The sequence below is a fragment of the Carcharhinus amblyrhynchos genome, unplaced genomic scaffold (assembly GCF_965287045.1).
Source record: "Carcharhinus amblyrhynchos unplaced genomic scaffold, sCarAmb.v2.hapA scaffold_37, whole genome shotgun sequence".
NCBI classification, from domain to species: domain Eukaryota; kingdom Metazoa; phylum Chordata; class Chondrichthyes; order Carcharhiniformes; family Carcharhinidae; genus Carcharhinus; species Carcharhinus amblyrhynchos.
In genome coordinates this window covers 6,208,063-6,310,801 of record NW_027649778.1, presented here as the reverse complement: position 1 = coordinate 6,310,801, position 102,739 = coordinate 6,208,063, and the positions used below count along the sequence as shown (strand labels likewise).

The following is a 102,739-nucleotide window of genomic DNA, read 5'->3' as shown; positions in this document are numbered from 1 at the left end:
GTTAAAATATAACAGGTTTATTTGGTAGCAAACGCCACTAGCTGAGTGATGCTTCCATCATCAATCAGAGCAATACCAGCACAGAAATCCTTTTGGTTCAGACCAAGTAATAAAAGCAAATTACTGCGGATGCTGGAATCTGAAAGCAAAAGAGAATATGTTGGAAAATCTCAGCAGGTCTGCCCTGGTAGTATCTGTAAGGACATTCACACCTTCTATTCTCTCTATGGCCTACCATTAACACCTCTTAGTCTTTCCCCTTGTTTTTGTGGCTTTGACTCATCTTCCATTCTCTGGGCCTACAGTATAAATAGCTCACACTTTCTATACTTTAACAAAGGGTCATCTGGACTCAAAACAGATGCTGCCAGATGTGCTGAGATTTTCCAGCATTTTCTCTCTTTGGGCTAAGATCAAGTGTCATTTTGCTGTCTTGCACTTTATAGGAGTCAGTGAGGTTATACCGAGGCTTCATTTGAAGCAATTTCTTAAAAAGAAAATGGCATCTAGACCTTTTGGCTAAGATGCAAATGAGATCGAGCACTATAGAGTGCTCGATTTCCGATCAGTTTGAATCATGTAGATCAAGCCCAAGACAGGAAGAGGCCAACCTATTTGGTCAGCTTGGAATGTCTCGCAGATTGAGACTTTTGAATTGGGCGGCATGGCAACACAATGGTAAGCACAGCTACTAGGGACCCAGGTTCGATTCCTGGTTTGGATCACTGTCTGGAGTACGAAGTTTGCACATTCTCATCATTGTCTGCGTGGGTTTCCTCCGGGTGCTCCAATTTCCTCCCACAGTCCAAGGATGTGATGGTTAGGTGAATTGGCCATGCTAAATTGCATCTTATTGTCAGTGGGGGACTAGCTAGGATAAATGCATGGAGTTATGGGATAGGTCCTGGGCAGGGTTGTGGTCGGTGCAGACTCAATGAGCCGAATGGCCTCCTTCTGCACGATATGAATCTATGATCTATGACTTTGATTGGATATTGCTTTAAAAAAAGGCAAGAAATAGACCCAACCAAACAACAGAAAATGCTGGAAAATCTCAGCGAGTCTGACAGCTTCTGTGGAGAGAGAATAGAGCCAATGTTTTGAGTCTGGATAGTGCCTCATCAGAGCTCTCTCCACAGAAGCTGCCAGACCCACTCAAACAGAATTTTCTGTTTTTATTTCACATTCCAGCATCTGCAATATTTTGCTTGTAACAGAAATAGGCCCTTTGGCCCAACTGGTTCATGTTGACCATGGTGCCTCCCAGCTAGTCCCAATTGCCCGTGTTTGGCCCATATCCCTCTCATTCTTTCCTATCCATATACTTATCCAAATACTTTTTAAATGTTGCTATTGAATCTGTAGTGTGTTAGTCATGGAATCATGACAGTGCAGAAGGAGGCTATTCAGCCCATCGAGTCTGCACCCACTCTCCAATAGAGAGCATGATATCCAGGTTCAATCCCAGCCCTAGTTCCTAACCCCACACATTTATTCCCCCTAACTTACACATCTTTGGACACCAAGGAGCAATTTAGCATGGCCAATCCACCTAACCTGCACATCTCTGGACAGTAAGGGGCAACTTAACATGGCCAATTTACCTAACCTGCACATCTTTGGACACTAAGGGACAACTTAGCATGGCCAATCCACTGAATCCACACATTTTCGGACACTAAGGGCCAACTTAGCTCGGCCAATCCCCCTAACCCGCACATCTTTGGACACAAAGGAGCAATTTAGCAGGGCCAATCCACCTACCCTACACATCTTTGGACACTAAGGGACAACTTAGCATGGCCAATCCACCTAACCCACACATCTTTGGAGTGCGGGATGAAACTGGAGCACCCGGAGGAAACCCACACAGATGCAGGGAGTTCGTGCAAACTCCCTACAGACAATCGCCTGAGGTTGGAATCAAACCCGGGTCCCTAGCACTGTGAGGCAGCAGTGCTAACAGTTAACACTGAGTCCCTATGACCTTCGGCTGAACTTTATCATTGCAATAAAAACAAAAAAACATTGGATAAACTCAGCAGGTCTGGCAGCATCTGTGGAGAGAAACCCAGTGAAAGTTTGGAGTACATATGACTGTTTTACAGAACTGAATCTCTCCCCACAGATGTTGAGTTTATGCAGAATGTTCTGTTTTAATTTTAGATTTCCAGCACCTGCAGTATTGTGCTGCAGAACTTGCTGCTCCCCTAGCCCAGCTCTGCTAGTACAGTTACAACACTGGCATCTATCCAACAATGTGGAGAATTGCCCAGGTATGTCCTGCACAAAAAAGCAGGTCAAATCCAATTACCGCCCAATCGGTCTACTCTCGATCATCAGAAAAGTTGGAAGGGGTCAATAACAACGCGATCATGCAGCACTTACTCAGCAATAACCTGCTCAGTGTCGCCCAGTTTGGGTTTCCTCAGGGTCACTCAGCTCCCAACCTCATTACACCTTAGAGCAAGCATGGACAAAGGAGCTGGATTCCAGAGGTGAGGCGAGAGTGACAGCCCCTCTCATCAAGGCCGAGTGTGGCATCAAGGAGCCCTAGAGAAAGTGGAATCAATGGGTATCAGGGGGCAAACTCTCTGCTGGTTGGAGTTAAACCTGGCACATAGGAAGATGATTGTGGTTGTGGAGGGTCAGTCATGTCAGCTCCAGGACATCTCTGCAGGAGACCCTCAGGGTAGTGTCCTAGGCCCAACCATCTTCAGCTGCTTCATTAATGACCTTCCTTCCATCATAAGGTCAGAAGTGGAGATGTTCACCAATGATTGCATAATGTTCAGCATCGTTCACAACTCCTCAGATATTGAAGCAGTCCACGTTCAAATTGAACAAGAGCTTGTAGACAGAGAAAGAACGGCTGCAACAATAATTCAACAAAAATAATGGCAATAATGGCTCTGACTGAAAGTGAAGCGTGGTGGGATTTTTGGTCAATTTATAGATTAAAGACAGATGCAGCTCATAAAATTGCTCTGGTGTGGGAGCTTTGATCTGAAGCTTCCCAAATAAGGGAAGTTGTTTACATTAAGAGCATAAGAACATAAGAAATAGGAGCAGGAGTAGGCCATGTAGCCCTTCAAGCCTGCCCCGCCATTCAATAAGATCATGGCTGATCTGGAGTGGATCAGTTCCACTTTCCCGCCTGCTCCCCATAACCCTTAATTCCCCTGTCTATCAAAAATCTATCTACCCGTGACTTAAACATATTCAACAAGGTAAACCCAGACACGGCGTCTCTGATTTAAATATCTATTATGTATGGGACAGGTCAAATGAACTAAGTATAATGGAGCCATTCAAAAGTAATTTCACTGGATGTTCAAGCCATGTAATCAGTTTCTGGTTACACAGTTGGCTGGATGACAGAGAATCTCCTGGAAGTGGAGAATTGTGGGTAAAGGGACACGCAAGCCTTTGTTTGGCAGCGATAATTCGAACAGACCAACCATCGCAAGAAGACTTGTGCCCTGAAGGATGCTTCAGAGAAGGAGAAGATAGATTCTGCATCGAGGCTATTTCTTGGCTCAGATTTTCTGAAACTCAATAGAATCTATTTTCAATTAAATAGTTAAAGTTAATGTTTAGTTAAAGTTGATGTTCAGTTAAAGTTAAAATACAGTTTAAGAGTTAGAGTTCGGGGAAGAGGTAATGAGTTGTAACTGTTTATGTTTGAATTGGTACTAGAAATGTTAAATAAAGATATAATTGAATTACTGTCCTTGTTTGTCTCATTAAACTGGAATGTTTAAATTAAAGGTTTATAACAGAATGGCACCCCAGATGGACCTCGATAAGAGGTATCTATTTACCCTGAGATCGAACCTTTTTTTTAAGTGATTAAAAGTGATCCAGGCATTTTATCTGGTGTGACGAAACAACAGCAGAACTAGTTTAAAACAGGAGGGGTCATAACTTTATAGCTGGCCTTAAGAGAGGATTAAAGACCTACCTATAGGTAGTAGTGTGGGAGGTGTGGATTGATGTACATCCTGATATATCAGGCGTAGGGGGAGTAGGAATTAATTTTTTTAGCATGAGTATTGTTCCTGGACTGAGCGCCTGACTTCCTTCCTTAGTTAATCTAGAAGTGAGACCCAGAGAGGAGATGTTCATTGTGTTCTCAATACCAATTTAGAGGGAATGATTGATAAATTAGTAGGTGCTGCATTGTACCCTTTCAGTCAATTCTTGTTCCCCTGGGACTAAGCCAAGAGAAATGGGTAGAATATTACAGTGAGTTTATTGGGACTAGGATCCATGAGTCAGAGATATTTTAATGAGAGAAACAAAGATGAAGGAAAATGTTTGCCGAAATTGAGTAAAGATATTGCGATTATTAGTTTTAGAAGAGTTAGAGTAAGCAATCAGAGAAAGTTAAGTTAAAAGATGAGTTAGAAATTATGAGAGAGTTAATTGAGAAGTGAAGAGAATGGCACAGTGGTTAGCACTGCTACCTCACAGCGTCAGTGACCTGGATTCGATTCACTGTCTGTGTGGAGACTGCACACTCTCCCGTGTCTGCATGGGTTTCCTCCAGGTGCTCCGGTTTCCTCCCACAGTCCAAAGAAGTGCAGGTTAGGTGTATTGGCCATGCTAAGTTGCCTTTAGCGTCAGGGAGACTAGCTAGGGTAAATGCAAGGGGTTGTAGGAATAGGGCTTGGGTGGGATTGCAGTGGGTGCAGACTCATGGGCCGAATGGCCTCCTTCTGCATTGTAAGGATTCTATGGATCTATGGAAGAAAATGAGTAGTTACGTGGAAAAGTGAAAAAGCAGGAACAAAAGAATGAAGTAAATATATTGCCGATGAGTCTGTGTAAAGTATATCAAGTTAGTGAAAAGAATCGAAGTTCTGATTACTCCAAGTTCCAGCAGGAGATTAATAAATTAAAATCTCAGTTGTCAATGCAGATAGGGATGTTGTCTGTATTTGGGACAGTTCAGCCTGAAGGAGATGGTGATTATAGATTGGGTTGTGGATTGTATCTGGAAAAGAATGCATGTAGCATTGACTGGGGACCCCCCCCACCCATCTCCTTTTCCGGGACTCCTAATGCTCAGTAAGTTCGGAATTTGCCCTTGGTCTAATGAATCCTGTGACTATTAGTTACCAGGAGGGCATAGAATTACTAGGAGATGATGTAGATTGGGAAGGATTTGATTTGATTTGATTATTGTCGTATGTATTAACATACAGTGAAAGGTAATGTTTCTTGCATGCTGTACAGCCAAAACATAGCGCTCATAGAGAAGGAAAGGAGAGACTGCAGAATGTAGTGTTACAGTCATAGCTAAGGTGTAGAGAAAGATCAACTTAATGCAAGGTAAGTCCATTCAAATGTCTGACAGCAGCAGGGAAGAAGGAATGAATGTTTTAAAGAATCCCACCACCATATGTAGTTCTGAACAGTCAGAAGTCTCTCAACGCCAGGTTAAAATCCAACAGGTTTATTTGGTAGGACAAGCTTTCAGAGAGTCGCTCCTTCTTCAGCTGAGTGAGCAAGACTCCGAAAGTTTGTGCTACCAAATAAACCTGTAGGACTTTAACCTGGTGTTGTGAGCCTTCTTACTGTGCTTACCCCAGTCCAATGCCGGCATCTCCACAGTGTAGTTCCAAATGCAGACTTAAAAGTCCCCCACCAATGCATAGTCTTGTGTTATTGGAAAATGCTACGTCCATGAGTCCATTAAGACAGACCATGGGGGGGTAAGAAGCTTAAACTCTCACTAACAGAACTGGAGACTGAATCTGGGGTCCTCGGTTCGAATCCCGCCACGGCAGATGGTAGAATTTGAATTCAATAAAAAATATCTGGAATTAAGAATCTACTGATGACCACGAAACCATTGTCAGAAAAACCCATCTGGTTCACTAATGACCCCTTTAAGGAAGGAAATCTATGCTCCTTACCCAGTCTGGCCTACATGTGACTCCAGAGCCACAGCAATGTGGTTGACTCTCAACTGCCCTCAGGCAAATAGGGATGGGCAATAAATGCCCATCTTACCAGGGAAATATTGTAAATTAATTGGAAATATGAACAATTGATCAGAGAAACTCTGAAGTTGAACTGATAATTTGCGTCGTTTTTGTATTTCAGTGTACTTCTGTGGTCTGGTTGCTTGTTGAATGTAGGTGGTTGTTGTTGCATTAGATTGAGAGCAGGAATTGTTAAAGCCATCGTTTGTTCTTGTAGGGTATCTATTGCAGGCAATAAATACAATGCTCTACACTTTGGTTTAACTTGAAAGGGGCTGAGAAAGTACTAAAACTGTTAAAGTTTAAACTTAAGATTTCTTGAATTTACTTTTGTTTTTGAATTTGATTACAGTTTGGAAGAAAGAAGAATTAAGGTGACTGTCTTAATCTATTTTCTTTATTTTCTTTAAATGTTTTATTTTTATCCCAGCTTAAAATGATTTGATTTTATTATTTCACATGTATTTACACCAAAAAGTATTGTTTCTTGCGTGCGTTACAGACAAAACATACCATTCATGGAGGAGAGGAGAGGGCAGAATGTAGTGTTACAATCATAGCTAGGGTGTAGAGAAAGATCAACTTAATGCGAGATAAGTCCATTCAAAAGTCTGATAGCAGCAGGGAAGAAGTTGTTCTTGAGTTGGTTATGTGACCTCAGACTTTTGTATCATTTTCCTGATGGAAGAAGGTGGAAGAGAGAATGTCTGGGGTGCATGGGGTCCTTAATTGTGCTGGCTGCTTTGCCGAGGCAGCGGGAAGTGTAGTGGATTAGGCTTCATTCACGACTTTTTGTTGTTCCTTGCGGTCTTGGGCAGAGGAGGAGCCATACCAAGCTGTGATACAACTAGAAAGAATGCTTTCTATGGTGCATCTGTAGAAGTTGGTGAGAACAGTAGCTGACATACCAAATTTCCCTTAGTCTTCTGAGAAAGTAGAGACATTGGTGGGGCTTTCTTAACTGTAGTGTCGGCATGGGGGGACCAGGACAGGTTGTTAGTTATCTGGACACAAAAATCTGAAGTTCTCGAACCTTTCTACTTCGTCCCCATTGATATAGACAGGGGTATGTTCTCCTTTACAGTTCCTGAAGTTGATGACAATCTCCTTTGTTTTACTGACATAGAGAGAGAGAGATTATTGTCGCCGACCAATTCACCAGATTCTCTATCTCATTCCTGTACTCTGTCTCGTCATTGTTTGAGATCCAACCCAGTACGGTGGTATCGTCAGCAAACTTGAAAATCGAATTGGAGGGAAATTTGGCCACACAGTCATGAGTGTATAAGAAGTATAGTAGGGGGCTGAGAACACAGCCTTCTGGGGCACCGGTGTTGAGGACGATCATGGAGGAGGTGTTGTTGCCTATCCTTACTGATGAGTTGCTTATCCTTACTGGATGTTGAGTTTGAATGACAGAAAATGCTGTGGAATAAATGTTAGTAGCTTCCATTTGTCTCTGTGTATTTACTAAAGTATTTGCGTGGATGTTTTTGTTTTGCGGATGTGTTTGCTTTAATGTTCTTCCTCTAATTGTGATCTTACAATAGTGGGTTTGATACAGAGTTTGAAATCAAAAGGAAATTGGATTACAGTGTAAACTGAATTAAGATAAATTGTTGGACTTCTTTGACCTTTTAAGTATAATCAATGGCCATGATTGTGCTTAAGAGATACAAGATATAAATACAGAAGGGGCGGTATGGTGGCACAATTATTAGCATTGCTGTCTCACAGCACCAGGGACCCAGGTTCGATTCCAGCCTTGGGTCACTGTGTGGACTTTGCATACCTCTTGTACTTTGAATACGTTAACTAATTGAGTCATAGGGGAACATAGTATGTGTATTTTATTTATTCATTCATGGGACACAGCGTCACTGGCTGGCCAGCATTTATTGCCCATCTCTGGTTGCCCGAGGGCAGTTGAGAGTCAACCACATCGCTGTGGCTCTGGAGTCACATGTAGACCAGACTGGGTAAGGACAACAAATTTCCTTCCCTAAAGGACATCAGCGAACCAGATGGGTTTTTCTGACAATCAGCAATGGTTTCACGGGCACCAGTAGATTCCTAATTCCAGATTTTATTTTATTGAATTCAAATTCCACCATGGGCCATGGCGGGATTCGAACCCAGGTCCTCAGAACATTAGCTAAGTTTCTGTCTAGTGATATGTCAAGGCTATCGCCTCCCCTCCACCAGTGTATGCTAATAGGAGACAGATAATGAGCTGTGACTGTGGAAGTTTACATTTAAAACGGTAGTTGTGACAAAAAGGTGTTTATTATGCAGATGTGAATCAATTTTAAATATCGATTACGTTGGAGAGTTAAACCTACGTCCTCAGTATCTTTGGTATGTGACTCTCCTAAATCCAAATTTAAATTTTATTTCCTTTTTTCATCTGTACCAATGATTTATTATTGTCCTGTGCACAACCTAAAATGGTGTAATCATAACAAATTTGAACAAGGTTTTATATGACAATGTTTCCCATGAATTGGTACCAGTTGTATGGGAATTTACTAAAATACATTCACCAGGTTGGTGTCCCTCTCAACTTTAGGAGTTGTATTCTTTTTTAATTTAACACCAAGGTTGTTAAATCAAGAAGTGACAAATGAAGAGCAAGAAGGGTTTCTTGGTTTAAGGTCATCAGAGAAGGGAGTTCATTAATGATTTAGCGACTGCTACAGTGCAATAGTGTTCACGGTTGACATCACAAATCTGGACATTAAACTCACGTCGGAGGCTGAGGGGTGATCTTATAAAGGTCAGTAAAATAATGAGGGGCATAGATCAACTAGACTTTTTTCTCCAAGGTAGGGGAGTCTAAAATAAGGTGAGAGGGGAGAGATACGAAAAGGTCCAGATGGGCAATTTTTTCACACAGAGGGTTGAGGGAGCAAGGTGCCAGAGGTAGTTGTAGAAGCGGGCACGGTTTTAAAAAGCATTTAGACAGTGACATGGGTACAGAGGGATATGGGCTAAATGCGGGCAATTGAACATAAGAACATAAGAAATAGGAGCAGGAGTAGGCCATCTAGCCCTTCAAGCCTGCCCCGCCATTCAATAAGATCATGGCTGATCTGTCGTGGCTCAGTTCCACATTCCCGCCCTCTCTCCATAACCCTTAATCCCCTCTCTTATCAAAAACCCATCAACCCGCGTCTTAAAAATATTTAGCGAGGTAGCCTCCACCACTTCAACGGGCAGAGAATTCCAGAGATTCACCACCCTTTGAATGAAGAAGTTCCTCCGCAACTCTGTTCTAAACCGCCCCCCCATTTATCTTGAGGCTGTGCCCCCTAGTCCTATTATCCTTTCTGAGCGGGAAGAGTCTCTCCACCTCTATCCTATCCATCCCATTCATCATCTTATATGTCTCAAAAAATGGTGGCATGGACAGGTTGGGCCGAAGGGCCTGTTTCCATGCTGTAAACCTCTATGACTCTATAACTTCAAGCATTAACCAGACGGGTTAAGACAATTTGAATTGTACAATGAAAGTTAAAACATCCAGATACAGATATTACTAAAGTAGCTGGAAAGGGAAAATGTTGATATGGAAATGTTGCAAAACAAAAATTCTGTTAATTGTAAATGTTAACAGTTAGTTTGGCTGGATTTTGATACCACCTGTTTGGGAAAGAATCTGTGATTCATTTTGCTGTATGCTCCAGGATCAAAAGGATGGACTGTGGACTGAGGAAGATCGGCTGCAACAACAATTTAACAACAATAATGGCAATATTGGCTTTAAGATGGAGTTTCTGACTGACAGTGAAGCATGCTGGGATTTTTGGTCAATTAATAGATTAAAATTATTTTAATAATAGATGCAAGTCATAAAGTTGCCCTGGTGTGGGAGCTGTTATCTGAAACTTTCCAGATAAGGGAAGTTGTTTACACTAACCCAGACACTACTTCTCTGATTTATATGGCTGTTATGTATGGGACAGGTCAAATCAACTAAGTGTAATAGAGTCATTCAAAAGTAATTTCACTGAATGTTCAAGCCATGTAATCAGTTTCTGGATACACAGTTGGCTGGATGACAGAGAATCTTCTGGAAGTGAGTAGAGAATTGTGGGTAAAGAGGCATGTGAGCTCTTGTTTGGCAGCGATAATTTAAAGAGATGAACCATCGCAAGAAGATTTGTGCCCTAAAGGGGCTTCAGAAAAGGAGAAGATAGATTCTGCATTGAGGATATTTCTTGGTCAAGGTTTTTCTAAACTCAGTAGTATCTATTTTCAGTTAAATAGTTAAAGTTGATATTTAGTTGAAGTTGACGTTCAGTTAGTTAATATGCAGTTTAAGAGTCAAAGTTTAGTAAAGAGTTAATGAGTTGCAACAGATTATGTTTGAGCTAGTACTAGAAGTGTTAAATAAAGGAATAATTGAATTAATGTCCTTGTTTGTCTCATTAAATTGGAGTGCTTGGAAGGTGTTTACATTAAAGCTTTATAACAACTTAGACAATGTCCAGGCTTGGGCTGACAAGTGGCAAGTAATATTCACGCCACACAAATGCCAGGCAACGACCAGCACCAATAAGAGACACTCTAACTACTGCCACTTGACATTCAGTGGTGTTACCATCACTGAATCCTCCACTGTCAACTTCCTTGGCGTTACCATTGACCAGAAACTCAACTGGACTCACCACACAAACACAGTGGCTACAAGAGCAGGTCAGAAGCTATGAATAATGTGGCAAGTAATTCACATAGAACATTACAGTACAGTGCAGGCCCTTCGGCCCTCGATGTTGTGCCAAGCTATGTCCAATATAACTATCCCACTCCCTATAATTCTGGTGTGCTCCATGTGCCTATACAATGACTGCTTGAAAGTTCCTAAAGTGCCCGACTCCACTATCACAGCAGGCAGTCTATTCCATACCCCAACCACTCTCTGAGTGAAGAATCTACCTCAGGCATCCCTCCAATATCTCCTACCATGAACCTTATAGTTATGCCCCCTATTAACAGCTACATCCATCCCAGAAAATAGTCTCTCTCTATCAATCCCTCTCATCATCTTATAAACCTCTATTAAGTCACCTCCTGACTCCCCAAAGCCTGTCCACCACCTACATGGCACAAGTCAGGGGCATGATAGTATGCTCCCCACTTGCCTGGATGGGTGCAGCTCCAACAACACTCAAGAAGCTTGACACCATCCAGAACAAAGCAGCCCTGCTTGATTGGTACCACATCCACAAAGATCCACTGCCTCTACCACCAACGCTCAGTAGCAACAGTGTGTACTACCTGTAAGTTCCCCTCCAAGCCACTCGTCATGCTGACTTGAAACATATCGGCCATTCCTTTGCAGTCGCTGGGTCAAAATCCTGGAATTCCCTCTCTAACAGCATTGTGGGTCAACCCGTGGACTGCAGCGATTCAAGAAAGCAGCTCACCACAACCTTCTCAAGGGCAACTGGGAATGGGCAATAAATGGACCAGCAACGGCCATGTCCCACAAATGAACAAAAAGAAGCACGATCACCTGAATATTTTTCAAAGGCAGAGGTAGATAGAATCTTGTTAGACAATGAAATCAAAAGTTATGGGAGGGTGGGAATGGTTGATGGGGAATGTTGGACTCAACACAACCCATCAATCATGATCTTATTGAATGGCGGAGCAGACTCAAGGGGACAAATGACCTATTTTTGCTTTGATTTTGTGTGTTTACGTGCTATGGACAGCCGTAGGGGAAAATAATGAGGACATTAGAAAAGATTTTTTATTTCTTCATTTTCTTCCAATATTTCTCTTTACCAGATATAAAAATATTGAAAATGGGGGGATAACACTGTTTGGCTGATAGTTACAAATCATCCAATTGGGTAATGAATGGGGATGGCACGGTGGTTAGCACTGCTGCCTCACAGCACCAGGGACCAAGGTTCGATTCCAGCCTCAAGTCACTGTGTACAGAGTTTGCATGTTCTCCCTGTGTCTGTGTGGGTTTCCTCTGGGTGCTCCAGTTTCCTCCCATAGTCCAAAGATGTGGTGGTGGAGTTGATTGGCCATGGTAAATTGCCCCTTAGTGTCGGGGAATTAGCAGTGTAAATATTTGGGGTTATGGGGATAGGGACTGGGTGGGATTGTTGTCAATGCAGGACTGATGGACTGAATGGCCTCCTTCTACACTGTCAGGATTCTATGATACCAGTGGGTCTTTTTGCTTTCTGATTGGTGTAGGAAGGCCATATAAGGATGGATGTGTTGGCTGACTAATGGCTGGAGAGTGGGGGGGCGCAAGTCGTATGATGGAACCTCCAGGGATACACTTAATCGCAGTTGACAACCCTACAGAATTGTTACAGCTCAGTATGAAGCCATTCACCCCATCATGTCCATGCCAGCTCTCTGAATGCGCAATTCGCTTCGTGCTGTTCTCTCTCCTTTTTGTAACCCTCCACATTCTTTCATTTCATAATTCCCTCTTGAATGCTTCCGCTGAACCCATCTCCGCCACACTGTCAGGCAGTGCACCCCAGACATTAACCATTCTCTATATGAAGGGCATCAGTGAAAGGGCTCAATAATTAACTATCAACTGATCCAAGCATTTCAGTTCAGTAAAAAACACAATTTCTGCACTGCTTTCTACTTTGTTATCCTTTTGTTACATTGTGCTGTGTGGGTAAGTTGGCACTTTGTGTATTATATCCACGTGTTGAAGTCAACAGCACTAAAGGGACAAAAGAAAAATCAAGAGACAGAAAGAGGAAGGTTCGCGAGGTGGGCAAACTTTGAACTTTTGTTGGACTTCATTTGTTTTTTTAAATTGCTGTGGTCTAGGAAAAGCCTAACAGAGGGGGGAAAGAAACTGATATTAAAAAAAGAGCTGCCTTTATTTGATTTAATTGGATCTATTATTGTCACATGTATCGGATACAATAAAAAGTATTGTTTCTTGCGCGCTGTACAGACAAAGCATATCATTTATAGAGTACAAAGCGGAGGAATGAAAAGGTGCAAAATGTAGGTTACAATCATAGCTAGCGTGTAGAGAAAGATCAGCTTAATATCAGGCAGGTCCATTCAAAAGTCTGATGGCCACAGGGAAGAAGCTGTTCTTGAGTCGGATGGCGCATGACCTCAGACTTTTTATCTTTTTCCTGACGGAAGAAGGTGGAAGAGAGTGGGTTTAGATTTACCGTCCCGCCAGCCACGGGAATATAATGGGCAGGACACGTGTTTCTTCTTCAAATGCAGACAATAAAAAATATAACAAAACTGACTCCAACTTATAAATCAAAGAAAGGGTTTAATAAAGAAACTTCATTACTCCAAACTTGGGGCGTGGCCCCGGGCCACTCCAAGCTCCCTACAATTCCCAACAGGTTCTTGTTTATAGTGAGTCAGCTGACCATTATATCATTCTGTAATTTCTTCCCATGATTTATTAGGTCAGCTGACCCTTATAGCTTGTTACCAATGGTCACATTACATTCCACACAAAGTTGTCACCAGTTGCATTCTAACAACATGAACTATGCAAAGATCTGTTGACCTCGGATGGGATTTTTCGGCCTTGGGGCGAGTGTGGCCCGAAAATCTTGCCCAGAATGTCCGCGGTGCGTGGGGTCCTTGATTACGCCAGCTGCTTTTCTGAGGCAGCAGGAATTGTGGACGGAGTCAATGGATGGGAGGCTGGTTTGCACTATGTTGAGAACTCTTTGTGAACTCTCAACTCTCTCAGTTGAGAGTTGAGTCTCAAGAGGTAAAGAGATTCTTTCCGCTTAGAAAGGATAGCAGGACTAGAGGGCACAGTCTCAAAATAAGTGGGGGTGGGGTGCAGTTTAGAACGGAGTTGAGGAGGAACTTCTTCACTCAAAGGATGGTGAATCTCTGGAATTCTCTACCCGTTGAAGTGGTGGAGGCTACCTCATTGAATATATTTAAGTCATGGGTAGATAGATTTCTGATAGACAGGGGAATTAAGGGTTATGGGGAGAAAGCGGGAAAGTGGAACTGATTCACTTCAGATCAGCCATGATCTTATTGAATGGTGGGGCAGGCTCGAGGGGCTAGATGGCCTACTCCTGCTCCTATTATGTTCTTTGTACTTTCTTGTGGTCTTGATCAGAGCAGGATCCATATCAAGATGTGATACATCCTCCTGTAACTTCTTGCTTCAGATCATTCACCACTGCAAATGTTCCACCTTGAAACTTTACTGTTCTCCTAAACGGCACTTCCATTATTTTATGAAATCTTAATGAATTGCGACTGAAAGATACATTATCGGGAATTTAATCTCAGGCGCTTTGAAGCATACAAAGCATTCTATGGCCTGTTGGAGAAACAGGTCATAGAAATTCCATCAATCAACTAAGTGATACATATGAAATTAACAGGCAAAATCACCAAAGATCAAACCTGGAGAAAGGCCCCCTTCCCCACCAGAGTAAACCAAGTATTAACAGTGCAATCCTGAAGTGCATGCTCTAGTTGCAAGTAAGGCAAGGGCCATTATCACTAGATTATTAGTCCAGAGACTCAACTAATATTCTGGGGACCCGGGTTCAAATCCCACCATGGCAGATGGTGAAATCTGAATTCAATAAAAAAAATCTGGAATTAAGATGATCATGAAGCCATTGTCAATTGTTGGAAAAACCCATCCAATGCCCCTTTGGGGAAGGAAATCTGCCGTCCTTACCTGGTCTGGCCTACTCCAGAGCCACAACAATCTGGTTGATTCTCAACTGGCCTTGGGCAACTAGAAATGGCCAATAAACGTTGGCCCAGCCAGTGACAGCCATATCCCATGAAAGAATAAAAAGATTGGGGCATTATTCTCAAAGTCTTTTTCCCAATCGTGTGGGGATGAGTAAAAAGGTGTCTGCCTGTATGCTCACAGGATTTGGTGAATTTACCCATGTTAAGGAAATACTGACTCCAATTTCTCCTCCCCTCAGGGGAGCAGTGGCATAGTGGTATTGTCAGCAGACTCACAATCCAGAGACTCAGCATGTTGTTCTGGGGACCCGGGTTTGAATCCCACCGTGGAGGATGGTGAAGTTCGAATTCAGTAAAAATTTGGAATTAAAATTAAAAAATAACCATGAAATCATTGTCGATTGTTGTAAAAAACCCATCGGGGTCATAGAGGTTTACAACATGGAAACAGGCCCTTTGGCCCAACTTGTCCATGCCGCCCAGTTTTTACCATTAAGCTAGACCCAGTTGTCCACATTTGGCCCATATCCTTCTATACCCATCTCACCCATGTAACTGTTTAAATGCTTTTTATAAGACAAAATTATACCAGTCTCTATTACTACCCCTGCCAACTTGTTCCTGACATTCACCTCCCTCGGTGTGAAAACAATTGCCTCTCTGGACCCTTTGGTATCTTTCCACCAGAGTGTGGTAACTAGGGGAATTTCACAGTAACTTCATTGCAGTGTTAATGTAAGCCTTACATGTGACGAATAAATAAACTTTGCTTTACCTCTCACCTTAAACCAATGCCCTCTAGTTTTAGACACCCCTACCATTGGGAAAAGATATTGGCTATCCAGCTGATCTGTGCCCCTCATTATCTTATAGACCTCTATAAGATCACCCCTAAGTCTTCTACTCTCCAAGGAAAAAAGTTCCAGTCTATCCAGACTCTTTATAACTCAAACCATCAAGTCCCGGAAGCATCCTAGTAAATCTCTTCTGCATTCTTTCTAGTTTAATAATATCCTTTCTATAATAGTGTGACCAGAATTGCACACAGTATTCCAAGTGTGACCTTACCAATGTCTTCTACAATTTCAACATGTCGTCCCAACTCCTGTATTCAATGTTCTGACCAACGAAACCAAGCATGTCGATTCCCTTCTTCACCACTCTGTCTACCTGTGACTCCACTCAAGGAGCTATGAATCTGTACCCCTAGATCTCTGGATCTCAGCAGTTGGCTGTCCTTACCCAGTCTGGCCTATATGTGATTCCAGAGCCACTGCAATGTTGTTGACTCAAATGCCCTCAGGGATGGGCCCAGCATGAAGGAATAAAAAAAAAGCCAAGGACTGGAACTTATGTAAAACATCTTGAGTGATATGCACCAATATGTATTTGAATTGAATTTGTTTTTTAATTCATTTGTGGGAATGGGTGTCGCTGGCTGGCCAGCATTTATTGCCCATCCCTAGTTGCTCTTGAGAAGGTGGTGGTGAGCTGCCTTTTTGAATCGCTGCAGTCCATTTGCTATGCGTTGATCCACAATTCTGTTAGGGAAGGAATTCCAGGATTTTGACCCAGCGACTGCGAAGGAAGGGCCGATATATTTCCAAGTCAGGGTGATGAGTGGCTCGGAGGGGAACTTGCAGGTGGTGTTCCCATATATCTGCTGCCCTTGTCCTTCTAGATGGAAGTGATCGTGGGTTTGGAAGATGCTGTCTAAGGATCTTGGTGAGTTGGTACACACTACCACTACTGAGCATCAGTGATGGAGGGAGTGGATGTTTGTGGATGGAGTGCCAAACAGGGCTGCTTTGTCCCGGGTGGTGTTGAGCTTCTTGAGTGTTGTTGGAGCTGCAGCCATCCAGGCAAAGGGAGAGTATTCCATCACACTGCTGACTTGTACCTTGTAGATAGTGGATAGGCTTTGGGGAGTCAGGAGGTGAGTTGAAATGAAATATTTCCAACTTGGGTACTATGTGGCAGTACTGTATTTTATGTAATGTCAGACTTGAACAGCCACATATTCTACTTTGGCAAAATTCAACGCATAAAATATTTTAAAATGTTTGTTTTTTAAATCCAACATTCCCCACACCATATGGCTGAGTACCAAGACCAAATGGTTGTCCTCTCTCCTGACTCCGATAGTTATGTAATATTCTAGGAGTGGTACACTAGAGAAAAATGTGGTTAAACCAGATGATTGACTTTGCTTTTCAGTGAATGAAGTTCACATTTCCTGAATATTGGAAGTAATTGTGCAGCACAGTGGTTAGCAAGGCTGCCTCACAGCGCCAGGGACCTGGGTTCAATTCCCTGCTTGGGTCACTGTCTGTGCCTGCACGGGTTCCCTCCGGGTGCTCTGGTTTCCTCCCACAGTCCAAAAGATGTGCAAGTTAGGTGGATTGGTTATGCTCGATTGCCCCTTAGTGTCCAAAGATGAGCAGATTAGGTGGATTGGCGGGATAAATATGTGGAATTATGTGGGGTAGGGCAGGGAAGAGGGCCTGGATAAGATGCTCTGTTAGAGGATTGGTGCAGATGTGACGCGCCAAATGGCTTTCTTCTGCACTGTAGGGATTACTATAAATTAGGAGAGGGATTATTGGACAGCACAGTGGTTAGCACTGCTGTCTCACAGCACCAGGAACTCAGGTTCAGTTCTGGTCTCGGGTCACCGTCTATCTGGCGTTTGCATATTCTGCCCGTGTCAACGTGAGGGCAGTAAGGGGCAATTTTTAGCTTGGTCAATCAACCTAACCCGCACATCTTTGGAAGAAGCCGGAGCACCCAGAGGAAACCCACGCAGACATAGGGAGAACATGCAAACTCCCCACAGACAGTCACCTAAGCCAGAAATCAAACCCGGATTCTTGGTGTTGTAAGGCTGCACCGCTAACCACTGTGCCATTTCCTATACTTGCCTATATATTTTTTATATTGTTTCACAATTAATGCAATTTTGTATTTATTTGAACATACGAAATAGGAGCAGGAGTGGACCATTTGGCCCCTCGACACCGCTCCGCCATTCAGTAAGATCATGGCTGATCTATTTGTGTTGAGTCCACATTCCCCATTAACCCCCAAAAGTTTGGACTCCCTTATCCAACCAGAGCCTCTCTCTCCCACTGCCTTAAAAATATTCAGTGAGCCCCCCCACTTCAGTGTCTTCTGAGGCAGAGAGTTCCAAAGTCGCTCCAACCTCTGAGAAAAAGGATTTCTCCTCACCCCTTTCCTAATTTTAAAAGCGTTCCCTAGTTCTGGGTTCACCCACAAGAGGAAACATCCTTTCAATGTCTACCATGTCAAGACCCTTCATTCATAAGAACTAGGAGTAGAAGTAGGAATTTAGCCTCTCGATCTTGCTCCACCTTTCAGGATCCTTTATCCTTTAAAGACTTAAATTAATTCAAGGGATGTAGGCACAGCTGGCAAGACAGCACACATTTCCCATTCCTTGTCACCCTGGAGAAGATGGTGGTTAGTCATCTTCTTGAATTCAGCTTCACCTTGTTTGGCCATTTCAGAGAGCAGTTAAGAATCACACAATCCCTACAGTGCAGGAGCAGCCCATTCATCCCATCAAATCTGCACTGACCACAATCCCACCCAGACTGTACTCCTGTGATCCTCATTTACTGTTAATCCTCGACACTAAAGGGCAATTTAGCATAGCCAATCAACCTAACCTGCACCTCTTTGGACTGTGGGAGGAAACCGGAGCACCCCGAGGAAACCCACGCAGACATGGTGAGAAAGTACAAACTCTACACAGACAGTGACTGGCATTGAACCTGGGCCCCTGGCACTGTGAGGCAGCAGTGCAAATGACTGCTGCTTCATTGCGCCAGGGACCCTGGTTCGATTCCCGGCTTTAGGCCACTGTGTAGAGTCTGCACATTCTCCCCATGTCTGCGTGAGTTTCCTCCGAATGCTCTGGTTTCCTCCCACAGTCTGAAAGATGTGCTGGTTAGGGTGCATTGACCTGAACAGGCGCCTGACTGCGGCGACTAGGGGAATTTCATGGTAACTTAATTGCAATGTTAATCTAAGCCTTACTTGTAACTAATAAATAAACTTAAAAGGACAAATGAGACTCTTGACTCTTGAACATGAGTCCAGGCCTCTGGATTATTTAGTCCAATAACTGAACCACTTTGCTCTATGATATCCATACATGCAATTTTTAAAATTAATTTATTAGTGTGACCAGAGAAAACTAGTTCATTGGATTTCACGCTTATCCCCTCGGCCTAATACTCAACCCACCTCCAATTTTTGCACAAAGAAAATGCGTTTCACATTCAGGACGTTAACAGTTTTGAGGCCAGCGCCTGTGGCCGTCACGGCGAGTCTTTCGTCGTCTGCAGCTTGGGCTTCCTTGGTGGGTCAGGCCTTTCAAATGCTGCCAGCCGTTTGGTGTTTGACTGCCTCACCAGGTCCAGCTGCCGCTGCCCCCTTCGCAGCAGATACTCGATGTGCATCACATCAGTTCTGGGTATCTGCGCGTTTTTGCGAAATTCAGCGTGGATCAAGGACAAGAATCCAGGTTTCATCCTGGCCGCTCGGAGGAACTCTTTGTAAAGGTTTAAGACCTGCTTCTGCAGTTTGCTGTGTCGAACCATGGCGATCTGCCCGGGATCAGCTAAAATAAACCCAGAAATAACATTATGGCACTTGCTGCATTTCATTCCCAATGAAAATGTTGACTGGCGTGGCCACCTTCTGCGCTGTAAACATCTATGATTGGGCTGGCACGGTAGGTAGCACAGTGGTTAGCACTGCTGCCTCACAGCGCCAGGGATCCAGGTTCAATTCCCAGCTTGGGTCACTGTCTGTGTGGAGTTTGCATGTTCCCCCCCGTGTCTGTGTGGGTTTTCTCCCACAGTCTGAAAGACATGCTGGTTGGGATGCATTGACCCAAACAGGCGCCGGAGTGTGGCGACTAGGGGAATTTCATCATAACTCCATTGCAGTGTTAATGCAAGTTTTACTAATAAATAAACTCTATTGTCACAGGTGTTGGGACACAATGAAAAGTATATGTATTTACCCCGTTAATCCCCCTGACACTGAGGGGCAACTTAGCATGGCCAATCAATCTAATCCGCACATTTTTAGAGCATGGGAGGAAACTGCAGCACCCAGAGGAAACATACATATACGTCTGAAATTCCCAATCAAACCAATGTTTATATCTCTACAATACCTTTATAGAATCATAGAATTCCTACAGTGCAGAAGGCGGCCATTCGGCCCATCGAGTCTGCATTGACCACAATCCCAACTGCACCCTATCCCCATTACCCCATGCAGTTACCCTAGTTAATCCCCCCACACTAGGGGGCAATTTAGCACAGCCAATTGACCTAACCGCACATAGTGTCATAGAGGTTTACAGCATGGGAACAGGCCCTTCGGCCCAACTTGTCCATGCCACCTATTGTTTTAATTCCCTAAACTCATCCCAATTGGCTGCAATTTGGCCCATATCTCTCTATACCCATCTTAGCCATTTGACTGATTAAATGCTTTTTAAAAGACAAAATTATACTCGCCCATAGTACTACCTCTGGACTGTGGGAGGAAACCGGAGCACCCGGAGGAAACCCACACAGACACGGGGAGAACATGCAAACTGCACACAGACAGTGACCCAAGTCAGGAATCAAACCCAGATCCCTGGTGCTGTGAGGCAGCAGCGCTAACCACTGTGCCACCGTGCTGCTCCTCAGCAGTGCATGGCCACAATTCCCTGAAGGTAGCAGGACTGGTAAGGTGGTTAAGAAGGCATATTGGTTATTCTCCTTTATTGGCCAAGGCACAGACCATAAGAGCAGAGAGGCAACGCAAGAACTATATAAAAGGCCACTTTTAGAGTATTGCCCACAGTCAACACATTGTCAGGAGGATGTGCTCATAGCAGCAAATGTACAGCAGAGATTTATGGCGATGTTGCCAGGACTGGAGACTCACCCGAGGAAGGGGCAGCACTCTGAAAGCTCGTGATTCTAAATAAACCTGCTGGACTTTAAGCTGGAGTTGTGAGACTTCTTATTCGGAAATAAAGAAGGACCTTGGGATGCATATCCACAGATCCCTGAAGACGCCAAATGGAATACTTCCCTGGATTAGCTAATGCAAATAGAATGTAAAAGAGTAGCAAGGTTAAGACTCAGATAAAGACCTTTGCTCTGGAAATAGTTATGTTCGTCCAATAAATCAGTTGTGATAGACCTGTATAGACACACACAGCTACAGTATTGGTCATCTCACTATAGGAAGGATGTCATCACGCTAGGAAGGGTACAGAAGGGATTCACCACGATGTTGTTTGGGCTTCAGCATTTCATCTATAAAGTGAGGCTGGTTAGACTGGAGTCTTAGTGCAAAGAAGGCCATGGGATTGTGGAGGGGGACAGACAGAGAGAGAGAGAGAGAGACGTGATCATTGTATTCTATAGTGCAGGAGGCCACTTGACTCATTGAGTCTGCGCCAATCACAATCCCTCCCAGGCCCCATCCCCACAACCCCATGCATTTACCCTAGATAGTCTCCTGACGCTAAGGGACAATTTAGCATGGACAATCTACCTAACCCACACATTTTTGGACTGTGGGTGGAAACCGGAGCACCCGGAAGAAACCCACACAGACATGGGGAAATTGTGCAAACTCCACATAAATAAGCCCCTGTGAGGCAGCAGTGCTAACAACTCTGCCATCATGCCACCACCTTCCCCCCCCCCCCCACCTTATCGAGGTGGATATTGATAGATAGGGTAGATAAGAAGAATCTTTTCCTCTTTGCAGAGGGGCCAGTAACTAAGGAGACAGAGCTTTAAGATAAGGGGCAAGCGAATCATGGAGGAAAATGTTTTCTCATCCAGAGGGTAAAGTGTGGTAGAGGCTGGAATGTTCACACCATTTGAAAAACACTTAGACAAGCACTTGAAACACCACAGCACACAAGCTACAGATCAAATGCTGGAAGATGGGATTAGGATAAGTGCTTGATGGCTGACACGAACTCGATGGGCCGAAGGGCCTCTTTTTCTGCTGTAAAGCTCTATAAATGTTGAACTTTTTGCCTCTCTCTCTAAAACAGATGCTGCCTGAGTATTTTGGAGATTATTTCAAGATTTTCAGTATTTAATTACTTTGTATTCACCATTTTCCTAACCCTCCCTCAACTTCTGGGATGAAACTGATCACCTGAGGATGAGACATCCCCCAGCCTCAGCAACCCCCTTCCCACACGGAGGGAATAGCTCTCAGTGTTCATCCAAACAGCCAGCAGCCCTTAATATACTCAATGTCCCCCTTTTCCCATACTGAAACTCAACAAATTTCAATCCAAACCGGCCAAAATCCCTCTCCATTCGCCTCATACTTACCCAGAAAGTCCCGGTACTCCCAGTGCAGCGCCACCCCCAACCCCGGTCCTCCCATTGTGGCCTCTCCCCCTGCCCGGCCACCAAGCGCAGCGTCACCTTCCAACGCGGTCCTCCCAGTGCAGCGCCACTCCCAATCCGGTCCTTCGAGCGCAGCGTCACCTTCCAACTCGGTCCTCCCAGTGCAGCGTCATCCCCAACCCGGTCCTCCCAGTGCAGCGCCACCCCCAACCCGGTCCTCCAAGCGCAGCGTCACCCGCCAATCCTGTCCTCCCAGTGTAGCACCGCCCCCAACCCACATCAACCAGCGTCACCCTCCAACCCGGGCCTCCTTAGGTAGCGCCACCCCAATCCAGTCCTCCCAGTGCAGCGCCGCCCCAATCTGGTCCTCCACAAGCAGCGCCACCCCTAATCTGGTCCTCCTGGTGCAGTGCCGCTCCCAATGTGGTCCTCCCACAGCAGCGCCCCCCTCAAAACCGGTCCTCCCAACGCAGCGCCACCCTCAAACCGGTCCTCCCAACGTAGCGCCACCCTCAAACCGGTGCTCCCAACGCAGCGCCACCCCCAACCCGGCCCTCCCAGCGAAGCGGCGCACATCGCCATTACCTCAACCTTGGTCCTCCTACAAGCAGCACCCACCCATCACCTCTCCCGATCTTCCCACAGCGCCACCTATCGCCACCCTCAACCCGGTCCTTCTCGTACAGCGCCACGCATCTTCACTCCCGACCCTGTCCTCCCACCTCAGGGCCCTGACAGCCACTCCCAGCACAGCGCCATCTTTCGCCATTCTCAACTCTGGTCCTCCCAGCGCAGGGTCACCCAGCGCCACTACCCACCCTGCTCCTCTCCGTACAGCGCCACCCAGCGACATTCCCAACCTTGGTCCTCCCAGCTCCGCGTGCACCAGTTGCCCTCTCTGCCTCCCTCCTTGGCATTGTAAATCTCCTTACCAGAATTCATTAATAAAATAAAAATTAGAACCCATGGGATAGGGGATGATAGAGAGTGCAAGGGCGGAATTAGAAAGGAAATTATGAAAATTAGGAGCCAAATTTAACTAAGGGGGGGGGGTGAAAGGACAGATTAGCGATTAGAAAGATTATGTGTGTGAGAGCATGGTTCTCAATGAATACCTTGTGTTCCTCTTTTATTTACGTCATAAGTAGGCTGCCATTAACACTGCAATGAAGTTACTGTGAAACTCGCCACACTCCAGCACCTGTTTGGGCACACTGAGGGAGAATTTAGCATGGCCAGTGCACCCTAACTAGCATGTCTTTCATATGATGGTGAGAAACCGAAGCACCTAGAGAAACCCACACAGACATGGGGAGAACATGCAAACTCCACCCAGTCAATTGGGACAGGCTAGGAATTGAGGCCAGGTCCCTGGTGCTGTGAGGCTAACACAATGTAGCCCACTTGTGTTACAATTTTCCCTTCCTTACTTGACTCTTCCCGCACAGTACTAGCCATGAACCTCACCAGCCCCTTAACCCCAGTAATATGGCAGCATCAACCGCTCTACCCAGCACAGTACTCCACTACAACACACTGGCAAAGCACAATCACCTTCCACTGCTAGTGCAGAGGCCAGCCTCACATACCTAGTCTAAGATCCTTGCTGCTCACATAATTAACCTATTCTGCTCCTCCCGTGAGGATATTGCCTACAAATGATTCAATATAACGGTCACACTTTCTTACCCTCTCAAGCCACTACCCCGTGTGGATGGAACCTTTATCTTCAGATTCAGTCAATGATTCTCTGCACATTTACCCCTATCCCAAATAACCTCCCATAAAAAAGTGATTAAAGTTCTGACGAGTCCTTCACTGTGCAGAAAAATAAATTATAAAAACTTACAAAAATACAGCACATGCCAGAATGCAATGAAAAGCTTCTATGAGGTAAGAATGCTTTATTTCTTCACTAACTTTTACATCTCATCAAAATAAAACACATTGGTGTACATGTGCCTAAACCTTGCCACAGGGGCAGTCTTATAGTGTAGCCAATTGTCAAACATATCAGGTTAATAGAGCAACAGATGCTTTTCTTAAAATTTGTGCCACACAAAAAAAAAACTTGGAGAGACACAAGTGAACAGCACTGTATTTTAATTGTTAAATTTCTCACTACATTTAAGTGATCATCAGTAGAAGTTAAGGCAGAAACAAAGATATCCTTTGCATTCAACACAAAACTGTTATGTGCACACCCTGGTTATGAAGCAACATTTCAGGGACACAGGAGTGAATCACTGCCCCTTTTTTAAAATTGATGGAAGTGAGTGTTTGGCAAGGTAATGCAAACTTTAAACCTCAATTAAGTGTTATAAACTCATCAGGAAAAAAAACTGTTAAAAATTAAGACACGTTTACTATCCAACCTTGCCGATGTGACATTGTCCTCTCTGAGTGAATATCTCTGTACAGAATCAAGGTTTAACTGCCACATTAAAGCCTCTCATTTACAGAAATGACACCCACAGGTGTATGGGTTAATAAATTAAAACAATTCAACAAGAAGTGTGGTTGTGACTCACTCTCCCAGGAAATAAGTGACAGACAATCTTGCTAACTTTAAAATGGTAAATACCAAGGTTGCTGGCAATGTTATCTAAAACTCCTGTTGTGGCAATCAACAACAGCTCAACTGCTGAAACTGTAAGTTCAGATCTCTGCCATAGTGGGCAAAACACACAGGGAGAAAAAACACAAGGTTCAGATGGGACAGATGCCATTCTTTCACAAGTGTACCTAAATGACTAGTGATGGGCATTGTTGAGCCATAGTTGTGGTCTGATGCAATACGATATTAATTTCCATGGCTTACATTAATAGTAGCAACTTTTCACTCTGATCCCAACAGTGACTTGGGCAGCAGCTAGTTGTCAAAACCACTGCACTTGGCACCTTATGCACAGGTTTGCAAGTAATTAGAGTCAGCGAGTAAATTGGGAATATTCACGTTCCAAAATGTAAAAGTAAATGGTCATCTCCATTTGATCATGAGCTAAACTCTTATCGACAGAGCACGTAAAACAAATAAAGAGCAAAGTCCCAACGTTTTCAGGAACTCCAAGCAGCTGGATCCAGCTGCAGGGAGGATTCATTGTATTCAGCATCATCAGGACACAGACAGTGTAGCAATGCTTCCAAGATGTAGACAATCAGCATTCACATTTCATCATTTAGACCGTAGTCCTCCTCTGGATAATCTCCCACTGTTACGGCCTGTGGCTTCACAAATGCACCATACTTGTACTGACACTGAAAATACCTCTTTCCGTTCACACTGCAGAAAATAAATAAAAGCAGTTGTCTGAAGAGCAAAGAACTTAAGCCAATCTGACTGTGACAATTTCAAAGTCCAAATGCTATTTCAGCACAAGTCAATAAACCATCATTGCTAATCAACAATCTGTCCTGATTCTACCCCCCCCACCCTGCCCCACACAACCCGCCGACACATAGTTAAGAAAGCCCACCAGCGCCTCTACTTTCTCAGGAGGCAAAGGAAATTTGGCATGTCCACTACGACTCTCACCAACTTTTACAGATGCACCATAGAAAGCACTCTTTCCAGTTGTATCACAGCTTGCTACGGCTCCTGCTCTGCCCAAGACCATAACAAACTACTAAGTCTTGTGAATGTAACCCAATCCATCACGTAAACCAGCCTCCCATCCATTAACTCTGTCTACGCTTCCCACTGCCTCGGCAAAGCAGCCAGCATAATCAAGCACCCATGCACCCTGAACATTTTCTCTACCACCTTCTTCTTTCAGGGAAAAAGGTACAAAAGTCTGAGGTCATGCATTAACCGACTCAAGAACAGCTTCTTCCTTGCTGCTGTCAGACTTTTGAATGGACCTACCTCGCATTAAGTTGATCTTCCTCTACACCTCAGCTACGACTGTAACACTACATTCTGCACTCTCTCCTTCCCTTCACCCCTTTTGTATTCTAAGAACAGTATGCTTTGTGCATATAGCATGCAAGAAACAATATTTTACTGTATACTAATACATCTGACAAGAATACATCAAATTAAGGGAATTCCACATCTCAGACGTTACCTGCCATCGTGTTTCCCCAAAGGTTCATCATATTTGAGTCCAATCCAATATCCTGGTTTAAAATCTGTTTGACCTGAAACAGAAAGGCTATTTGAGATCAGAGGCAAACCCGGGCGGAGCTTGTGATGTTTATGTACGAAACAGCAGTGAAATGTGCAATCGAGATCCATGACTAGGGGCTTCTGAATGAAGATGCCTGACCTCCAAATAGTCCTGTGGACCCTGTTTCATGTCCAAAACTGCTCTGAACAAACAAGCTGAACACATTTTCAGGATACGTCTCAGAAGCATGCAGCATGTAAACAGAACAAAAAAATAAACACAATGGGGTGAGTATCCAATGGAGGACTTAGAGAAAACCAGTGATGTTCCCCCAGAGTAGAAAGTACAGGTCAGCATAGGTTGAGAACCATTTGTTATACCTGGTGAATAAAAGTCCTCCCTTCTCAGTTAGATGCTGCTTTGCTCTGTGGTAGAACATGTTGCTACATTTTTTTTAAAAAAGTGGAATCCCTACAGAGAAGGCGGCTATTTGGCCCTATCACCTGCACCGACAACTCAGCCCTATCCCTGCAACTGCACATATTTGCCCTGCCAGCCCCCCTGACACTAACAGACAATTTAATATGGTCAATCCACCTAACCCATACATCTTTGGACTGTGGGATGAAACCCACGCAGACATAGGGAGAACATGTAAACTCCACACAGACAGTGATCTGAGGCAGGAATTAAACCTGGGTCCAAGGCGCTGTGAGACAGCAGTGCTAACCACTCTGCTGCCCTATAGCTAGCCAAAATCAATAGTGGGCAGTGTAACAGGGACCAAAGCAATTCCTTTATTGCCAGCAGCTCAACCACTGGTTTTCCAGTCTAGATGGGCCACAAATACATGGCTCTGATGGGGCTACTTTAACATTCTAGGCTTCATCTCGTTCAACAAAAAGATACAACACAAAGGAATCAGTGTAGGGATGAAGTGGCAGGGGAGGAGAGTGAGGCAAAAGGAGGGGAAGGGAAGTTGGAAAGCATTGAAAGCCTAGAAAAAAAGGAACACAACAAGATACACCATACTTGAGAAAATGGGAAGATACTTTGAATGGTGGATTCTACTGCCAAATCACCAGCAACTTACCCACATACATCACTGTGCCTCGCTTGGTTGGCTGGCCCGAGATTAGAACCTCACACCTTGCACCAACTAGAATGGCATCAGCCAAAGCCTTTTCTTCTCGTATCCTCTGCTCAAGTTCAATCTGATTCTTTGCTTTCTGTTCCTCGTTATACAAGCCCAGTTTACTGCGTTTCATGAACAAGCGCATCGAATCTAAAACAGAAACCCATTAATCGTTTGGCTACGAACTACCAGAAGCACTTTCAGCTCACATTCTCCCACCAATCTGTGGGAACACAGTTCAACAGCTTACTATAGAAGTCAACTAACAAATGGATCTGGGGAGGATGAAACTTACCTGACCAATGCACATACTAAACTTCACTCATCAACTTCCAGCAAAGCCAGCTTTAGTGCTTTCTTCAAGGTGCCCCCCGCCCTGCCACATTACAGGAAGGATGCACTGGAGGGGTGCAGACAAGATGCACCAGGATGCTGCCTTCAATGGAATGTTTAAGTTATGAAAAGAGGTTACATAGGCTTGGGTTGTTTTTGGTGGAGCAGAGAAAACGGAAGGGCTACCAATTGAGATGTACAAGATTATGAGGGGCATAGACATAGTGGATAAGGAGCAGCTGTTCCTCTTAGCTAAAGGGTCAGTCACGAAGGGACACAGGTTCAAAGTGGGGGGGGGGTGGAGAAGGGCAGGAGATTTTTTTGGGGAGGGGAGTGTGGGAGCTATTTTACCCAGAGGGTGGAGATGGTCTGGAATGTGGTGGCTGGGAAGGTGGTAGAGATGGGATGCCTCACATTACAAAGTATCTGGATGAGTACTTGGCACATCATAACATTCAGGGCTATGGGCCTAGTGCTGGAAATGGGAGGTCAGGTTTTTCTTCTGTGCCAGTACAGACTTGATGGGCTGAAGGGCCTCTTCTGCACTATGAAATTCTATGGAACAACTATATAACCATTACAGAAGTGTAGATGAATTAAGTGATTTTTCTTGAGCAATCAGAAATTAGAAGTTGGATAAAATATCTGAGGAATGCAGGCCAGAGTTTTTGAATCAATATTATCAGCTAAGGCCACAGTATGATGAGGTTGCATTTTTGTCACATTCCCATTTACTCAGCAGATACTGGGTAAATGCTGCTTTCAGCACCATTAGAATGCTGTTATCTCACCACACTGCCTGCTTGGACACAGTCATTTAGCCAGGCTGGTGCCCATTCGCTCAACGTTTTGCACTGCTCTGTCCAAGCTGGGAAATTAAAAGATCCTCACTAAGAATCACTTCTCAAAGTTCCTCATCGCCAATTCAAAGATTCGCGAGAACTGTAAACATCATAACTGTACAGAAATATTTTGGCGGGGTGGGGGGAGAGAGGAGTCGGGGAACAAGTTAAGCAAAATGCATTATTAAAGTGAATTATAATTTTAAAAAGTTAAAACTAAAATCCAGAAATTTTTTTTTTCCTTAGACCAATTGTGGTCCATCAGGGAGAGTCCTTTCACTACCTCAGTGACCTGAGGATACAGCTTACACACCGTATCCCGTGTGCATACCACAATGGGATTTAAGGATTTACTGCTCCACCATATCCAAGCTATTACTTAAGATTAATTTCATGCGAGAAATAAAAATTGGATTTGCCACAAGGAATTTTCTTGTGGCAAACTCAGGGCAAGTGTAGGAAGAATCCAGAATTGTGGAATGCCTTTGTAAGGTAATCGAGTTATGTATACTTATAGGATTCGAGTATCTCAAACAATTGAGGTTTATAATTTTTGTTTTCACTCAATGGCTGGTGAACTTATATTACAGCTAGAAACAATGAAATGGTTAAAAGTTGCCCATACCCAGGATCAGCTTTTGGGTTTAATGTGACAAAGTATACAACTTAGCTGACTATGCCCTTCAACACTGGCTGAAAATGCAGTTTGTGTGGTTTGTGTTCATCTGATAAAATCTTGTCACTATACTATGAAATGAGAAGAGCCCCTGAGATAGTGATAGAACTGTGACAATGGGTCAGCTGGACTGCTTGGCATCTCATGTTTTGTCCGTGATATCTCATACCTGAGCGTGATTCATTCACAATAGCTTTCTGAATGTCATGAACCATCCAGGTTTATGAAAATCTCAGGTTCTCCTTCACAATTTACAGAAAGTCAACAACAAAAGCATCCTCAAATGGGTAATAGTTCTCCTGCCCCCCCCCCCCCCCCCCCCCGCCCCAAGGCCTGGAAGTCAGCTACTTAGAGACAACACATTGCGTGTCAAAAGCATAGTTGAACACAATGAAGAGATTACATTGCAAACCAAATTTAGTGCTGCAAATGAATTCACTTGCACTTTAGCATGCAATTTTTCTTGAAGTGCATCACCTCAGGTGACTCCTTCACACGTCTGAGCTCCTAGTTTAAGAACATTCCAGCAGCCAGAGCCTGGCCATTTCAGATAACCAATAGTTAAAATGGGAGAGAAATCTGAAATGGAGTCAAGTGCTCTTAGCCCATTTGACAAAAACAATACTACACATTATAGAATTCAAGGCTCAACATTCCACGGTCGGAGGACAAGCATGAAAGGAACTTTTGTAAAGACAGCGCAGACATTGCTCTCAAAGTCATCTCACCTGTTCTCTTATCATATGCTTCATTGGACATTTCATACTTTATAACTTTAGACACATCCTCAAACTCCCCGATCTTCACTCCACTTTGATCTATTACCTACAAAACAGGCACACAAAATAATTAAATTAATTTTAAAAGGAAGATGATAACTATTCTGCATTGTACCAGTGAGTGAAGACACAGTCTGCCCAGAAACACAAATTAAATTTTAACAAGCAGCTTTTGGTGCCAAAATAGGATTTCTATCTGTACTTGGTCAAACTTCACCAGTAATCATTTGGTATTTCTGTCATTTAGTGGATCTTTTTGATATATCAAATATAGTGATTTTAAAATTTCTAATGAGTATTACTACATTCCCATCTCAGCTCAGGAGTAATGAAAAAGTGAAATGGATTCAATCCATTGTGATTTTATACCACTTCAAACATTTCCGAAACCACATGGACTGCAGCACTTCAAGAATACAGCTCACCATCACCTAAAGGGGCAATTAGGAATGGGCAGTAAATGCTGGCCTAGTCAGCAACGCCCACATCCCATAAATGTATGTTTAAAAAGGTGATAAGTTTGGCAACAAGACTGAAGAAGTATGTGATGGTGCCAAGGGGAATTAAAGAGAGGAAAAGGTTGAAGATTTTAAAAAACATCCTCTTATTGATCTGAACAACTGAGGGATTCACATTCGACAAACTTTATTCAAAACAGTTATGTGACTATGCCATACTCACGTGTATCCGACAGCGGTCATCAATAGGATAGGAACCAAGCAATGCATCATCTTGGTTCAGCAAGCCAACGAACTTGTCATCTGGACTGAACAGCTGCAGCTCCATGCAGGAGGCTGGAGAGCCCACAATTAGTTCCAACTTGCACTGTCATTAGAAATGTTAAAAAACAGCTTCATCACAACATACCGAGGACTTTAACAGAAACTGAATACTGCGGTTAAGTAAGCCTTATTTTAAAATCAATGGTTACTTTTGACAGAAGTATAAAAACAAAAAATTCTATTCTTCCCCATAGCAGTAGAATCTTAAAATTAATTCTCAACAACTCTCTTCATTGCATCTTTCAAGCCAATTTTCCCTGTTATCCTATTTGCAATGTAACCCGTTTCAGGCATTGTATCTTTTCAATAACACATGCCGTGTCTTGAATGGAACAACTTGAGCAGCTTGTGTTACCTTCTGGGTTGTTACACATGCACACACCTCACAGAGCACATAAGAACAGGAATAGCCCATTCAGCACTTCAAGCCTATTCCGTGATTTAGTCTGCAATCCAATTCCACGAAGGTGGCTTCAGGAGCTTTCAGTTTTAGAGAACATGGCGTTCTGCACAACACCCACCACCCCATCCCACTCTTCTGATCAAAACTGGTAGAATTTTTTGAGGAGGTGACAAAAACGGTCGACAAAGGACGAGCCGTTGATGTCGTCTATGTGGATTTCAGTAAGGCGTTTGACAAAGTCCCTCATGGTAGGTTGGTTGAAAAGGTTAAGGCTCATGGAATACAAGGACAGGTATCTAGATGGATTGATAACCGGCTTGGTAATAGGAGATAGAGTAGTAGTAGTGGAAGGGTCTTTTTCTAGCTGGACGTCTGTCACTAGTGGTGTGCCTCAGGGCTCAGTACTGGGACCTCTTCTATTTGTAATATACATAAATGACTTGGAAGAGGGAGTATGTGGTGTGATCAGCAAGTTTGCAGATGACACTAAGGTGGCTGGACTGGCAGACAGTGAGGAGCAGTGTCAGGCAATACAACAGGATATAGATAGGCTGGTATATTGGGCAGATAAATGGCAGATGGAATTTAATCCTGATAAATGTGAGGTGACGCATTTTGGGAGAAATAACGTAGGTGGGAGTTATATGAAAAAGGTAGACCTATAAAGAGTATAGGAGTGCAGAGGGACCTGGGGGTACAAGTGCACAAGTCTTTGAAGGTGGCAGTACAGGTGGAGAAGGTTGTGAAGAAAGCTTATGGTATGTTAGCCTTTATGGAAAGGGGTATAGAGTACAAGAGCTGGAATCTAATGTTGCAGTTGTATAGAACGTTGGTTAGGCCGCATTTGGAATACTGCGTCCAGTTCTGGTCGCCTTACTACTGGAAAGACGTGGAGACCCTGGAGAGAGTGCAGAGGAGGTTTACCAGGATGCTGCCTGGTATGGAAGGACTGGGTTATGAGGAAAGATTGGGCAAATTGGGGCTGTTTTCCCTAGAAAGACAGAGACTGAGGGGAGATCTAATAGAGGTATATAAGATTATGAAGGGTATAGATAGAGTAAACAGTAGTAAGCTTTTTCCTAGATTGGAAACGCACATTACGAGGGGCCACGGGCTTCAGGCGAGGTATAATTCGGATGTTAGAGGGAGGTTTTTCACAGAGGGTAGCGGGGGTATGGAATGCTCTGCCAAGCAAGATGGTGGAGGCAAGCATGCTGGAGTTGTTTAAGAGTTACTCAGATAGGCACATGAGCAGGATGGAGATGGAGGGATATAAGAGACTGCTTTAAATAAAGTTCAGGAGCCTTGGGACATCCCTGGGAATCAATTGATTCCTACGGACCTTCCAACATATTTACTGGCTCACTTGTTTTACTTTTGAGCTTCTGGGGATTCCCTTGAATGTTTGTATAAGGATGTGCATGGTACTGATGTTTTTCTCTTTTAATCCACAGGTGCTTCGGTCCGCCTTGTTGTCCAACAAGGGGCATAACACGCAATGGGTCGTACAAGGGCTGCTCTTGGATGTTTCGAGAGTAGCCTAGTACTTCACATCATTAGTGTACACTTAAACTGGACCAGATGCTGGGCAACACGACAGCTCAGTGACTACCACTGTTTGCTGTGCAGATACATGGATTTGGGCAGTGTCTGTGGCAGTTTGCGCATTCTCCCCGTGCTTGCGTGGGTTTTCTCTGGGTGCTCCAGTTTCCTCCCACACCCCAAAGATGTGCTCTTAGGCTGAATGGTGTAAGAAATTGTCCCTAAATTAGTCTTCCCTCAATGTGGAATGCCATAAGCATAGACAAGGGTCATGGATGGAGAGGGGACTCAATGTTAAAATGGCAGCATGGGCTCGTTGGGCCGAAGGGCCTGTTTCCCATGCTGTGTTGTTCTTTGTTTTGTTCTAAAACATTGGATTATCTGACCCCATGTCTCCCAATGTGGCTCAGTCATAGCTTGGTTCATATTGCTCAGGTGAAATGCCCTGGAATGTTTTATGACACTAAAGATGTGATGCAAATAAAAATTGGTGATCCCACTGTGTAAAAAAGTAATTGACAGCTTCCCAAAACAGCAGGTGTGAGGGAATGTGCGATGTCTACGGCAGGCTGAATGTAGAGATGCTGAAGACAAAGCTAACAAATTAGCACCTAACTCATTAAAGCTTCATTTGTTGTAGAAAAGTACTTGTGAAAATACAGTGCTTAAAGGCCAATGTTAAAATTAACTATCTTCCCTTATCTTTGGGTAAATATAGTCAAAATGTGTCAAGACAAAACATCCAAATATCAGTACCCTCTGTTCTGTTCCCAAACCTGAGAAATTTATGCATTTGGGGAACAAGTTTTAGGTGCCCAGATCACTAGCCACCAGTCCCTATCCCTCCATACCAACACCTTTACTTTCTCAGGAGGCTAAGGAAATTTGGCATGTCAGCTACAACTCTCACCAACTTCTACAGATGCACCATCAAAAGCATTCTTTCTGGTTCTATCACAGCTTGGAATGGCTCCTGCTCTGCCCAAGACTGCAAAAAAATTACAAAGGGTCATGGAGGAAGCCCAGTCCATCATAAAGCCAGCCTCCCATCCATTGACCCAGTCTACACTTCCTTGGGAAAGCAGCCAACATAATCAACCCCACACACCCCCTGGACATCCTCCCTTCCACCTTCTTCCAGGAAAAAGGTGGAAAAGTCTGAGGACACGTACCAAATGACTCAAGAACTTCAGACTTTTGAATGGAACTACCTCGTATTAAGTTGATCTTTCTCTATACCCTAGCAATGACTGTAACACTCTCTCCTTTCCTTCTCTATGAACGGTATGCTTTGTCTGTATATAACACAAGAAATAATACTTTTCACTGTATACTAATAAATGTGACAATAATTAATCAAAAATTGAAAACTTTGGTTGGGTGCAATGTTTGTTGCACTGCATGACAAGGTTCCAGGCTACTGTGTACTTTACAAGAGACCCTAATTCCAACAGCACGTTACTAATCTTGTATACTTGACTCCCAAGCAATACCAAATCATACCCACCTAGCAGGATTCTTACTTTGAGTAAGGAGGGAGAAGCAAGAGAAAGCCTTGCATTTATGTCATCCTTCTCACGACCACCAGCCATCTTTTCAAAGTGCTTTACATCCAATTCAGTATTTTTGACACTTTTTCTCTGCTGCAATATAGTTTCTTTGCTCCTGCCTTATTATCCTGCCTGAATGTCCTTCTTTACTCCAATCTTTACTGGAAACATCCATTTTAAGATGGATGTCCCACTAGATGCCTGTAACTTCTCTCAGACATCAGCTAGAGATTTTGTTCTAACCCGGGAACAGGATATACCCTCATGCTGCAGTGCACATGGCTGAGATCCTAAGGGGAGTTGGAGGGAAAGGATGTTTCTTCTTATGGGGAGAATTGAGAACTTGAGAACTTTCAAAACAAGGAAGCTTGGACAGAGATGAGAGAAAAAAGGCTGCTCCTTCATCAGACTCCAGTTAGCCAATGAAACAGAAACATGGAAGATAGGAGGCTGCCACTCAGCCCTTCAAGCCTGCTCCCCCATTCATTATGATCATGACTGATCATTCAACTCAATAACCTAATCCTGCTTTTCCCCCATAACCTTTGATCCCATTCATCCCAAGTGCTATATCCAACCGCCTCTTGAATACTATAAAGGTGCAGCACTCCAAAAGCTCATGATTTCAAATAAACCTGTTGGACTTTAACCTGACATTGTGAACCTTCCGACTGTAAAGTTTATAGAAGGATAGGTAAGAATGTGAAGTTGATTTAAAAAAACAGTTCAGCCCTGACCTTACTGAATGAGAGCAGGCCTGAGGGGCCAGAGGCTTACTCTGGCCCCTTACTTTCTGATGCAGATGGAGGAGGAGAAAGTGGGTTCCCGGACCTGTGTCCTTTGTTTGAACACAGGGGAGTACGATAGGATGAGAGAGGAATTGGCGAATGTTGATTGGGGGAGCACATTGGAAGGTAGGTCTGCTGAGGAACAGTGGAGGATCTTTAAGGAGATCTTTCTTGGTGCTCAGCAGAAATTTATTCCGATCGTTAAAAAGGATCATAGGAGGAGAGATAATCAGCCGTGGATAACGAAGGAGGTAAAGGAGAGTATTAAATTAAAAGCGGATGCGTTTAGAGTAGCTAAGAGTAGTGGGCGAGAAGAGGATTGGGAGAGGTTTAAATATCAAAGAATGACGAAGAAGTTGATAAAGAAGGGTAGGATAAACTATGAAGCTGGGCTAGCGCTAAATATAAAAAAGGATAGTAAGAGTTTTTATAAATATATAAAAAGGAAGAAGCTAACTAGGGTGAACGTTGGACCCTTAGAGGATGAGAGCGGGGACTTAGTGGTAGGGGATGGAGAAATGGCTGAGGCCTTGAATAACTTTTTTGTTTCGGTCTTCACGGAGGAGGATGTGAATAGTTTGCTGGGTGTTAGCGATGGAAAGACGGTAGGAGTGGAGGGCCTGAATGACATCATTGTTACTAGAGAGGCAATGCTCGACAGACTGGAGGGACTGATTGTGGACAAGTCCCCAGGACCGGATGGAATGCATCCAAGGGTTCTGAAAGAAATGGCAGCGGTGATAGTGAATGCCTTGATGATTATTTTCCAATCCTCGCTGGATTCCGGGGAAGTGCCGGAAGATTGGAAAACGGCTAATGTTACGCCGTTGTTTAAGAAGGTTAGCAGGCAAAAGGCAGGGAATTATAGGCCGGTTAGTTTAACGTCTGTTGTAGGTAAAATGCTCAAATCCGTAAGCAAGGAGAAAATAGCGAGGCATCTTGAGGAGAATTGTTTGATAGAGCAGGCGCAGCACGGTTTCGTTAAGGGGAAGTCGTGTCTGACGAATTTATTGGAGTTCTATGAGGATGTGTCTAGGGCAGTGGATAGAGGAGAGCCGGTAAATGTGGTTCTTGATTTTCAGAAGGCGTTTGATAAGGTGCCGCACAAGAGGTTGTTACAGAAGGTTAAGGGGCATGAAGTTGGGGGTAGGGTGTTAGCGTGGATAGGAGATTGGCTGTCAAATAGGAGGCAGAGAGTGGGGGTCAATGGGTGCTATTCGGATTGGCGGTTGGCGACTAGTGGAGTGCCCCAGGGATCGGTGCTGGGGCCTCAGCTATTTACCATTTATATAGATGATCTGGAGGAGGGAACCGAGTGTATGGTGTCGAAATTTGCTGATGACACCAAGGTTGGTGGAACGGCAAATTGTGCGGAGGGTGTGGAAAGTCTGCAGAGGGATCTACATAGGCTGGGCAAATGGGCCAGGAACTGGTAAATGGAATTTAATGTTGGCAAGTGCGAAGTTGTCCACTTTGGTAGGAATAATGGTAGGAAGGACTATTACTTACATGGCGAAAAACTGCAGCATGCTACGGTGCAGAGGGACCTCGGGGTCCTTGTGCATGAGTCGCAAAAACCCAACCTGCAGGTGCAGCAGGTGGTCAGGAAGGCGAATGGGATGCTGGCCTTCATAGCGAGGGGGATTGAATATAAAAGCAGGGAGGTCTTGCTGCAACTGTACAGGGCACTGGTGAGGCCGCAGCTGGGGCACTGTGTGCAGTTTTGGTCGCCGCACTTACGCAAGGATATTTTGGCCTTGGAGGGAGTGCAGAGGAGGTTTACTAGGCTGATACCGGAGTTGAGGGGGTTGAACTATGAGGAGAGGCTGAATAAACTAGGCTTGTACTCGTTAGAGTTTAGAAGAATGAGGGGAGATCTCATTGAGACATAAGATGATGAATGGGACGGATAGGATAGAGGTGGAGAGGCTCTTCCCGCTCAGAAAGGACAGTAGGACTAGAGGGCACAGCCTCAAGATAAGGGGGGAGCAGTTTAGAACGGAGTTGAGGAGGAACTTCTTCACTCAAAGGGTGGTGAATCTCTGGAATTCTCTGCCCATTGAAGTGGTGGAGGCTGCCTCGCTAAATATATTTAAGACGCGGGTAGATAGGTTTTTGACAGGCAAGGGGATTAAGGGTTATGGGGAGGAGGCAGGAAAGTGGAACTGAGCCACAACAGATCAGCCATGATTTTATTGAATGGCAGGGCAGGCTCGAAGGGCTGGATGGCCTACTCCTGCTCCTATTTCTTATGTTCTTATTATGTTCTTACTCCTAATTTGTCTGTTCATATGTATGTTTGCTTTCATTGTGGGTGAAAACCAGTGCTTCATCCCTCGCATTGTCACCAGATAATCTGGTACCATATCAGATATCTCTTTACAAATGTCAAGCCTGTAATGTTTCTCTTGAGAAATCAGTCCAGATGCTCTATGACTCTGAGTGACAAGGTCATTTACGTTTGGGAAGTGGGCCATTAGTCAGTCAGGATAATGCATGGTCGATGAGGTGGAGGGGTTGGTCTTTTGAGTGGTCCAGCACACACCACTGCCAGCTGCTGAAGCCAAAACAGCCTTCTTCAAAACAGGCTTCACGTGGGCATCCTTGGTAATCCTTGACCAGTCATCATGAGCCAGGAGGTAGGCGAGTGTTTGACCATTGCACCAAGCAATTGACACCACAAGTCTGACTGGACAGTGGGCTTGACTTGTCCATGAATGGCAACTGCGAGGAAGAGCGCAGGCGCAACCTTAGACACCGCCTCACAAATTAGCCACGCCCCTACCTCGGGTAGTCCCAGGAAGCACTGTCCGCGACCCCGCCTACAAGTAAGCCCCGCCCCTGACTACGCACACGCCCCGGCCAGTCTTCCGAACTCCGCCCCACGTTTTTCGTCCCGCCCCCATTCACCCACAAATCGACTACCCCGCCCGATTTTTCCGAATAGCGGCCAGACCAGCCGACAATCGGACTGACCTCCCCCATACCATTGCCCCGCCCTAACGCCCCGGCCCCGCCCACAACGAACCAACCCCTCCTCTCCGCCGACAGTCAGCTCCGCCCACCTGCCCGCTCCCCAAGCTGGGCCCTCAGCCTCCGGTCTCCGGGGGATTTTAGTCGGCGGGGCCCCAGCTTCGGGCCCTCTCTCTTTGACTCACTTTCAGCTCGGACACGGTGATGCCGCGGTTGAATCTTTTCTCCGAGATAAAGGAGGAGAGCGAGCTGCTGACCCGCACCTCCACCACCGGCGTCGACACCACCCGGTAAGTCTCCTCCTCCATGGCCTGTCCTCAGGGCTCGGCCCTCACCGCCTGCTCCGGCTCTCCCCGCCGATTAACGGGTAGGGCCTGGCTGGCTGGCCGCGGATGGGTCACCTGCTCAGTCCTGGAGTCGCCCGGCCGCTGCTTTGAATCCCGGGGCCGTTAACCGCTCTCGCTGCTCCACTTCCAGAACCTTCCAGCCGCCGCCTCGCCGCCAACGCTTATTGGAAGACGCCATGGTCACGTCTTTTCCTCAAGGGCCAATCGGCGTCAGAGGGGGCGGAGCCAGCTGAATGATAGGGTGGGTGGGGGGGGAGCTGAGGGGGAAGGGGAAGAATTAGGGGGAGAGGTCTGGGGGGAGGGGCTAGGAGGAGGGGTTTGGGGGGATTAGGAGGAGGGGTTTGGGGGGAGGGGCTAGGAGGAGGGGTTTGGGGGGAGGGGCTAGGAGGAGGGGTTTGGTGGGAGGGGCTAGGAGGAGGGGTTTGGGGGGAGGGGCTAGGAGGAGAAGGTTGGAGGGAGGGGTTAGGAGAGGTTTGGGGGGTGGGGTTAGGGGGAGAGGTTTGGGGGGTGGGGTTAGGGGGAGAGGTTTGGGGGGTGGGGTTAGGGGGAGAGGTTTGGGGGGTGGGGTTAGGGGGAGAGGTTTGGGGGGTGGGGTTAGGGGGAGAGGTTTGGGGGGTGGGGTTAGGGGGAGAGGTTTGGGGGGTGGGGTTAGGGGGAGAGGTTTGGGGGGTGGGGTTGGGGGGAGGGTTTGGGGGGTGGGTTGGGGGAGGGGTTTGGGGGGTGGGGTTGGGGAGGTGGGGTTGGGGGGGTGGGGCTAGGGGGAGGGGTTGGGGGGGTGGGGCTTGGGGGTGGGGTTGGGGGGGTGGGGCTAGGGGGAGGGCTTGGGGGTGGGGTTGGGGGGAGGGGCTTGGGGAGAGGGGGATGAGTTTGGGGAGGGGGGAGAGGGTTGGGGGATGAGTTTGGGGAGGGGGGAGAGGGTTGGGGGATGAGTTTGGGGAGGGGGGAGAGGGTTGGGGGATGAGTTTGGGGAGGGGGGAGAGGGTTTGGGAGAGGGGAGAGGGTTTGGGGGAGGGAGAGGGTTGGGGGAGGGAGGGGTTTGGGGGAGAGGGTTGGGGAGGGGTTTGGGGGGGAGGGAGAGGGTTGGGGGAGGGATTTGGGGGGAGGGAGAGGGTTGGAGGAGGGAGAGGGTTGGGGGAGGGATTTGGGGGGAGGGAGAGGGTTGGGGGAGGGATTTGGGGGGAGGGAGAGGGTTGGGGGAGGGATTTGGGGGGAGGGAGAGGGTTGGGGGAGGGATTTGGGGGGAGGGAGAGGGTTGGGGGAGGGGTCCGGGGGGAGGGAGAGGGTTGGGGGAGGGGTCCGGGGGGAGGGAGAGGGTTGGGGGAGGGGTCCGGGGGGAGGGAGAGGGTTGGGGGAGGGGTCCGGGGGGAGGGAGAGGGTTGGGGGAGGGGTCCGGGGGGAGGGAGAGGGTTGGGGGAGGGGTTTGGGGGGAGGGAGAGGGTTGGGGGGAGGGGGAGGGGTCCGGGGGGAGGGGGAGGGGGAGGGTTGGGGGGAGGGGTCTTGGGGGAGGGGTCCGGGGGGAGGGAGAGGGTTGGGGGAGGGGTCCGGGGGGAGGGAGGGGGTTTGGGGAGAGGGGTCCGGGGGGGAGGGAGGGGGTTTGGGGAGAGGGGTCCGGGGGGGAGGGAGGGGGTTTGGGGAGATGGGTCCGGGGGGAGGGAGGGGGTTTGGGGAGAGGGGTTTGGAGGGAGGGAGAGGGGTTTGGGGGGAGCGAGGGGGTTTGGGGACAGGGGTTTGGAGGGAGGGGGAGGGGTTTGGGGGTAGGGGAGGGGGGAGGGAGTGGGTTGGGGGAGGGGTTGGGGGTGGGAGGAGTTGAGGGTATGGGGAGGGGTCAGGGAGAGGGGTTTGGGGAAAGGAGGACGGGGTGGGTTTGGGGAGAGAGGGACGGGGAGGGGTCAGGGAGAGGAGGTTGGGGAGAGGGAGAAGGGAGGGGTTGAAGGACTGAGGGGAGGGATGGGAGGCTGTAAGTCTGCACCAGCAAAACCACCAATAAGTCTACACATCTGTGGAGAGTCCACTCCAGGGCGTGCAGCCCTCTGCTCAACTGTAGACAGATATTGCATCTTGGAGATGGATGGTGGCTTTGACAGCAGCGATTTTGTAAGGCACTGATGGACATCCAGGCGCACTCTCCATAACAGCGGAGAGGGAGGAGTCAAGCTCGAACAGGAATGCGTTCTCACAATTGTGAGAATGGAATGGGGAGAGCAGCCAGCTCCACAGGGCATTGAGCATGGGTCAATGCAGGCCAAATCCACAGCTCAGTATCAATGTCTGATGCCTTAAATAGATTTGAAGTTTATTTCAGGTTTAAGAACATAAGAAATAGGAGCAGAAGTAGGCTATCTAGCCCTTCGAGCCTGCCCCGCCATGCAATAAGATCATGGCTGATCTGAAGTGGATCAGTTCCACTTTCCTGCTTGCTCCCCATAACCCTTAATTCCCTTATCTATCAGATATCTACCTACCTGTGACTTAAACATATTCAACGAGGTAGCCTCCACCACGTCAATGGGCGGAGAATTCCAGAGATTCACCACCCTCTGTTCTAAACTACCTCCCCCCACTTATTTTGAGGCTGTGCTCTCTAGTTCTGGTTTATTTATTAGTGTGACAAGTAGGCTTACATTAACATTGCAATGAAGTTACTGTGATAATCCCCTAGCCGGCACACTCCCAACGCCTGTACAGAGGGAGAATTTAGCATGGTCAGTGCACCTAATGGGAAGAAACTGGAGCACCCAGAGGAAACTCACACATACACGAAGAGAATATGCAGACTCCACCGACAGTGGCCTGAGCTGGCAATCAAACCCAGGTCCCTGGCGCTGATTCCTTACTTGTGGTCTCACGGTGTACCATTTATCTTCAGCAAGCCACTCCCCAGCAGAACAGCAGGAGTGACGTTATTTGTAACAGGGTTTGTGGCAGTTGGACTCCTTTGAGAATCTCATCCATTGATTGATTGTAGCAGTCTTTAGTGGAGCCGTCAGTCTCCTCATCCCAGAGGTCATTGGTCAAAAGCCTCTCAGCAATCAGAGAAGGGTTATGACCAGCTTGCAGCTACCTGTGCTGAAGCCACACTGATGTACCACATCCACAAGGTGGGATATGTTTATGGGTGTTTGAAATATGTTGGTAGGTTTTCTCGATCAGTCCATAGAATTATTAGCACCACTTACACATTTATTCCATTATTGTAAAGAATCATAGAATCCTACAGGGCAGAAGGGGACCATTCAGCCCACTGGGTCTGACCAACCACAATCCCATCCAGGCTCTATTCCCATAACCCCATGCATTTACCCTAGCTGGTCCCTCTGTCATTAAAGGGCAATTTAGCATGGTCGATCCACCTAACCTGCATGGTTTTGGACTGTAGGAGGAAACGAGAGCACCCGAGGAAACCCATGCAGACACGATTAGGTGCATTGACCCGACCAGGCGCCGGACTGTGGCGACTAGGGGAATTTCACAGGAGCTTTATTGCAGTGTTAATGTTGTGACTAATAAACAAGTTTTAACTTTAACAGGGAGAATGTGCTAACTCCTCACAGATAGTGACTGAAGCCGGGAATTGAACCCAGGTCCGTAGCACTGTGAGACAGCAGCACTAAACACTGTACCACCCAGCAGCGCTAACCATTGTGCTACCGTGCCACATGTTGAGTACCACTTGCCCACTGAGGCTTGGCTGCCCGAAGTCATAAAAGGATTATCGCCATTCAGTCCATCATGCAAATCAGACTCCATCCATTGATCCCGTCTACACTTCCTGCTGCCTCGGGAAAACAGCCAGCATAATCAAGGACCTCACGCACTCCAGACATGCTCTCCATTTTCTTTCGTCAGGAAAAAGCTACAAAAGTCTGAAAACACATACTGTCCAATTCAAGAACAGTTTCCAAATCCAGACTCCTCTGAGAGGCCTGAAACCAGAAGTCATGGAAAAGCTAGCTAGTTCAGGGGGCTAGGAGAATAATGGAGCCTTCAAGGCCAGAAATCCCCAGCAAAAACTGGGGGATTGCCGGCGATGGGAATCCTGAAATCTGGCCATTTAAAATTTTTTTGTTGCAAATATATATTTTATTCATAAAATATTAAAGCACATTACAAAATATTTCAAAAGGGCTGTCACAGAAAGTGCACCTTTCCTGCATAAATCAATTTGTATATAAATCCAGAGTCATTCTGACTGTGAAAATGCAGACTTTGGTTTCCTGTATGTGGCATCTTATCCTTCGTACCAAAGTGTTCCACATCATACTTAGCGATGCTGCCAATTACAAACCCGTCTCACAAACTTACTGACATTGCAATTTAGCTTGCTACAATCTTTCACCGCATTAATTAGTTCGCAAGTTTAAAAATTGTGTAGCTTCTCCATTCCAAATAATTTGTGTAAATATTGAACAACAGTGGTCCCAACATCGATCTCTGTGGAAACACTTCACGGGTTTTGCCAGTCTGAGGATGAAGATCTAACCCCTGTGCTATTCATTGTGCTACTTATATCCTGACGCCACATGATCTCATCTTTGTCAGTAATCTAATCTTTGCACTGGTGCGACAACAATAATCTCTCCCTCAATGTCAGTAAAACAAAGGAGCTAGTCATCGACTTCAGGAAACGTGGTGGAAGACATGTTCCTGTCTACATCAGTGGTGCTGAAATGGAAATTGTAAAAGTTTCAATTTTCTAGGTGTTCAGATGACCAACAATCTGTCCTGGACCCGCCACGGTGACAGGAAAGCCCACCAATGCTTTTCAGGAGGCTAAGAAAATTCAGCATGTCCATTACAGCTCTAACCAATTTTTACAGATGCACCATAGAAAGCATCCTATCTGGATGTATTGGAGCTTGGTATGGCTCCTGCTCTGATGAAGACTGTAAGAAACTGCAAACAATTGTGAACATAGCCCAGTCCATCACTCAAAGCAGCCTCCCGTCATTGATTAGTCTACATTCCCTGCTGCCTTGGGAAAACAACGAGCATGATCAAGGACCCCATGCACCCTGGACATACTCTCTTCCGTCTTCTTCTGTCAGCAAAAATATATAAAAGTGAGGACATGTACCAACCAACTCAAGAACAGCTTCTTCTCTGTAGCCATCAGATTTTCGAACGGTCCTATTGTATATTAAGTTGATCTTTCTCTAGTCCCTTTCTGTGACTGCAACACTATATTCTGCACCCTCTCTTCCCCATGTACCCTATGAACAGTATGTTTTGCCTATAAAGCATGCAGGAAACAATACTTTTCACTGTATCCCATTTCATGACAATACTAAATCAAATCAAAAGTTCTTTAGAAAATGCAACTAAATTCCATCCACTATTAATATGTTTGGAGAATTCAATAAGGTTTGTTCCTTTTTGAAATCTGTGCTTACTTTTTAAAAAAGGGTTGCATTAATTTTCATTTTACCAGCATTTTAAACTGGTCTGTAGTACCCTTGGGCTGTTTCCTCTCCCAAGATGCCATGATTAAAGTTTTAAACTTAAAGTTTGTTTATTAATCAAAAGTAAGGCTTACATTAACATTGCAATGAAGTTACTGTGAAAATGCCCTAGTCACCAAACTCTAGCACCTGTTTGGGGTCACTGCACCTAACCAGCTTGTCTTTCAGAACGTGGGAGGAAAACGGAGCACCCGGAGGAAACCCACACAGACACAAGGAGAAGGTGCAGATTTTGCACAGACAGGAAATCGAACCTGTTGCGAGGCAGCAGTGCTAACCACTGTGCTGCTCCATTAGCATTCTGGTGATCCATTCCATAGTCTGAAAACTTATCACCACAGTTAGCAGTTCTTAGTTAATTTTAACTTTATTCTCCGAGATTTGATTAATTAAACACTTGATATGATTGTAAAATAATTAAAGTGTGAGACCGTAATTCCACAGGGCTCACCGTTTATATGGCACCATTATTCCAAATTCAGAATTTCTTTTTCCCAATTTTTCCTTATGTCACAGAGACTTCTATGCAAGTGGTGGCAGGGTGATAGTAGTGTGGTGATATTGTCACTGGACCAGTAATCAGAACCAGGCTAATACTCTGGATTTGAACCCCACCACAGTAGATGGTAGAATTTGAATTCATTAAAAGCATATCGATGACCACGAAACCATTGTCGATTTGGGTCACTAACATCCTTCAGGGAAGGAAATCTGCCAGGCTTACCCAGTCTGGCCTGTATGTGACCACAGAGCCACAACAATGGGTTGACTTTCAAGTGCCCTTTGAATAAGGACAAATAGAACATTACAGCACAAACAGGTCCTTCGGCCCACAAGTTGCACCGATCACATCTATACCTACCAAGCCAGAGAACTATCTGTAACTCCCAATGCCATTAGATCCCATATACTCATCCAAAAGTCTTTTAAAAGACCCCAGCAAGTTTGCCTCTACCACCGCCGATGGCAGCCAATTCCACTCACTCACCACTCTCTGAGTGAAAAACTTACCCCTAACATCTCCTCTGTACTTGCTTCCCAGCACCTTAAACCTGTGTCCTCTCATAGCAACCATTTCAGCCCTGGGAAATAGCCTCTGAGAATCCACCCTATCTATTCCTCTCAACACTTTATAAACCTCTATCAGGTCGCCTCTCAACCTTCATCTCTCCAGGGAGGAGACCTAGCTCCCTCAACCTATCTTCATAAGGCATGCCTCCCAATCCAGGCAACATCCTTGTAAATCTCCTCGCACCGTCTCAATAGCTTCCACATCCTTCCTGTAGTGAGGTGACCAGAACTGCGCACAGTACTCCAAGTAAAGAAGGAAGGGTAATAAATGCTGGCCAGCCAGTAATGCCCCTGTCCCACAAATTAATAAATAAAAATTGAGTTCTAGACTATATTTGAATTTAGCTCGATTTCAGATTAATCCAAGGCTAATTAGACATGTTTTTGTTTAATCAACAAAGTACAACACAGGAAGAGGCCCTTCAGCCCTCCAAACCTGCGATCTTTCATTATCCCACAATTCCTACTTAATCAGATTTTAATTATTTTAAGCTTTGAAATCCTTAACTATTTAATTTAGACCCTCATATCTGGTTAATTAAACACTTCATATAGTTATACAATAAAGCAGATAACTGCAATTCTTCAGCCACTTCTTTGAGGTAGCTTTCTCAGATTCAGAACCTTGTTATCGCTTCTGTCACTGTTGCCTCTCCTCCAAGCTTCTCCCTAATTTCCCCTCAGCCCCATCCTCCACAAATCCACCCCTTAAGCTTGCTCTCACCTCCCTGCCCCCCTCAGCCACACTTGCTTTCCCTCAAATCTGCCCTCTTCCCATATTCCCCAACAGCTCGACCCACTCCCCTCATCCCCCAGCCCCACCCTCTCCCCTCATTTCTCCGAAGCCTGGCTGCTTCCTCCTTATCCGTCTTCTCTAAATCCCCCTCAGCCTGATCTTGTTCCCTCATCCCATCCTTCTACCTAAACACCCCAGCCCCACACTCGCCCCCTCCTCAGCAAGGTCTCTCCCCTTCCCCCCTCAGCCCCGCCCTGTCCCCCTTAGACCCACCTTGCCCCCTCTCAGTCTCACTTATCTCCATCCCACACCGTCCCCCTTCCCACCCTCTCTTCCTCTGCCACGCCTCCTCTTGTTGTCGCTCCTTCCCCATTCCACCTCAGCTATGCCCTCTCCCCCTCCCCCCACCCTTAACCCTGCGGTCTTCCCCTCCCCCCTCCATCTCCCCCTCAGCCCCTCCCTCTTCTCCACATCTCCCTTCAGCCCTGCCTTCTTAAACACTCAATTTTGGGTCCTCCTTTTCTTAGCCCTCAGCATTGTCAGCCTCTTTCCTGTCAGACTTTCCCTCCCATCACAAGTGTTTCTCCACATTTTGAGCCCTAATTATGCTGTGAGCTTCTAACAAACAACAGGGTCATTTTCTTTTTGCTGTTTGGTCCTTTCAGCATGGGACTGGACTGGACTAAGATGGCCAGGAGTGAGGTCTGGAGAAGGGAAACACCGTGACCCTTCCACTCAAAACCCAGAGGTCAAAGGGCACTGCAAGATTGGTAATGTTTTTCCAAATTGAGTGCTGAACCACCATAGAGGCATCAGGAACAAATAAGACACAGGAACAAATTCAAATCACGAGTGGGCCCCATTGTACTATATCCATTTACACTATAATGGACATGTTGCCCAGATACCAAATGAGGAGTGGATACCTATCTTCCCTGGGTCTCAAGTCTGTTTACACACCAAATCTGTTTGGGATGAACAGGCAGTCAGGAAATCTTACTCTCAAACCAACAGAAACATTTTTAATCCTCCTTAAAACTGGGTAAGTATCACTGTGCAGCCATTTTCCAGGCACACCAATTGACAAAACACTGCGTTGAAGTTGGCTAGAGACTAGGACTGTCAGCAAAATCCAGCTGGCTCCCGAGGGCTCAGATAAATTGTGTGGGCAGCTATTTAAAATGGAGGCATTAAGAAACGAGGAGGATGCCCTCAAACCATCTCAATAAGATCACGGTCGATCTTCTATCTCTGCCTCCTATTCCCACCTTTCACGATCTCAGTCTTACATATCAGTGGTATCCACAGCCCCCTTGGAATAAAGAATTTCAAAGATTCACAACCTCTTGATGGAAGAGATTTCTCCTCTCGGTCAGTAATAAATACAAATCATCACGCTGTACATTGTGCATGCTGCCTCATACAGCATGTGGAGGTTCACTCTGCTCTCTTTCTCACCCAAGACAAGAAAAGCAACCCTCACCGTGTTAGAAAGATATTTTAAATATTTTAATAAAGGAGAAATCAGTCATTTGTTATCATTTGCAAATCACAGCATAGACAAGATTCATGGCCAGAGCTAATGCCACCAAACGTAGTGCACCGCAGCTCACTTTCCGGTAGAACAACTCAAATTAAGTGCAAATAAAAATAAAATGGCGCCCATCAATGCTCCACTGGCCTGCACTGCAAACAGCAGCAGCATTGTTCTGTCAAGGCCTCAATCCCTCTCTCTGCAACAGATTGGAGATGAACATTTCTAAAAATTGGGCCTCGTTTTTGACCAAATCCTACTTCTGACGCTCGTGGGATTTGTATTGCTCTTTGCTCGTACCTGATACTGTGATGAGAATTACACTGATTGCCCAGTTTGTCTATGTACACAATATATAATAATCTATCTGAAGTAAGACACTGATAAAGCTCCCCTCCTCCCGCATGGCTCGCGGGGTCACATTTAGACTGTACAGTTACATAAATTAGAAGTGATTTGAGGTTCGAGCTCCACCAAGGGATTTAGTTTCAAACTATTAATAAATAAAGGAGTTTTTTCTCCCCCCTGCCAGCGATGAGTGCAGTTTGGGGGATTCCCCATCTTGGAACCGGGAGCGTCAGTGCGTCAGCAGCTCCGGCAATTGACGGGTGAGTGCCGGGATACTGGCAGTGCCCAAGCGGCAGAAAGTACTTTTGCCTCAGTACCAGCTACACCACGGTCCCACTTGGCGAGTTAGCCTGATTCTGTGCCGACAGCAGACCCTAAGGAGAGAAAATATGCACAGGTTACCACGATGTGCTGGGTAAACAAAAGAACCACAACCTTAAAATACCAGCCAGCAGGGAAATTTGAATTCTCCACACAGTAACTAGCAAGAGAGATCTGGATAGAAGCTTGCAGGAGCAAAAAAATCTACAGTGCCATTGGGAAAGAGCAGGACAGTGGGATAGGATAGTCAAAAAAAAGCAAGACACGGTGAACCAAATAACCTTCTATGTTGTTATGATTTGATAGTCACTGAACCCACCCACCTCCAAAATCAAATTAAGGGATTATTTAAAACAAGGAATCTTGAAAGGAACAGGTTGGTTCAGCCCCTCAAGACTATTGCACCCACTCAATTGCAATGGAGGGCAGACGCTAGAGGTCGTGGTAATGTCACTGGACAAGTAATTCAGAGGTTCAGGGTTTATGCTTTGGGGTCACAGGCTCAAACCCCTCCACAGAACCACTGCTCTTCAAAGAAATGACCAGGGCTAAAGCACCTGAGGGGGAAGGATACTTGGAGTATTGTGGCAGGACATATTGGCCTTGGAGGGAGTACAGCCTAGATTTACAAGAATAATACCCAGATTCTAAAGGTTAAACTATAAGGAGAGTTCACACGAACTCAGGTAGTATTCCCTGGATTTTGGAAGATTAAGGGACAATTTGATCAAAAATTTCAAGTGAGGAAATTGAACTAATCAGGTAGACGAGAGAAGCTATTTCAAAGAACAAAGAAAATAACAGCACAGGAACAGGCCCTTCGGCCCTAAAACCCTGCACCGACCATGCTGCCCAACTGAACTAACACCCCCTACTCTTCTGGGGACCACATCCCTGTATTCCTATCCTATCCATAAATTTCTCAAGACACCCATTAAAAGTCATTATTTCATCTGCTTCCATTACCTCCCCCAGCAGTGAGTTCCACCACTCTGTAAAAAAACCTGTATCGTACATCACTGTTAAATCTTGCCCCTTGCTTATCTATTCCCCCTAGTAATTAACTCCTTCACTGTGGGAAAAAGCTTCTGACTATCCACTCTGTCCATGCCCCTCATCAACATGCAAATCAAACCAGTGACATCCTCCTCCAAATCATTTATATATATTACAAACAGCAAAGGTCCCAGCACTGATCCCTGAGGAACACCATTTGTCACAGCCCTCCAGACATGCACCCTTCCACTGCTATCCTGTGTCTTCGATGACTGAGCCAGTTCTGGATCCACCTTGCCAGCTCACCTCCGATCCCATGCGACTTCACCTTCTGCACCAGTGTGTCATGAGGAACCTTGTCAAAGGTCTTACTGAAGTCCATGCAGACAACATCCATTGCCCTATCATCAATCATCTTCGTCACTTCCTCAAAAACCCTGATCAAGTTAGTGAGACATACCCCCCTTCACAAAACCATGATGCCTCTCTCGCTAATATGTTCACTTACTTCCAAGTGGGAGTAAATCCCATCTTGAAGAATTCTCTGCTGTTTAAAGACTCTATGGTGCCTGGAACTATTTTTTAAACTCATTTATGGGATTTGAATTTTGCTGATTAGGCCAGTATTTATTCCCATCCTGAATTGTCCCTTGAGAACCAAAAACAATTTTCAGTAACAGAATGAAACGATCATCAGATGTTGTACAGAGCTAACTGCCCAACAACTGATGCTAGATCAACTGTAAATTTTAATTCAGAGCTTTTGTGAACTAAAGAGTTTAAGGAATGTCAGGAAAAGGCAGGAATTTGGAGTTAAGCGCATATCTTACTGAAGGTTCAATGGCTGTTCCTCTCTGACAGGTATCAATGAACTACAGCCAGAAAAGGTGAACATCCCCAGGGAAAGAATAGCAAAGAACAGAATCCCCGAGCAAACATACAAGAGTACAATCGAATTAATTTGACATACAGCAGAGCCAGGAGTTAACAGTACAAATACTGGTACAAAATAACCTTGTTTGCCCTCTGTCCCTTCCTCACTGTGCACAGATCCTTATATATCTGTCTGGGCTAGGCTCCGAGTCAAGTAATGCCGCGATTTTAAAATACCCACCCTCGCTTTCCAATCCTTATATGGCTTTGCCTCTTCCTGTCTCTGTAATCTCCTGTATCCCCACATCCCTGAGCTCACCTCATTACGGTTTCTTGTGCGTTCCCGATTTTAATTGATCTGTGACTGGAGGCCGTGACCACAGCTACCTGAGCCCTAAGTTCTAGGTACCCTCTCCCTAACCCTCTCCTCCTACCTCCATGACACTCCTTAAAAGCTACATCTCTGACCAAGCTTTTGGCCATCTCTTCAAGTAATCAGCTCAAGTAGTTTAAATAGTGCCTTTATTACATTAAATAAATTCAAGTTGTTGTAAGTTCAAAGTCCCACCATTGGTGCAGACAGGAGTCACTCATTATTCTCTACTCTATTTAGCTATCCCTGTAGGTTTTTGGATACACAGCAACATGGAGGTGGCACCTTATAAGTCGTAGAAGGAGCATCACCTGACAAAAAGAGATAAGTGGACGGATAATCAAAGGTTTGGAGGTGGATTTTAATGGTTTTGAAAAGCAAAGACATGGAGAGATTCAAGAAGTGAATTCTGGAGTTTAGGGTTGCTGAGGCACGGCTATCAACAGTGGAGCAAAGAGAACTGGGGAAGACTAAGGGACCAGAAAGAGTAGAGCAACAGGGTTCCATGAGCACAAAGTGCTCCAAGAGCCTTTGTTACTTGTCCTGTGGGTGTTCACTAACACCCTAGAATGTTCTTGAGCTCTTCTCAAGACAGCTACATGAATGGAAAAGGCTAAGAGGGATATGGGTCGAACACAGACAAATGGGATTAGTTCAGGAAGCCTAGATGAGTTGAAGGGCTTTATATCTCGATGATTTTGCAATGGTTTATTTGCAACTAACAACTTCATTTCTATAGTATCCTTGATAGAATAAAAACATCCCAAGGCATTTTGCAGTGGTGTTACCAAATACTGAATTTTAGGAGGAGATACTTAGATGGGTTTTAAAAGCAGTTTTAAAAGGAATGGGCAGGAAAGAGACCAGCAAGGGAGTTAGGGAAGTGATTCCAGCCATTATGCAGATGGCAGGTGAAGGCATGGCTGCCACTGGTGGAATGAATAGAAGTGAGGGTGCATGAGAGGCCAGAATTTGCAGGGGGGGGGGTGCGGTGGTAGGTTGCAGGGATCTCTGGAGGGTTCGAAGGCTGCAGGAGGTCACAGAGATAATGACTCTGGCCTGTCTCCATCCCTCCCATACTCACCACTTTACCTGGCCGTGCCCATGTGCAAATGAAGCCTTCTTGGCAAGCAGTGACTATGCAATCCTCCAAGAATATCAACACCGTTAGTCTCTCGTGTGCGATCTTTTTACAGACCAGGGGCTCCAGCAAGGGCACCTCGTCCATTCGGGGGCACAAGGTGGTCCCCAGAGTCTTTGCCGGATCCAGTTTGTTTCTGGTGACCAGGTTGAGCTTGTCATTGCTCTTGCTGATGACGTGCCCAATGCTGTGGTTCCGCTTGTGGTCCTTCTCCGCGCTTTTATCTTTGCGCTCGTGGAGCGTCAGCGTGGCAAACTTGCTGATGCTGAAAGGGACGCCCCCGTCCGTCCCGTGGGCCTTGCTGTTCGCGTTCGTAACGGCCGGGTGGGGAAGACTGTTGGATCGGGAGAGCGAGTGCGGGATGGAGTTGGCATTGTTAACTTCCAGCGCGAGGCCACCAGTGTGGCTCCCACAGCTCAGGGAGCCCGGCACGGCTGTGTTCACCACGTTTGTGTGTGTCCGAGCTCGTGAGAGGGGCTGATGGGGGAACAGAATGTCTTCCGTCAAGTCCCACAGGCAGAACTGTGTGTCCTGCCCCACAGAGCCAAAGCGGTAGGTCACGTTTGTAGCCCGGCCGTCTGTTGAGTTGTGCTTGGAAAGTCTGGATAAAGTGCTGCTGGTCCGGTTGCGGCCAAACGGGGCGTGCTCCTGAAAGTCCTCGTCGCTGCCACTGAATTCGGGCTGTTCCCCGTCATCAACGCTGCTCGTGTAAGGGTCAAAGGCCACCACACTGACCCAAGACTTGTGGCCGTGACCCCGAGCGATCACCCGGCAGTCCCAGAAGGACCAGACCGTCACCAGGTCATCCTCACCCCCCGTCACAATGTACCTGCCATCTGGGCTCCAGCACACGCAAAGCAGCCCCCCAAAGTAGCTCTTCATCGCACCGTAAAGCTCCATCGAATCAAAATGGAAGACCCGCAGACTGCCATCTTGACTAGCACACGCCACGTGCTTGCCATCAGGGGCGAAGGCAAACTCATGCAGGGCGCCCTCACCAACCGACCACTTCAGTAGTGGATTCCGGCTTGATTTGCTTTTGCAGGTGTACACTGCAAAACCAGGCCCCTGTTTCAGCGGCTGGTAGTGGGGTGCGTTGGTGCCACACGGGTGCTCCACATTGTAGAGGTAGAGGTTGCCACTGGTGTGGGCGACAAGGAAAAGGCTCTCAGACTCTGGCATCCACTTCAAGCAGGTCACCTTGGTCTTGTCGATGAATCGCTGCACAGCAAAGAAGAAGAAAAGACCTTTAAACTTCTATACTGAAGCAAAACTTGCAGCAATGAGGGGATTTGGTATCCCAACCCATCTCTCCCAGAGGTTTCCCAGTCTTAGTGGTAACTACTTGGAGAAGGAGAGGGACACGGAGCCCTGTTAATCAAAATATGATGTGGAGATGCCTGCATTGGACTGAGGTAAACACAGTAAGAAGTCTCAACGCCAGAATAAAGTCCAACGGGTTTATTTATAGCAATCGCCACTAGCTCCAAAAGCTAGTGGCTCTTGCTACAAATAAACCTGTTGGACTTTAACCAGATGTTGTGAGGCTTCTTACTGAGTCAAAATATGTCCAGATCCTGATCGCTTTTAAGTAAATTACTGAAAGTGGCGTCAGGGCTACTTTCTACACAAACCTCACACTGGCAACTAAACTCTGTGACGTGGAGTATTGTCATGAATTCCCAGCCATCGCAGAATGGCATGGTGGCACAGTGGTTAGCACTGCTGCCTCAGCGCCAGGGACCTGGGTTTGATTCCTGGGTTGAGTCACTGTCTGTCTGGAGTTTGCACATTCTCCTCGTGTCTGTGTGGGTTTCCTCCGGTTTCCTCCCACAGTCTGAAAGATGTGCTGGTTAGGGTGCATTGACCTGAACAGGCGTCGGAGTGTGGAGACTGGGGGAATTGCACAGTAACTTCATTGCAGTGTTAATGTAAGCCTTACTTGTGACTAATGAACAGATAAACTTTCATTGGATGAGCTTTGGAAATGAGGAGGTAGGTGTGGAGAGTTTAACCCACAATATCAAACCCATGACAGCGACAAAATATATTTGAAATGCAGAAATTTCTTGCCAATTTCAAAACACCGAACGTTTAAAAAGGTTACCTGACTGATTGCACACTGCGTTCCCACCTCCTCTCTCCCTCACAAATCCCAAACAAGAAAAGACAAGATATGAGAAGATCTGGGTTCAAATCTAACTCAGGTAAGTCTCTGAGATCTCTAGTGCCATTCACACTGTTTGGTGCATGCTGTTTGGTGCATGCAGTGGGAAGAAAGTTGTTTTAAAATGGGGCCCCATAGACTCCGTACACGGTACTACAGCTAACAGCTGTAGGAGGGGGAGAGGGGAGGATGGGCTATGATTACTGGGTAGGGATAATCAGAATTTTCATAAAAAATATCATTTTGAATGGTCGCAGAATGGGAGGATAATCTTAACAAGAGGGCCTTCTCAGTTCCGGCACTCAGTAAAAGGTTTCCAGGTCCTTACAGTTCCTAAGACACTCCCTAACAGCACTATGGGTTTACCTACACCACATGGGTGGCATGGATCAAGGTGGCAGCTCACCACCGACTTCAAGGTAGATTAGAACTAGGTGATAAATACCAGCCTAGCCAGTGACACCTGTTAATTCCAATAATTGTATGTTGAGGAAGAATAAGTCTGGACCAACCTGATCTTAAAACAGATTTATTTCCAAGACAGTATAGTGCAGTCACAGATTCTCCCAGTTCCTCCCTAGTTTATACACTCGGGCTATGATCCCCCCCCCACTGTACTGCATTGTTCATTTGAATTCTATTGCAGTGCAAATTCAACATTAACACGGCCCACATTCCATGAAAGAGCACTGACCATCTCCCATCTGACTACTACCTTCCCCTCTTCACCCCCAGGGAAAGGATGACAGAGGGTAAATATTCCAGACCCCAGCACGTTGACCCGCAGCTGAATGGAAACAGTGCCACCGTCAAGGGTAGACCGGGTACCCTGAAGATCATCAGCTACGTGAATTGAGGTGGCGCCATATCATTAAGGCGCGTTCACAGGAGCGTCAGCAACAAATTGTGACGCCGAGGCAACTAATGGATGTTGTGGCAAATGTCTGAAAGTTTGGTCAAAGAGAAAGGAAGCATTCGCCAAGGCTGGGGGACTAGGAACACATGATGCAAGTGTGGAATACAAGTACAATAAACTTAAACAAGGAGTAAGGAGGGCTAAAAGGGGTCACAAAAAAAACCATTGACCAGCAAGCTTTTTATACATATATAAAGAGCAAGAGAGATGCCAGAGAAAGGTTGGCCCACTCACAGACAAGGGAGGGAATCTATGCGTGGAGCCAGAGGAGGTGGGCGAGGTATTAATGAGTACTTTGAGTCAATATTTACCAAACAGAAGGACTTGACGGATTGAGTCTGGGAAAGATGTGTAGATAGTTTGAGTCATATTGAGATCAGAAAGGTCATGGTACTGGGGCTCTTGAGAAACATTAAGGTCGACAAGTCCCTAGGGCCTGATAGGATATACCCCAGAATACTGAGAGCAGCAAGGGATGAAATTGCTAGGGCCTTGAGAGAAATTTTTGTATCCTCACTGGCTACAGGGGAGGTGCCAGAGGATTAGAGAACAGGCACTGTTGTTCCTTTGTTTAAGGAGGATAGCAAGAATAATCCAGGTAATTACAGGCCGGTGAGCCTTACATCAGGTGGTAGGGAAATTATTGGACAGGATTCACTCCCACTTGGAAATAAGTGGACATTCTAGCGAGAGGCAACATGGTTTTGTGAAGGGAAGGTTGTGTCTTACAAACTTGATTGAGTTTTTCGAAGAAGTGATGAAGATGATTGATGAAGGTAGGACAGTGGACATAAATCAGTTGGAAACTTGGGTGGAAAGATGGCAGATGGAGTTTAATCTGGACAAATGTGAGGTAATGCATTTTGGCAGATCTAATACAGATGGGAAATATGCAGTAAATGGCAGAACCCTCAAGAGTATTGACAGGCAGAGAGATCTGGGTGTACAGGTACACAGGGCACTGAAAGTGGCAAAACAGGTGGAGAAGATAGTTAAAAAGGCATATGGCATCTTGCCTTCACCAGCCAGGGCACTGAATTTAAAAACTGACAAGTCATGTTGCAGCTTTATAGAACCTTAGTTAGGCTGCACTTGGGCTATTGTGTTCAATTCTGATCGCCACACTACCAGGTGGCGGTTTTGGAGAGGGTACAGAAAAGATTTACCAGGATGTTGCCTGGTATGGAGGGCATTAGCTATGAGGAGAGGTTGGAGAAACTTGGTTTGTTCTCACTGGAACGATGGAGGCTGAGGGGTGACCTGAAAGAAGTCTACAAAATTATGAGGGGCGTGGACAGTCAGAGGTTTTTTCCCCAAGGCAGTGCAGGGCCCTTTTACTAGAGAGCACAGGTTTAAGGTGTGAGGGGCAAGGCTTAAAGGAGATGTACGAGGCAAGATTTTTTACACAGAGGATGGTGGGTGCCTGGAACTCGTTGCCAGGGGAGGTAGTGGAAGCAGATACAATAATGACTTTTAAGGGGCATCTTGACAAATATGTAAATAGGTTGGGAATGGAGGGATATGGTCCCCGGAAGGGTAGGACATTTTAGTTCAGTCAGGCAGCATGTCGGTACAGGCTTGGAGGGGCAAAGGGCCTGCAATTTTCTTGCATCCAGGACGGACTTAGATGAAAGGGAGAGAATTCCAGAATTTTGGGCCTCAGTGGTGGCAAGATTAAAATTGGGAATGCACAGAAGACCAGAATCTGAGGAGGGCAGAGATCTGGGAGAGTGTGAGAGAGATAGAAATGGGGCAAGGCCATGAGAGATTTGAAAACAAAAACCAGAGGCAGCATTTAATCACAAGCACGAGGGTGATGGGTGAGCGACACTACAAGGGGAGCAGACTAGAGCTGCTCTCCGATAGGGTGACAGAAAACTTTGCCCTTCTGGTTACTGTCCAAGTCACACAGAGGTCTGAAAAGCGCAGCACATACACGGGGCGACCACACTACCTCTTCGTTGAATAACTTGCTGGTTTCTTTCTTGATTGGATCCAGATACTGGACCTGTCCTGCTGAGAAGCCGACCACAAGCGAGACGCTGTCGGGTGTGGCAGTGAACTGGTTAAAGTCATGACAGGTGGGCTGAGTCCCTTTGTAGATTCGTTTGTCGATGGGTTTACTGAGATCTGCTGCCTGAGGGGAACACGAAAGACTCATTATTAGTTGAGATAGCTTGGGGTCTCAGCACAGAGTGAACATTTTACAACCCACATCAAACCAATAGCTCAAATCCCACTATGGTGACACAGCTGCGGCTGTAAACAAGTAGTCAAGGAGGTGCTCTAAGTGTACCAGATGGAGAAACTCTAGGGCAGCACGTTGGCACAGTGGTTCGCACTGCAGCCTCACAGTGCCAGGGACCGGGTTTGATTCCCGGCTTGGGTCACTGTCTGTGTGGAGTCTGCATGTTCTCCCCATGTCTGCATGGGTTTCCTCCAGGTGTTCTGGTTTCCTCCCACATTCCAAAGATGTGCTGGTTAGGTGGATTGGCTGTGCTAAATTCTCTCTCAGCGTAGCCAGTTGCCGGAGTGTGGCGACTAGGGGATTTTCACAGTGTGAATATAAGCCTTACTTGTAACTAATAAAAACTTTTCTTTTACACATGTTATTTGTGTTCTAAAACCCTAACACACTAGGGACATAGCAACACAGTCAGCCCATCGATGCTGACCCACAGTTCAACAAGGCGAGCTTTGAACTCTATCTAAATTCCATCTGCAAGGATCCATGCAAACCAAAAATATTTTGTTTAGTTTTTATATTTTCAATTGACTGCCAGATGCCATGGCTTGTTTGATAGGGGGTGGGATTTCTACATTTCCATAACTTGGAAGATATCAGAGCAAGGGAAGGCATTGTTTCAAAAGACCGTGCACATATTTTAACCCAACACCAAACGCAGACACATGGGAAACAGAAGCTGTACAGCCACTCAAATCTGCTCAGCCAATCAGATCAAGCTTCACCTTTAACACTCCCACACACCAAAACAATCCCCATCACAATCTGAGCAAAGACATTTCTCATTACTGTTGTAAATGCTATTGAGAATATTACCCCAGCTTCTAAACTCTGCCCCCAAGGAAAAATCTTATTTTGAAGTTTAGTCACTGGACAGTTGCCTGGAGACAGTCACCATGAAACACACCCAGGACAGCGTTAGAGTAAATCTCTCTGCACTCACTCCACCAAACACTCCCAGGACAGGTACAGCATGGGGTTAGATACAGAGTAAAGCTCCCTCTACAGTGTTGCCATCAAACACTCCCAGGACAGGTACAGCATGGGGTTAGATACAGAGTAAAGCTCCATCTACACTGTCCCCTTCAAAGACTCCAGGACAGGTACAACACGCAGTTAGATACAGAGTCAAGCTCCCTTTACAATGTCCCCATCAAACACTCCCAGGACAGATATAATACAGGGTTAGATACAGGGTAAAGCACCCTCTACACTGCCCCCCATAAAATATTCCAGGACAGATTAAGTACAAAATAAAGCTCCCTCTACACTGTCCCCATCAAATGCTCCCAGGACAGGTACAGCACAGAGTTACATACAGAGTAAAGCTCCCTCTGCACTATCCCCATCAACCACTTCCAGGACAGGTACAGCACAGGATTAGATACAGAATAAAGCTCTCTCTGCTCTGTCTCCACCAAACACTCCCAGGGCAAGCACAACATGGGGTTAGATACAAAGTAAAACTTTCTCTAAACTGTTCCCAACAAACATTCCCAGGGCAAGTACAGCATGACTAAGGTACAGAATTAATCTTTTGCTATCTTGTCTCCATCCAACACTCCTAGGGCAGGTACAACAAGGGGTTAGATACAAAGTAAAGCTTCCTCTACACTGTCTCTATCGCAGAGAATGTTTGATAGGAACTGTTTGATTTCGAGGAGTTCAATTTGTAAAAGAACCTGATCCTCTTAAGAAGTGTCTGAATAATTGCAATACTAACAAGTTTACAAATTCGTAGCCCCTTCACTGCTGGAACAGATCAGGTTCTTTTCCACATTCACATTCTGCTCATTTCTTTGTTCTGTGCGTGTACCGCACTCACTCATCTGCAACCACCCCCCGCAAAAATACCCTATGTTCCCACTGCCTGAACTCAAACTTTTACTTATCGCTAACCCAACCTCTGACCTGCGCGCACCTGAACCCAACCTCTGACCTGCGCGCACCTGAACCCAACCTCTGACCTGCGCGCACCTGAACCCAACCTCTGACCTGCGCGCACCTGAACCCAACCTCTGACCTGCGCGCACCTGAACCCAACCTCTGACCTGCGCGCACCTGAACCCAACCCTTGATCTCCCGGCAGCTGAATGCAACCTTTGACCACCCAATTTGATCTCGAACCGGGTCAATAGCTGACCCTTGCCCTGCCCATGGGGCTGGGCTCTGAGGGCCCGGGAGCCGCGGCCTCACCTTCCTGGGCCCCCGGTACAGGTAGAGGTAGAGTTCACGGCCCACATTGAAGCAGATGCGGTCCCCGCTGCCGCTCTGGTCCCGCACGTTCACCATGGAAACGCGCACCGGGTTGGTGCCCTGGGTTGCGCTCAGCGGCACTCGGTTGGGGCGGCTGTACTCGGACAGACTCAACAGCTTGTAGGCTCCCTCCCGGGTCCGGAACTGCGACTTGATCTCGTTCAGCTCCTTCCCTCCGCCCTCAGCCGCCATCTTCAGCCGGAGCCGCAACTCGCCCGGCCCGGCCTCCACCGGCAGCGCCACCACCCGGCCCGGCTTTCATCAACAGCGCCACCGCCCGGCCCGGCTTCCATCGGCAGCGCCCCCTCCCGGCCCGGCTTCCATCGGCAGCGCCCCCTCCCGGCCCGGCTTCCAACGGCAGCGCCCCCTCCCGGCCCGGCTTCCATCGACAGCGGCACAGCCCAGCCCGGCCTCCATCGGCAGCGCCACCACCCGGCCCGGCTTTCATCAACAGCGCCCCCTCCCGGCCCGGCTTCCAACGGCAGCGCCCCCTCCCGGCCCGGCTTCCAACGGCAGCGCCCCCTCCCGGCCCGGCTTTCATCAACAGCGCCACCGCCCGGCCCGGCTTCCATCGGCAGCGCCCCCTCCCGGCCCGGCTTCCATTGGCAGCGCCCCCTCCCGGCCCGGCTTCCATTGGCAGCGCCCCCTCCCGGCCCGGCTTCCATCGGCAGCGCCCCCTCCCGGCCCGGCTTCCATCGGCAGCGCCCCCTCCCGGCCCGGCTTCCATCGGCAGCGCCCCCTCCCGGCCCGGCTTCCATCGACAGCGGCACAGCCCAGCCCGGCCTCCAGCGACTGCGCCACTGCCCCCGGCCCGGACTCCACCGACAGCACCACCGCCCGGCCCGGCCTCCGCCAACAGAGCCACCGCCCGGCCGACCTCCACCGACAGTGCCACCACCTGGCCGCAGCGCCCCCTCCCAGCCCGGCTTCTATCAACAGCGGCACAGCCCAGCCCGGCCTCCAGCGACAGAGCCACCGTCCGGCCTGGTCTCTACCGACAGCATCACCGCCCGGCTCGGCCTCCGCCAACAGAGCCACCGCCTGGCCTGACCTCCAGCGACAGTGCCAGCGCCACCGCCTGGCCGTCACCGACCAGCCCAGCTTCCGCCGACAGCGCCGCCGCCCGGGCCGGCCTCCACGGACACTGCCACTATCTGGCTTCTTCCGGCAGTGCAATACCCAGAAACATGAATGCCACCAAACGTGCACCAGGCCGTTCCGCAGAACCGCTCTATTCTATTATTTATTAGTGTCGCAAGTAGGCGTACATTAACACTACAATGAAGTTACTGTGAAAATCCCCTAGTTGCCACACTCCGGCGCCTGTTCGGGTACACTGAGGGAGAATTTAGCACTGCCAATGCACCCTAACCAGCACGTCTTTCAGACTGTGGGAGGAAACTGAGCACCTGGAGGAAACCCACGCAGACACAGGGAGAATGTGCAGACTCTGCACAGAGAGTGACCCGAGCTGGGAATTGAACCCGGTTCCCTGGCACTGTGAGGCAGCAGTGCTAACCACTGTGCCACCATGCCAGGAGGCTGTTTGATTAGGTGTATAGAGAGTTTTTTATTTGTATAAAGTGGTAGGCGTCTTTAACGTAGCTTGGAAATTTCATTGATATTGGGTTTCTCTCAGTCTTTATTTCCACCTAAATGCTGTGTTTAAGACCTCCTCAGTGAGGTCTGCCCTTAATCTCCCTTCCCATTCCTTGCTCCATCTTTCTAGATTATTTTCATAGAATCCTATAGTGCAGAAGGAGGCCATTCAGCCCATCAAGTCTGCACTGGCCACAATCCCACCCAGGCCCTATTCTTGTAACCCCATGTAGTTACCCACTAATCCCTCTAACCTTTGCATCCTGGGACACCAAGGGACAATTTAGCATGGCCAATCAATCTAACCTGCACATCTTTGGAGTGTGGGAGGAAACCGGAGCATCCGGAGAAACCCACGCAGACACAGGGAGAATGTGCAGACTCCACAAAGACATGACCCAAGCCAGGAATCAAACCCAGATCCCTGGTGCTGTGAGGCATCAGTGCTAATCACTGTGCCACAAGAATCATTGATTCAGATCCAAACTCAACCCAGCCTCTGTCAGAATGTCATTTCCAGAGCTGAGAGAGTTGGGGTGGAACAGAAACACCAAGAGTGGCACAGTGGGTTAGCACTGCTGCCTCACAGTGCCAGGGACCCGGGTTCGATTCCCAGCTTGGGTCACTGTCTGTGCAGAGTCTCCCCGTGTCTGTGTGGGTTTCCTCCGGTTGCTCCAGTTTCCTCCCACAGTCTGAAAGACGTGCTGGTTAGGGTGCATTGGCCGTGCTAAATTTTCCCTCAGTGTACCCGAACAGGAGTGTAGCGACTAGAATATTAACTTCATTGCAGTGTTAATGTAAGCCTTGTGAGTGATAAATAAGCTTAACTTTAGATGTTCATAAAAGACGAAGTTTCAGTGACAACAAAATGACACATTCAGGAGCAGTGTTTAGTCACAGAGGTTTAATTTTGTGTAAAAGGGTTTATCATCAGCACTTTGCGTCCTAACCTGGGAAACTTACAGTCAAAATTCCTTTCACTGGCACAGGAAAAAATCCTCATCTTCAAACCTTCAGGGTCTTGGTCTCAGGGTCAACGGCAAACAGGGAATGCTCCGGGGAACAGCAGTAACAATTATGTCGGAATTTAACAAACAAGACCAATTGTGGGCAGCTCAGTGCAAGCTTGGTCCCATTTAAGAGAGGGAAAGGACACCAGGAACATTCAGGAGTTACCCCAGAGCATGGACCCTCGCTGCAAACAGCAGTACTTGCTTCTCCAGCTCCTTGTTCAGCTGGGATGGCGAGGCCCGGGGATTTTCCTTCACAAACTGCACGATGCCAAGGATGCACTGTCTCTGCGGGGGAAAGCCAGCAAGTGGTTAATCAGGGCAAAATTTGGGCAGGTTTCATAAAACAGCTTCTGACCTAAAGCAGCTGGAAAGAGAGATGGAAGCCAACTCCCAGGACAGGTACAGCAGGGGTTAAATACAGAATAAAGCTCCCTCTTCACTGTCCCCCATCAAACACTCCCAGGACAGGTACAACAATGGGTTAGATACAGAATAAAGCTCCCTCTGCACTGTCCCCCATCAAATATTCTCAGGACAGGTACAACAAGGGGTTAGATACAGAGTAAAGCTCTCTCTACACTCTCCCACATCAAACACTCCCAGGACAGAAACAGCATGAGATTGGATGCAGAGTAAGGCTCTCTCTACACTTTCCCCACCAAACATTCTCCGGAAAGGTACAGCCTAGGGTTAGATGCAGAGTAAAGCTCCCTCGACACCTTTCCCCATCAAACACTCCCAGGACAGGTGCAGCACGGGGTTAGATACAGAGTAAAGCTCCCTCTACACTGTCCCCCATCAAACACTTCCAGGGCAGGTACAGCAGAGGGTTAGATACAGAGTAAAGTTCCTTTTACACTGTCCTCTTCAAACACTCCCAGAACAGGTACAGCACAGGGTTAGATGCAGTAAAGCTCCCTCTCTCTTTACCTTGTACATGTCAATTAGATCCTGGCCACTCAGGTACTGGTAAAGGGAGTAAGCCAGTCGTCCTCCAGTCACTGACTTTAGCAGCTGTTTGCTCATCTCATTGTCACTGTCCAGCCAATTCCACAGTGCGACCTTCAACACAGATCAGAACCAGGATTACATTGATTCCATTTCACTGATAGAAACATAACAGGGATAGAAAGGTCAGCCAAATATGAGGGGGCACAGGTGGGTGGGTAGGTAGGTGGGTGGGTAGGTAGGTGGGTGGGTAGGTAGGTGGGTGGGTAGGTAGGTGGGTGGGTAGGTGGGTGGGTAGGTAGGTGGGTGGGTAGGTGGGTGGGGCACACGGCCAGGCAGCAGGGGCACAGGGGGGTTGGAGGGTGCATTTGTTGGCAGCACAGGTGGGTGGAGGGAGGCACGGGCAGGCGGAGGGGGCACAGGCCAAGGTGGGAATGGGCCGAGGGGGGCACGGCCAAGGTGGGAGTGGGCTGAGGGGGGCATGACCAAGATGGGAATGGGCTGGGGGGACACAGGCAGGCGGAGGGGGCACAGACACACAGGGTCAGCTGGATTGTCTCAGAATGCCAGTGGTTTGGGGATTTACCTGCTGTGCCAGCTCTGCCAGGCTGAGCCTCCCTCCTCCATCTGACATCGCCACAGAGCAGAACCAGAAAAATATCTAATAATCCTCGATTCTGAATGTGAATTAAAGAAAACAACTCATCAATATCAGAACAGCAACAAACATCCACCCCACTCCCTGACTCCAAAATTTAGTTTATTTATTAATGTCACAAGTTTACATTAACACTGCAATGAAGTTACTGTAAAATTCCCCTAGTCACCACACTCTGGCGCTTGTTCGGGTACACTGAGGGAGAATTTAGCACAGCCAATGCACCCTAACCGGCACGTTTTTCAGACTGTGGGAGGAAACCAGAGCACTCAGAGGCAACCCACGCAGATACGGGGAGAACATGCAGACTCCGCAAAGATAGTGACCCAAGCCATGAATCGAACCCGAGTCCCTGGGATTGTGCAGCAGCAGTGCTAACCACTGTGCCATCCTGAGTTTAGTATGCCCCAATCCCCCAGACTCACTGAGTCTGACTGACTCCTCACTCCCTCCTCCCAGTCCTGGTTTTGGATATGATCTTTGGGGCTAGGATGGGTCTTGGGGCCGAAGGTCGCTTCATTTCTTGGCTCCGTTCAATCCCTGCCCACCACCCCTCTGTCCCCAGGGTCCTGAGTCCAAACTTGCGACTCCAACTCAGACTCAGCCAAATTCTCACCTTCACTTCCGGGTTCCGACCTACTTCCGGGCAGTGATGTCATCACGCAATTCCGTGCCTGCAGCGCCGCCCTGCGGGACACATTGAGCACTGCACCCAGAGCGCAGATACAGTCAACACTGCGAACAGAGCAGATACCGTTAGCATTGCGAACAGAGCAGATACCGTTGGCACTCTACCCAGAGCAGATACAGTCAGTACTGCACCCAGAGCAGATACAGTCAGTGCTGGGTACAGTGCAGCTTAAGGCAGCACTTCACAGATAAGTGAATTCTGACACAGTGGAAGTGCTGCATTTTTATATTGTCACTGGATTAGAAATCCAGAGACCCAGTGTATATTTGTGGGTAAATAATTTTGAATCCCAGTCTGGCAGCTGACAAAGTTTGAATTTAATGTCTAAATAAGTAATCTGGAATTGAAGGTTGTTGCAGTAACCGTAACTGTAATAATATCAATTGACGTAAAAACCCATCTGGTTCACTAATGTCCCTTTAGGGAAGGAAATCTGCTGTCCTTACCCGGTCTGGCCTACGTGTGACTCCAGAGCCACAGTAATGTGGTTGACTCTCAACTGCCCTCTGAAATGGCTGAGTGAGACACTCAGTGTCCCATCCATTGACTCTGTCTACATTTCCTGATGCCTCAGCAAAGCAGCCAGCATAATTAAGGACCCCACGCACCCCGGACATTCTCTCTTCCACCTTCTCCCATCGGGAAAAAGATACAAAAGTCTGAGGTCACACACCAACCGACTCAAGAACAGCTTCTTCCCTGCTGCCATCAGACTTTTGAATGGACCTACCTTACATTAAGCTGATCTTTCCCTACACCCTAGCTATGACTGTAACACTACATTCTGCACTCCCTCCTTTCCTTCTCTATGAGTGGTATGCTTTGGATAGGGTGCAAGAAACAATACTTTTTCACTGTATACTAATACATGTGATAATATTAAATTAAATCAAATCAGTTCAAGGGGTAATTAAGGATGGGTAATAAATGTTGATCCAGCCAGCGACACCCATGTCCCATGCGAGAATGAAAAGTAAACATAATTGGATGCACTGCATGCAGGGAGAGTGTGGATACAGTGCACTGGACTAAACACAGATACCGTGAGTAACAAGGCACAGTGCAGATACAGCGAAAACTGGCACAGTAACTGTAGACACAATCAGCATACATGGTTAGCACAGTGGCGCAGTGGTTAGCAACTGCTGCCTCACAACGCCAGGGGCCTGGGTTCGATTCCCAGCTCTGGTCACTGTCTGTGCGGAGTTTGCAAGTTCTTCCCGTGTCTGCATGGGTTTCTTCCAGGTGCTCCAGTTTCCTCCCACAGTCCAAAGATGAGCAGGTTAGGTGGATTGGCCATGCTAAATTGCCCCTTAGTGTCCAAAGATGTGCAGGTTGGGTGGATTGGCCATGTTAAATTGCCCCTTAGTGTCCAAAGATGTGTAGATTAGGTGGATTGGCCATGCTAAATTGCCCCTTAGTGTCCAAAGATGTGCAGGTTGGGTGGATTGGCCATGCTAAATTGCCCCTTAGTGTCCAAAGATGTGTAGGTTAGGTGGATTGGCCATGCTAAATTGCCCCTTAGTGTCCAAAGGTGTGCAGGTTGGGTGGATTGGTCATGCTAAATTGCCCCTTAGGGTGGAATTTTCCCATCAGCCTTTGCAAAGGTCTGTGATCTCAGGCTGGATTTTCTGGTTGTGGGGCGAGGGCTGCTGGAATATCCCACCCATACTGTCTGAGGGATTAGCAGGCTAAACATGTGGGGTTACGGGGATAGGGCTTGGGTGGGATTGTAGTGGGTGCAGACTCGATGGGCTGAATGGACTCCTCCTGCTCTATAGGGATTCTATGATTCTGAAATGCCGACATGTTGAACACATTCACTCTGAACACAACAAGGCTGTCAAAATTAAACTTCCATTTTCACTTAACCCCAATCCCAGAATGTCCTTCAATGAGTGGCTGGATAAAGTTTTCACTGTCTCCCTGGCAATCTTCTCCAGCTCCCAGAGCCTGGAGAACACAATCTGGGTGGAGTGACACTGTGTGTCCACCCGAGGGCAGCATTGTACAGTGCTGAAACATACCAACCTGCCCAAGGTCAGCTGAGCAAGAACAAGCCGCATTTATATAGTGCCTTGAAAGTGGTAAATCATCCCCAGGCAATTTGTAAGAACAAAGCTAACTGATACTGGGCTGAAGAATGAGACCTTGGGACGGCACGGTGGCACAGTGGTTAGCACTGCTACCTCGCAGCGCCAGGGACCCGGGTTCCAGTCCCGGTGTGGGTCACTGTCTGTGTGGAGTCTGCACGTTCTCCCTGTGTCTGCGTGGGTTTCCTCCCATAGCCCCAGAGGCATGCTGATTAGGTGCATTGTCTATGATAAATCATCCTTGTTGGGGGATTAGAAGGGTAAATATGTAGGGTTGCAGGAATAGGGTCTGGGCGGGATTGTGGTCGGTGCAGACTTGATGGGCTGAATGGCCTCCTACAGCACTGTAGGGACTCTATGATTTGCAGACTGGTAGCAGAAAGCTTGTTTTTTTTTATTAATTCCTGGGACATGGGTGTCACTGGCTGGGCCAGCATTTATTGCCTATCCCTAGCTGCCCAAGGGCAGTTGAGAGTCAACCACATTGCTGTGGCTCTGGAGTCACATGTAGGCCAGACCGGGTAAGGGCGGCAGATTTCCTTCCCTAAAGGATATTGATGAACCAGATGGGTTTTTCTGACAATGGTTTCATGGTCATCAGTTGATTCTTAATTCCAGATTTTTTTTATTGAATTCAAATCCCACCATCTGCCGTGGCGGGATTCGAACCCAGGTCCCTGGAACATTAACTGAGTTTGTGGATTAGTGATAATACCACTGGACCACTGCCTGCCCTAAAGCTTTCTTGAGGAGGAAAATTTTGCAGAGGATGTTCTCTCTTCACAGATTCTGTCAGACCTGCTGAGATTTTCCAGCATTTTGTGTTGTTGTTTCAGATTCCAGCACCCGCAGGGTTTTGTTTATAACCGTAGGGTTGTGGGGTCTTCAGGAGATTACAGAGTTACAGTTTATTTTTTAGTGTCACAAGTAGGCTTACATTAACACTGCAGTGGAGTTACTGTGAAAACCCCCAGCTGCCACACTCCGGCGCCTGTTGGGGTACGTGGACGGAGAATTTAGCATGGTCAATGCATCTAACCAGCAGGTCTTTGGAGTGTGGGAGGAAACTGGAGCACCCGGAGGAAACCCACGCAGACACATGGGAGAATTTTACCTGTCTGATTAGCACACCAGACAGACCCTGGTTTGGACTGGGTCAGTCTGGTCTGGACTGGGGTCTAGACTCAAACATACACCTGCATACGCTCATGCCTACACACCCTTTCAAACATGTTAAAACACACATGTACACATGCCTACACTCAGGTATATATTTTCCATAACATACACTCTTCACATTCGCAGTCAAGTTTGAGAAAGTTAGCTGCTGAACCTTTACAGACTGTCCCCATCGCTCTGCCCAATCTTCACCCAGCCATCCGCCCCTTGTTGGTGTTGAGTCAGTGCCAAGACTCCCACTCCCTGTCTCGTCCGCACTTGGGGGTTTTATTTGTGTTTCAAGTTCACTGGGCTGCCTGTCTGAGATGGACACAAACCCGGTTTAATCGGGGGTACGGTGGGAGGGTGGGAGAGAGTTTCTTGTTGTGTCCATGGCCAGCTATGTCGGATGTTCTCACCTTTACACAAAACATTTGCTTCCTCCATCCACCGTGTTAAACCCATGTCCCCATCGCCTCGCGATCTGATGTCTCTCTCTCTCCCCCATCCTCACAGCTGTCTGGACTGGATGTTACACATGGATGCCATGTGTATGTGTGTTAATATGAATGATAGCGGGAGGGATGGACATTCTTGTGGCTGGACTGCCCAAAACCTGCCTTCAATGTTGTTGTCTGGTCTGGCAGAGGGAAAAGGGAATCCTTTCAAAGGTGCAACTCAGCGAATTACAATTCAGACAAAACTTTTCCACTCTGAGATTTGCCACACTCCCAAAGTCTGAATTGGAAAATTATTTTCAACCTCTCCCCATGCCCCCCCACTGCCCCCGCCAACCCCACATCACCAAAGAACAAAGATAGCACAGGAACACACTCTTCAGCCCTTCGCCAAGCATGCCTACCGTCTGAACTAAAACCCCCTACCCTTCCATGGGCTATATGCCTCTATTCCCATCCTATTCATGTATTTGTCAAGACGCCCTGAGAAGTCACTAAAGATTATTTACTTCTGCAATGAAGTTACTGTGAAAATCCACACTTAGGCGCCTGTTCGGGTACACTGAGGGAGAATTTGACACGGCCAATCCACCAAACCCGGATGTCTTTGAAATGTGGGAGGAAACCGGAGCACCCGGAGGAAACCCACACAGACACGGGGAGAATGTGCAGACTCCACACAGACAGTGATCCAAGGCTGGGAATCGAACCCAGGTCTCTGGCGCTGTGAGGCAGTAGTGCTAACCACTGTGCCACCGTGCCACCCTGTTGTATCTGCTTCTACAACCTCCCCCTGGCAGCAAGTTCCAGGCACCCACCACCCTCTGTGTGCAAAACTTGCTTCGTACACCTCCTTTAAACTTTACTCCTTGCATCTACGCTCCTTAGTAATTAACTCTTCTGCCCTGGGTAAAAGCTTCTGATTATCCACTCTGTCCATGCCCCTCATAATCTTGTAGACTTCTATTAGGTCACCCCTCAACCTCCGTCGTTCCAGTGAGAACAAATCTCTCCTCATAGCTAATGCCTTCCCTATCAGGTGACATCCTGGTAAATCTTTTTTACCCTCTTCAAAGCAACAACACCACAATCATCCTCAACACCAGTGCTCCACAAGGCTGTGTTCTCAGCCCCCTACTATACTCCTTATACACCTATGACTGTGTGGCCAAATTCCCCTCCAATTCGACTTTCAAGTTTGCTGGCGACACCACCGTAGTGGGTTGGATCTCAAGCGATGAGACAATGTACAGGAATGAGATAGAGAGTCTGGTGAACTGGTGCGGCAACAATAATCTCTCCCTCAATGTCAACAAAACAAAGCAGATTGTCATTCACTTCAGGAAGCGTAAAGAAGAACATGTCCCTGTATACATCAACAGGGACGAAGTAGAAAGGGTCGAGATCTTTAAGTTTTTAGGTGTCCAGATCACCAACAACCCTGTCCTGGTCCCCCCATGCCAACACTATAGTTAAGAAAGCCCACCAATGCCTCTACTTTCTCAGAAGACTAAAGAAATTTGTCAGCTACGACTCTCACCAACTTTTACAGATGCAACATAGAAAGCATTCTTTCTGGTTGTATCACAGTTGGTATGGGCTCCTGCTCTGCCCAAGACTTCCAGGAATTACAAAAAGTCGTGAATGTAACCCAACCCATCACGCAAACCAGCCTCCCATCCATTGACTCTGTCTACACTTACCGCTGCCCCGGAGAAGCAGCCAGTATAATCAATGATCTCACGCACCCCTTTGGGAAAAAGATGCAAAAGTTTGAGGTCACGTACCGACCGACTGAAGAACAGCTTCTTCCCTGCTGCTGTCAGATTTCTGAATGGACCTACCCTGCACTAAGTTGATCTTTCTCTACACCCTAGCTATGACTGTAACATTACATTCTGCACTCTCTCGTTTCCTTCTCTGTGAATGGTATGCTTTGTCTGTATAGCGCACAAGAAACAATATTTTTCACTGTATGTTAATACATGTGACAACAATAAATCAAATCAAAAAGCCTCCAAAACAGAGTTGCTGTCTGTGTGGAGTCTGCACATTCTCCCCACGTCTACGTGGGTTTCCTCTGGGTGCACCGGTTTCCTCCCACACTTCGAAGGACGTGCTGGTTAGGGTGTATTGACCCGAACAGGCACTGAAGTGTGGCAACTAGGGAATTTTCAAAGTAACTTCATTGCAGCGTTAATGTAAGCCTACTTGTGACGAATAAATAAACTTTAACTTTACACATACCATAATCCCCAGGGCAAAGGCTAAAGATCTCATTACCTCTAGGTCAAAGGTACCAGCTCCCCTAATCTCCACAGCAAAAGTCGCAAATTGCCTCATCTTCAGGGCAAATGTTGCAAGTCCTCTGATCTCCTGGACAAAAGTTACAGTCCCCCTAGCCCACAGGACAAAGATTACGGAATCAAACTGTACAGCATCATGCAGAAGAGCTTCACCTGGTCTGGAGCGTAGCAGCCAAGAGGAGAGATTGGATATACTCAGTTTGTTCTCATTGGAGTTGGCAGGGGGGAGGGGGGGGCGATCTGATAGAGCTTTACAAGATTATGGACAGAGTGGATCATCAGATGCTCGTTCCTCGGGTAGAAAAGTCAAGTACAAGGGGACATCAGTGCGTGGGGAAAAGTTTAGAGGAGATGTGCGAGGCAAGTTTTTTTACAGAGAGGTTGATGAATGTCTGGGATGCGCTGCCCAGGGAGTAGGTACGATAGCGGCATTTAAGGGGCAACTAGACAAATACATGACCAGGATGGAAGGATACGGACTCCGGTTTTAGTTTCGTTAGGGCACCATGATTGGTGCAGTCTTGGAGGGCTGAAGGGCCTGTTCCTGTACTGTGCTCTTCTTTGTTCCTTGAACTTGGATCCCTGGCATGGTGAGGCAGCAGTCCTAACCGCAGTACTGCTGTTTGTGTTTGATTGGGGTAAGGAGGCAGTGTGGGTGGTGGGGAGGGCTGGGATGAGAGGGTGTGGGGGGGGTGGGGGATTGGTGAAGAGTGTGTTCCAGTTGAGTTGACTGCTCCGTTCCCCTGCAATGTCTCCTGGCCACCTGCTCTGAGCACACCGGTTTTTTGCCAGGCGTGCTGCTATGAATGGGCGATTTCTAATCTGAGGGCAGCCAATGTATCAGCAGCGTGTCACATACGTGGGTCGCCTGACTGCTTCACACTGTGAGCCTGAAAACAAATGGTGTCCATTAGGGACTCCAGCCTCCCCCGCCAGGCAGCTTGTGTGAGAGCAGCTACCATGACACCAACCCAATGAATCACGTCAGATACTGAGACCAAAACTGAAAACAAATGCAAAGGTGCCAGGAAGCCATTTCTCTGCCAACTCTCCTTCCGATGTTTATTGTTGGCACAACACAAAGGGCACACTCTGGATTACAGCCCAAGAGCTTATTATCAGGGAACTGAGGCCCAAACAGCAAAGGGGTTGCTTTGCTTCGATTTATTATCGTCACATGTATTAACATACAGCGAAAAGTATTGTTTCTTGCGTGCTATACAGAAAAGGCATACCGTTCATAGAGAAGAAAACGAGAGAGTGCAGAATGTAGTGTTACAGTCATAGCTAGGGTTTCGAGAAAGATCAACTTAAGATTTGATTTGTTTTATTATTGTCACATGTATTAGTATACAGTGAAAAGTTTTGTTTCTTGTGCACTATACAGACAGAGCATACCATTCATATAGAAGGAAAGGAGAGAGTGCAGAATGCGGTGTTACAGTCATAGCTAGGGTGTAGAGAAAGATCAACTTAACGCAAGGTAGGTCCATTCAAAAATCTGATGGCAGCAGGGAAGAAGCTGTTCTTGAGTCAGTTGGTGCATGACCTCAGACTTTTGTATCTTTTTCCTGTTGGAAGAAAGTAGAAGAATGTCCGGGGTGCGTGGGGTCCTTAATTATGCTGGCTGCTTTACCGAGGCAGTGGGAAGTGTAGACAGAGTCAATGGACGAGAGGCTGGTTTGGGTGATGGATTAGGCTACATTCACGACCTTTTGTAGTTCCTTGCGGTCTTGGGCAGAGCAGGAGACATACCAAGCTGTGATACAACCAGAAAGAATGCTTTCTATGGTGCATCTGTAAAAGTTGGTGAGAGTTGTAGCTGACATGCCAAATTTCCTTAGCCTTCTGAGAAAGTAGAGGCATTGGTGTGTTTATGCTTATGCTCTTCAGGTGTGTGCTGGGGACTACAGGACATTCTTGATGGCACGGTGGCACAGTGGTTAGCACTGCTGCCTCGCAGAGCCAGGGACTCAGGTTTGACTCCCTGCTTGGGTCTCTGTCTGTGCGGAGTTTGCACATTCTCCCTGTGTCTGCATGGGTTTCCTCAGGGTGCTCCGATTTGCTCCCACAGTCCAAAGATGCATGAGTTAGATTGATTAGCCATGCTAAATTGACCCTTAGTATCGGGGGAATTAATACATAGGGTTATGGGGAATAGGACCTGGGTGGGATTGTGGTCGGTGCAGGCTTGATGGGCTGAATGGCCTCCTCCTGCACTGTAGGATTCTATGATCTATGAAAGGTGATACCTCTGATAGTGCAGTACTCCCTCAGCGCTGTGGGACCGTCAATCTAGATGTTTCTGCTTAAGTTCTGGAGTGAGACTTGAACCCAGAACTTTCAGATGCAGAAGAAAGAATGCTACGTGGACAGAAACCAGCCCACCTCTTCCCCAATGCCTGCAAAGCCCTGAAGTATCCAGTAGTCCCCTAGAAGCACATGGTTACGGTTACCAACTGTGATGCAATGTATCCCTGGAGGTTCCATCACATGACTTGCCCTCCAGCTATTAGTCAGCCAACACATCCACCCTTGTGACATACGGTCTTCCTAGACCAATCGGAAAGCACAAAGACTCATTACCCAATTGGATGATGTTTGACTGTCAGCCAATCAGCCTTTTTCCCCCATTTTCAATATTTTTATATCCGATAAAAATTATTTTTTTTAAAAGAACAATTTATTTTCAATGTTCCCGATGATTTTTCTCCAAGGGGAGCGCACAGCAGTGTCCCGGAGACTGATTTTCAATTCCTGGAGACTCCAAGCCAATTCTGGTGGAGGGGGGTTGGGGATCCTATAATCATAGGGAATCATAGAGTCCCTACAGTGCAGAAGGAGGCCATTCGACCCATCAAACCTGCACTGACCATAATCCCACCCAGGCCCTATCCCCATAACCCCATGCATTTACCCTAGCTAGTCCCCCGATACTAAGGAGAAATTTAGCATGGCCAATCCACCTAATCCGCACATCTTTGGAGTGTGGGAGGAAACTGAAGCGCCCAGAGGAAACCCACGCAGACATGGGGAGAGGGTGCAAATTCCACACAGACAGTGACCCAAGCTGGGCGTGGAAGCCGGGTCCCTGGTACTGTGAAGCAATAGTGCTAACCACTGTGTCACCATTCAACTAGCACATGTTCTCTTGGGTCAACGTGAAATATCCCATGGCACTATTTGGAAGATGAGCAGAGGAATTCTCCCTGGTTTCCAGGCCAATATTCATTCTCAATGATGGAGTCATACAGTATGGAAAGGCCCTTCGGCCCATCAAGTCTGCACCAACAGAATTACAGTAAATCCACACTAATCCCAGCACTTGGCCCTTAGCCGTGAATGTTATGACATTTCAAGTACTCCTCCATGTATATGTTAAAGGATGTGAGATTTCCTACCTCTACTTACCACCATTCCACCCCCCCCAACCCCCCACCCCCCACCAACCCCCAACCCAGGCAGTGCATTGCAAACTCCCAGCATCTACTGGGAGAAAAATATTTTCCTCAGATTCCCCTCCACGGCAAATAAAAATTCTCTGAAACCCTCTGAGAAAAAATTAACATCACCCACACAAGAAAAGCAATTATCTGGTCAAATCGTGGAATAGAATCATAGAATCCCTATAGTGCTAAAGAGACCACTCGGCCCATCGAGTCTGCACTGAGTCTCTGACAGAGCATTCCATCCAGGCCCTCTTCCCCTGCCCTATCCCTGAAGCCCACGCATTTACCATGGCCAATTCCTCTAACCTGAACATCTTTGGACCCGTTGCTACTTGTCGGAGTTTGTATGAGGAAATTGGGTCTCTCCCAATGAGGACGGCTCTTGAAAGTGCTCCAGTGGCTGCAAAAAAGCCCATTGAAGAGGGATGGTGGTCGTGAAAGGCGCCACATAAATACAAGTCTTCCTCTTTCAACAACAACCCAGTCCACATGAGATGCCAGTGCATGCTGACACCATTCACCCTTTCCTGCACGCTCTCACCCTTTTACCCACTCACATCACTGAGGGCACCAGAGGGGGTCAGTGTGGGTGGGTCGGGTGGGGTGCAGCAAAGATTCACATCAAGCACAGATGAAAGGTTTGAGGGGGTTTGCAAAACCTGTCCGACGCCTTTTGCAGGAGGGGAATCTCCCAATTCTGGTGGGGAGGAGGATGTGTATGTGTGGAAGTGTGTGAGTGGGTGTGCGTGTGTGTGTGAATGTGTGTCAGTGTGTGTGTGTAAATGTGTGTGTGTGAGTGTGTGTCAGTGTGTGTGTAAATGTGAGTGGGTGAGCGTGTGTATGAGTGAGTGTGTGTGTGTGAGTGAGTGTACATGAGAGTGTGTGTGAGTGAGTATGTGTCAGTGGGTGTGTGTAAATGTGTGAGTGGGTGAGCGTGTGTGTGTGAGCATGTGAGTGTGTGTTATTATGTGTGAGTGACTGTGTGCGTGTGTGAGAGTATGTGTGTGAGTGTGACAGTGTGTGAGTGGGTGTGCGTGTGTGAGAGTATGTGTGTGAGTGTGAGAGTGTGTGAGTGAGTGAGCGTGTGTGAGAGTATGTGTGTGAGTGTGCGAGTGTGTGTGAGTGAGCGTGTGTGTGTGAAAGTGTGCGTGTGTGAGAGTATGTGTGTGAGTGTGCGAGTGTGTGTGCGCGAGTGTGAGAGTATGTGTGTGAGTGTGACAGTGTGTGAGTGGGTGTGCGTGTGTGAGAGTATGTGTGTGAGTGTGCGAGTGTGTGTGCGCGAGTGTGAGAGTATGTGTGTGAGTGTGACAGTGTGTGAGTGGGTGTGCGTGTGTGAGAGTATGTGTGTGAGTGTGAGAGTGTGTGAGTGAGCGTGTGTGAGAGTATGTGTGTGAGTGTGCGAGTGTGTGAGTGAGTGAGTGAGCGTGTGTGTGTGAAAGTGTGCGTGTGTGAGAGTATGTGTGTGAGTGAGTGAGCGTGTGTGTGTGAGAGTGTGTGTGTGAGTGTGACAGTGTGTGAGTGAGCGTGTGTGTGTGAGTGTGTGTGGGTGAGCGTGTGAGTGTGTGTGTGTTATTATGTGTGAGTGTGTGTGTGTGAGTATGTGTGTGTGTGTGAGAGTGTGTGCGTGTGTGAGAGTATGTGTGCGAGTGGGTGAGCGTGTGTGTGTGTGTGTGCGAGTGTGAGAGTATGTGTGTGAGTGGGTGAGTGTGTGTGTGTGAGCATGTGAGTGTAAGTGTGTTATTATGTGTGAGTGTGTGTGTGTGTGTGCATGTGTGAGAGTATGTGTGTGAGTGTGACAGTGTGTGAGTGAGCGTGTGTGTGTGAGTGTGTGCGAGTGTGAGAGTATGTGTGTGAGTGGGTGAGCGTGTGTGTGTGAGCATGTGAGTGTGTGTGTGTTATTATGTGTGAGTGTGTTTTATGGAGCATGTAGGGAAGTTGTACAACGGAGAACAGGGGATGCTTTGAAGCCAGACTCTGGAAATGGTTCAGTGCACACCAAGAGCTGGACTGCATTACCCCGTGCAGGGTGCTCAGCCCCTGAGTGGGGGGTGGTCACTGCCAGCCTGGGCTTGTCTGTGCTCCCAGCCCTCTGGGGTAGGGCTGGACAGGTGGGAAGAGCAGAACTTCCAGGCAGAGACACAAGGGGACGCTGCTGCTGCCCAAGTCGGACCAAATCCATTGAAAGTGACATGACTTTATTTTGGCACAGACACACACACATCAAGGGTTCAGGTTAATCTATAACTTGTCTAACAGTCACACACACACACTTGTATTCCAGAGACTCTCTCTCCCTCCCTCTCAGTCTCTCATTCCCACCTCCCCCATCCCACACACACACAACAAAAAAAAAGCACAACTTCTCCTGCATTGTGAAGGGAAACTTCTCCAACCCCTACAACACTTAACAACCAGCAAACCTGAGATTTGGGATTACAGAGAGCGACTGGCGTGCCTTGGAATTTCTCTTCGGGACTACCTGCTGCGACCCTCCGCCAACCTCTGCCTCCCCCCACCTGGAATATTTGTCCTGGGCGATGAGAGAAACTCCACTTTTATTTGCCTGACGAGGGAGTTTTGGGGACACCGCCTGATGGAGTTGGTTCAATGCTTCTGGAGTTAGCCATTGGAATACAGTTTGGAGACCCAGGGATCATTTTTGCTTTTTCTACCCACCCCACACCCCCCCCTTCCCTCCACCCCCCCCCCCCAAAAACCCCCCCACCCCCCCACCTGACTCCATCAACCTGTCTGTCTGTAAAAGAGAGAAGGAACAATGTTGGGGTCTGTGAAGATGGAATCACACGAGGTTACTGACTGGAACAGTTTATATTCAGATCCAAGCGAGGTCAGTAAGAACGCCTTGGTCGACTTTTGTCATTCACTTCTCAAAAAGCCACAGTTGTTTAGCCTGTTGAATGTTAAAGTCTGTTTGCCACAGTGGAGCAGGAGGGACTGTTTCACTGCCCTTGTCTTTCTGGCAGTTGCTGCTGCCCATTCTAAATCAGCGAGAGATGCTGGCCCGGGACAGGGGCACTGAAGAAGGATCGGATGCCAACACCATCGCTGCTGCACAGGGTACAAACAAGCTACATCACAGGGGGCACATTGCAAAGCATTTCACTTCAATATTGCACAGCCAGCGCTGAATTCAGGGCACAATCCGCCGATTCTCCAGCAAGGGAACCACAAGCACTGGCGGGAATTAACAAATGTCCAATAACATTTCCCCAAGGATGCTCGCGAAGTTAAAACTCATCAGTGTGTGTGTTTATCTCAAGGTGTCAGTGTGTGTGTTTATATCAGTGTGTGTGTGTATATCAGTGTGTCAGTGTGTGTGTTTCTATCTGTGTGAGTGTTTATATCTGTGTGTGTGTATATCAGAGTGTCAGTGTGTGTGTTTCTATCAGTGTGTGTTTATATCAGTGTGTGTGTGTGTATATCAGATTGTCAGTGTGTGTGTTTATATCAGTGTGTGTGTTTACATCAGAGTGTCAGTGTGTGTGTTTCTATCAGTGTGTGTGTGTATATCAGAGTGTCAGTGTGCGTGTTTCTATCAGTGTATGTGTTTATATCAGTGTGTGTGTTTCTATCAGTGTGTCAGTGTGTGTGTTTATATCAACGTGTCAGTGTGTGTGTTAATATCAACGTGTCAGTGTGTGTGTTTCTATCAGTGTGTGTGTTTATATCAGTGTGTCAGTGTGTGTGTTTATATCAATGTGTCAGTGTGTGTGTTTATATCAGTGTGTCAGTGTGCGTGTATATATCAGTGTGTGTGTTTATATCAGTGTGTCAGTGTGTGTGTTTATATCAGTGTGTGTTTCTATAGTGTTTCAGTGTGTGTGTGTTTATATCAGTGTGTGTGTTTCTATCAGAGTGTGCGTTTATATCAGTGTGTGTGTTTATATCAGAGTGTGCGTTTATATCAGTGTGCATGTGTCTATCAGTGTGTATGAGTCTATCAGTGTGTGTGCTCCTATCAGTGTGTCAGTCTGTGTGTTTATATCAGTGTGTGTGTTTATATCAGTGTGTGTGTTTATATCAGTGTGTCAGTGCCTGTGTTTATATCAGTGTGTGTTTCTATAGTGTGTCAGTGTGTGTTTATATTAGTGTGTGTGTATATCAGTGTGTGTGTTTCTATCAGAGTGTGCATTTATATCAGTGTGTGTATCTATCAGTATGTCAGTCTGTGTGTTTCTATCAGTGTGTCAGTGTGTGTTTATATCAGTGTGTGTTTATATCAGTGTGTGTTTATATCAGTGTGTCAGTGCCTGTGTTTATATCAGTGTGTGTGTATATCAGTGTGTGTTTCTATCAGAGTGTGCATTTATGTCAGTGTGTGTATCTATCAGTGTGTCAGTCTGTGTGCTCCTATCAGTGTGTCAGTCTGTGTGTTTATATCAGTGTGTGTGTTTATATCAGTGTGTCAGTGCCTGTGTTTATATCAGTGTGTGTTTCTATAGTGTGTCAGTGTGTGTGTTTATATCAGTGTGTGTGTTTCTATCAGAGTATCAGTGTGTGTGTTGTTATCAGTATGCGTGTTTATATCAGTGTGTGTGTTTCTATCAGTGTGTGTGTTTCTATCAGTGTGTCAGTGTGTGTGTTTCTATCAGTGTGTCAGTGTGTGTGTTTCAATCAGTGTGTCAGTGTGTGTTTATATCAGTGTGTCAGTGTGTGTTTATATCAGTGTGCGTGTTTCTATCAGTGTGACAGTGTGTGTGTTTATATCAGTGTGTGTGTTTCTATCAGTGTGACAGTGTGTGTGTTTCTATCAGTGTGTCAGTGTGTGTGTTTATATCAGTGTGCGTGTTTCTATCAGTGTGTCAGTGTGTGTGTTTATATCAGTGTGTCAGTGTGTGTGTTTATGTCAGTGTGCGTGTTTCTATCAGTGTGACAGTGTGTGTGTTTCTATCAGTGTGCGTGTTTCTATCAGTGTGTCAGTGTATGTGTTTATATCAGTGTGTCAGTGTGTGTGTTTATATCAGTGTGTCATGTGTGTGTTTATATCAGTGTGTGAGTTTTTATCAGTGTGTCAGTGTGTGTTTACATCAGTGTGTGTTTATATCAGTGTGTCAGTGTATGTGTTTATATCAGTGTGTCAGTGTGTGTGTTTCTATCAGTGAGTCAGTGTGTGTGTATATCAGTGTGTGTGTTTCCATCAGTGTGTCAGTCTGTGTGTTTATATCAATGAGTCAGTGTGTGTGTTTACATCAGTGTGTCAGTGTGTGTGTTTCTATCAGTGTGTCAGTGTGTGTGTTGATATCAGTGTGTCAGTGTGTGTGTTTATATCAATGTGTCAGTGTGTGAGTTTATATCAGTGTGTCAGTGTGTGTGTTTATATCAGTGTGTGAGTTTTTATCAGTGTGTCAGTGTGTGTTTATATCAGTGTGTGTGTTTATATCAGTGTGTCAGTGTATGTGTTTATATCAGTGTGTCAGTGTGTATGTTTATATCAGTGAGTCAGTGTGTGTTTATATCAGTGTGTGAGTTTTTATCAGTGTGTCAGTGTGTGTGTTTATATCAATGTGTCAGTGTACGTGTTTATATCAGTGTGTCAGTGTGTGTTTTTATATCAGTGTGTCAGTGTGTGTTTATATCAGTGTGTGTGTTTATATCAGTGTGTCAGTGTATGTGTTTATATTAGTGTGTCAGTGTGTGTGTTTCTATCAGTGAGTCAGTGTGTGTTTATATCAGTGTGTGAGTTTTTATCAGTGTGTCAGTGTGTGTATTTATATCAATGTGTCACTGTATGTTTATATCAGTGTGCGTGTTTCTATCAGTGTGTCAGTGTGTGTGTTTATATAAGTGTCTGTGTTTCTATCAAAGTGTGCGTTTATATCAGTGTGTGTGTATCCATCAGTGTGTCAGTCTCTGTGTTTCTATCAGTGTGTCAGTGTGCGTGTTTCTATCAGTGTGTCAGTGTGCGTGTTTCTATCAGTGTGTCAGTGTGTGTGTTTCTATCAGTGTGTGTGTTTCTATCAGTGTGTCAGTGTGTGTGTTTCTATCAGTGTGTCAGTGTGTGTGTTTCTATCAGTGGATCAGTGTGTGTGTTTCTATCAGTGTGTCAGTGTGTGTGTTGATATCAGTGTGTCAGTGTGTGTGTTTATATCAATGTGTCAGTGTGTGAGTTTATATCAGTGTGTCAGTGTGTGTGTTTATATCAGTGTGTGAGTTTTTATCAGTGTGTCAGTGTGTGTTTATATCAGTGTGTGTGTTTATATCAGTGTGTCAGTGTATGTGTTTATATCAGTGTGTCAGTGTGTATGTTTATATCAGTGAGTCAGTGTGTGTTTATATCAGTGTGTGAGTTTTTGTCAGTGTGTGTGTTTATATCAATGTGTCAGTGTACGTGTTTATATCAGTGTGTCAGTGTGTGTTTTTATATCAGTGTGTCAGTGTGTGTGTTTATATCAGTGTGTGAGTTTTAATCAGTGTGTCAGTGTGTGTTTATATCAGTGTGTGTGTTTATATCAGTGTGTCAGTGTATGTGTTTATATTAGTGTGTCAGTGTGTGTGTTTCTATCAGTGAGTCAGTGTGTGTTTATATCAGTGTGTGAGTTTTTATCAGTGTGTCAGTGTGTGTGTTTCTATCAGTGAGTCAGTGTGTGTTTATATCAGTGTGTGAGTTTTTATCAGTGTGTCAGTGTGTGTGTTTATATCAATGTGTCACTGTATGTTTATATCAGTGTGCGTGTTTCTATCAGTGAGTCAGTGTGTGTGTTTATATAAGTGTCTGTGTGTATATCAGTGTCTGTGTTTCTATCAAAGTGTGCATTTATATCAGTGTGCGTGTTTCTATCAGTGTGTCAGTGTGCGTGTTTCTATCAGTGTGTCAGTGTGCGTGTTTCTATCAGTGTGTCAGTGTGTGTGTTTCTATCAGTGTGTGTGTTTCTATCAGTGTGTCAGTGTGTGTGTTTATATTAGTGTGTCTGTTTCTGTCCTCGTGTCAGTGTGTGTTTATATCAGTGTGTCCGTGTGTGTGTTTCTGTCAGTGTGTCAGTGTGCGTGTTTCTATCAGTGTGTCAGTATGTGTGTCAGTGTGTGTGTTTCTATCAGTATGTCAGTGTGTGTATTTCTATCAGTGTGTCAGTGTGAGTGTTTCTATCAGTGTGTGTGTTTCTATCAGTGTGTCAGTATGTGTGTTTCTATCAGTGTGTCAGTGTGTTTGTTTATATCAGTGTGACAGTGCGTATGTTTCTATCAGTGTGTTGGTGTGTGTGTGTTTCTATCAGTGTGTCAGTGTGTGTGTTTCTATCAGTGGATCAGTGTGTGTGTTTATATCAGTGTGTCAGTGTGTGTGTTTCTATTAGTGTGTCAGTGTGTGTGTTTATATCAGTGTGTGTGTTTCTATCAGTGTTGTAGTGTGTGTGTTTATATCAGTGTGTGTGTTTATATCAGTGTGTGTGTTTCTATCAGTGTGTCAGTGTGCGTGTTTATATCAGTGTGTGTGTTTCTATCAGTGTGTCAGTGTGTGTGTTTCTATTAGTGTGTCAGTGTGTGTGTTTATATCAGTGAGTGTGTTTCTATCAGTGTGTAAGTGTACGTGTTTATATCAGTGTGTGTGTTTATATCAGTGTGTGTGTTTCTATCAGTGTGTCAGTGTGTGTGTTTATATCAGTGTGTGTGTTTCTATCAGTGTGTCAGTGTGCGTGTTTATATCAGTGTATGTGTTTCTATCAGTGTGTCAGTGTGTGTGTTTATATCAGTGTGTGTGTTAATATCAGCGTGTATGTTTCTGTCAGTGTGTCAGTACGTGTGTTTTTATCAGTGTGTGTGTGTATATCAGTGTGTGTGTTTCTATCAGAGTGTGCGTTTATATCAGTGTGTGTGTATCTATCAGTGTGTCAGTCTGTGTGTTTTTATCAGTGGGTCAGTGTGTGTGTTTCTATCAGTGTGTCAGTGTGCGTGTTTCTATCAGTGTGTCACTGATTGTGTTTATATCAGTGTATGTGTTTCTATCAGTGTGTCAGTGTGTGTGTTTCTATCAGTGGGTCAGTGTGTGTGTTTATATCAGTGTGTCCGTGTGTGTGTTTATATCAGTGATTGTGTTTCTATCAGTGTGTCAGTGTGTGTTTATATCAGTGTGTCAGTGTGTGTGTTTCTATCAGTGTGTGTGTTTCCATCAGTGTGTCAGTGTGTGTGTTTCTATCAGTGTGTGTGTTTCTATCAGTATGTCAGTGTGTGTGTTTATATCAGTGTGTCAGTGTGTGTGTTTATATCAGTGTGTGTGTTTCTATCAGTGTGTCAGTGTGTGTGTTTCTATCAGTGTGTCAGTGTGTGTGTTTCTATCAGTGTGTGTGTTTATATCAGTGTGTGTGTTTCTATCATTGTGTCAGTGTGTGTGGTTCTATCAGTGTGTCAGTGTGTGTTTATATCAGTGTGTGTGTTTCTATCAGTGTGTGTGTTTATATCAGAGTGTGTGTTTCTATCAGTGTGTCAGTGTGTGTGTTTCTATCAGTGTGTGTTTGTATCAGTGTGTGTGTTTATATCAGCGTGTCAGTGTGTATGTTTCTATCAGTGTGTCAGTGTGTGTGTTTCTATCAGTGTGTCAGTGTGTGTGTTTATATCAGTGTGTCAGTGTGTGTGTTTCTATGAGCGTGTCAGTGTGCGTGTTTATATCAGTGTGTCAGTGTGTGTGCTTCTATCAGTGTGTCAGTGTGTGTGTTTCTATCAGTGTTTCAGTATGTGTGTTTATATCAGTGTGTCAGTGTGTGTGTTTCTATCAGTGTGTCAGTGTGTATGTTTATATCAGTGTGTCAGTGTGTGTGTTTCTATCAGTGTGTCAGTGTGCGTGTTTATATCAGTGTGTCAGTGTGTGTGCTTCTATCAGTGTGTCAGTGTGCGTGTTTATATCAGTGTGTCAGTGTGTGTGCTTCTATCAGTGTGTCAGTGTGTGTTTATATCAGTATGTGTGTTTATATCAGTGTGTGTGTTTCTATCAGTGTGTCAGTGTGTGTGTTTAAATCAGTGTGTCAGTGTGTGAGTTTATATCAGTGTGTTAGTGTGCGTGTTTCTATCAGTGTGTCAGTGTGTGTGTTTCCATCAGTGTGTCAGTGTGTGTTTATATCAGTGTATGTGTTTATATCAGTGTGTCAGTGTGTGTGTTTCTATCAGTGTGTCAGTGTGTGTTTATATCATTGAGTGTGTTTATATCAGTGTGTCAGTGTGTGTGTTTATATCAGTGTGTCAGTGTGTGAGTTTCTATCAGTGTGTCAGTGTGTGTGTTTATATCTGTGTTTATATCAGTGTGTCAGTGTGTGTGTTTACATCAGTGTGTGTTTCTATCAGTGTGTCAGTGTGTGTGTTTTTATCAGTGTTTATATCAGTGTGTCAGTGTGTGTGTTTACATCAGTGTATGTTTCTATCAGTATGTCAGTGTGTGTGTTTCTATCCGTGTTAGTGTGTGTGTTTCTATCAGTGTGTGTGTTTCTATCAGTGTGTCAGTGTCTGTGTTTACATCAATGTGTCAGTGTGTATGTTTATATCAGTATGTCAGTGTGTGTGTTTATATCAGTGTGTGTGTTTCTATCAGTGTGTCAGTGTGTGTGTTTATGTCAGTGTGTGTGTTTATATCAGTGTGTATGTTTCTATCAGTGTGTCAGTGTGCGTGTATATATCAGTGTGTGTGTTTATATCAGTGTGTCAGTGTGAGTTTCTATCAGTGTGTCAGTGAGTGTGTTTATGTGAATGTGTCAGTGCGTGTGTTTATATCAGTGTGTATGTTTCTATCAGTGTGTCAGTGTGTGTGTTTATATCAGTGTGTCAGTGTGTGTGTTTATATCAGTGTGTATGTTTCTATCAGTGTGTCAGTGTGCGTGTTTATATCAGCGTGTGTGTTCCTATCAGTGTGTCAGTGTGTGTGTTTATATCAGTGTGTCAGTGTGCCTGTTTATATCAGTGTGTGTGTTTCTATCAGTGTGTCAGTGTGTGTTTCTATCAGTGTGTCAGTGTGTGTGTTTATGTGAATGTGTGTGTTTATATCAGTGTGTATGTTTCTATCAGTGTGTCAGTGTGCGTGTTTATATCAGCGTGTGTGTTCCTATCAGTGTGTCAGTGTGTGTGTTTATATCAGTGTGTCAGTGTGCCTGTTTATATCAGTGTGTGTGTTTCTATCAGTGTGTCAGTGTGTGTTTCTATCAGTGTGTCAGTGTGTGTGTTTATGTGAATGTGTGTGTTTATATCAGTGTGTATGTTTCTATCAGTGTGTCAGTGTGCATGTATATATCAGTGTGCGTGTTTCTATCAGTGTGTCAGTGTGTGTGTTTATATCAGTGTGTCAGTGTTTGTGTTTATATCAGTGTGTGTTTCTATCACTGTGTCAGTGTGTGTGTTTACATCAGTGTGTGTTTCTATCAGTGTGTCAGTGTGTGTGTTTATATCAGAGTTTATATCAGTGTGTCAGTGTGTGTGTTTATATCAGAGTTTATATCAGTGTGTCAGTGTGTGTGTTTACATCAGTGTATGTTTCTATCAGTGTGTCAGTGTCTGTGTTTACATCAATGTGCAGTGTGTATGTTTATATCAGTATGTCAGTGTGTGTGTTTACATCAGTGTGTGTTTCTATCAGTGTGTCAGTGTGTGTGTTTCTATCCGTGTCAGTGTGTGTGTTTCTATCAGTGTGTGTGTTTCTATCAGTGTTCCCGTGTCTGTGTTTACATCAATGTGTCAGTGTGTACGTTTATATCAGTTTGTCAGTGTGTGTGTTTATATCAGTGTGTGTGTTTATATCAGTATGTCAGTGTGTGTTTATATCAGTGTTTATATCAGTGTGTCAGCGTGTGTGTTTCTATCAGTGTGTGTGTTTCTATCAGTGTGCCAGTGTCTGTGTTTACATCAATGTGTCAGTGTGTATGTTTATATCAGTATGTCAGTGTGTGTGTTTATATCAGTTTGTCAGCGTGTGTGTTTATATCAGTGTGTGTGTTTATATCAGTATGTCAGTGTGTGTGTTTACATCAGTGTATGTTTCTATCAGTGTGTCAGTGTGTGTGTTTCTATCCGTGTCAGTGTGTGTGTTTCTATCAGTGTGCCAGTATCTGTGTTTACATCAATGTGTCAGTGTGTATGTTCATATCAGTATGTCAGTGTGTGTGTTTATATCAGTTTGTCAGTGTGTGTGTTTATATCAGTGTGTGTGTTTATATCAGTATGTCAGTGTGTGTATTTATATCAGTTTGTCAGTGCGTGTGTTTACATCAGTGTGTGTGTTTCTATCAGTGTGTCAATGTTTGTGTTTATATCAGTGTGTATGTTTCTATCAGTGTGTCAGTGTGTGTGTTTATATCAGTGTGCGTGTTTCTATCAGTGTGTCAGTGTGCGTGTTTATATCAGTGTGTGTGTTTCTATCAGTGTGTCAGTGTGTGTGTTTATGTGAATGTGTCAGTGTGTGTGTTTATATCAGTGTGTCAGTGAGTGTGTTTATGTGAATGTGTCAGTGTGTGTGTTTATATCAGTGTGTGTTTCTATCAGTGTGTCAGTGTGTGTGTTTATGTGAATGTGTCAGTGTGTGTGTTTATATCAGTGTGTGTGTTTCTATCAGTGTGTGTGTTTATATCAGTGTGTCAGTGTGTGTGATTATATCAGTGTGTCTGTGTGTGTGATTATATCAGTGTGCGTGTTTCTATCAGTGTGTCAGTGTGTGTGTTTCTATCAGTGTGTCAGTGTGTGTGTTTCTATCAGTGTGTCAGTGTGTGTGTTTATATCAGTGTGTCAGAGTGTGTGTTTATATCAATGTGTCAGTGCGTCTCTTTATACGAGTGCGTCAGTGTGTGTGTTTATATCAGTGTGTCAGTATGTGTGTCTCTATCAGTGTGTCAGTGCGTGTATTGATATCAAAGTGTCAGTGTGTCTGTGTTATCAGTGTGCATGTTTCTATCAGTTTGTCAGTGTTTGTGTCTTCATCAGTGTGTCAGTGTGTGTGTCTATATCCTTGAGTCAGTGTGTGTCATAATATCAGTGTGTTAGGATGTGTGTTTATATCAGTGTATCAGTTGGGTGTTTTTCTATCCTTGTGTCAGTGTGGGTGTTTGTTTCAGTGTTTCAGTGTGTGTGTTTATATCAGTGCGTCAGTGTGTGTTTTTTTTGTCAGTGTGTCAGTGTGTGCATTTTTATCAGTGTGTCAGTGTGTGTGTTTATATCAGTGTGCTAGTGTGTGATTTTCTATCCTTGTGTCAGTGTGTGTGTTTCTATCAGTGTGTCAGTATGTGTGTCTCTATCAGTGTGTCAGTGTGTGTGTTTATATCAGTGTGTGAGTTTCTATCAGTGTGTCAGTATGTGTGTCTCTATCAGTGTGTCAGTGTGTTTGTTTATATCAGTGTGTCAGTGTGTGTGTTTCTATCAGTGTGTCAGTGTGAGTGTTTATATCAGTGTGTCAGTGTGTGTGTTTATATCAGTGTGTGTTTTTCTATCAGTGTGTCAGTGCATGTGTTTCTATCAGTATGTCCACTGTGTGTGTTTATATCAGTGTGTGTGTTTCTATCAGTGTGTCAGTTTATGATTTTTATCAGTGTGTCAGTACGTGTGTTTATATCAGTGTGTCAGTGTGTGTGTTTCTAACAGTGTGTCGGTGTGTGTGTGTTTATATCAGTGTGTCAGTGTGTGTGATTATATCAGTGGTGAGAGTGTGATTTTCTATCAGTGTGTCAGTGTGTGTGTTTCTACCGGCGTGTTAGTGCGTGTGTTCATATCCGTGTGTCAATGTGCGAGTTTTTATCAGTGTGTCAGTATGTGTGTTTACTTCAGTGTGTCAGTGTGTGTTTCTATCAGTGTGTCAGTCAGTGTGTTTATATCAGTGTGTCAGTGTGTGTGTTTCTATCAGTGTGTCAGTGTGAGTGTTTCTATCAGTGTGTCAGTGTGTGTGTTTATATCAGTGTGAGTGTTTCTATCAGTATGTCAGTTTATGATTTTCTATTAGTGTGTAATTGCATGTGCTTCTATCAGTGTGTCAATGTGTGTGTTTCTATCAGTGTGTCAGTATGTGTGTTTACATCAGTGTGTCAGTTTATGATTTTCCATCAGTGTGTCAGTGTGTGTTTCTATCAGTGTGTCAGCGTGTGTGTTTCTATCAGTGTGTCAGTGCCTGTGTTTATAACAGTGTGTCAGTGTGTGTGTTTATATCAGTGTGTCAATGTGTGTGTTTCTATCAGTGTGTCAGCGTGTGTGTTTCGATCAGGTGTCAGTGCGTGTGTTTATATCAGTATGTCAGTGTGTGTTTCTGTCAATGTGTCTATGTGTATGTTTATATCAGTGCGTCAATGTGTGTGTTTCCATCAGTGTGTCAGTGTGTGTGTTATATCAGTGTGTCAGTGTGTGTGTTTATATCAGTGTGTCAGTGTGTGTGTTTCTATCAATGTGTCAGTGTGTGTGTTTATATCAGTGTGTCAGTGTGAGTGTTTCTGTCATTGTGTCAGTGTGTGTTTCTATCAGTGTGTCAGTGTGTTTTTCTATCAGTGTGTCAGCGTGTGTGTTTCCTTCAGTGTGGGAGTGTATGTGTTTATATCAGTGTGTCATCGTGTGTGTGTTTCTATCATTGTGTCATTGTATATTTTTATATCAGTGTATCTGTGTGCGTCTATATCAGTATGTCAGCGTGTGTGTTTATATCAGCGTGTCAGTGTGTGTGTTTCTATAAGTGTGTCAGTGTGTGTGTTTCTATCAATGTGTCAATGTGTATGTTTATATCAGTGTGTGTGTTTCTATCAGTGTGTCAGCGTGTGTGTTTCTGCCAGTGTATCAGTATGTGTGTTTATAGCAGTGTGTCAGTGTGTGTTCTTATATCAGTGTGACAGTGTGTGTGTTTATATCAGTCTGTGAGCATCTGGTTTTATATCAGTGTGTCAGAATGTGTGTCTTTATGTTAGTGTGTCACGGAGTGTTTTTCTATGTATGTCAGTGTGTGTGTTTCTATCCGTGTGTCAGTGTGTGTGTTTATATCAGTGTGTCAGTGTGTGTGTTTCTATCAGTGTGTCAGCGTGTGGGTTTATATCAATGTGTCAGTGTGTGTGTTTATACCAGTGTGTCAGTGCATGTTTTTCTATCAGTGTGTCAGTGTGTATCTCTATCAGTGTGTCAGTGTCTTTGTTTTTATATCAGTGTCAGCGTAAGTGTTTATATCAGTGTGTCAGCATGTTTGTTTGTATCAATGTTTCAACGTGTGTGTTTCCTTCAGTGTGTCAGTGTGTGTGTTTATATCAGTCTGTGAGCGTGTGGGTTTATATCAGTGTGTCAGAATGTGTGTCTTTATATTAGTGTGTCACTGAGTGTTTTTCTATGTATGTCAATGTGTGTGTTTCTATCGTGTGTCAGCGTGTGTGTTTCCTTCAGTGTGTCAGTGTGTGTGTGTGTTTCTATCAGTGTGTCGATGTCTGTCCTTCTATCAGTGTGTCAATGTGTGTGTTTGTATCAGTGCATGTGTTTCCATCAGTGTGTTAGTGTGTGTGTTTAGATCAGTGTGTCAGTGTGTGTGTTTATATCAGTGTGTCAGTAAGTGTGTTTATCAGTGTGTGTGTTTTTGTCATTGGGTCAGTGTGCGTGTTTCTATCAGTGTGTCAGTCAGTGTGTTTATCAGTGTTTCAGTGCATGTCTTTCTATCAGTGTGTCAGTGTGAGTGTTTCTGTCATTGTGTCATTGTGTGTGTTTCTATCAGTGTGTCAGTGTGTGTGTTTATATCAGTGTGTCAGTGTGAGTATTTCTGTCATTGTGTCAGTGTGTGTGTTTCTATCAGTGTGTCAGTGTGTGTTTCTATCAGTGTGTCAGCGTGTGTGTTTCCTTCAGTGTGGGAGTGTATGTGTTTCTATCATTGTGTCATTGTATATTTTTATATCAGTGTATCTGTGTGCATCTATATCAGTATGTCAGCGTGTGTGTTTATATCAGTGTGTCAGCGTGTGTGTTTATATCATTCTGTGAGCATGTGGGTTTATATCAGTGTGTCAGAATGTGTGTCTTTATATTAGTGTGTCACTGATTGATTTTCTATGTGTGTCAGTGTGTGTGTTTATATCAGTGTGTCAGTGCGTGTCTATCAGTGTGTCAGCGTGTGTGTTTCTATCAGTGTATCAGTGTGTCTGTTTCTATCAATGTGTCATTGTGTGTGTTTCTATCAGTGTGTCAGTGCATGTGCTTCTATCAGTGTGTCTGTGTGTGTTTATATCAGTGTGTCAGTGCATGTGCTTCGATCAGTGTGTCAGTGTGTGTGTGTTTATATCAGCGTGTCAGTGTGTGTGTTTCTATCAGTGTGTCAGTGTGTGTGTGTTTATATCAGTGTGTCAGTGCGTGTGTTTCTATCAGTGTGTCAGTGTGTGTGTTTATATCAGTGTGTCAGTGTCTCTGTGTTTATATCAGTGTCAGCGTAAGTGTTTGTATCCGTGTGTCAGCGTGTTTGTTTCTATCAGTGTTTCAGCGGGTGTGTTTCCTTCAGTGTGTCAATGTGTGTGTTTGTATCAGTGTGTCAATGTGTGTGTCTATATCAGTGTGTCAGTGCCTGTGTTTCTATCAGTGTGTCAGCGTGTGTTCCCTTCAGTGTGTCAGTGTGTGTGTCTTTCTATCAGTGTGTCAATGTACGTGTTTATATCAGTGTGTGTGTGTTTATATCAGTGTGTCAGCGTGTGAGTTTCTAGCAGTGTGTCAGTATGTGTGTTTATCTCAGTGTGTCAGTGTGTGTTCTTGTATGAGTGTGTCAATGTGTGTGTTTGTATCAGTGCATCAGTGTGGGTGTGTCAATCAGTGTGTCAGTGTGTGTGTTTATAGCAGTGTGTCAGTGCATGTGACTCTATCAGTGTGTCAGCCAGTGTGTTTATATCAGTGTGTCAGTGTATGTGTTTATATCAGTGTGTCAGTCAGTGTGTTTATATCAGTGTGTCAGTGTGTGTGTTTCCATCATTGTGTCAGTCAGTGTGTTTATATCAGTGTGTCAGTGTGTGTGTTTCCATCAGTGTGTCTGTGTGTGTGTTTATATCAGTGTGTCAGTGTCTCTGTGTTTATATCAGTGTCAGCGTAAGTGTTTGTATCAGTGTGTCAGCGTGTTTGTTGCTATCAGTGTTTCAGCGTGTGTGTTTCCTTCAATGTGTCAGTGTGTGTGTGTTTCTATCAGTGTGTCAATGTGTGTGTTTGTATCAGTGTGTCAGTGTGCGTGTTTATATTAGTGTGTGTGTTTATATCAGTGTGTCAGTGTCTGTGTTTCCTTCACTGTGGGAGTGTGTGTGTTTATGTCAGTGTGTCAGTGTGTGTGTTTCTATCAGTGTGTCAGCATGTGTGTTTCCTTCAGTGTGGGAGTGTATGTGTTTATATCAGTGTGTCAGCGTGTGTGTGTTTCTATCATTGTGTCATTGTGTATTTTTATATCAGTATGTCAGTGCGTGTGTTTCTATCAGTGTGTCAGTATGTGTGTTTATATCAGTCTGTGAGCATGTGGGTTTATATCAGTGTGTCAGAATGTGTGTCTTTATATTAGTGAGTCACTGAGTGTTTTTCTATGTGTGTCAGTGTGTGTTTATATCAGTGTGTCAGTGCGTGTCTTTCTATCAGTGTGTCAGCATGTGTGTTTCTATCAGTGTATCAGTGTGTCTGTTTCTATCAATGCATCATTGTGTGTGTTTCTATCAGTGTGTCAGTGCATGTGCTTCTATCAGTGTGTCAGCCAGTGTGTTTATATCAGTGTGTCAGTGTGTGTGTGTTTCCATCAGTGTGTCAGTGTGTGTGTTTATACCAGTGTGTCAGTGCGTGTCTTTCTATCAGTGTGTCAGTGTGTGTTTTTCTATCAGTGTGTCAGTGTCTCTATGTTTATATCAGTGTCAGCGTAAGTGTTTGTATCAGTGTGTTAGCATGTTTGTTTCTATCAGTGTTTTGGCGTGTGTGTTTCCTGCAGTGTGTCAGTGTGTGTGTGTTTCTATCAGTGTGTCAGTGTGTGTGTGTTTCTATCAGTGTGTCAATGTGTGTGTTTGTATCAGTGTGTCAATGTGTGTGTTTATATCAGTGTGTCAGTGCCTGTGTTTCTATCAGTGTGTCAGCGTGTGTGTTCCCTTCAGTGTGTCAGTGTGTGTGTGTTTCTATCAGTGTGTCAATGTGCGTGTTTATATCAGTGTGTGAGTGTGTGTGTTTATATCAGTGTGTCAGTGTGTATGTATTTATCACTATGTCAGTGTGTGTTTCTATCAGTGTATCAATGCGTTTGTTTCTATCAGTGTGTCAGTGTGTGAGTTTCTAGCAGTGTGTCAGTATGTGTGTTTATCTCAGTGTGTCAGTGTGTGTCCTTATATGAGTGTGTCAATGTGTGTGTTTCTATCAGTGCATCAGTGCATATGTTTCCATCAGTGTGTCAGTGCATGTGATTCTATCAGTGTGTTAGTGTGCGTGTTTAGATCAGTGTGTCAGCGTGTGTGTTTATATCAGTGCGTCAGTGTGTGAATCTCTATCGGGGGTCAGTGTGTGTGTTTCTATCATTGTGTCAGTCAGTGTGTTTAACAGTGTGTCAGTGTGTGTGTTTCTGTCATTGCGTCAGTGTGCGTGTTTCTATCAGTGTGTCAGTAAGTATGTATATACCAGTGTGTCAGTGTGATTGTCTTTCTATCAGTGTGTCAGCGTGTGTGTTTCTATCAGTGTATCAGTGTGTTTGTTTCTATCAATGCGTCATTGTGTGTGTGTCAGTGTGTGTATTTCTATCATTGTGTCAGTGTGTGTTTCTATCAGTGTGTCAGCGTGTGTGTTTCCTTCAGTGTGTGAGTGTGTGTTTATATCAGTGTGTCAGTGTGTGTGTTTATATCAGTGTTTCAGTGTGTGTGTTTCTTTCAGTGTGTCAGCGTGTGTGTTTCCTTCAGTGTGTGAGTGTGTGTGTTTATATCATTGTGTCACTGTGTGTGTTTATATCAGTGTGTCTGCGTGTATGTGTTTCTGTCAGTGTGTCAGTGTGTGTGTTTCTATCAGTGTGTCAGAGTGTGCATTAATATCAGTGTGTCAACGTGTGTTTTTCTATCAGAGTATCAGTGTGTGTTTATATCAATGTGTCAGTGCGTTTGTTTATATCAGTGTGTCAATGTGTGTTTTTCTATCAGTGTGTCAGTGTGTGCATTTATATCAGTGTGTTAGTGCGTGTGTTTCTATCAGTGCATCAGTGCGTGCATTTATATCAGTGTGTGTGCGTGTGTTTTTTATCAGTGTGTCAGTGTGTCAGTGTGTGTGTTTACATAAGTGTATCAGTGTGTTTATATCAGCGTGTCTGTGTGTGTGTTTCTGTCAATGTGTTAGTGTGTGTGTTTATATCAGTGTGTCAGTATGCGTGTTTCTATCAGAGTGTCAGTGTGTGTGTTTAAATAAGTGTGTCAGTGTGTGTTTATATCAGGGTGTGACCGTGTGTGCTTCTCTCATTGTGTCAGTGTGTGAGTTTCTATCAGTGTGTCAGTGTGTGTGTTTATACCAGTGTGTCAATCTGTCTTTTTCTATCAGTGTGTCAGTGTGTGCATTTATATCAGTGTGTCAGTGTGTGTGTTTATATCAGTGTGTCAGTGTGTGCATTTATATCAGTGTGTTATGCCTGTGTTTCTATCAGTGTGCCAGTTTGTGTGTTTATATCAGTGTGTCAGTATGCCTGTTTATATCAGTGTGTCAGTGTGTGTGTGTTTATATCAGTGTGTCAGTGTGTGTGTTTATATCAGTATGTCAGTATGCGTGTTTCTATCAGAGTGTCGGTGTGTGTGTTTACGTAAGTGTGTCAGTGTGTGTTTATATCAGCGTGTCAGTGTGTTTTCTTATATCATTCTGTCACTGTGTGTTTATATCAGTGTGTCAGTATGTGTGTGTTTCTGTCAATGTGTTAGTGTGTGTGTTTAAATAAGTATGTCAGTGTGTGTTTATATCAGGGTGTGACTGTGTGTGCTTCTCTCATTGTGTCAGTGTGTGAGTTTCTATCAGTGTGTCAGTGTGTGTGTTTATATCAGTGTGTCATTGTGTGTGCTTCTGTCATTGTGTCAGTGTGTGTGTTTATATCAGTGTCAGCTGTCTTTTTCCATCAGTGTGTCAGTGAGTGAATTTCTATCAGTGTGTCAGTGTTTATGTTTATATCAGTGTGTCAGTGTGTGTGTTTATGTCAGTGTGTCAGTGTGTGTGTTTCTAACATTGTGTCAGTGAGTGTGTGTGTGCTTTTATAGCAGTGTGTCAGTGTGTTTTCTTATATCATTGTGTCAGTGTGTGTGCGGTTATATCAGTGTGTCACTGTGTGTGCTTCTGTCATTGTGTCAGTGTGTGTGTTTATATCATTGTCAGTGTGTGTGTTTCTATCAGTGTGTTAGTGTGTGTGTTTATATTAGTGTGTCACTGTGTGTGCTTCTGTCATTGTGTCAGTGTGTGTGTTTATATCAGTGTCAATCTGTCTTTTTCTATCAGTGTGTGAATTTCTATCAGTGTGTCAGTGTTTATGTTTATGTCAGTGTGTCAGTGTGGGTGTTTATGTCAGTGTGTCAGTGTGTGTGTTTCTAACATTGTGTCAGTGTGTGTGTGTTTATAGCAGTGTGTCAGTGTGTTTTCTTATATCATTGTGTCAGTGTGTGTGTGTTTATATCAGTGTGTCACTGTGTGTGCTTCTGTCATTGTGTCAGTGTGTGTGTTTCTAACAGTGTGTCAGTGTGTGCATTTATATCAGTGTGTCAGTGTGTGTATTTCTATCAGTGTGTCAGTGTGTGCATTTATATCAGTGTGTCAGTGTGTGTGTTTATGTCAGTGTCAGTGTGTGTGTTTCTATCAGTGTGTCAGTGTGTGTGTTTATATCAGTGTGTCACTGTGTGTGCTTCTGTCATTGTGTCAGTGTGTGTGTTTATATCAGTGTGTCAGTGTGTGTGTTTATAGCAGTGTGTCAGTGTGTGTGTTTATATCTGTGTGTCAGTATGTATGTTTCTGTCAGTGTGTGTGTGTGAGTGAGTTTCTATCACTGTGTCAGTGTGTTTATTTATATCAGTGTGTCAGTGTGTGAGTTTCTATCAGTGTGTCAGTGTGTTTATTTATATCAGTGTGTCAGTGTGTGAGTTTCTATCAGTGTGTCAATGTCATAGAACCCTACAGTGCAGAAAGAGGCCCTTCGTCCCATCGAGTCTGCACCAACCACAATCCCACCCAGGCCCTACCTCCACATCCCTACGTATTATACCCACTAATCCCTATAACCAAAGCATCCCTGGACACTAAGGGACAATTTCTTAGCATGGCCAATCAAACTAACCCGCACATCTTTGGACTGTGTGTGTTTCTATCAGTGTGTCAGTGTGTGTGTTTACAGCAGTGTGTCAGTGTGTGTTTCTATTGTGTGTCAGTGTGTGTGTTTATAGCAGTGTGTCAGTGTGTGTTTCTATCAGTGTGTCAGTTTGTGTGTGTTCATACCAGTGAGTCAATGTGTGTGCCTCTATCAGTGTGTGTGTTTATATCTGTCTATGTGTTTCTATCGCTGAGTCTGTGTGTGTGTTGCTAGCAGTCTGTTTGTTTACATCAGTGTGTCAGTGTGTGTGTGTTTATATTGGTGTGTCAGTGTGTGTGTTCATACCAGTGAGTCAATGTGTGTGTCTCTATCAGTTTGTCAAAGTGTGTGTTTATATCTGTCTATGTATTTCTATCACTGTGTCTGTGTGTGTTGCTATCAGTCTTTGTTTACATCAGTGTATCAGTGTGTCAGTGGGTGTGTGTTTATATCAGTGTGTCAGTGTGTGGGTTTATATCAATGTGTCAGTGTGTGTCTTTATATCAGTGTGTCAGTGTATGTGTTTATATCAATGTGTCAGTTTGTGTGCTTATATCAATGTGTCAGTGCATGCATTTCTATCAGTGTGTCAGTGTGTGTGTTTATATCAGTGCGTTAGTGCGTGCATTTCTATCAGTGTGTCAACGCGTGTGTTTATATCAGTGTGTCAGTGTGTGTGTTTATTTCAGTGTGTGTGTTTATATCAGTGTGTCAATGTGTGTGTTTCTATCAGTCTGTCAGTGTGTGTGTTTATATCAATGTGTCAGTGTGTGTATTTCTATCATTCTGTCAGTGTGTGTTTTTATATCAGTCTGTGTGTTTATATCAGTGTGTCAGTCTGTGTGCTTCTATCAGTGTGTCAGTGCGTGTGTTTCTATCAGTGTGTGTGTTTGTATCCGTCTGTGTGTTCTTATAAGTGTGTCAATGTGTGTGTTTCTATCAGTGTGTGTGTTTATATCCGTCTGTGTGTTTATATCAGTGTGTCAGTGCTTGTGTTTATATCAGTGTGTCAGTGTGTGTCTTTCTATCACTGTGTGTGTTTATATCCGTCTGTGTGTTTATATCAGTGTGTCAGTGTGTGTGTTTATATCAGTCTGTGTGTTATCAGTGTGTCAGTGCGTGTGTTTCTATCAGTATGTCAGTGCGTGTGTTTCTATCAGTCTGTATGTTTATATCAGTGTGTCAGTGCATGTGTTTCTATCAGTGTGTCAGTGTGCGTGTTTATATCAGTCTGTGTGTTTATATCAGTGTGTCAGTGCATGTGTTTCTATCAGTATGTCAGTGTGTGTGTTAACATCAATCTGTGTGTTGATATCAGTGTGTCAGTGTGTGTTTATATCAGTAAGTCAGTGTGTGTGTTTATAGCAGTGTGTCAGTGCATGTGTTTATATCAGTATGTCAGTGTGTGTTCTTATATCACTGTGTCAACGTGTGTGTTTATAACGTGTGTCAGTGTGTGTGCTTATATCAATGTGTCACTGTGTGTATTTATAGCAGTGTGCCAGTGTGTGTGTTTATGTCGGTGTGTCAGTGCATGTGTTTATATCGATGTGTCAGTGCGTGATTTTCTATCAGTGTGTCAATGTGTGTGTTTATATCAGTGTGTCAGTGTGTGTGTTTATATCAGTGTGTCAGTGTGTGTGTTTCTATCAGTGTGTCAGTGTGTGTGTTTCTGTCAGTGTGTGTGTTTATATCAGTATGTCAGTGTGTCTATATCAATATGTCAGTGTGTGCGTTTATATCAGTGTGTCAGTGAGTGCATTTCTATCAATGTGTCAGTGTGTGTGTTTACATCAGTGTGTCAATGTGTGTGTTTATATCAGTGTGTGTGGCTATATCAGTCTGTGTGTTTGTATCAGTGTATTAGTGTGTGACTCTATCACTGTGTCAGTCTGTTTATATCAGTGTGTGAGTGTGTGTGTTTGTATCAATATGTCAGTGTGTGTATTTATAGCAGTGTGTCAGTGTGTGTGTTTATATCAGTGTATCCGTGTGTGTGTTTATATCAATGTGTCAGTGTGTGTGTTTATATCAGTGTGTCAATGTGTGTGTTTCTATCATTGTGTCAGTCTGTGTGCATATATCAGTGTGTCAATGTGTGAGTTTCTATTAATGTGTCAGTGTGTGCATTTCTATTAGTGTGTCAGTGCGTGCGTTTATATCAGTGTGTTTGTGTTTCTATCAGTCTGTTTGTTTCTATCAGTATGTCACTGTGTGTGTGTCTATATCAATGTGTCAGTGTGTGTTTCTATCAGTGTGTCAGTGTGTGTGTTTCTATCAGTGTGTTAGTGTGTGTGCTTATATTAGTGTGTCAGTCTGTGTGTTTCTATCAGTGTGTCAGTGTGTGTGACTCTATCACTGTGTCAGTCTGTATGTTTATATCAGTGTGTGAGTGTGTGTGTGTGTGTTCATATCAATTTGTCAGTGTGTGTTTATATCAGTGTGTCAGTGTGTTTGTTTATATCAGTGTGTCAGTGTGTTTGTTTATAACAGTTTGTCAGTGTGTGTGTTTATGTCAATGTGTGTGTCTCTATCAGTGTGTCATTGTCTGTGTTTATATCAGTGCATCAGTGTGTGTATGTGTCTCTCTATCAGTTTGTCAGTCTGTGTGTTTCTATTGGTGTGTCAGTGTATGTATTTATATCAGTGTGTCAGTGTGTGTGTTCATATCAATTTGTCAGTGTGTGTGTTTATATCAGTGTGTCAGTGTGTTTGTTTATATCAGTGTGTCAGTGTGTTTGTTTATATCAGTGTGTCAGGGTGTGTGTTTATATCAGTGTGTCAGTGTGTGTCTTTATATCACTTTGTCAGTGTGTGTGTTTCTATCAGTGTGTCAGTGTGTGTGTTTATATCAGTGTGTCAGTGTGTGTTTATATCAATGTGTCAGTTAATGCTTTATATCAGTTTGTCAGTGTGTGTGTTTCTATCAGTGTGTTAGTGTGTGTTTATAGCAGTCTGTGTGTTTGTATCAGTGTGTGTGTTTATATCAGTCTGTGTTTGTATCAGTGTGTCAGTGTGTGTGTTTGTATCAGTGTGTCAGTGTGTGTGTTTATGTCAGTGTGTCAGTGTGTTAACACGCCCAAAATTCTGCAGGTTCGATCGGCGCATCCGATTCCGTGAAGGAAGATGAAGCGCTAAAGGGGATTGATAAGGTGGACATTGAACAGGTGTTCTCCCTTTTAGGGGAGTCTAGAACAAAATGTGATTGGTATGGAGGGAGAGGAGGTCGCTTTCATACCGAGAGGAGGAGAACCTATTTGTCTCTGGAGTTTGTGAATTGTGGAACGCACTGCCTGAGAGTGCAGTGTACATAAGAAATAGGAGCAGGAGTAGGCCATCTAGCCCTTCGAGCCTGCCCCGCCATTCAATAAGATCATGGCTGATCTGTCGTGGCTCAGTTCCACATTCGAGATGGTTTTGATGAAAAGCTGGATAAAAGGCAACCGGGAGTAGGCAGGAAATGGTATTTGAGACCAGGATGAGATCAGCCATGATCATAGAAAGATAGAAACATGGAAGATAGGATCAGTACGAGGCCATTTGATGGAGCGCGCTGGAAGGGCTGAATGGCCTGCTCCCGATCAGAATTCCTATGGGAGCGCACCAATGGCTGGTGGCAAGAGCAGGAGAGACGTTCTGGTTAGCCATAGATTTGATTTGATTTGATACTATACACATGTATTAGTATACAGTTACGTGTATTGTTTCTTGCGAGCTATACAGACAAAGCATACCATTCCTAGAGAAGGAAAGGAGAGAGTGCAGAATGTAGTTTTACATTCATAGCTAGGATGTAGAGAAAGATCAACTTAATGCGAGGTAAGTCCTTTGAAAAGTCTGACGGCAGCAGGAAGAAGCTGTTTTTGAGCTTGTTGGTCCGTCACCTCAGACTTCTGCCTCTATTTCCTGATGGAAGGGGGAAGAGAGAATGCCCAGGGTGTGTGCGGTCCTTAATTATGTTGGCTGCTTTATGCATAATTGTGCAGTGGGAAGTGTAGACAGAGTCAATGGATGGGAGGCTGGTTTGCGTGATGGACTGGGCTACACTCACGACCCTTTGTAGTTTCTTGCAGTCTTGGGCAGAGCGGGAGCCGTACCAACCTGTGATACAACCAGAAAGAATGCTTTCTCTTGTGGATGTGTAAAAGTTGGTGAGAGTCGTAGCTGACATGCCAAATTTCCTTTGTCTTCTGAGAAGGTAGAGGCATTGGTGGGCTTCCTTAACTATAGTGTCAGTGCCTCTCAAGTTCTGGCTTCAGAACTCCCCAAGAAAAACAAGCCTCAGAAATAGATGTGTGTGATTTATATGTCTCTCGACAAGGCAGGTCTTCTCAGTCATTTGCTTATCGTACATTGACGTGTATTTTCTTTATCTTTCCAAAGATTTATCCGGCGGCAAGCAGCATGAATCCGGGTCTGGGCACCATGAACTCTATAAACAGCTACATGAGCATGAATTCCATGGGATCTGTTGGAAATCTTTCTCCGGCCTCGCTCAGCATGTCCTACACAAATCTCAGCCCACCCCTCTCCGTCCTGCCAGGCACAGTCAGCCCGGTCACCAATGCACTCTCGCCCATGCCAAACTCCATGAGCCCTGGCGTTGGACCGGTGGGAGGCCAGACCGCCCCCGTCAACTCGCTGTCCCCATATCAGCCCATGGGCCAAGGCCTGAGCCCCCTGGCGCTGTCCCCCGGGCTGAGCCGGGGGAAAGACTTGAAGCCGTATCGGCGAAATTTCAGCCATGCCAAGCCGCCTTACTCTTACATCTCCCTGATCACCATGGCCATCCAGCAGGCCTCCAGCAAGATGCTGACCTTGAACGAGATCTACCAGTGGATCATGGACCTCTTCCCGTACTACCGGGAGAACCAGCAGCGGTGGCAGAATTCCATCCGCCACTCCCTGTCCTTTAACGACTGTTTTGTGAAGGTGCCTCGATCCCCGGACAAGCCCGGCAAGGGATCGTACTGGACCCTGCACCCGGACTCGGGGAACATGTTTGAGAACGGCTGCTACCTCCGCCGCCAGAAGCGCTTCAAGTGCCAAAAGGAGAAACTGGAACCGGGTCTCAAGGGGTTGGAGAGTGGCACTGAGGGGAAGGACCCAAGCCCCAGCTCCCAGGACACCGAGTCCAGCCGGTCTGTCACCCCCCCGGGCTCCGAGGAGCGGCGCACCCTGACTGAGCTTGGGTGCCGTCGGGCGGACCAACCATCCTCGGTGCCGGGGCCCTCCCCATCTCCGGTGGCCATGCACCAAGGGATCGCCCATCACCTTCTCCCGCATCATCTGCCCGACCTCCAGAGCGAGCTGAAGATGGACCCCCACTACAGCTTCAACCATCCTTTCTCGATCACCAACCTGATGTCTTCCGAACAGCCCCACAAGGCGGATCTGAAGCTGTATGAACAGCCTGTCCACTACAACAACATGTATAACACCTTGCTCAGCAAAAGCGGCTTTGAGACGCCCCCCACCATGAATGATCCCAGCTCCTATTATCAGGTGATGTACAACAGATCCGTCCTCAATGCTTCATAAGGTGCTGAACTCCCATCCAACCTTCAGAGCAGAGCTTGGGACCAGAGGCAGCGGGGAACAACGTACGATCATCTCCTATACCTTATTCGCTTCATCATTGAAGTTCTTGCATTGGGTGGAATTTTATGAAAAAGATTCTAATGCTGGATGAATGTGAAAATCAGAATTCCTCTGATTATTCGGATGAGCTCTCAGTTGCGACCATCAGTTTAAAAAAAAAGCCCAGATGCGATTCTCGCCAGAGGTCCATCTTTTCTCATTTTTCTAGCTCCCTCTACCTTCTTTCTCATCGATATTAACCTAAATGAGGAAGACCTGTGGCTGTTTACTCACCCTACCTTCCCATACTACTACCCACCCATCCCACCCGGAGGAGGCCTGTCTAGTTCCCACATGGCACAGGATGAGCATTCAACCAGACTGAGATGGTTTACCATGACCTCCTTTTATTCAAATTATCCATGACCTTAATAGAAATTAACCTAAGGCCTGATTGGACAGGGTAGATTCAGAGAGAATGTTCCCGATGGTGGGAGGGGTCATTGTTTGAGGATAAGGGGTAAACTTTTAGAATTGAGGTGAGGAGAAGTTTCTTCACCCAGAGAGTGGTAGAATTCACTACCAGGAAAGTATTTGAGGCCAAAACGTTGTGCGATTTCAAGAAGAAATTAGATTTCACTCTTGGGGCTAAAGGGACCAAGGGGTATGGGGGGGGGGAATATTGAATTTCATGATAAGCCATGATCAAAATGAATGGTGGGGCAGATTGGAAGAGCCGAATGGCCTCCTCCTGCTTCTAGTTTCTATGTTTCTGTCCTGGTTAGAACAGCACACTTGCTTTCGCTGTTTATAAATTGCAAAGTGGTGGGATGTGGGGTTACTAACAAGGGAATAATTGATCTCAGGATTGGCGAGAGCACGGTATAAACTGCTGGGAACTTTTCAAATATTCCAAAACACATACAAAACACGTATAAAACACATGTCAAACGGAGGTCAGTCCTTTTCCCAGGCTGGGAGAACACACTCCCCTTAAGCTCAGCACTTTCCTGCTGAGGGTACTTTAGGACATTGATACATAACATGCATGGAGCTGTATCCTAGCAACAGTCAGCATCGCTGGAGCTGTACCCTTGCAACAGTTAACTTCCTGGAACTGTACTCTGGCAACAATCAACTTCCCTGGAACAATATCTCAGCAATAACTAACATCCCTGGAACTGTAAGGCAGCAACAGTTGGCATCCCTGGAACTGTAAAGCCCCCAACAGGCTGTATCCATGGAACTGCATCTTAGCAATAGGCTGTAGCTCTGGAACTGCATCTTAGCAACAGATGGTATCCATCAAACTGTAACCCAGCAGCAGTTATTATCCTGCGAACTGTAACCTAGCAACAGGTTGTATACCTGGGACTGTACCTTAGCAACAGGCAGTGTCCTTGGAACTGTAGCCCAGCGACACGCTGTATTCATGGAACTGTAATCTAGCAACAGTCGTTATCCCTGGGGCTGTAAGCTTCCAACAGGCTATATCCATGGAACTATATCATAGCAACAGGCAGAGTCCATGGAACTGTAACCAGCAACAGTTAATATCCCTGGAACTGTTTCTTAGCAACAGTCAGTATTTCTGAAACTGTAACCTATCAACATGCCATGGAATTGTAACCTAACAACAGGCATATCCATGGAACTGTAACCCAGCGACAGTTGGTATCCCTAGAAATGTAACCTGGCAACAGTCAGTATCCATGGAACTGTAACCTAGCAACAGTTGGTATCCCTACTGTAACCTGGCAACAGTCAGTGTCCATGGAGCTGTAACTCAGTGACTGTTGGTATCCCTGGAACTGTGCCCCAAAATGCGGGATGCTTTCAGGACAGTAGGAATGAAATCCCCATCACATTTGTTTTTTGGGACTCATTACAATTTTAAGAAAACTGCAAAGGGCAGTTGCCAAACAGTATCTTCCTTTTCATGTTGTGATGGACAAATGTACCGTTGTTTTATTGGTTGATTTATGAGATGTATATGGATAGTTTAACTTCTTATCTAAATGTGTTGAATTTAATTTTATTAAGTATATTGTAAATCTTAAACAGCCTTCGCCCAGTGGAAGAGGCTCACCAAGATCGGTTGCTGTATTTAAGAAACGTGTTTGCGGTAATTTTCCTCATTCGCATTGTTAATGTACCTTAGAGTAGTGGCTTTAATGTTTTATTTAATTAAATGCTGAGAGGGAGGGAGGGAAGAGGCGTCACGATGGAAAACTGGTGCAAAGGCACCACCACCAACATCCCCCACCCCTCACCCCCCACCCCCCCACCCCCCCCCCACTTACAACTGAGCCCTCTGGCACAGACTGGGTAATTCTGCCTAACACCACCTTGTGCCCAGGCTGATTGCAGTGGAAACTGTACTTCACAGTGCCACAAACGGGTGACCCATTGCCGGTCTGTACATGGCAGGTAACGGTTCAGATCCGGTGTGCATCAGGGTGGGTAAAAGGCAGATTTACCACCCCCCGGTGAAGATGACGATAAGGGGCGAAAGCTTTCTGCAGCCCTGGTATTTTTTGCCTGGGTCTTCCAACTCCACTGATGCAGCAAGCAAGGATGTGGTAGAACATTGGGCAAGAGTTTGGCATCACTCGGTCCCCCCCCGGCTTAATCAAAATTCAATTCACAGTTAAACGTGTGATGGGAATGATATTAAGAAATAAATCAAATTATTTTCAGTAGCAATTGTCTCCACTTGGCTATTTTCTTCCCACCTGGTCATGATGGGAAATTATTTCCATCCACAAAACTGTGACTCCTTAAGAAACCTGTACCATAAGAGATTGTGAGGCATATAGAGAGAGAGAGAGAGACAGTCAGGCAGAGACATAGAGAGAGGGTTGGGTAGACACAGAGAGAGTCAAGAGAAATGGTCACCCAGAATGACAGTCAAACAGATCAAAAGGCAGAGAGACAGCCAGGAGGTAGACATGGTTGGCTGGAGAGTTAGAGAGAGCAAGGGAGAGTCGGATGGAGAGAGAGTGACACAGACAGGGCAATCGAGAATCAGGCAGAGAGATGGGAGGCAAGAGTCAGATAGAATGACAGCCAGTCAAAAAAGTAGGCAGAGAGAGAGTTGGATAGAGAGCTAAGTTACAGGGACAGTTTGACAGAGAAGTGGAGTGACTCAGAGACACAGACACAGACACAGATGGAGACGTGGAAATAGATAAAGAGACACAGTCAGATAGAGAAATAGACACAGTCAGACAGAGATGTGGAAACAATCAGATAGAGAAATACGGACAGATAGAGAAAGAGACACAGTCAGATACTAAAGCTTATTTGTTTGTCACAAGTAGGCTTGCATTCACACCGTAATGAAATTACTGTGAAAATCCCCTAGTCACCAGACCAGACTCCTGCACCTGTTCAGGTACACTGAGGGAGAATTTAGCACAGCCAATTTACCAAACCAAGGCATCTTTCAGACTGTGGGAGGAAACCCAAGCACCTGGAGGAAACCCACGCAGACATGGGGAGAACGTGCAAACTCCACACTAACAGTGACCCGAGACCAGGAATCGAACAAAGATCCCTGGCACCGTGAGGCAGCAGTGCTAACCACTGTGACACCGTGTCGCCTGAGAGAGAAATAGAGACAGACAGGTAAAGAAATAGACTGAGTGAAATAGAGCGAGACAGAAGTAGATAGCTAGCAATCAGAGGAGTGGAGAATGTCAGGGAGGTGGAGAAATGGACTGAAAGACGGACAGACAGAGAGAGAGAGAGATTGAG

The 102,739-nt window shown here is 45.5% G+C and overlaps 5 protein-coding genes across 10 annotated transcripts; 1 reads left to right on the top strand and 4 right to left on the bottom strand.

The window, feature by feature from the left end:
• Window positions 1–18,882: 18,882 nt before the first annotated feature.
• Window positions 18,883–22,153, bottom strand: sdhaf1 (succinate dehydrogenase complex assembly factor 1). Of its 3 annotated transcripts, XM_080218239.1 has the most exons (3): window positions 22,100–22,145; window positions 20,679–20,837; window positions 18,883–19,347 (listed from the first exon to the last, which is right to left on the bottom strand). In XM_080218239.1, exon 3 carries the CDS (start codon window positions 19,325–19,327, stop codon window positions 19,046–19,048), a length of 282 nt encoding a protein of 93 aa, XP_080074365.1. In that variant the 5' UTR covers window positions 19,328–19,347; window positions 20,679–20,837; window positions 22,100–22,145; the 3' UTR covers window positions 18,883–19,045. The 3 variants fall into 3 exon arrangements, with proteins under 3 accessions (XP_080074365.1, XP_080074366.1, XP_080074367.1); XM_080218240.1 differs by lacking the exon at window positions 20,679–20,837 and having other exon boundaries at window positions 22,100–22,153; XM_080218241.1 differs by lacking the exons at window positions 20,679–20,837; window positions 22,100–22,145 and adding an exon at window positions 19,912–19,963.
• Window positions 22,154–24,203: 2,050 nt separating this feature from the next.
• tbcb (tubulin folding cofactor B) lies at window positions 24,204–38,524 on the bottom strand. Its single transcript, XM_080218295.1, has 6 exons — window positions 38,215–38,524; window positions 30,673–30,816; window positions 29,941–30,037; window positions 27,320–27,511; window positions 26,185–26,257; window positions 24,204–25,400 (listed from the first exon to the last, which is right to left on the bottom strand). Exons 1-6 carry the CDS (start codon window positions 38,335–38,337, stop codon window positions 25,283–25,285), a joined length of 747 nt encoding a protein of 248 aa, XP_080074421.1. The 5' UTR covers window positions 38,338–38,524; the 3' UTR covers window positions 24,204–25,282.
• Window positions 38,525–46,131: 7,607 nt separating this feature from the next.
• Window positions 46,132–59,077, bottom strand: LOC145362176 (WD repeat-containing protein 20-like). Of its 2 annotated transcripts, none has more exons than XM_080218227.1 (4): window positions 58,753–59,077; window positions 56,266–56,448; window positions 51,172–52,449; window positions 46,132–47,898 (listed from the first exon to the last, which is right to left on the bottom strand). In XM_080218227.1, the coding sequence occupies exons 1-4, from the start codon at window positions 59,002–59,004 to the stop codon at window positions 47,845–47,847; spliced, it is 1,767 nt and encodes a 588-aa protein (XP_080074353.1). In that variant the 5' UTR covers window positions 59,005–59,077; the 3' UTR covers window positions 46,132–47,844. The 2 variants fall into 2 exon arrangements, with proteins under 2 accessions (XP_080074353.1, XP_080074354.1); XM_080218228.1 differs by having other exon boundaries at window positions 51,180–52,449.
• A 2,223-nt stretch (window positions 59,078–61,300) lies between these two features.
• On the bottom strand, window positions 61,301–63,713 carry LOC145362218 (uncharacterized). 2 transcript variants are annotated; one of them, XM_080218282.1, is made up of 4 exons: window positions 63,647–63,713; window positions 62,959–63,049; window positions 62,355–62,486; window positions 61,301–61,709 (listed from the first exon to the last, which is right to left on the bottom strand). In XM_080218282.1, the coding sequence occupies exons 2-4, from the start codon at window positions 63,004–63,006 to the stop codon at window positions 61,584–61,586; spliced, it is 306 nt and encodes a 101-aa protein (XP_080074408.1). In that variant the 5' UTR covers window positions 63,007–63,049; window positions 63,647–63,713; the 3' UTR covers window positions 61,301–61,583. The 2 variants fall into 2 exon arrangements, with proteins under 2 accessions (XP_080074408.1, XP_080074409.1); XM_080218283.1 differs by lacking the exon at window positions 63,647–63,713 and adding an exon at window positions 63,456–63,611.
• A 12,248-nt stretch (window positions 63,714–75,961) lies between these two features.
• LOC145362116 (forkhead box protein A2-like) lies at window positions 75,962–99,630 on the top strand. Of its 2 annotated transcripts, none has more exons than XM_080218161.1 (2): window positions 75,962–76,033; window positions 97,784–99,630. In XM_080218161.1, exons 1-2 carry the CDS (start codon window positions 75,962–75,964, stop codon window positions 98,939–98,941), a joined length of 1,230 nt encoding a protein of 409 aa, XP_080074287.1. In that variant the 3' UTR covers window positions 98,942–99,630. The 2 variants fall into 2 exon arrangements, with proteins under 2 accessions (XP_080074287.1, XP_080074288.1); XM_080218162.1 differs by having other exon boundaries at window positions 76,008–76,263.
• Window positions 99,631–102,739: the final 3,109 nt, after the last annotated feature.

What these genes read in the sequence shown, in the direction of transcription:
- LOC145362116 (XM_080218161.1), top strand. Translation starts at nt 75,962, where the DNA reads ATGTTGGGGTCTGTGAAGATGGAATCACACGAGGTTACTGACTGGAAC. An exon ending in TATATTCAGATCCAAGCGAG is followed by an intron (nt 76,034 to 97,783) that starts GTCAGTAAGAAC and finishes ATCTTTCCAAAG; the next exon opens with ATTTATCCGGCGGCAAGCAG.
- tbcb (XM_080218295.1), bottom strand. Translation starts at nt 38,337, where the DNA reads ATGGAGGAGGAGACTTACCGGGTGGTGTCGACGCCGGTGGTGGAGGTG. An exon ending in TCACCGTGTCCGAGCTGAAA is followed by an intron (nt 30,817 to 38,214) that starts GTGAGTCAAAGA and finishes TTCTAATGACAG; the next exon opens with TGCAAGTTGGAACTAATTGT. An exon ending in ATGACCGCTGTCGGATACAC is followed by an intron (nt 30,038 to 30,672) that starts GTGAGTATGGCA and finishes CCTGTTTTGTAG; the next exon opens with GTAATAGATCAAAGTGGAGT.
- sdhaf1 (XM_080218240.1), bottom strand. Translation starts at nt 19,327, where the DNA reads ATGGTTCGACACAGCAAACTGCAGAAGCAGGTCTTAAACCTTTACAAA.
- LOC145362176 (XM_080218227.1), bottom strand. Translation starts at nt 59,004, where the DNA reads ATGGCGGCTGAGGGCGGAGGGAAGGAGCTGAACGAGATCAAGTCGCAG. An exon ending in TGTACCGGGGGCCCAGGAAG is followed by an intron (nt 56,449 to 58,752) that starts GTGAGGCCGCGG and finishes TGTTCCCCTCAG; the next exon opens with GCAGCAGATCTCAGTAAACC. An exon ending in GCAAGTTATTCAACGAAGAG is followed by an intron (nt 52,450 to 56,265) that starts GTAGTGTGGTCG and finishes TTTGCTGTGCAG; the next exon opens with CGATTCATCGACAAGACCAA.
- LOC145362218 (XM_080218282.1), bottom strand. Translation starts at nt 63,006, where the DNA reads ATGTCAGATGGAGGAGGGAGGCTCAGCCTGGCAGAGCTGGCACAGCAG. An exon ending in TGGCAGAGCTGGCACAGCAG is followed by an intron (nt 62,487 to 62,958) that starts GTAAATCCCCAA and finishes TCTGTGTTGAAG; the next exon opens with GTCGCACTGTGGAATTGGCT. An exon ending in ATCTAATTGACATGTACAAG is followed by an intron (nt 61,710 to 62,354) that starts GTAAAGAGAGAG and finishes TTTCCCCCGCAG; the next exon opens with AGACAGTGCATCCTTGGCAT.